The 144,179-nt window shown below is 39.0% G+C and overlaps 4 protein-coding genes across 6 annotated transcripts; all 4 read left to right on the top strand.

The window, feature by feature from the left end:
• The first annotated feature begins 40,637 nt into the window (after positions 1-40,637).
• On the top strand, positions 40,638-46,005 carry nrgna (neurogranin (protein kinase C substrate, RC3) a). Its single transcript, XM_067439951.1, has 3 exons — positions 40,638-40,795; positions 43,660-43,806; positions 45,515-46,005. Exons 1-3 carry the CDS (start codon positions 40,781-40,783, stop codon positions 45,533-45,535), a joined length of 183 nt encoding a protein of 60 aa, XP_067296052.1. The 5' UTR covers positions 40,638-40,780; the 3' UTR covers positions 45,536-46,005.
• Positions 46,006-81,233: 35,228 nt separating this feature from the next.
• hepacamb (hepatic and glial cell adhesion molecule b) lies at positions 81,234-103,607 on the top strand. Of its 2 annotated transcripts, XM_067437819.1 has the most exons (7): positions 81,236-81,508; positions 88,456-88,797; positions 88,902-89,183; positions 92,677-92,770; positions 92,877-92,962; positions 96,746-96,816; positions 97,158-103,607. In XM_067437819.1, exons 1-7 carry the CDS (start codon positions 81,421-81,423, stop codon positions 97,500-97,502), a joined length of 1,308 nt encoding a protein of 435 aa, XP_067293920.1. In that variant the 5' UTR covers positions 81,236-81,420; the 3' UTR covers positions 97,503-103,607. The 2 variants fall into 2 exon arrangements, with proteins under 2 accessions (XP_067293921.1, XP_067293920.1); XM_067437820.1 differs by lacking the exons at positions 92,677-92,770; positions 92,877-92,962 and having other exon boundaries at positions 81,234-81,508.
• Positions 103,608-104,408: 801 nt separating this feature from the next.
• On the top strand, positions 104,409-121,059 carry ccdc15 (coiled-coil domain containing 15). The gene is made up of 10 exons (XM_067439950.1): positions 104,409-104,896; positions 107,892-108,041; positions 109,242-109,421; positions 110,788-110,904; positions 110,993-111,169; positions 111,671-111,775; positions 112,385-112,488; positions 115,835-116,029; positions 118,745-118,893; positions 120,749-121,059. The coding sequence occupies exons 1-10, from the start codon at positions 104,699-104,701 to the stop codon at positions 120,862-120,864; spliced, it is 1,491 nt and encodes a 496-aa protein (XP_067296051.1). The 5' UTR covers positions 104,409-104,698; the 3' UTR covers positions 120,865-121,059.
• A 1,880-nt stretch (positions 121,060-122,939) lies between these two features.
• On the top strand, positions 122,940-143,451 carry slc37a2 (solute carrier family 37 member 2). Of its 2 annotated transcripts, none has more exons than XM_067437821.1 (18): positions 122,940-123,539; positions 124,530-124,611; positions 124,795-124,885; positions 126,466-126,544; positions 126,623-126,758; positions 127,184-127,260; positions 128,670-128,836; positions 128,938-128,975; positions 131,622-131,759; positions 134,532-134,622; positions 134,711-134,773; positions 134,855-134,940; positions 135,411-135,459; positions 135,988-136,061; positions 136,248-136,326; positions 136,553-136,650; positions 136,762-136,826; positions 143,088-143,451. In XM_067437821.1, the coding sequence occupies exons 1-18, from the start codon at positions 123,484-123,486 to the stop codon at positions 143,101-143,103; spliced, it is 1,485 nt and encodes a 494-aa protein (XP_067293922.1). In that variant the 5' UTR covers positions 122,940-123,483; the 3' UTR covers positions 143,104-143,451. The 2 variants fall into 2 exon arrangements, with proteins under 2 accessions (XP_067293922.1, XP_067293923.1); XM_067437822.1 differs by having other exon boundaries at positions 136,762-136,872.
• The last annotated feature ends 728 nt before the right edge of the window (positions 143,452-144,179 follow it).

Raw genomic sequence — 144,179 nt, 5'->3', positions numbered from 1 at the left:
TAGCTTTTCTTGATTTAACAGAGAATAAAAGCCAGAAAGCACAGAAATATAGGAAGCGTGGAAAGAAGAACAGAAGAAGCTATACTTACCTGTGGGAGGGTGAAAGGGAACAGTCGAAGAGGCCGTGGAACTATTGCGAGCAGACGCGGAACTAATGTCTGCGGCCGCGATAGTGCCGGCCGAATTAAGGGGCGGACGTGAAAGCGTAGGCAGCTGCGGCTGCCGGCTGACACTAAAACGGACCGTATAGATCGTGCAGTTGTTTGTGTTGATGTTTGCGTGTTGCTGCGAGAACGCTGAATGCGGCGTGAGAGAGAGTTTTGGTGAAAACACACGAGCAGATCGTGAAGTTGCGCTTTTGAATTCCTCTGGGTGAAATGGAAAACCCGCGCTGGATAACGCCTGAGCGCGTCGACGGACTCCTCAGCAGGAGGTACGAGGCTTAACGTTACTGCTGAAGAGGATGATGTTGATGATGATGAAGGCCTCGATGCATCGCGATGAGGATCGACCGAGCCCCGTTATGATTCTAGATGGAAGAAGAGAGAGGTTTTCTTGAGCGAGGTGTTATGTGGAGCGGAGAGACCGGCGGTCTGGAGATCAACAGGTGAAATGAGCAGCGCAGCCAGTCAAGCAGAGTTGGGCAGGCCAAATGCTTCAGGAACCAAAAAGGGGAAGAGGTAAGCTGCTGGTTTTATACCTTGGTATTAATTGAAAGATTAGATGGGCGTACTCCTCCCGAAATTACGTTTATTAACTTCACTTGAAGTATTCCACGCTGAACCAAAATTGTCCAACATTCTTCAAATACTTTCTTGTGTGTTGCAAAATAAAATACGTTCAATATTGAAAGGTCTTTTTGTGTGATGGAAACGCCTGAAGCCATGCCCTTGCATAAAATTTTATGATTTTATTCAAAAAGATACGACATATAAATACTTAGGATGTATTAATTAGGGATGGGCATTTTCCCAAAATATTGTATTACAATAATTGGGCTCATAAAAATCGAATAGTCGAATATTCGTTTATTTAAATTAGGTATTTTGAGAAAATGAGAGATGTTTCTTTTTTTTTCTCAACATGTCGTCACCATTTCTGAACAAGCTTATGATTAGGCAATGTACACAACACGCTTACGTTATATCTTAAGGTTTTTAAAACATTAAACAGTGTGTAAAAAATGCCTAAAGGACAAAAGCATTATAAGCTCAAGGAGCACGAGTGGAAAGAAACACTTGTAAAGCAGAGCGCGTCAGTTAGCGTGCAGAACGTACACACACACACACACACGTTGGTAGCCTACCGATGTGTGTGTGTGTTTGATATGTCTGACGTGTTTGTATTGTTTCACATTTTCATGTAGAGAGAAACTATAATATTATTGGATTATGATATTCTCGGCCCCAGGTTAGGAAATGCGCCACTGATGCGTTGAGGAGAAGATAACGGTTAAGTGAAGTTTGAGTGAAGCACTTTGTGTTTTCTGTTCATAAACCCTCAATGAACTTTTATGGAAGCATTTGTCTCGAGATCATTTTGCTATCATAAGTTATCGCGCCCTCACTCAGTACAGATGGACTTACCTAAACTCCTGAACGCAGTGATTGCTCATTCCACTAGTGTTTGAATTTCATGTGATTCTCGTTTGTGGTGGTGATATTAACTCAGTTTCAGTAATTGATTTCAACAAAAGTAACTCCATTTTGTAAGATCATTTAAGTAATTCCAAACATCGCGAGGCAGACGACGACATTAGGTGATCAAATGCACTTAACTTATTAACCCGCTCCACAGCGCCACCCAGTGGATTTAGTTATAACTGCGAGATTTAGAGGGATTTTTCATGGATTCACGTGGAAAAATATAGGAAATAGTAAAACTAGTGTTTCCAAGGTGACAAAAAAGGCGATGAATGGCATGGATAGCAGCAGTAAGGAGGCCAAAGATAACCTTCGTAATAAAGTAATACAACCAATAAAACAATTGATTTTCTTTTTTTCATCTAAGTGTAACTTAAAAATAAACAGATTAGAGTGTTTGAGGACAAGAAAACCAACGCAATATGATGAATGTCCAAAAGATGGCATTGACAACATTGTACATTAAATGGGAAGAATGGAAAAATTGTATTGATATAGATTTCATGTTTAATTCGTGCATCTAAACACAATATAGTAGTACCCAGATTTTTCACGTGAATAAAGGCATAGAGTCGCAAACTTTGTTTATCCTAATGGTCCATTGTTTAGCTTGTCAGAAGTTCTCTTTTCTAATCTGCCGTCGTTTTTTTTTTTCCTCATAAAAAATGAATATCATCACGTTGTACATCGAGCAGGGACAATTTTTGTGAATTATGTTTCCTGATTTCACCAGAACAAACAGCGGTAGATTAAAGCACTCGTCTGTGTGAAGGCTGGGTAAGACATACCCATAATTCTTTACGTTCTGATGATGTTGCCGCCCAGTTAGTCACATGTCTTGGCAATCTCTATAGCCGCCCCTCTGTGTTTTCTAATGGACGTGAGGCAAACTAAATAATAAAATTACACTTCAAATATTTCTCCCCAAAGTTAGTTTATGTCACTGAAGGCAGTTATCATCACGATGATTTCATTTCAAGTGTTCGTTTTTAAAATAAGTTTAGTTTTATTTAGTTTAGATGCTTTAAAAACAGGGGGGGGGGGGGGGTGATGTCATGATTGACAGCTGAGATCGACGTCTTCTTTGAGTGAAGTTGTCATTGAGCCACTAACTGACTTTTTTCGGAATTTTTCAGAGCAGATTGGAGCTTTAGCTTTAATTTCTACATTTCCATAACTGCTTGTTTCACACCAACATAATTCATTGTTCTGCATCTGCGAGAGTGTGGGCGGGCTTTTGATATCGCAGCTGTGCTTCCCCTGTTCTACATCCTGCTCTCTACTCCGCAACGCCGATCCCGAAATCGCTACTGTGCAGACTCGGTCCCAAGATGTCAGTGCCGTGCAGGCCGCCTGAAAGCTTCAAATATGGCAAGCGGAAACGGATGATGTCGAGTTGTCCATATTTTTTTATGGTCTATGGATTCACTGCATTTACAGCGAGACACCCCTCGCTGCAGCCTGTAGCCCGGTGACGTAGCTGGATCAGATCCAATACGTACTGGAAGGTGGATCGTTATGGCAACGTCATTCATACCGATCTCTGGGTTAACTTAATGCATGCGCTGGTCTTAAGTTACATATTTGATCAATATGTAGATGATGTTCTAACCTGTGTAGTAGTACTGATAAATAGTAAGCTAACAAGTCATCTTTTCATAAATGTGATTATTTGATGATTAAGTTATCCTAGTTTCTCTCTACATGCATGCAAAATAGTTAAAATATGAATATATTCGGTTCAAATATGCTGTTAAGTGAGTGAAGTAATTGTCTCTGTAATTTTAATACTCAAGGTACAATGCAACACGATCTGTAAACAACTTAAAATACCAGTAGCCTACACATTCAAGGGAAAATGCAAAACGTGTCCTGATGGCATGAGCATGTTATTAATCATTTTTGCGCGAGCGGTTTGAGCATTTATTTATCCAGTTCACCAAAACTCTCAACTGCGCTCATATCCCCAGAACTTTACTGCTCATGCGTATGTGATGTTATCAAATTTTGAATGAAACCACCGCGCATACGCATCCAGTACATGTTGGATCTGATCCAGTACGTCATCGTGATACAGGCTGCAGCGAGGGCTTCTTGTTTACAGCCAGCAAATCAACGCAATAAAATTCGAATGGGCCTAGTATTTTTAGCTTTCGAATGTTAATTACAGATCGAATATTCGAATATTAGTGCACACCCCTAGTATTAACTGTACACTGATTGTTCATGGACAGGTTATGAAGCCAGTCACCGCATATTTCGGCTACAAGTGAGAAATTCCCCCACTGAACATGATAGAAGCTCCAGAATGAGATGCTGCACCGTTACGGTGGAAACGGGACAACAACTTCTATAATTTTTTAATCAAGCTTAAATGAAGGTAGGCAATATATATTAAAAACTATATAAAATATGCTATGTTGTAAAATATGGTTGAAAATAAAGGAATTATCATGCAATCCAGTGGTTGTGTGGAGTATTTAAAACAAGTTAATCCGTAATCATGAATTAATTATTGAAGTAAAAAAATAAGCTAATATTATTGTAAAAACGAATCAACACATTATGATGGGTTAAATAAACAACATAAGATTTTGGGTAAAATTTACCCAACATTTGTTTGTCCTATATTTACCAACCCCCAGTTTCTGTTGAAGCCAATACGGAAGTGTAACGGCGTTTGTAGATGGGAAGGAAGGAGGCAGGAACCGGCGAACATTCAACAACTTTAATGAAATAAAACAAACAAAACGTAAGTAAACCGCGGGCAGCCCCTCGCGGAAGACTGCCCGCACACACACACACACAACAAAACGCAAACAAAACATACCATAAATAAAGGCCTGGTCTTCTCTCGTCTTCCACTGTCTTTGCTCCTCCTTTTATATTCCCGTCACTCCGCCGTGGTGAGACGAGACCGGTGTGTCGCGCAGTTGGCGCTCATTATCATTTGCCACCGGCCCGCTCTAACGGGCCGTTTCTCAATACCAAGTACGTGAACTTGTGACTTGCGTCCTTGGTAGTTCAAACTTGCCAAGTTCGACTCGGGAGAACGAACTCAAGAGGGCGGAAGGAATCGTCATCAATCTCAATTGTGAATCGTCATCAGTCGCTGGTCAAGAACTGTTCCAATTCAAAGTTCACATCTAGCCAAGTACAGTTATAATCCCCGGATGCGTCCTTGATCCTCCCCTTTTATCGAGGATGCATCGAGAGGTGACTTGTGGACTTCAGACAGACCGGTATCCCAGAATGCATCTCGCATCAAACAGCAAGCGCAACGGCGGACGAGAATCCCACACAATTAAAAGATACTACAGTTAATGTGTCACAAAATGTAGTTTTAAGACTTTTTCAGGCGAGAATGTCGTTGTTTACAGCTCAAATCTGTGGTTTATTTATAAAGAGAGTGCCTATCTGGCAATTTAATCTGCCGTTTTCAGAGTTGTGAGATCCAGTTGATCCAGTGGATGCTCATCGCTCGTTAACCCGCCGAGAGTAGCCATTTCTCGGCTAGACCTTCTGACGTTTGCCGCTGGCTCTGATGTCTCTGGTGGTTAAACATGAAATATATATTTGGTCTCATTAATCTATAATTTGTTCCCTGACAGATTGTTTTGGCTGATGGCAGAGTGGAGTTTTTATTATAATTTGTTCCCTGACAGATCGTTTTCGCTGATGGCAGAGTGAAGTTTTTTTTATTTTAAGCTATTAACTTAATCCGTTGTAGATAGCACTAACTTTGTTTGACTGGATTGTTTGCTTTATTTCTTGGATAGCTTCGATAAAAGGACACATCCAGGGATTTTAACTGTAGCCTGCTTGGCTAGATCTGAACTTTCAATTGGAACAGTACTTAGGCAGCGACTGATACTTACAGCCTGGTACAAATTGTGGTTTTGGTCTTTATGGCTAATTCACGAGTTTGTGTGCCCATATAATCTTAGTGAAAGTGGTAAACAGATTTGGCTTGCTGTCTGCTATAGAGGGGCTCGGAGAGGATGTTCTACCCGAGCTCCGATTGCCCCCCTATAACAGGCAAATTGAATGGATAAAATAATGAAAGACTGAGTCATTTATATAGCGCTTTCATATGTACTACTGTACACCCCAAGCGCTTTACACTTGTATCAGGGATCTCTCCTCAACCACCACCAGTGTGGTGTACGCAGTTATAAAAAGAGGAGCAGGGGAGGAGGAGGGATGCTGCAGGAACTAGAAAGGGGAAGAGGTAAGCTGCTGGTTTTATACCTTGGTATTAATTGAAAGATTAGATGGGCGTACTTCCTCCCGAAATTACGTTTATTAACTTCACTTTGTTACCTTTCATGACAACTGTGAGAGGGGTGATTTTTAAAAAATAATTGTATATACTTTCAATTTTATACTTTTGATTAACAGGTAGATTGTCGTTTGTCTACTGTCTGTTAGTCATCACGTCACCTCACCTCCACCCACAGGCCGTCTCTTTGCCTATTGTCAGATACATGAGAGTGAAGCACCGTGACACTTCAGAATCCTATGGGTAACAACACAGAGACTACGTCCATATTTGTTTTACAGTCTACCCTTACAGAACAAAAATATATTGCAGTATATTGGAAAATATAATGTATTACATTAGTCAATATATTCACATATATGGGATTTAATATTTATATATTGCAATATATTATATTTCCTTTCGTAAGGGTATGTTATGTCCCCAGCCCTTGGGTTAAAAACAATCCAAATTGTGCTGTTTTTACCCATTGTTTTTTAGACCAACAAAAATATCCATGCTAGTCCAAGCTGGCATATATGGGGGTATTCCAGCATCTAGACTGTTCGTAACTGTTTTTCAGGCACTGGCCAAAACGTGATTGGTTGGAGTGAGAACATGCTACGATTGGCCAGCACGATATGGTCGTTATCTGATTGGCTTAAGTAGACGGTGGGTGAAGTCTACCTGAGATGCTAGATGTTAGCATCAGGATGCTAGAAATGTTTCAAAATCCACACAATTTACAAATGTGCAAGAAAGAGATCTACAAATGCAGAGGAAGGCATCAACAAATGCACAGGAAGCGATTCACAAATGAATGCAACTTACGCAAGGCAGAGTTTTGTGTTTGTGACATAAAAATATATGTGTGGATTTTTTTGTTATTCACAAATGCCATTGTATTTATTTGTGAATCTAATTTATTTTTGTGAAACACCTGCATATATTTGTGGATCTCATTCTATTGATTTGTGAATTTTGTGATTTTTGTGAATCGCTTTGCGTTTATTTGTGGATAACAATATATTTGTTTGGAATAAAATAACAATAATATCCCCATAGGCATATGCTAGTTTGATGTTGGTCTTGCTGGTAAGCACATCAGTATTCAAAACACAAAAAACAAAAAAAGTTATGTTATTACATTTAAAATAATAATAGAATTGTGTTGTGTTTTGGATACTAATGTGCTTACCCACAAGACCAGCATCAAGCTAGCATAAGCCAGCCTGGGCTAGCATGTATATTTGTTTTGGTAGATGGTGGTCTTTTCACCAATGTTAGGAGACACATTGATTTTCCCAGAAATCAGTTTAAAAAGCCAAACCTTGGCACTAAGAGAAATTCTTTGTTCAGCCAGATTGAAGCAATTTCTTGTTAAATGGCTTCAAGACAAGATTAACTGAAGGTCAGTGACACTGCACGCTTACACTTCACTGTTTTTACTCCGTTTTTAATGCTCTCTTAACTATAGCGAGAGCTATAACTAAGACATAAAGAATAGCTGATTGAGCAACATTCACTGATTTCTTTATAAAGATATGTGACTGTCTGATGAAAAGAGTGCATCGATGGTCACAAAGCAAAATACTTTTTGTTCTAAATAACTTTTATGGTCTAACATTGAACCATGAAATGATTTAGAAAGCAGAGAGAGAGAGAGAGAGAGAGAGAGAGAGAGAGAGAGAGAGAGAGAGAGAGAGAGAGAGAGAGAGAGAGAGAGAGAGAGAGAGAGAGAGAACATAGCGTAGCACAGTAACTGAGCTCAGTGAGTGATGTAAGTAGTGAGTGTGAGCCATAGAGACGGGCCGGCACAGACAAACCTGGCTCTCCCGTGAAGGCCAAGGGGGTAATCTAGCACCCGGAAAGCGTACCTCCCATAGGGGCGGCCATTGCTAACCAAGCCATCACCTGCTGTTAACATGCCATTGACTCCCATTCATTGTGACGTCACTTTGACAGCGAATAACTTTACATCCGAGGTGTTTAAAGACTCCATTTGTCTTGGACTCCCGGGCTGAATATGGGTCCCACTCCGCCCTTGCATACATTCCACGAGATTGCACACTCGTACTATTTATACGCATTTTCCTGAGTTCGGGCTCGTATAGACAGGAGGAGACCCGTTGTGTTGTGGCGATTCCGTTGTGTTGTGGCGATTCCGTTGTGTTGTGGCCCATAAACACACACTCTCTCACAGCCAATACACACACACACATTAGACCTGCACCCATGTATATTGTGTATATATGTTCAGCCTTTACATGTTTTCTATATTAAGAAAACATGTAAAATATACAATAGCGTAGCACATTTCTTAATATACATGTTTTCTATATTAAGAAAAAAGATTTATGATAAGAATATACTTGATTTTCTTATCATAAATCTTTATTTATTGTATATATTTAGTTCTTTTTATTATTAATTCATTTTACTATTCATATTTTGTTATTTTTATTATTAATTTATTTTATTATTAATATTTTGTTTAGTTTTTTTTTTTTTTTATGATCCGTTGTTACAAAAGCACTTTATGTTGTCTTAATGCTTTGGCAATGCAAAATGTATGTTTTTGTCATGCCAATAAAGCTTCTTGAATTGAATTGAATTAGAGAGAGAGAGAGAGAGAGAGAGAGAGAGAGAGAGAGAGAGAGAGAGAGAGAGAGAGAGAGAGAGAGAGAGAGAGAGAGAGAGAGAGAGAGAGAGAGAGATGCATTATTGCAGTTTTTATTGCACTTTTATCACTTTATACATTAAGAAAAAAATATTTTGCATTTCTTTTAAAAGAATGTTAGATTATCATTACTGAAGTATGTTATTTTTTTTACAGCAATACAGCAGTAAATACTGCAATACAGCAATTTGTAAATCAATCTAGGTAGAGTTACCACCCCAGTATAACACATTCATATGCTTTACAATTTAAATAATATATATTACAGTAATGAAAGTTAGATTTTTGGATTTTATTTTTAGATTAGGACAATGAGAATGTCATAAAAAAGGGCCTGCTAAAATTGTCCAGAAAAAGGCTTAGATCGTCTTTAATAAATATAACTTCTTATTTCTTTCTTTTTATTTTGAGGTCAAATATGACCTGGGTGTGTTCTTGACATGTTCCGTGAGATCCACTCTGTTATCTTATACAGTATCCATCTGTTCACTCATACAGTAAAAAGCATGTCAAGCATAAGCTGATCCATGATGGTAGAAGTAGGTGGTTTTGCTACACTAAAAGGGAGCTACCATACAGGAACATGACCATTGTTCTACTGACACATCACCATGGTTACTCTTGGGTAGTGTCCTACTCACTCGCCTGAAGGAAAAGCCCACCTCTCTTCCTGACTGTATCAGGGTCAACCAAAAATAGGCACAACTTATGGAAATGGCTTTCAGGATAAAAGTCATATTTTAGCTAGTGGAAATTAGGTCTGTAGCTGGTTCTTTAAAACTGCAGGTGTATTTAAACTATGCTTACCTGAAAACTCAAAATGTGGCCTCACAAAAAAAATGCTGTTATAAAAAGAAATAGAGCTACAGATTGGGGTATTTCAGTGGTGATAGGAAAAAAATAACTGTTCAGACATTGTATTCAGTGTGCATTTAGAGTCGCCTTCTAAAGTAGTTTTTAGTCTGTGTAAAAAGCTGGTGAAATGGGCAACAGCCACTTTGGAATACATGAATTGGTCATGGCTTCTGTGCTTACTAATTGACTGTGAACGATGCATTCACTTGTACTGGACAGGAAATGTCCTCCTTAAAGGAAAGTATGTGGGCAGTGTGTAGGATTAGCATTGAGCTCATCATTACAGACTGAAATTCTGAATACAGGCTCAAACCGAGGGAGTAGCGCTTTTCTACAGCTCCAGACATTTGTCCTTATGCAAATTCTGTCTGATTCATCTTTTGCTCCTTTAAAAAAATAAAAAATATACATATCAAAGGGTATCCTAGACCTTTTAGTTTTTATATATTTTGTTGATGGTTTAGAGTAGACAAAAGCTTCAGACTATGCATCCTGTAATGCATGTTACAAATTGCACTGTTTGGGTTGTCGCAGACGAAAGGATGACAATCTTGGTGATTTATGAGGTCCTAAACGTTGTACAGTGAGAGAGGCTCAAAGGCGGCGATAATTTTCTGACAGTGTCACAAGTTTAGCATGATCATCTCAACAGTGTGTTTGCTTCTCTGACCAACGTTTGATTACCCAATAAACATGCAGTATGAAATAGTGAATAGATCAATGTAACATGGCGCTAAAAATACTTGCCTCAAGCTCCATTTGCACAATTATGGAAATGTTTCCTCCGTCGTTTCCTCCTCTTTTTTTCAGCGCACTTTAAAAAACTACAATGGCCAAAGTGCGATTCATCTTGCTCTATTTGTTTTACCGCTAGAGCATGCTGATGAAGTTTTATTCTTCTAGACTAACTTGCATCTTAGCCTATGATTAAATAGTTGTCATAATTGTACAGTCTACATAAATGCCGTACCCAAGTTTATTACATCCATGTCGTACAGTGTGATTTGTAATGATCTTATAGGATCACAGTCTGTAGCAGACATAAGAAAATTAAACATTAAAGGGGGGTGAGTTTCAGTCAATCTCATGTCAATCTTGAGTACCTATAGAGTAGTATTGCATCCTTCATATCTCCAAAAAGTCTTTAGTTTTATTATATTTATAAAAGAAATATAGGCTGTACCGAGTCTTTCCGGAAAAAACAGAGCGCCTGGAGGTGTATCGTGTGGGTGGAGCTAAAGAATGACAAGCGCGCAAAGCGGTGACGTCCTCAAGCGTGGAGAAACCCTTGGCTATCGATTCTCAGCTAATACAGATAATGATCCAGAATCAAATCTGAGGCAGAAATAAATTGAACAGGAGAAACGGCAACATCAGGACGTCCGTCTCTGTGGTATGTACTGTATTTAGTGGCCTCTCCACATTTCTGTCTTTACTCGCAGTGTATGAGGACATGATTCGGTTTATGGACTATTGTATGCGACTAGACCTTAGAAGTAGCAAGCAAAACGGTTTTGCACGTCAGACTAGTGTAACGTTATACAGAGAACAACAATGGAGTCCGTTAGCGCATTTGAATGACGAAGCACGCGATCGTGTCGATTACTGATGTTTACTCATGCGACGGTAGCCAAAAGCATAGACATTTGAAGCAGTTTTACTCACCGGCTGCTTCCAAAGCAGGACCGAACCTTTATCGCTGGGACCGCTCCGTCAAAAACACACTTTTTTGGTATGATGTGGTGAAGTCCTGTGACAGCAGTGGCGTGGAAATCCACTTTGAGACGCGACTGAAACGATGTTGTGAAGCTTCCCGTCATTTCTGCGTTCAAATCGGTTCAAATGCAGCGCTGCCTTCCCGGAATGCTGTGCTGAAGCGTTGAAGTCGCTCGACGTCACCCATAGGATAAAGTGGAACGCGGCGCGCGACATAAGTGTTCACGGACGACTGGATCTGCACCTGAGAGACTGTTTACGGCGTGCATTTCCTCTCTCGCTCCAGTCAGGCGCGCGCACCCTACCGGGAGAAGAGCCCGTATGGCCCATACACGGACCTTCCGATCTATTAACGTCAAGTCGAGCCATACTCGAAAAAAACTCGCCGAAACTTGTGAGAAACCGGAAGGAGTACTTTTAACACAGAAATACTCCCTCAAACGTCCAACATTAGTTTTTGAAACTTTGTCTATGTTTAGGATGGAATCCAAGTCTTTAACAGTGTAAAAAGCTCAGTATGCATGAAACAGCATTTCACCCCCCCACCCCCCCCCTTTAACCACTTGTGAAAAAGAAGTCTACTTAACTGAATATGTTGGGTAACACTTTAGCTAAAGCCTTTACGTATAATGCATTATAAAGGTATTTATAATAAACACTGATCAGGCATAACAATATGACTAGTTATTCACAGGTGAAGTGAATAACACTGATTATCTCTTCATCATGGCACCTGTTAGAGGGTGGGATTTATTAGGTAGCAAGTACGCATTTTATCTTCACAGTTGATGTGTAAGAAGCAGGAAAAATGAGCAAGCGTAAGGATTTGAGCGAGTTTAATAAGGGCCAAATTGTGATGGCTAGACAATTGGGTCAGAGCATCTCCGAAACTGCAGCTCTTGTGGGGTGTTCCTGTTCTGCAGTGGTCAGTATCTATCAAAAGTGGTCCAAGGAAGGAGAAGTGGTGAACCGACGACAAGTCCATGGGTGGCCAAGGCTCATTGATGCACGTGGGGAGCAAAGGCTGGCCCGTGTGGTTCGATCAAACAGACGTGCAACTGTAACTTAAATTTTTAAAGAATGTAATGCTGGTGCTGATAGAAAGTGTGCATCGCAGTTTGTTGTGAATGGAGCTGCATAGCCCCAGACCAATTGGGGTGCCCATGCTGACCCCTGTCCACCACCGAAAGTGCATGTGAGTATCAGAACTGGACAACAGAGGAATGGAAAAAGGTGGCCTGGTCTGATGAATCATGTTTTATTTTACATCACGTGGCTGGCCAGATGAATGTTCGCCACTTACCTGGGGAACACATGGCACCAGGATGCACTATGGGAAGAAGGCAAGCCGGTAGAGACAGTGTGATGCTTTGGACAATGTTCTGCTGGGAAACCTCAGGTCCTGCCATCCATGTGGATGTTACTTTGACACATACCACCTACATAAGCATTGTTGCAGACCATGTACACCCTTTCATGGAAACAGTACACCCTGGTGGCTGTGGCCTCTTTCAGCATGATAATGTGCCCTGACACAAAGCAAAAGTTGTTTAGGAATGGTTTAAGGAGCACAACAAAGAGTTGACTTGGCCTCCAAATTCAAGCATCTGTGGAATGTGCTGAACATACAAGTCTGATCTATGGAGGCCCCACTTCGCAGCTTACAGGACCTTAATGATCTGCTTCTAACATCTTGGTGCCAGATACCGCAGCACACCTTCACGGGTCTAGTGGAGTTCTGCCTCTATGGGTCAGGACTGTTTTGGTAACAAAGGGTGGACCAACACAATATTAGGAAGCTGAAATTGATTGTTTGTCATGTTTTTTAATTCATGTGCATTACACTTCATAAAGGCGTTCTCAATGAATAAGTATTCTATTACAGTTCAGTTTAATGTATTGCTGTGGTTACAACTATTCATGAGACCATACAGTGCCTTATAATTAAGGCTTAAAAAATATTTTATAATGCCTAGTAGAGTATAAATATTATATAATTTATAATTATAATTTTTACATAGAATTTCTAACCATGCCACAGGACTGAAAATAAATGATTCCTTTCTGTGATTGTTTTTGAAAGGATTTGGGAAAGTGAAGGTTACAGAATGTAATATAAACATGGGAAAAGAATAGGTGGTTGTATGATTTTCATGTCTAAAAAAAACAACGCAACAGAAATGTTACCAAGAGCTTGTCTAAATATGGTGAAAGCATTTTTTTATTTTTTTTAATGAAGCCCGCAAGGAGCTGATTTTCCCAAGAGAATGAGTCCATACTGAAAAGGAACACTTCCATAACGTGTCTCAAGAATTTTTTTACCCACATTTTATCACAGTCACTTGGCAACAGTGTGTGCTACAATACATTATTGATCTATTGTTGCTGCATTGTATGTAGTACTTAGGCTGCATCCCAGAGTTCTTCTGAAACACATCTTATCCAGCTTGTATGTTGTATTGTGTTCATTTTAACTTTCATGTAACCAAATGAGAGCAAGAATAACCATTTGTCATGTCTGTTGAATTTATTTGACAAGTAGAAAATGGATTTTGTGAATGGTTCTGCATTATACCTCATACTACTATTGAACTAGGCATTCACATACTTATCAAATGATTTTAACTCGTTATGTTAATAATCCAATTGACATATGGTCAAGAAGACTGGAATACTGTGGGGAAATGTTTGATGCCACTTTGACAGTCATGATGGCAGAAAAATAATTGGTGGGAAGAAAATCCATTACAAACTTTACTTATCTAACATAAACTGCAGACTGAATAAATCGTGCACTGTTTCCCAATTATACACTACTTAAAATGCAATGGATTTTACAGTAATTGAGAGCACTCTAAGACTCATAAATGATCGTTCATCATACCTCCCTTAACTATGGTCTACTGGGAACATCAGAACTGTTTACATGGTTGTAAAGAGTCCCTTGTGAAAAAGAAGTACATTTTAGCATATACTTCAAGCTGCTGTCTGTAACTTTTTTTGTGTTGAAAATTTACAAAAATTATATAATGAGAATGTACAACATGAATCCACTTTCCAAACCGTGTTTTTGTCTTACCCTGAATCATTATGGTATGTAGTGATTTTTACTTTTGTCCACCCAAGGACACTAAGTAAGAGAGTGATTGGTACTCACGTCACCACTGACGTTGTGAATTTGGATCACACGTCACTTAAGGTGTGGTTATACATCAGATGACCACCTTCCCCCCTGTTAGTTTGGGACACTAGTCGAGGCCTTTTACCTTGGCTGTATGAGAACACTCCGCACAGGAGGCTGCCCAGTCATTTATAATGAATGTAAAGGGGGTAGAGTTGGTCAGCTGATTTATCTGGAAGATTGGTGAGATTTCTAACTTGTAGAGCCTTTTCTGCCTTATCAGCACAAGGAAGACACAATTGTAATAAAATAGATTTTATTAACAAAAGATAAACAGAACAATTAACACAACTACTAAATGAATACAATGAATGATAAAGGAATAAAGTGCGTAAAATGCATAAAATACATGTGAGTAAGTTAAGTGTGGCTATAGAAGAGTTACGTTATCTTATGGAAAGATAAACTGTTGTTTCTCTGAAATTAAGGTGAATAACCTTATTATGTATCAAACAAATAAACGAAAGATTATTTGTTATTAACTAGCATCAGTTATATTACCTCTAATGTAAATTAGAAAATCATATACTGATAATATTCAACAATGCCAAGGTCTCTAGAAAGAGGTTTGGTTAAGTGATATTTACGTTCCACGTGGTTGAGTAAGCAGTCCGATGATGATGACTTCTTCCAATGGTTTTGCTGGGAGACAGTGCAGTGAAGGAAGGAGCTGGAATCTGTTTCAACAGCCTTGAACACGAAGATCTGTGGGATGCTGATCTCCTGTGGCACCAAAGGGTCCTAAAATCTGGAACACGCAGATGAGGCCCTGAAGTAGGTGCAGAAGGTCCTTAATCTGGAACACGCAGATGAAGGAACCTTGAAGTGAAGGTTTGCTCTCCTGAGCTTAACCTTGTTGCAAATGTCTCTGTGTCTTTTGCCTCTTTGGACCAGACACTCGGAAGTTGGTCAATCTGCTCTGATCTCTTTAGCATGGAGACTCTGGACGTGCTGTAGTCGTCTCGCTGGACTAAAACTTTGAACGTAGTGTTGGTTAATGTCTCTTTCCTCACAGGCTGGAGGCTCAGAACGTTGTCGTATCTGTTGCTGCCTCACAAGCTGTAGATTCAGATCCTCGGATCTTGTGTTGTCTCTCTGGTTAAACCAGAGGCTCAGAACTTGGTTGCTCTGTCACAGTCTAATCCTCGGCGGACAGACTCAGAACTTGGTGAACTGTTTGTCTCTCGGATGTGGAGACTCAGAACCTGATTGCTCTGTCACAGTCTAATCCTCAACGGACAGACTCAGAACTTGGTGAACTGTTTGTCTCTCACATGGAGAAGACTCAGAACCTGGTTGCTCTGTCACAGTCTAATCCTCAAGGGACAGACTCAGAACTTGGTGAACTGTTTGTCTCTCGCGTGGAGGAGACTCAGAACAAGGAGTGTCTATTGAAAGGGTACCTTTATCCTTTTCCGAATAGGAGGAGATTGCAATTTGGCGCTTCTCCATTCCAGTGTTGCTATTGGCTGCTGGCATCAGAGGGGGCACACAGTGTGGCCCACCCTTCTTTCCCCTGTGGAACTTATTTGCATACTGTACACAGTTAGAAGTCTTTAAAGGGTCTTTAAAGTTCATCAATGCATTTCTCACTTTCCAAACCACCATCAGAATACCCTTGGCAATATACTAAACAAATAGACACCAAACATGATGGAAAAAGATTGAACTGTCATGTGTTCATTCATTTGTTCATTAACAGCTGCATTTGTGGAAAATGTTGCATTACAAATAGCTGTCCCGAGAATACTTATTTCTCTGAATAAGTATGAGATGGATATGTGTAGTTTACATCAGTCTTAAGGTTTCCAAACATAGTTGTGAATGGATTTGGATGGATCAGTTTTGGTCTTTCTTTGTTTCACCCACTACTGCTGAAGTCCCGAGGAATGTTTATGGCCGTCACAAATCAGGTCATTAGGGATCCATCTCTAGATGGGTGAAGGGCAGAAACTGCATGTGGACCAATGAGAAGTCCAGTCCTTCCTGGGCTTGGTACTAGAGGTCTTCTTCTTGCCCTCAAAGAGGTGTCTGGATGTTGTCCAAGCATCTTTATCTGATAGGTTGGACATCTTGTTTGTGCTAGTCCAACAATATCCAATCAAAATGGAGCAAACCTTTGTCCACTGTTATGGGCAAAGAGGGGCCCGGCCATAAACTGGGCCCTGGAATTCTGCTGTCCACTACAGGTACACTTATAATAAGTATAAGTATATTGGGACTATTTCAGGCCAGACTGGTAGGTACCGCTGTGGAGGAGCACAGTCCCTGCGTGATCCGCTATAGACATAACCAGAGAGAAGTGGCTCCGGCTGCAATGTTCTTCCGCAAGACGCATGCCGTTCTGTTTATTAACCACTAGAGTGCAAAAAGTTACGGACTGCAGCTTAAAAAAAAAAAAAAAAAAAAAAGGTGCAAACTGAATGTTTCGGACACTTATTTTGATATTAATTATAATTAAATAGCTTTTTTTTTTTTTAAATAGGACTTAAATGTAGGGTAGGTAAGATCTGGTTAAAAAGCTGTTTTTCAAATTTGTTTAAACTTTTCTTACATAATTAAAAAGTACTCTGAAAAAGAAAGTATAAAAATGCTATCAACATTTCTATTTTGAATTTCTATAAAAACTTAAATGTAAATGTAATTGTTATTAAAAATGTGTATGATGATATTGCAATTTAGTGCATTTAAAATATATTAACTTTGTGTAATGTCGAATAGCACACTGCAGTTATCATGCTTATTTAGCCACAGCTTAGATCTGTTCATATCCCAGCTTGTGATGCTAATAGACTATGCTTTTCTTGTCATGAAATCAAACCCTTGTTCAAACTACATCTGATCTGTTGTGAAGCTCCAATATTGCTTTTGACACAGGTCACCTCCTATCGCTTCTAAACTGAGTGTGCTTTGTTGTAAATTCATCTAATAAGCCCAGCTAAACACCTCATGAAAGCATTTGTAGTCATTATAATGCATTGTGTGTATGCATATGAAGGCTTACATAAGCAATGATTGAATAGTGTCTATACACTTGAGGATGTATTCATGTCTAAGACAACTTTATGCATGTTAAGTGTGAATAAAGCAAAATGCTGTTATACACTAAGGAGCGTCCATCGACTACCTGACATTCCTAAAAAACGCTGCGATATTGACAGCTCTAGTATGAGTTTACTTTGCCCTCCAGTGGAGAAAATGATGTACGACACCGGTGTGCATCTAGTTATCTGGGCTGCTGGCTACATTTTCTAATTTTAGGGCTTTCTTGCTGTGTGGTGCACTCTGCACGCCTCAGTCACACTTCGGCAGACAGTGATTAGGCTTGAGTTACGAAATGGTAGAAAGGTTTGCTAATGTTGCTGAAATGACTGATATCACAATCGGTTCCTAAGCCGAGCACAGCTAGGTGTATGACTGTGAGTGTATGTACGTATTTGTGGATGCGTAGAAGCTCTTGGCCCCTCTCTCTCTCTCTCTCTCTCTCTCTCTCTCTCTCTCTCTCTCTCTCTCTCTCTCTCTCTCTCTCTCTCTCTCTCTCTAGGGGTTTTAGAGTAATGGCGCACAGCAGTGGAATCTAATAGCAGCTGTGAAGAAATTAGCTGGGGTATATTGCCCCACATGCTGCCATAGTGATTTAATCTTACTTCAAAATCCACAGCTTTAAAGATTAAACAGGCATGGCGGATAAAGATAGGGTATAGGAAGTGCTAATTAGAGTCTGGGCTGATCTTAAAACAACATTGTCATAACAATCACAGATTTGATAGGATATGATTCTGCTTACATCTGCAGAATCATTTATAGAATGTAATATAGCATTACTGCGTACCCTATTGCAAAGTATCTGCTAGCAATTTATGTAGTATAGTATAGAATGAGAAATAGTATGAAATAAACATTCCAAACTGCAATATTAATGTCACAGGTTGTAACATTGGTAAACTGAATTGACTTTGTTGCTTTTTGCTGTTAATCTAGTAAAATAATGAGTCAAGAAAAAATGAACGTGATTTCTTTCTGAACATATTCCCAATTTTACTATCTCCAATATCCCAAAAGTTTGCAGATCTTACCAAATAAACCACAAGTGAATCCTTGTCAGTTGGTAAATGACATATAGACCAACAATAGGTTATTATATCATCTTGGATGACTGGAAAATTGTTTTCATTTGTAGGCAAGCATTGCAGTTTGACCATTACCAATTTTTGTGTGTAAATTGAGAACTGTCCAATCTTACACAAGGGAATGTGGTGCCACTTGTTCTCTTTGAGCATGTTTACCTTATGAAATATATTATGAGAAAACATGGAATTAACTTTCATTATGTTGGCACTCAGATAACTTTCCAAGCCAGTGGGGTGTATTAATGAAATTGGAAGGACTGGAAGACCAGTATTACTACATTCTGACTGTGTAGCCCACAGTATGCTCATCATATAGCTGGTTCTCGGAATATTAATAGACAGTTCCCTTTTCAGGATATACTGCTGACTCGAGAACGTCTGCTATCTGATCCCATTTATAAACTGGAGTGGTTTATTGCAAACAAAAGCAGACATCGCTAGGTTTTGGTTTAATATTACTCCATCTCGAGTCAGAGCGTCGGACACATTTTGAGAGACTATAATTCATTGATTGAGTGGTTTGTGGCTCAGTGCTGACTTGGGACGCAAACTGTTTCAGACTGTTCATTTCGATTAGGTATACCTATTCAACCAGTTCACAAATAAGAACCTGAATTCTTATTATTTTTTATTTTATTTATTTTTATTTTACAAACAGGTTTACAGGTTTATACCCTGAGATTAACTCAGAACAGCATAGCATCCTTCTCTCAAAAAAATGAACTTGCACTGATGTTAGTTGCACTCAAATCATACTTGTTCACATTACTTAAAAAAATCATGTAACTAAATAAACTTAAGTGTACAGAGTTGTTTCTACAAAAAATATATATTGTCAGCTTAACTTAATAAGTGTTTGTTCGGTCAACTTAACATTGCTGAGTGAAACAAACAAACTGGCAGGTGTCATGTAACAAACAAGGGAAAATGGTATGAGGACTCAAGTGCAGAGAAATTATATTTATTATCAAAATATAAAACACACAAAACAAAAACCCACAATGGGGGAAAAAAAAAAACTCAAAACATACCAAAGCGGGGAATCAAGGGGAAACTGAGAGACGTAGACATAATGATCTGACAAAGACTGACAAACACAAAATGGAGCTTATTAGGGGAAGAAATCAAGAGCTAACAGGTGGGAGAAATCAAACACTAATCAGATAACAAGGGGGGAGGGATCAGACAATGACAGGAGCACATGCTCAACAACACAAAACCACATGTGCACACAAGACAGGACAGGCATGTTACATTACCCCATCCTTAAGGAGCGGCTTCCAGACGCTCTACTAGGGACGGGAAGGACCGACCAGGGCGAGGCGGGAGGCACAGACAATGGAGGAAGCGGGGAAACAAAGTTCAAGAGGCCATGATGGCCTGCAGAGTTTAGGCACCTAGGGCGCGGAGCGGTCAGAGCAGGGCGCCTGGGCAGCGTGATCATAGCAGGGCGCCAGAGTGGTACATCCAGCACAGCAGAGTCTAGCAGAACACGATCCACCGGCACAGGATCTACCGGAACTGGGACCACCGGAACACGATCCACCGGCACAGGATCTACCGGAACTGGGACCACCGGAACACGATCCACCGGCACAGGATCTACCGGAACTGGGACCACCAGAACACAATCCACCGGCACAAGGACCACCGATACATGATCCACTGGAACAAGATCCCCCGGAACTGATGCTGCATCCCAGTTCCCCTACTTATACTACGTCCTAAAAGTATGCAAGCTTCGGGACATACTACTTCACCATCTTTAACGGACTCTGTCGCTTAGTTACGTGCATCCCGTCACCGTTTATCTGCCCTGTCAATCATCATCAGATTCATCACAGTTCAAATCCTCCACATTCAGTTGAATCTCCTACCGTATCGGAGAGAAATGTAGCCGCTCGTTGATCTGCCATGTGTGGGTCTTTGTGGGTCAGAGACTCTCCTCATGTGTTTGCAGTTTAAATATAATGATGCATTTAAAAGTTAATGGCCAAACGTGTCATTAAAAAGTTCACAATGCTGCTGCAGGTGAAATATAATGTGGACAACACTGAATAAATATATTTTTGTCAGGTTAAATATTGATAGTTGGTCACTCAAACCCCTTTATCTAAACTTCTCTACTTAACCGTCGAACTCGCACATCCGTCATATTTGTAGTTTTTTAACGCTTTTTATCTAAGTTTGTAGTTCTAATCGAATCCTCGTCCAACTCGCAATGGGTTGTGGGCAATATCAGCCGTTAGAGTGCCCATCGATCCATACTTCGAATTCGGACCGGAAATAGTAAACCATCCGGGAATCTTTGGAATACTCTTTTCAACATACTACGATTTGGGACATACTAATTCTATTTTCGAATACTATTTGGGATGGATAGTGTGCGAATTGGGACACAGGGTCAGTCCACCGGAACATGGACCACCGGCACTAGATCCACTGGAACTGGGACCACCGGAACAGGCACGGAGGGAGCCTTCCTTCTCCTCCTCCATTTCAAGACCACCGGAACAGGGTCCACCGGAACATGGACCACAGGAACTGAAGGACTGCGGTCCACCGATACATGATCCACTGGAACAAGATCCCCCGGAACTGATGCTGCATCCCAGTTCCCCTACTTATACTACGTCCTAAAAGTATGCAAGCTTCGGGACATACTACTTCACCATCTTTAACGGACTCTGTCGCTTAGTTACGTGCATCCCGTCACCGTTTATCTGCCCTGTCAATCATCATCAGATTCATCACAGTTCAAATCCTCCACATTCAGTTGAATCTCCTACCGTATCGGAGAGAAATGTAGCCGCTCGTTGATCTGCCATGTGTGGGTCTTTGTGGGTCAGAGACTCTCCTCATGTGTTTGCAGTTTAAATATAATGATGCATTTAAAAGTTAATGGCCAAACGTGTCATTAAAAAGTTCACAATGCTGCTGCAGGTGAAATATAATGTGGACAACACTGAATAAATATATTTTTGTCAGGTTAAATATTGATAGTTGGTCACTCAAACCCCTTTATCTAAACTTCTCTACTTAACCGTCGAACTCGCACATCCGTCATATTTGTAGTTTTTTAACGCTTTTTATCTAAGTTTGTAGTTCTAATCGAATCCTCGTCCAACTCGCAATGGGTTGTGGGCAATATCAGCCGTTAGAGTGCCCATCGATCCATACTTCGAATTCGGACCGGAAATAGTAAACCATCCGGGAATCTTTGGAATACTCTTTTCAACATACTACGATTTGGGACATACTAATTCTATTTTCGAATACTATTTGGGATGGATAGTGTGCGAATTGGGACACAGGGTCAGTCCACCGGAACATGGACCACCGGCACTAGATCCACTGGAACTGGGACCACCGGAACAGGCACGGAGGGAGCCTTCCTTCTCCTCCTCCATTTCAAGACCACCGGAACAGGGTCCACCGGAACATGGACCACAGGAACTGAAGGACTGGGGTCCAGGCGGACAATGAATTCCCAGAACCCCAGATCAAACAAAAAACAAACAAAAATCCTGCAGATTCCTCAAGTGGACGGATCGTTCTGTCATGTAACACACAAGGGAAAATGGTAGGACTCAAGTGCAGAGAAATTACATTTATTATCAAAAAAAATAAAAAATACACACAAAACAAAAACCCACAATGGGGCAAAACACATAATCAAAAGACACAAAAAAACCCTCAAAACTTACCAAAGCGGGGAATCACAGGGAAACTGAGAGATGTAGACATAACGATTGGACAAAGACTGACAAACACAGGGAGCAATCAAGAGGATCAAGATGGAACAGGTGGGAAAAATCAAACACTAATCAGATAACAAGGGGGGCGGATCAGACAATGACAGGAGCACATGCTCAACATCACAAAACCCACAAGACAGGACAGGCATGTGACAGCGGGTGGATCTGTAGTTCCCAGCATGCTTTGCAAGGGACTGCATTAGAAGAGTACATTTAGAGATTAAAGTGTTATTTTATGTTTTTTTAGTAAAAGGAAAGATGTTGTTAGTGTATGTTAGTGTTTAATGTTCAGTTTTGTTGGACATTTAGAGGAGTTTCTGTAATTATGGTTACTATTATGCAGAAGAGTGGTGCCTGTGTTTAGGCTGTGGGCACTCATATAAACACATTTATTGGATGGACGTCCTGCCCTCAATTAAGTTATTTTTGAATTTAGTTTTTAAGTATTCACTTGTAGAAGAAGTACTTAATTTAATAAGGTAAATTAAAGCGATAAATGTGTTCACCTAACATAATAAACTTTTATAAATGTAACACAACATTATTAAGTAAACTACACATATAAATATTATGTAACAGTGACAAATTCAAATGTTTTGCATTACTTATAGAAATTTTTGTCAGCTTTACTTGACATTCTTTTGTTCATGTAACTAAATTGTTATTTGTTGAACTTAGTATAGTTGTGTGGAACCACTTGACCATGCTTTTTAAAGTAAATTCAACAAATTAATTTTTTGAGTGTCGGTTAGGCCACAACCTGCACCTCAGCATGATGAATGTTTGGGCAGATGTTTGCCCATCTGTGTATCGATGCATTTTTCTATGCATCATTTTTTCTATGCATAATCGATGCATTAATTGCCTTATCATTGGTGTTTGATAAATACAGTCTGATTTTCCCTGCTCTAGTGTGTTGTGCAAAGTGAAATTATAGTCTCCAGAAGAGAACATGTTGGAACACAATCTGAAAATAAAGAGAGTCAGCAATACAGTCGATGCACATTAATGTCTGTGTTTTGAAAATGTGTACAAAAGGGAAAAGGGTCTGTGTGTGCACGCATCAAATTGAGAAGAATATGATGTTCATGTCATGTGTTTTCACACAATAGAATACATTTACTTCATCTGATAGGATTTTTTTAAATGATAAAAACCCCTAAAATGAACTAGGTAATTTAATATCCTGTATCATATGGGGCACCACAGACACATTGTTATCCATTTGGAAGAACCCTGGATCAAATTATACAACATAGAAACGTCCATGTAAGGGCAGGCTTTAGAAAACAAAAGTGACTCCAATATTAAGAGAGTTTAGAGCTGGAGAGTAAATAAACTGAAAGAAATTTGAACTCATAAAGATTTATTTTTTTAAATATTTTTTAAAAGATGACATGAGTCTTTGAAGAAGCTAGTGAAAATGGCTTCCCATTCATTGAGATTGTTGTTTCTCTACTTCATTCTAAAAGGTAGGTCTATTAGACATCTTTGTATTATACACATACAGTATAATTGCTCTGTTTTTAAAGAAAATGTTTCTTTCTATGCACGCTTTTTTGCTGTTTCATCTTTTTAAGCCATTTATTGTTTGACTGAATTATAAATCTCACTGAATATGTGGGCTTATCTGTTCAAAAATAACCCACAGTCACCGCCATAAAGCTCTGGTCTCCTCCCGGACGGATGATTAAAATGCCGTGTCAGTATGAATATGAGACTCAAGGAAGTATCCAGCAGCTGTCCCTGCAGTGGAGAAGCCCCATGAACCAGCTCCTCTGCCACCTGATCAAACACAAAACGTACAGCAACTGCACAGCTGGATACTCCGTGCACTACAAACCAGGGAATATCACTCTCATCATCGCTGAGGTGAAGCAGGAGGATTTTGGGAGGCACGTGTGTTCTGTGAGCAAGCTTCACGAGTTCTCAGACTTCAGCATTGAATTAAACCAGAAGCAAGGTGAGGATGGTACATTAAATAAGGAGAGTCACACTAATATATTTTAATTGAAAAGTGATGTAATTACTAGTAATGGATTGAATGCATGTGCCGTATCAAGTTCTGTACTTTCTCACAACTTGAAATCAACTTGTAATATGTTTAGATCTCTCTGGTGAATTACCAAAAGGGAAGGTAGATCAGTCAGGTACTGTATGCAATTGTACCGAGTTCATTGATCATAGAGCTCATCGAATATTATGGATACAGTTTTTATGATGATTTTAGATGAATTCCTAACTACCGTATGTCCCCCACAGGTTCTGCAAAGGATCATTTCTTCCTTCTTGGCTGCAGTCTTTTTGTATCCATTTTTGGGTGATAAGAGAAGAATAATGATCATTAGTGGTCTATGACTAATGTTTCACACAAGCAGATGCCATATGATCTAGATATGGGATACCTTGTACTGTATATCCCAAAAATATTTTTTTATTTGTATTTTTTCATAACAGCACCACTGGGTGGCAGTATACTCATGAATATGACTAAACACAATTTTGAAACTATGAGGCATGAAGTACTTTATTATTGATGTTTAAATTACATTAATTAACTTTTTGTTATTGTTAAAGATACAGTAAAAGTGCAAAATTAAGAATGATATGATACTGATATGATATATATACTGAAATGATATATATACTGATATATATATATATATATATATATATATATATATATATATATATATATATATATATATATATATATATATATATATATATATAATATCAGTGTTATTCAGTATTATCTTTTAGTCATAATATTATGCCCTGATATGTGAATATTACGTTCCATAAGCACTCCACTTACCTTTGAAAGAGTCTCTGAATGTTTGGTGTGGTGTCTGGCACCAAGATGTTAGCAGCAGATTCTTGAAGTCCTGTAAGTTGTGAGGTGGGGCCTCAATGGATCAGACTTTGTTCAACACATCCCACAGATGCTAGTTTGGATTGAGATCTGGGGAATTTGGAGGCCAAGTCAACACATCAAACTTGTTGTTGTGCTCCTTAAACCCTTCCTGAACCATTTTTGCTTTGTGTCAGGGCACATTATCTTGCTGAAAGAGGCCACAGCCTCCAGGGAGTACTGTTTTCATGAAAGGGTGTACATGGTCTGGAACAATGCTTAGGTCAGTGGTCTGGTATGTGTAAAGTAACGTCAGTGGATGGAAGGCAGGACCCGAGGTTTCCCAGCAGAACATTGACCAAAGCATCACACTGCCTCCACTGGCTTGGCTTCTTTCCATAGTGCATTCTGGTGCCATGTGCTCCTCAGGTAAGTAAGGCACAAGCACCCGACCATCGACGTTATGTAAAAGAAAGCGTGATTCATCAGACCAGGCCACCTTCTTCCATTTCTCCATTGTCCAGTTCTGATGCTCATGTGCCCACTGTAGGAACTTGTTGATGGACAGGGGTCAGCATAGGCTCCCTGACTGGTCTGCGGCTATGCAGCTCCATACAAAACAAACTGTGATGCACTGTGTATTCTGACACCTTTCAATCAGAATCAGCATTAACTTTTTGAGCTACAGTAGCATGCCTGTTTGATCGGAACTACAGGGGGGTTAGCCTTCGCTCCCAACGTGTGCATCAGTGAGCCTTGGCCACCCATGACCCTGTCGTCGGTTCACCACTTCTCCTTCCTCAGAGCACTTTTGATAGATACTGACCACTGCAGAGGAACACCTCACAGGAGCTGCATTTGGAGATGCTCTGACCCAGTCGTTTAACCATCACAATTGGGCAAACTCAAATCCTTACGGCATTTTTCCTGGTTCTAACACATCAGTTTTGAAGACAAAATTTTCACATGATGCCTAATATATGCCATGCAGTAAAAGGTGCCATGATGAAGAGATAATCAGTGTTATTCACTTCACCTCATAATGTTATCCCTGATCAGTGTATATGATCAGTATCGTTTATTTTGGCATGCTGTTCAGGAAAGTATAGTATTTATAATACGATTGGTTGTATGGTATGAAACTGGAATATATAGAAAAAATGTCTGAATATATGAAAATCTGAATATATGGATACAAATCTCAATATATGGAATTAAACCTGAATATAGGGAATGAAACTTATGTTTATTGAATGAGATTCGGAATATATGGAATGAAACATGCATTGTTCGGCCAAAAAAAGTTTTGATTTAAAAAAGCAAATGTGTAAGAGTCTATGATTGGATCATTATTGCAGTGATTATAATGCTTCTAGCATGTGTAGGAAAGACACATCATGGCCATATTCCAGGATGACAATGTCAAGATTCATCAGGCTCAAATTGTGAAATTATGGTTGGGAGGGAGCATGAAGAATCATTTGCACACATGAATTGGCACCTCTGAGTCCAGACCTTAAATTCATTGAAAGTCTTTGGGATGTGCAGGAGGAGACTTTACAGAGTGCTGGACACTTTTATTGTTAATACCTCTTGATAGAAATAAATGTTGTGATGTTTTTACAACATCAAGAGGTGCATCCATTTTTGGTCCAGATCTTGTGGTTGTTTAAAGGGATAGTTCACTTTGAAATTAAATTTTGATATGTTTTAGCTTACCTCATGGGCATCCGAGATGTAGGAGTATTTGTTTCCCCAGTAGTTTCAACTTTGATCATTTTAGGTCAAACCGTTTTTGTCTGTGCCTCACATAATGCAGGACTATGGTCACCACCTCAAAGAGCATACACAGAGAAGTCCAAATTAAACAATCCCCATCGTAAGTACACACTGATGGCCTAAGACACGAAACGAGCAGTTTGTGTGAGAAAACGAACAGTATTTATATCGTTTTTACCTCTTGTACACCTTTTTCTCACACAAACCGCTCGTTTCGTGTCTTAGGACATCAGTGTGTGCTTACGATGGGGGATTGTTTAATTTGGACTTTGAGGTGGTGACCATAGACCTGCATTATGCAGGGTATTCTCACAAAAATGCGTATAAATAGTACGAGTGTGCAATGTCGTGGAATGTATACGCCAAAACTCATTTTGGCGTGTCTATGGCACGCTGTTTTTCGCGTGCATATGATACGCATTTTATGGCGTATTATACATACAAACCCTCCACCCCACCACCCTAAACCTACCCAAGCGCGTGTCATATATACGCTGTCATATATACGCTGTTTTTCGCGTGCATATGATACGCACTTTATGGCGTATATATGACACGCGAAAAACAGCGTATCATATGCACGCCAAAATGAGTTTTGGCATATACATTCCACAACATTGCACACTCATACTATTTATACGCATTTATGTGTGATCGGGTTGGCATTATGTGAGGCACAGACTAAGAACTGATGTTAAATATATAACATGCCAGAAACATAATAATTACTGCAATTATGATCCAATCATAGACTCTTATAGGATTAGTTCGGTTAAGGGGGGGGTTAGGAAAACATTTCTGGATTTTTCTCCCCATCACAGACTTCCATGGCAACCAAAATGTAGAAGGTCTAAATCAATGGAGTTTCAAAGCATTTCAAAGGGCTTCAGATGCCCTGCGTGATCCCAGATGAACAATAGGGTCTTATCAATTGAAACGATCAGTCATTTTTGTATACATTTTTTTATTGAAATGAATATACATTTTAAACTAAATTGTTCATCTTGCTCATCGTTCATCGCATTCATCGTTGGGACGTGCCAATGAATGCGCAATCACATCGTAAAGGTCACGCAAGACGTAGGCAGAAGTACCGCCCCCATGTTTACAGATCGCACATACAATGACTAATACAAACGACCTTTAGCAAAACAAAAAAAAAAGGTAAAACAACAATGTCAGATGATTTTGATGTTGAATATGGAGTGTTTTTTAGTAAAGGGAATTTGTATTAGTATGCGTATATTGTATTACAGTACAATAGTAATTTTTATTGTATGCGTAATTTAGGTTAAAAAGTATATTCTTTTTTTTCATTATTAAATGACAGATCATTTCACTAGATAAGACCCTATTCCTGGGAGTGCGCTTTCTTCAGAGAACTTAATTTTCGACTGAACAAAGAAAGACTTGAACATCTTGGATGAGATGGGAGTGAGTAAAAGTGAACATATATTCAACTGATCCTTTAAATAATTGCCTATTTAAATGTAACCCCTACTGTTCAGACCGGGACTGCCGGCATGAGAGTCAGACGCTCTAACAAGGAGACTAAAGGCTGCAACCCCTAGCATCAGTCGCTAGAGCGTCTCTTGAGGTCAGAGGAGTGAGGTTTACTCACACAGCAACTACTACTAGCTGGCCTCTGTTACACTCACCCCCCTAAACCTCACTCCCATCCGGGTCACAGCACCAATGTAACCCCTTCTGTTCGGACCGGGACTCAAACCCAGGTCCATCGGAACGCTCTAACAAGGAGACTAAAGGCTGCAACCTCTAGTGTCAGTCGCTAGAGCGCCTCTTGAGGTCAGAGGAGTGAGGTTTTATTTGCACAGCGACTATTAGTAGCTGGCCTCCGTTACATAAAACCAAACAATGACTTTTTTTGGCCAGGCAATGACTTTTTCATCGCAGTAGACTTAAAGGGTTAGTTTACCCAAAAATGAAAATTCTGTCATTGATTGCTCAGCCTCGTGTTGTTCCAAACTCATTAGACCTTCATTCATCTTCATAACACAAATTAAGATATTTTTAATTAAATCGGAGAGCTCTGACCCCTCCATAGACAGCAATATAATTAACATTTACAAGGCCCAGAAAGGTAGTAAAGACTTTGTTAAATTAGTCCATGTAACTACAGCGGTTTAACCTTTTTATGAAGCGACAAGAATACTTTTGTGGGCAAAAACAACCAAAAATAATGACTTTATTCAACAATTTCTTCTAGCCTGTGTCAGACTCTTACGCTGTTGACGTAGTGTAAACAGTGCAGTACTTCCAGAAGCTTATGGAAGCTTATGGATTAAGTCATACTGTCAAGATCTCCTGATGGCAAAGGCAAAAAGGCTTTCTCTCTTTGAACGTGGCTGGATTGTTGAGCTGCACAAGCAAGGCCTTTCGCAATGCGCCATCGCTGCTGAGGTTGGATGCAGTAAGACAGTCATTTTACATTTCTTAAAAAATCCTGAGAGTTATGGGACAAAAAAGTCAAGTGGTAGACCCAAAAAGATTTCATCTGCACTGAGCCGCGGGATCTGACGGGTTGTCCGTGAAGACACAGGTCGATCCTCAACCCAAATTAAGGCCCTTACTGATGCTGACTGCAGCCCAATAACCATAAGACGTCATCTGCTAGAGAAGGGCTTCAAGAACAAAAAACGTCTTCAAAGGCCACATCTCCTCCCACGACACAAACTTGCCCGTTTAGAATTTGCAAGGGAGCACCAAACATGGGACATTGAAAAGTGGAAGAAAGTTGTATTCTCTGACGAGTAAAAATTTAACCTGGACGGTCCTGATGGCTACCAATGTTACTGGCATGACAAGGAGATCCCACCTGAGATGTTTTCTACGTGGCACAGTGGAGGAGGTTCCATCATGATCTGGGGTGCTTTTTCCTTCAATGGGAAAATGGACCTTCAGGTTGTGCAGGGGCGTCAAACGGCGACTGGCTATGTGGATCTGTTGCAGCGGGCATCCCTCTTGACCGAAGGCCCCCGTCTGTGCATTAATGACTGGGTCTTTCAACAGGACAACGCTGCAATTCACAAAGCCCGCCTGAAGAAGGACTTCTTGCAGGAAAATAACATAACAAGCCTCCTGGAAACAGTCGCATCAAGCATGCCGAAACGTGCTTTTGAAGTGATCAACAAGAACGGTGGGGCTACTCACTAATGAGTCCTTTTCTGACACTTTTAGGACTGTTGTGCGTTTATTTTTGGGCTATGGTCTTAAACTTTTGATCAGCTGATGAACCCCTGTTTCAACTTTAAATGCAGTTTTCAATAAATTGCCTACTCTCTATTTTTTGTCTCTTGCTCCTGTTTCTTCTTTTGGCGTTTTGAAGCAGCACTTACAACCCGGTTATGATCCACAAGGTCTTAAGATTTTGTACAGGAGTGTGTATATATATATATATATATATATATATATATATATATATATATATATATATATATATATAATATTATAAATACACTGGAAATTTACGGGCATTTACTGTAGCTATAACTTTGGGAAAAACACCTGAACACTGAAAATGTACTTCATATTAACAGTACATCGGGCCCTATTTTTATGGACAAGAGTGTAATTAATTTATTTTGAGATTGCGTAGGTGTAAGATTTAAGTTCTTTCAGACCTAACCAAGCTAGAAAAAATCAGTGTGCTTTGCACATCATTTCTGTCACTATTTCCAAATTCGCATATGCATGTTATGCATGTGCATGTTAATAGAGGAGGTGCGCAATGCCAAATCAGTATGTCAAATAATTGACAAAATAAATGCAACACAATGGTTTTAAAACACAATGACATGTTGTTTACCAAGTTTTTTGCCTTTTTAATGTTTGACTGATGCTTATTTAATCAAAAATATGAAATGAGGATTCTAGAATGAGCAACTGAACATTCAGCATTCATCTTTACAGACACATTGTCTTCTGTCCATTATAGGGGCCAGTGACATGAGCTCGCATGAAACAGTGTCAGCATAGAAACATGGCTGTATGTGTGCCTGAAGGATTCTGGCCTGACATGCCTGCCACCTTCTCAATGACAATTCAGCCTTAGAGTGTTTAATGCTCAACTTGCTATTTTAGTCATACAACATATTGTAAGGACACAAATAGCTGGAAACAATGACAGTTATGTAGAAAAGATGCTGTGGTAACAACTTATTATATGTTTTCGCAGTTATACATTTATTTTGGTAAAATATATTAAGTTGGGTATTATATTTTTTAAATGTATAAAAGAGGTACTTGTAATCAAAGTGCACCAGTGGTTGTACGAGTGTAACTGGAATCAAGCATGTCATATGAGAGTGCATGCATAAGACATTAACTTTATTCATTTTAACTGCCAGCATAGAATAACACATAAGGCTGTGGCCTATTAAGGGTGGTATAAATGTTTTAACTGTAGTGGTGGTGCCATGGCACACTTATTATTCTGTTTTTAACTTTGTATTCATCAAAGAATACCCCCAAAACATTTGAGGTAAAAAAAAAGTATCATTTCACATCAGATTTATAATATAATTTGCACTTAGAGTGGATGTTAAATGACAGAACTGGTTACATCTGAATCATAAGGTTATCTCGTTCAATTTGTTATATAACACATACACAAGCTGTTCATTTACATCAAAACCCAACTAGAAATATCTTATTTGACCAGACAGGAAGGGCTTTAACACTTTCCACTTTAACTGCTGAATCCACAAAGGGTGCACAGAACAGGACAGTGTATACAGCCGGATTTCACACAACTGTGAGAGTGACTAACACACACCCACACTGTCTGTAGTGTTTTTGAGTTGTTGGCTTACGTTTTATATGTTTGTTTCCAAATTTAATTGGCTCTTTTTAATTAAAATGTTTCATATTTGTTTCCCTTTTAAAAATAAAATGTTTAAAATGAATGAGGGTGGTGATAGGATTGCATAATAATGATTTTTAAGTAAATGTTATTACCACATTAAATATACAGTATGCACATCTTTTAAAATATTTTAAATTGGGTTTCGAACCCATCTGTTAGTGAAGGTTGTAACAACAGCACTGTTGTACATTTATTTGCAAAGTTTAGGCATAATCTATCGATTCCCTTGTAAAAAAAAAAAAAAGAAGAAGACCAAGAAGATGTTGTAGTAATATTATAGGCTATACACTTTCGCATACTTTTAAAAAGAGTGTTTATTACAGAAACAATACTGACACTGAACTTTATGCATTGTTTTCAGACACACAACTGCATGTTATTCACAATACAATTAAAATGTATTATAGTTTACATATTATATGTTATATTAAATGCAATTATTTGAATTTAAGGGGGCTTTTTTGACCCAATTAAGTAGAACTTATGTCATATATGTATTCAAGTAGTATATAGGTCCTTCTCAAAAAATTACCATATTGTGATAAAGTTCATTATTTTCCATAATGTAATGATAAAAATTAAACTTTCATATATTTTAGATTCATTGCAAACCAACTGAAATATTTCAGGTCTTTTATTGTTTTAATACTGATGATTTTGGCATACAAAAATCTTCCTCCAGACACTGGCAGCTTGATTTCCGAATGACATGCAAAATTTGCTTTCATCCGAAAAAAGTACTTTGGACCACTGAGCAACAGTCCAGTGCTGCTTCTCTGTAGCCTAAAGTGGCTTGACCTGGGGAATGCGGCACCTGTAGCCCATTTCCTGCACACACCTGTGCACGGTGGCTCTGGTTGTTTCTACTCCAGACTCAGTCCACTGCTTCCGCAGGTCCCCCAAGTTCTGGAATCGGTCCTTCTCCACAATCTTCCTCAGGGTCCGGTCACCTCTTCTCGTTGTGCAGCGTTTTTTGCCATACTTTTTCCTTCCCACAGACTTCCCACTGAGGTGCCTTGATACAGCACTCTGGGAACAGCCTATTCGTTCAGAAATTTCTTTCTGTGTCTATTTCTTTCTGTGTCTCCCAGTAATGAACCAGGCTGGGAGTTTTTAAAAGCCTCAGGAATCTTTTGCAGGTGTTAAGAGTTTATAGTTGATTCAGATGATTAGGTTAATAGCTCGTTTAGAGAACCTTTTCATGATATGCTAATTTTTTGAGACAGGAATTTTGGGTTTTCATGAGCTGTATGCCAAAATCATCAGGATTAAAACAATAAAAGACTTGAAAGTTTAATTTTTATCATTACATTATGGAAAGTAATTAACTTTATCACAATATGCTCATTTTTTAGAAGGACCTGTATAACATATCTGCCAGGTTCCTGCACAAGCCACTCACAATGCACTCCCTCTCCTGAATATTAATCACACACACCTGCACCTCGTCTGCAGGGCAAGGCAAGGCAAGTTTATTTGTATAGCATATTTCACACCCAATGGCAATTCAAAGTGCTTTACAGAGAAATGAATTAAAATAGTGATAACGTATGCATGAAATAAGAATACCATGTGTAAGAAATAAAAATAAAAACAAGGATAATTTAAACAGTTGTAAAGAGAATTTTAAAAAAAGCACAATAGTGGTCTGAAATAAAAATAAACAACAACAAAATAAATAAATAGACAGAATGATTCATCTAATTACATTCAGTCTCTACATAAAACCCAGTTTTTACTCATCATATTTAACTCAAATGAACATATAAAATTGCACCCTCATCAGCACAACTATTTAAGCACACACCTCATCCCAGTCATTTGTCTGGTCCTGTTGTGTATGAAGTGGACATTTTGTTTTGCCCTGCGATCTCCAACGATTACCTACAGTTTGCAACCTGAGTTTCCTTCCAGCATCTTCTCTTTCTCCACATCTCCTGTGAGTTCCCCTGTGAGAAGATCATCAAGATGTGTGCATGACTGCTTCCTGACTCATCCACGCTCTTCCAAGTCTGTAAGTGCAGTATATTGGATTACCAATCACTTCCTCACCATCGAAGATTATATGCTCTGCCAACTTTCCTGACTGAAACCTCTCAGCATGATTGTTGTCAATAAATCACCTTTACACTACATTTCTCTGTCTCTGAGTGTGCTTCGGTAACAAAAGACCCAACCCAACTGATTGGCAACATGATGATCTTGTCAGATCCGTTTCAGGAGAGGGTAGATATTCTTTGTCAGAATATCACTGCCACAACAGAACTCATGCAGTTAGACTCAACCAGATTCACCCTCGCTGAGCGGCAGAGCCGGCTGACTCAGATACTCTGTCTCTACTGTGGTACTGGTAGACTTTATCTCTATGTGTCTAATTCAACCTCCACGTCATATGGTGAGCAGTGGCGGCTCCAGACAATTTTGATTGGGGGGGGGCAATGGGGGGTCCTGGTCATTTCAATGGAGGGTCTTATGAAAACCAACAAAAAATAGAGTGGACACAGCTAAAAACTGCATATTACGGCTACTAAACAACAAAAACAACACAACATATCAACTACTTTGTTTTAAATTTGCAGTTTGCAAACAATATGCTCAAACATTAATTGCCATAGCCAAACACATGTCAGAGAAAACAAAATGTTTAGCTCCAAGCTATAGCTTTAGCGTATCAGTTCTTGCGGGTTTGTTGCAGCGCCTTGAACGCAACGAAGCAATGCGCAGCATCGTTCATAGTGTGGCGCAGTAATTTGTATTTTATATTTTTTTTAGGGCTGTCAATCGATTAAATATTTAATCGCAATTTAATTGCACATTCTTATCAGTTCTAAATGTACCTTACATGAACATGTTTCAAGTTTTTAATACTCTAATCAGCATGGGTATGGAGAAAAATGCATGCTTTATGCAAATGTATGTTTATTATAAACCATACTCAGAGCATGAAGACTAGACATGTACCAAAGGTCAAAGATGATTTTCAAAGAACTTGTTCATGTCTCTTAAGCCAACAATTCAGAATAAGCAGTGATTTCTCTCATTTTAAGAATATAAATAAAGGTTTTTACACTGGCAGTTTAATTCAGAACAAGGCACAGTTCAAAAGCTGTAATGCGGACCTGTGAGCACACCATATTCCACAAGTATATAGTGTGGCCCCTTTAAGAGATGTGCGTTCCTGCCCATATGTCGCGTTCCTGCATCTAATGTAAAAACCTTTATTTATATTCTTAAAATGAGAGAAATCACTGCTTATTCTGAATTGTTGGCTTAAGAGACATGAACAAGTTCTTTGAAAATCATCTTTGACCTTTGGTACATGTCTAGTCTTCATGCTCTGAGTATGGTTTATAATAAACATACATTTGCATAAAGCATGCAGCTGCCTCCGCATCGGCCATGGGACTGTGCCATTGATTCCGGGTGAGCCAGTGCCTTGGAAAGATTTATCCCCATTAACTGCTGGAATAGAACGCCATGGAGAAGTATATTGAAGAAGCATTACAACAAGGCTATATACGCCCTTCTACATCCCCTGCTGCTTCAAGTTTCTTCTTTGTGGCAAAGAAGGATGGAGGATTGCGCCCTTGTATTGATTATTAAGCTTTAAATAAACAAACAGTTAAGTTGATATCCAATTCCCCTTGTTCCAGCTGCTCTTGACACATCTCTGCAGTGCAAAGTCTGTATACTTTCACCAAGTTGGACCTCCATAGTGCATATAACCCACATGTCCTCCAACCAATACACATATATAGGTCGTTTGTCACTTTCTTGAAATACGACCCATAGAAGTGTATACTAAAGTTGCGCCCCTATCGACAATATTTTAATTAATTAAATATGACGCACAGGGGCAAGTTGTGCTCCTATTGACAGCAGGACACTTTCATTTTAAAGAATTTTTCCTTTTTATCTGCTTAATATTTCAGGTTTTGCATAGCTCCATTGGTAAAGCATTGCACTACACAACAACAACATGTGATCATGCGATCGTGAGTTCAATCCCAGGGAACACGTGCTCATAAAGTGTGTATGCACTATAAATAACTGGGTAGGTTTAGGGATGGGGTGGGTGTAGTTGTAAATTTAAAAGAATATTTTTGCTAAATGGAAATATGACAAATGGTGGTAAAAAGTCCACACATTGCATTAAAATGAACATGCATTTTGATTGGTAACAACGTCAGACGTAACACGACACTGGCATTATTTTCATGCCAGCTAGAGGGCGCATGCCTTTAAAACGTAAATATAGGTTGTAATAAGGTGCTTAAAAAAACCACTAGAGTCATATTTTTTGGAGGACAAGTTGCGTATAACTAGCCTGACAAGCCAGACCCACATCAAGATGTTTGGTCTGGAAACTCACCATAGACAGGGCTCAATCCGAGGGGCGGGATAAACGGTTGTCTTTCAAACTCCCTCTGCACGCGATAGGATAGCGCTACAACAACCAGAGCAACGAAGGTGAAACAGAGCTTGTTGATAGATTAAACATTCGCCGTATCCGGTCAGCAAAACCCCTGTTTTGTTCTTTTCTCAGAGAAAAGCTTAACTCCAAGTCTTCCAGAATCGCAGTCAAAGCTGATTCGAAAGACCGCCACCGTTTGTTTCTAGTATGTTTACTAGAAGCACGCAAACGCAACTCGGCCGTCGCCATTATGGCCCCGCCCACCGACTCTATACACGATGTGATTGATCCGGCAAGAGTTAGGGGAATACAGCTCAGAAGGGTATTGAGAGTTTCTAGATGACACTTGCGGGCAGATTAAATTTGCTGCAGCTAGGGTGCGTCTAGGCTAGCGTATAACCTCATCGGGATATGTGAGGGGGACGAGTGGAAGACAGCTTTTGTGCCTCCTACAGGCAATACGGGTATCGCGTCATGCTCTATGGACTAGTCAACTTGACCTCTCTGTATTCCTGGACTTCATGTATAAAATTCTCCGGGAGTATTTTCACATTCATTCGTACTCGTCTATAATAATAATATCCTAGTCTATAGTCCCGGAGCCTAACCGAACATCACCACGTTGCAGAGGTCCTGAAATGTTTGAGTGAGTTCTACCTTTTCCTACAGGCATAGAAGTGTGCATTTCATCAATCCTTAGTGCAGTTCCTGGGTTACAACATCAGTAACAAAGGTATCCAGATGGACGAGTGGAAGGTGGACGCAGTCAGAAACTGGCCTATTCCAGTCACAAATGAGTCCAGCGCTTCCTAGGTTTCGCTAACCTTTACAGACGGTTCATTCATAATTACAGCACCATCACCTGTCCACTCACCAGTCTATTAAAAAAACAAACCCAGGTCTCTGTGCTGGTCACCATCTGCCAACTAAGCTTTCGAGAAACTTAAGAGGGATGACTCCTCATCCACCCTTACCTGAGTAAAACATCCATTGTGGAGGTAGACACTTGGCATTGGTTGGAGAAGCTAAGATAAACTCTCTCAGGCACATGGGCTTTATTATTTACTAGGTTTGATTTCTCCATTTCCTATCGTCCCAGTAAAAGGAATGTCAAAGCCGAGGCACTCATGCCTTCTTGCTCCTAAGGAAGTTAACAAAGAACCAGAGCCCATCCTCTCAAAGGGATTAATCGTAAGCACCATCCAGTGGTCAACAGATTTGGTGACCTCCTCCAACATATCTGCCGCTACTCCGCTGGGCTGCTCACCAGACCACTAGTTTGTCATCCAAATACATCCTACACTTCTCATCCTATCTGCACATTCATCTCTGGGCACTGGCCACCCAATAGCACATTCTAGCTACTAAAAGATCGCTTCTGGTGGTCCAACATGGCCCAGGATGTGACATGGTTCGTTCGAGGATATGCAGACTTTTGGCAACCCTGTCTACACTGGAATAAACGGTCTTTGCCAGTGTTGTAAAAAAAAAGAATTTAAGGATAAACAGTTACTTATCAATATGATCATCATTTCAGAGAGAAATAGCAAAGGTGAATGCATATACAAACAAGCTCTCCTTTTAGGATTTGAATAAATTCAATCACGCCTTTGATGACGTGCATGATTATGTTACTGTTTATCATCTCTCCGTCATCGTCTAAATCCCGCCCTGATGATTTCATTGGTCCGAACAGTTTCTGTTCGGGCATAATTACTCCTCTATGGATCTAGTCCAGACCGAACTGCCCGAGCTCAAATGTTGTGGGCGGGGCTGAGTTGGGCTGGCATCCAGGCTAGGTAATACTTCCATTTTGGTAGTCAATGGGTGCATTTGCATGCACACCAGTAAGCTGATAGCTCAAAAAAATCAGCTTATTAAAATAATCAGTTTTCCCCGTTTACATGCAAACCAGGAAACTGACAATCCAAGTAAATACATGACTTTATTAATAAACCGGGTTATTTCCTTGTATCTTGTATTTCCTTGTATTTCCTTCTATTTAAGCACACACCTCACCCCAGCCATTTGTCTGGTCTTATTTGTATGAAGTGGACATTTACCTTGTTTCTCCTGACGATCCCCAATGATTACTTCCAGTTTGCAACCTGAGTTTCCGTCCAGCACCTTCCCTTTCTCCACATCTCCTGTGAGTTCCCCTGTGCATCTTAGCTCAGTGTGTGCATCTGACTGCTTCCCAACTCATCCACGCTCTTCTAAGACTGATAGATCCAGTATATTTTGGATTACCAATCACTTCCTCACCATCAAAGATTAAAACCTGATTAAAACCTCTCAGCTTGATTGTTGTCAATAAATCTTTAAAGCAACAAATTTTAGCAACAGTCCAGTTCTGCTTCTCTGTAGCCCAGGTCAGGCGCTTCTGCCACTGTTTCTGGTTCAAAAGTGGCTTGACCTGGGGAATGCGGCAGCTGTAGCCCATTTCCTGCACACGACTGTGCGCGGTGGCTCTGGATGTTTCTACTCCAGACTCAGTCCACTGCTTCCGCAGGTCCCCCAAGGTCTGGAATCGGTCCTTCTCCACAATCTTTCTCAGGGTCCGGTCACCTCTTCTCGTTGTGCAGCGTTGTTTGCCACACTTTTTCCTTCCCACAGACTTCCCACTGAGGTGCCTTGATACAGCACTCTGGGAACAGCCTATTCGTTCAGAAATTTCTTTCTGTGTCTTACCCTCTCGCTTGAGGGTTTCAATGATGGCCTTCTGGACAGCAGTCAGGTCGGCAGTCTTACCCATGATTGCGGTTTTGAGAAATGAACCAGGCTGGGAGTTTTTAAAAGCCTCAGGAATCTTTTGCAGGTGTTTAGAGTTAATTAGTTGATTCAGATGATTAGGTTAATAGTTTAGAACCTTTTCATGATATGCACATTTTTTGAGAAGGACCTGTACATCTTTATGTAACTTTAATAATTACATCAATTGTATTTGACTGTATGTCATGTATTTTTAAAATAATTTGTAATTAGTTGCAATTTAGTAATATTTAAAATATATTAACTTAAAATCTAATATTACAAAGACACAAAACAGTGAAAATTAACGTGTGTGCTTTAGTATGTCAGCCAACACAAAAATAAGTGTAGGCTTACTTTAAAGGACTAGAGATTATTAAACAATGCTGATTTAAAATGTCAAATGCATAATATATTTTGTAATTTTTATTTGACTATTACAAAGTGCACTTTGTTTTGGTGTTTTACAAATCATGAAAGTGTACTCTCTTTAATTAGGCCTAAGTGGACTTTTATGTCATTTATCAAAATAAAAATAAATTAATGAATTAGGTTTCATTTTATTTTGACAATAAGTAACTGCACCTACGTGTTTACTAACTCTCATTAGAGAGTATTAGTAGACTGGTAGGGTTAGAATAAGTTGACATGCAAAGTTACAGTTAGTAGAATGTATGTTGGGTGACCATCACAATAAGTAGACAGTCTAATACCCTAATGAAAGATAGTTGACATGTTGCAAAGTTACTTATAGTCAACAGAAAGTTTAAAAGGGATCATCAAAATAAAGTTAGGCTACTGTCACATGTCAGTCTGTTTCTGTTGTGTTTTTTGCATTAATCACATGTTCCTTTGTCAGTTTCCCGCCACTTGTCTAGACGGACAGCTGTTTCCTTGGTTATCTTCATTAATTCTGTTCCAGCTGTGTCCATCTAACGCCATTATGTAGCTGGTTTGTACTTTTTCACAAAGCTTTCTACACTGTCAGAAAAAATGGTGCATTGCTGTCACTGGGGACTATCACCGAAATATGTACCTTTAAGGTTCTACTATGGACCTTTAAGGTACTAATTTGCACTCTTAAAGAACTGATATGTACATTTTAAGGTACTAATTTGTACCATTTAGGGGTGAGTAAGGTACAAAGGTTTACCTTTTCAGTTTTGTACCTTAGGGTACCGCCCCAGTGACAGCACTGTACCTTTTTTTCTAAAAGTGTTAGTTAGGCTATATCATAAGACAATAGGCTATGTGAACATTTGAGACACTGAAAAAAAAATATGTTATAAAGCAAAATGTGTTCATTATAATGTTTGCCACACCTTGCAAGTTACACAAAATAAGTTACACAAAATGACAAATTGTGCCAAAGTTTCTCAAACTTGTTGCTTATTGGTTTAGGCAGAACCGGTATTTTGTTGGGGGGGGAAACATTGAAATAAAGTTTATAGAATATATATATATATATATATATATATATATATATATATATATATATATATATATATATATATATATATATATATATATATATATATATATATATATATATATATATATATATATATATATATATATTCTGTAAACTTTCTATATATATAATCAGATGAAGAAAGGCGTGCGATAAATGGTTACACGTGATGGGGAATATATCACGCGCTCTGATTGGTCAATTCAGCTGAAGCGCTCATCGGCTACAGACAGCCAGAGTACACACAGAGAGAGAGAGAAATAGAGAGAGAGCTGAAAGAGAGAGAGAGAGAGAGAGAGAGAGCTGAAAGAGAGAGACAGCATCTTTACCGATATATTCTTCAACCATAGTTTAACTGGACAACAAATCTCAAACTACTCAAACCTGTCATCTCAGATCGCTATGGACTGTCGAAACGTAAGTGGAGTCCGTGTTTATGTTTGTACAGATTCAAAAGAACAAGCAAAAAAAAAAAAAAAAAAAACTTATGAATTATCCTACGCATTTGAAAGAATTTGGATATTTTGGTTATTTATTAACAGACTGAACGGAAGTGTTATACTACAAATGTTGCTATATTCGATACATTTTCAAAAGGTCTGTTGTTTAAAAATATAAACATTTATGATTTCTCCGCGGTAGGCAAAAAGTAAAATTGAACTTTAAATGACGTGCGTTGTGTACATAATCCAGCTAGAAGTATTCCAATTTAGGTGCTTATTTTTATTTATTTTTAGGATTTACTGTATATTTTAGGATTTGCTGGACTACAATTACATTAAAATATTAAATTTGAAAATGAATTAAAAAATCTGCATTATGATTACAGAGTGAGGTCAATCAGCTAAAACCAACCATTATCTAAGTGACTATAGACAACAGCAGGATTTAACAGAGAACATGCTGTAGGTGGGTTGGGGTTTTTTGATCATGTTTAAATAGTATCAATATCCTGGCAGAGGAATCACCTCTGTCATAGCTGACAAATATTTGATAAATAGTAAAACATTTTTAAAGCTTAATGATTGATGACTGGTCATGTTTTTGTTTTAAATCTGTTTATATCGCCAGTACAGAGAATGATACTTCTCAGGCTGTTCACTGTATGAAAAGATTGTAATGTGCTGTTGTGTAGTTGTGTGTGGTGAGAAGGGTCAGTGGTTTGACGTCTGGTCTTGTGCTGATTTTTAGCAGTGACATGTCTGTGTCTAAAGATAGAGCACTTGAATAGCTACTTAATCAATTGATTTTTTACAAGCTCAAACACAAGGACGGTTCTACTAGTTTCACATTACATATTGATTAAAATGGTTAAATAAGCTAGAGACTGACTGTGTTCCATCCTATTTGTTTTATCTCCATGTACAGCAGGGGTACAAGCAGTCTTTGTTACACAAGTCATCTATTGCGTGGGCTTGGAGTTGTGTGTTTGTGGGAGGGTCTAGAACTTTCTAGAAACAGCAATTATCTGTGTATAATTTGGAAGATGTTGCTGTGACTGATGAGACAGATGGTCGTTAGCATGTTCCAAAGTGATGGCACTCACAAGTAAAGTTCACACAAGATGTTTCTTTATTGATGATTGGTCTCAGGATCAGCGCCCATCATGCTTGAGGAAGCTCTGTTGCTAGGAATGTTCTCAGAAGTCCGATAAAGGTAGTAATTGCTTATCTTTGGTGTTGCTCATTTAAGAGTGTGTAGATATTAAGACAACTTCTTTTTTAGGACACAAAGGACTTTGTGAGGAATGATCATGTTGAGCCCTCGAGTCCTTGTTTGTTGTGTAATAGATTATTGTTTATCCCTGCATAATAGTGCCGAAACCTCAGAGGAGCGTCAGGCTTCCACCCCACTCAGCTGGATCTTCACACTGTTAGGCTGTGAAGCTCTGAATGCTTTCAGCTTCAGTCCCTTGACTGTGATGCACCCCCGGCAGGCAGGGAAAATTAGTCGAGCTGTCGGAAACTTGAGGCTCGCTAGGGACCGCTGACAGCTAGTATCCCACTGGAGGAGGAAAATAAAAGAATCAAAGAAATCAAACAAAAAGAATGTGCATTCCCCTAAACGTGATGATTTACCTTTTAGATGTGTATTTTAATTTGTATTTTAAAGTGTATTTTAATTATTTTGATTCTGATGGAAAGAGAACAGATTTTAGAGAGAGAAACATAGTATAAGGGATATTTCGACCAAAAATGAAAATATTGTCATCATATAAGAAAATATAGGGATACTGTGAATATTTTAACCGTTTTGTTTAACAGTGGCTACCATTATAGGGTAAAAAATATAAAATTATTTTATGTTCCACAAAATAAAAAAAGGTTTGTAATGACATGAGGATATTATTTGTTGAATGTTGCAGCTGCTGATTCTGATTTAATTAATATGTAGCTGTCATATCAAAAGATTATTTCTATATAAGGCATAATCTTAATCCTACTATAAATCACTGTGCTGAAGAGCACACTCATCCAAAAATAACTTATACAGGTGCATGAAAACACATTTACCAATATCAAAACCTACAGCTGGTGCACTGTTGCTCCCAAAGGATTTTTTAAATGGGATTTTTACCAAAAACTGGGTTGGTGAGAGTGCCATTAAACAATTCCTTTGGGAGCAACAGAGTGCTGACTTTAGGTTTTGGCATGATTGTAACAATACTTTTTACCATTAGTCGCCCAAGCAAAAAACACAGCAAAAGTAGAAAAAAAACAGAAAAAAAAACATCCCACCACATTCTTCAGAAGAATCAACACAATTCCTATAATTGCAATTCATAACAATTTAATGTTTTGGCAAATTAGTGGTGAATTCATTCATTACGTTAGGTTTAGGGGTGAACCGCCATGAATACTTTTTTTTATAAAAATCATGACGTTTCTGTTCAAATCACATTGTGACATATTCATACAATTAGTACCACCTCATAAAATATATGTTTTCTCATTAGATTGGGTTGGATGAATTGCTTACCTTCTGAATATCCGTTTGAATATCCTATTGTGTACTTAATATGTGTGTGTGTATGTAGACAAATGTTAAGGTTTTTTGCAGGGTCTTATTGGGTTGCTTTTGTAAATTCCTTATATAACTGATTTGCAGTCTGCAGTCATTTTACACTTGGTACAGATACAGATTGGTCTTGTGGGGTTTTACAAAGTGTGATAGTTCGTTGACACTTTAGTGTAAATCTTGACAAGGATCTGCAACTGTTCTTCTGCCATGTAGTCATAGCTAAAATGGCTGACTGTGTTTTTATTTGATCTGAAAAACAGGAAGGATGCACTCAGCCGCAAGATGAGGACATCATGGACATTCCCCTTGATGACCCGGCCGCAAACAAGGCTGCTGCTAAGATTCAAGCTGGTTTTCGAGGTCACATGACTAGGAAGAAAATGAAGGATGACAAGCCTAGAGAAGAGGTTAGCAGCATGGGCAGTACATCAAAATATATTTGCCATGGATGATTTACTAATACCACAAAAAAAGACTACACAAAAAGTACCACAAACTACACTTTTTTAAAATTAAATTAAATATTTTTATACAGATTAGACTGCCTGGTTACATCTTTATATTACACATAATAAAATATTCTTAAATCAGTACTAAAAGTTTCTTGGCGTTATAGACACATTACTATACGTGTAACACGTGTACGTGTTACTTTTCAAACATTACATTTTTCAATGGTTACCATGAATATGTTTATCTTAGGACATTTTTTGTTTAGTCCCTAAACATTGTTAAATGTGAAACTGCTTCTTTGCACCACTGATTAAAGGGATAGTGAAAATGAAAAAAATGTAAATGATCCCATAATTTACTCACCCTCAAGCAATCCTAGATGTATAACATTCTTCTTTCAGATGAATACAATCAGAGTTATATTAAAAAATGTCATGGCTCTTCTAAACTTTATAATGGCAGTGATTGGCTGCCCAAAATTTGATTCCCAAAAAAGTGCATCCTTTCATTATAAAAGTAATCTACACAGCTCCAGGGGGTTAATAAATGCCTTCTGAACCGAAGTGATGCGTCTGTGTAAGAAAAATATCTATTTTTTAAACTTAATCTTAATAAAGTGCAATATTACGCTTACCAACATCACGTGGCGCCAGTTACACATTTTCCATAAGTTTAATATGGAAGGTGGTCTGCCAGAAGCTAGATATTTTACTTTATAACATGTTAAATATGGATATTTTACTTAATAAATACCTATTATTAACCCCCCATAGCTGTGTGGATTACTTTTATAATGGATGGATGGACTTTTTTAATGTTTCCCATTTTTTTATGCTGCAATTCACTGCCATTATAAAGCTTGGAAGAGCTAGGACAGTTTTTACTATAACTCCAATTGTCTTCGTCTGAAAGAAGAATGCCACACCTTGATGGCTTGAGGTTGAGTAAATTATGGGGTAATTACAATTTTTGGGTTAACTATCCCTTTAAGTATCCTGCAGAAACAGCACAAGCCATACAACTAGTTTTAAAGTGTCCAGAAAGAACATGGCAGACAGAATAAACTTTATTTCAACTCATTAGTGTAATTTCTAAATCCATCAGTCGGTCCTCTAAGCCATTATCTCATTAAAGGTTGAATGTATATGTGATTTTGTCACTCTTGGGAAATTAAGGCAGATCGAAACCCAAATCAGTCTTAAATTATCTTAATCCATCATGTATTGAAACAACAATAACCATTAAAGATTCTTTGGAACTACTGTTATCACAAACTCTACACAATCTTTTCTGTCTGGAATCAGTATTTCCCCAGCACACTTCAGTATGGTTAAAATGGTATCCTAGCAATAACGCCTTAATTGCTTGTTGCTAAGCAATAATACAGATGGTACCCAGTTAATGTCATGTGAGAACCCTTCTCAGTTGTATTGCCTACGTATGGTAATGCTCCCAATGTTTTAAATAAAAAAGAAAGCTATAACTACAGAATTTTGTGGTTAGACTTAGATTATAACGAAAAGATTTTGTAATTTCTTAGTTTGAATATAGCATGTCTGTTTTATGCACAGGAACACAATACAGTCATTTGCATATGCCAGCCTTGCATAACCATCTTTCAGGAGTTTTGTGCAAAACAAAAACATTTGTCATCTATTTCAGAAACAACGAGAGCAGAAGTAGCTAAGAGGAGCACCATCATCACCACCCGATAGCACATCACTGCAATAACCAGAGCTCTTTTGTTTCAAAAGAACCCTTCGGTGTACGACATGAAAGCATCAACATCCAAACTACATGTAGAGTTTGCCACCTGACTAGCAGACTCTTTCACACATTCCTCTTCTTCCTTTAGCATTTGAGCGGCTGTTTCTGACTTGAAACAGTTTCACAGCATGACATTATAAATTCAGTTCATTTTAAGAAAGAAATTTGTTTGTGATCTGTCAGCTTTCAGAGTTTTCTTGTTGCTTCAAGCAAGGCAAGCCAAATACTCTGTCTGGAGATTTGTTGATTTGTTTTGAAGTTGTGCTTTACTTCTTTGGCTGTAATGAATCTTACAATATACAAGTATATGCAGTTACTAAATGTTGATGTTTTTTCTAGCATAAATTTTGTTTATGCCTGTTTAATAAAGCAAATTAAGTTCCACATATTGGCTTTCTGTATTCACTGGATGCATAATTATTGGCATTTTTGTGTTGGGGGTAATAAAAATGTGGTCCCACTTTATTTTAGGTGTCTTTAACTATGTACTTACAAAACATTTTTTAGGTGTATATATATATATATATATATATATATATATATATATATATATATATATATATATATATATATATATATATATATATATATATATAGCTTAAACTGTTTATATAAATTTTAATGGATCAATGGAAGGGACAATTTCAGTTTTTATGATTCATATTCAGATTGAGATCTGCTGACTGTGGTGGCCATTTTAGTACAGTGAACTCATTGTCATGTTCTAGAAACCAATTTGAAATGATTTGAGCTTTGTGACATGGTGCATTATCCTGCTGGAAGTAGCCATCAGAGGATGGGTGCATAGTGGTCATAAAGGGATGGACATGGTCAGAAACAATGCTCAGGTAGGCCGTGGCATTTAAACAATGCCCAATTGGCACTAAGGGGCCTAAGGTGTGCCAAGAAAACATCCCCCACACCATTACACCACCACCAGCAGCCTGCACAGTGGTAACAAGCCATGATGGATCCATGTTCTCATTCTATTTATGGCAAATTCTGATTCTCATCAGAAATCGAGACTCATCAGACCAGGCAACATTTTTCCAGTCTTCAACTGTCCAATTTTGGTGAGCTTGTGCAAATTGTAGCCTTTTTTTCCTATTTGTAGTGTAGATGAGTGGTACCCAGTGGGGTCTTCTGCTGTTGTAACCCATCCGCCTCAATGTTGTGCGTGTTGTGGCTTCACAAATGCTTTGCTGCATACACCAGTTGTAACGCTCTTCTATCAGCTTTGAACAGGTTGAAATTGAACAGGTTTTCCTAATAATAGTTATTACCTAATAATAGGTGAGTGTAAGTATTTGAACACCTGAGAAAATCAATGTTAATATTTGGTACAGTTGCCTTTGTTTGCAATTACAGAGGTCAAACGTTTCCTGTATTTTTTCACCAGGTTTGCACACACTGCAGGAGGGATTTTGGCCCACTCCTCTACACAGATCTTCTCTAGATCAGTGAGGTTTCTGGCCTGTCGCTGAGAAACACAGAGTTTGAGCTCCCTCCAAAGATTCTCTTTTGGGTTTAGGTCTGGAGACTGGCTAGGCCATGCCAGAACCTTGATATGCTTCTTACAGAGCCACTCCTTGGTTATCCTGGCTGTGTGCTTCGGGTCATCCCTCCATGCCATGCATGATTTTAAACCACGACGTCTTAGTGTATTACCAACAGCCTTGTGGAGGTGTACAATTTTGTCTCTAGTGCCTTGGACAGCTCTTTGGTCTTGGCCTTGTTAGTAGTTGGATTCTTACTGATTGTTATGGGGTGGACAGGTGTCTTTTTGCAGCTAACAACCTCAAATGTGCATCTAATTTAGGATAATAAATGGAGTGGAGGTGGACATTTTAAAGGCAGACTAACAGGTCTTTGAGGGTCAAAAATTCTAGCTGATAGACAGGTGTTCAAATACTTATTTGGAGCTGTATCATACAATTAAGTATTTTTTTAAAAATCATATATTGGGATTTTTTTTTCAGATTATGTCTCACAGTGGACATGCACCTACGATGACAATTTCAGACCCCTCCATGATTTCCAAGTAGGAGAACTTGCAAAATTGCAGGGTGTTCAAATACTTATTTTCCTCTCTGTATGTCACTAGACATTAAGAAATGTTAATTTGAAATACTTATATCACTGACAACAGCAGACCGGCCAGGATATTGCCATTTAAAATTGGTTGTTGTTGCAGCCCTCAACTGATGTTGATGTTGACATGTTGAGTTTTGGCCTGAAGCTCCACCCTCCACCTATTGACCAATCACAAAGTCAGTGCTGTTTCGGCATCCAGGTTGCCAGCTCTGCTCTAGTTACCACAGCTGCAGCTACTAACGTTCCTGCTGCATCCTGGAGCCTATCTGGCAACCTCAAGTCAGGGGGGAGGGGGAGAGGGGATACACCGCTCTACAGTCATTTGAAAGTGATTGCAGTACCAGTTTTGGCCACAATCTTACATACACTTCCTTTAAGATTTATACAAAATGTTTATTAGGCTCAATGTTTTTACTCATTTAAATAAAATGAATATGAATAATATGTAAGGATTACTCAATTTGATGGAATTTCACTATACAATTGAAATGTATTGAAAATAAAATTTAAATTGTAAATCAAAAGTGTTGATGTGTGATTCGGGTAAGGTTGGGTTAAAGGTGCAGTGGGATGGGAAGCGTCAACAGTGTAATTATAGATGTAATTATATAAATTAATTAGAGCTGTAATTACATGCAGGTATCTTTAAAATAATATGCACAATTGTGGTGTATCTTGTTGAAATAATACACGTGAGACCGCATGGCTGTTTTCTCTGGTCACTTTTTTACTGACTGAAACTCAGTAAACACCAGCGCGAAGGGCCTTCCAAAAAGACCCCGCCCAAAGCTACTACAGTAGCTCTACTGTGTCAAATCCAAAACTTGTAACCATTCAAGCATTCAATACATCACATTTAACCCCCCCCCCCCCTTAAACAAAGGTACATTCAGCTTCACAGAACCTGCAAAAAGCAAACCACCACAAAAATGAATTTTGTGTCTATTAACAACATAATTACAACTCCTTTTTTTAAATAACAGTAACTTGCAAGGACTACATTTACGACAATAAAAGTCCTCTCTGTAGCTATTGCAAAAGCGTCTGCTTTATGTATTACAAGTCCAAAGTTTAGGTAGTTTTCTAATTCTGGAAGAGCGACGTAGGCTCTGAGTAACCCCTGTAATCCCTCCACAGTCCTTTTGAGAAAACTCAGGACCTGCTTGTTTCTCCTCTTCTGGTTCACATGGTTGCAAAGTAGTGTCCACCTCTGAGCAATCAGTCTCTTTAACAAGTTCATCCCCTAAAAACCTGGATCTCAACTGATCACCATGTCTCCTGAAAGTGACATCAGCGTCTCGTCCCTGAACTTTGTAAGACACTGGCCCAGTTTGCTTTACCATCACACCTGGGACCAATTTGTTCCCTCCTCCTGTGGTGTTACGAAGGTAAACCGCATCTTTTTCAGAAAAAGACCTCTCCACTGTTTGTTGGTCATTATGGAACTTTTGCAGATACTGTTTCCTGTGAACATTGACAGCGACATCTGGATGAACAAAATCCAGACAAGTGCGCACATGGCGGTTAAGGAAAAGATCTGCCGGTGATTGACCTGTAGTACAGTTTGGAGTAGTGCGATACTGCATCAGGTAAAGCGAGATCTTATCTTCCAATTCCATTGTCAAATGAGCATGTTTCTTTATCCCGCTTTTAAATGTCTGCACATACCTTTCTGCCAGACTGTTGGTAGCAGGATGACCGGGAGCATTCGTTGAATGGAGAATACCATTTTGCTGCATGAAGTTTTTGAACTCCTTAGTCTTGTGATGGTCGCTTGTGAGGTGAAGATAGGCATTTTGAACACCTCCAACCACTTTGAATACGCATCCACCAGTATCATAAATATGTGTTCCGGAAAAGGACCGGCAAAGTCTATGTGCAGTCTTTTCCAGCTTTGACCAGGAAACTCCCAAGGGTGTAATGGAACTTGACGTGGTGCTTTTTGTTCCATCTGGCACGACTCACAGGCTCTGCTAACCTGTTCCAGATCTGCATCTACTTTAGGCCACCACACATACTTGCGAGTGAGAACTTTCATCTTAACTATCCCTGGATGACCCATGTGCACTTCTTTCAGCACAATTTCCCTCAGTCTATCCGGAATTATCACTCTGGTGCCCAGGAGCACACATCCTCTCTCTGTAGACAGTTCATTTCTGCGTGAGTGATAAGCTTTCATACTTTCATCCACATCCATTGGCCAACCCTTTATTACATACTTCAGGACTTTGGATAACACCTTGTCTCTGCATGTCACACGTGCCACCTGATATGCATTCAAAGGAGCTTGTTCAAAATGTTCGGCGATTAAAGCATGGACGTTCTCTGACACAGCCGCTGTGCCTACATCCATCGTGTCAGGTAAGGGCACTCGTGAAAGACCATCCGCATTACTGTGTTTCTCTGAAGGATGGTACTCAATATGGTAATCATAAGCTGAAAGAATGATCGCCCACCTCTGAATTCTGGCCGCTGCCATGGTGGTTAGACTTTTATGTTCTCCGAACAAAGTCAACAGAGGTTTATGGTCAGTTACCATCTTGAACTTCCTTCCCCACAGATATTGAAGAAACTTTTTAACTCCAAAAATGAGTGCCAGTCCCTCTTTCTAGATTTGAGAGTACTTTTTTTCAGCAGGTGCAAGAGTCCATGAGGACGTTCCTCTCCAGTGGGCATGGTGTGCTGCAGAACCGCTCCAATTCCATATGCCGATGAATCACAGGCTAAGGTAAGTGGAAGACTTGGATCCTAATGTACCAAAACGCTTCTGTCCGTCAGCAACTCTTTGCATTTTTCAAACGCTCTCTGCTCTGACTGTTTCCATTCCCAGGTTACATTATCTCTCAACAGCCTGTAGAGAGGAGCTGCCATAGTACTTTGGTTGGGCAAAAAACGTCCATAGTAATTGACTAAACCCAGAAATGCTCTCAGCTCCTTCACACAGGTTGGTGCCGGTGCATCCTTGATTGCAGCAACTTTGTCTGGAGATGGATGAAGGTCCTTGCTGTCTAACACAAATCCTAGATATTCAATCTGCGTTTTGCCAAACTCACATTTAGATTTCTTCACTCTCAAGCCATTCTCCTTGAGTCTTTGCAGCACTGCCTGTAGCCGCAGCAGATGTTCCCGTTCTGTTCTTCCAGTGACCAGGAGGTCATCAAGGTAAACAACAACATCAAGATCTTTCATTATGTTCTCCATAATTCTTTGAAAAATCGAGGGTGCTGAGCTGACACCAAATGGTAGTCTTTTGTAGACAAATAATCCTCTGTGTTTGTTGATGGTCAACAGCTGTTTGGACTCATCATCTAAAAGAACCTGCTGGTACGCTGAAGCTAGGTCTATTTTGGAAGTTCCTCCACTCAGTGTAGCCATCAACTCCTCAATCCAGTGTAATGGGTTCGTTTCTGTAGTAGCCGCTTGAATCACAGTTAATTTATAGTCTCCACACAGTCTTATGGTTTTGTCTTTTTTTATCACCGGTACAATGGGTGCTGCCCATTCACTGTGTGTTACTGGTGTGATTATTCCAGCCTTCTCCAGTCTGTCCAATTCTGCGTCAACTTGAGCCTTCATGGAAAAAGGCTGTGGGCGAGCTTTACAAAAACATGGGGAAATTTCAGGATTCACCAGTATCTTTGCCTTAATTCCACTGAGTGTGCCTAATTCCTCTTTGAACACCTCTGAACACGAATCTAGCACCTCTTGAAGGTTATTTATATTGAAATTTATTAATAGGATTAACCCCTTGAGATGTACCATCTCGTTTTCGAGGGGGTCCTAATGTACAATCAAAACATAGTTACAAAACAATTACAAATACAATTAACTGGTTGTTGCGCTTGACTGACATGTTTAATTTTTTTCCAATTCAAGGTGAGCTTTTGTATCCAATTTCTGCCACACAGAGATGACCCCTCTCATTTTACTACATTGGCTCAGTTGGGAACGCAGCTTGGAACAGTTTCTCAGATATGATGCTCACGGCTGCTCCAGTGTCAATTTCCATCGTTATTTCTTTGCCATTCACCTTAAATGTCTCTGTGAAGGACTTTTTGTCCTTCTCCTCACTTAACAGTGAAAACATGGGTAACTCAGCTTCCTCTGCCTTCACATACTTAGTGTTCTTGACAGCAACACGGTTACTTTTTCACGTTTTTCCACTGCATGCTCTTTTAATGTGACCAATTTTTCCACAATTATGGCACTTTGCCTCCTTGAAATGACATACCTGAGGGCTGTGATCTTTGCCCTGACATCTGTAACACACCTTCCCTCTCTGATCGGAATTGCGTTCTGCTCCCGCATCCACTTTATGCACTTCTCCCGGGGCGTGAGTCATACCCTCTCAGCTGCTGCGTGTCTTTTTCCGCCGTCTCCATACTCAATGCTATTTCAAACGCACGTGCAAACGTCAGATTGGATTCTGACAACAGTCGTCGTTGGCAGGATTCATTGTGGATTCCATTTACAAAACAGTCACGAAATGCCTCGTCCAACGTTGCACCGAACTCACAGCTCACAGCACATTGTTTCAGCTCCGCTGCATATTCTGTCACATATTCATCGGCTCTTTGGTTGCAATGATTGAAATGAAACCTTTCAGCAATCAACAAAGGCTTGGGCTCGAAATGGCTCTTTAAAATGTTCACAATGTCTTTGTACGACTTATCTTTTGACTTTTCTGGTTGTACCAAGTTCCTCAGTAAACCGTAGGTTGTTGCACCCATCATACTCAACAGGGTCGCAACCTGTTTCTCCTGGTTTATGTCATTCACCACGAAGAGCTGCTCCAGCTGTTCAATATAAGCCGACCAAGACTCCGCTTTCGGAACAATCTCGCCTATGCTTCCAACAACCGCCATTTTTAGACTTTATCCTCGTCGCCAATTTTTCTCCAAAAATTTGCATATTTCATCCGACCAATAAAAGAAAAGTGTTTTTAATACAAAAAAAGTGAACCTTCAAATAATTATTTTCAGTTATGCACTCAATACTTGGTCGGGAATCCTTTTGCAGAAATGACTGCTTCAATGCGGCGTGGCATGGAGGCGATCAGCCTGTGGCACTGCTGAGGTGTTATGGAGGCCCAGGATGCTTCGATAGCGACCTTAAGCTCATCCAGAGTGTTAGGTCTTGCGTCTCTCAACTTTCTCTTCACAATATCCCACAGATTCTCTATGGGGTTCAGGTCAGGAGAGTTGGCAGGCCAATTGAGCACAGTAATACCATGGTCCGTAAACCATTTACCAGTGGTTTTGGTACTGTGAGCAGGTGCCAGGTGGTGCTGAAAAACAAAATCTTCATCTCCATAAAGCTTTTCATCAGATGGAAGCATGAAGTGCTCCAAAATCTCCTGATAGCTAGCTGCATTGACCCTGCCCTTGATAAAACACAGTGGACCAACACCAGCAGCTGACATGGCACCCCAGAGCATCACTGACTGTGGGTACTTGACACTGGACTTCAGGCATTTTGGCATTTCCTCCAGACTCTGGCACCTTGATTTCCGAATGACATGCAAAATTTGCTTTCATCCGAAAAAAGTACTTTGGACCACTGAGCAAACAGACCACTGCTGCTTCTCTGTAGCCCAAAAGTGTCTTGACCTGGGGAATGCGGCACCTGTAGCCCATTTCCTGCACACGCCTGTGCACAGGTGGCTCTTGATGTTTCTACTCCAGACTCCACTGCTTCTGCAGGTCCCCCAAGGTCTGGAATCGGTCCTTCTCCACAATCTTCCTCAGGGTCCGGTCACCTCTTCTCATTGTGCAGCATTTTTTGCCACACTTTTTCGTTCCCATAGACTTCCCACTGAGGTGCCTTGATACAGCACTCTGGGAACAGCCTATTCGTTCAGAAATTTCTTTCTGTGTCTTACCCTCTCGCTTGAGGGTGTCAATGATGGACAGGGTCAGGTCGGCAGTCTTACCCATGATTGTGGTTTTGAGTAATGAACCAGGCTGGGGGTTTTTAAAAGCCTCAGGAATCTTTTGCAGGTGTTTAGAGTTAATTAGTTGATTCAGATGATTAGGTTAATAGCTTGTTTAGAGATCCTTTTCATGATATGCTAATATTTTGAGATAGGAATTTTGGGTTTTCATGAGCTGTATGGCAAAATCATCAGTATTAAAACAATAAAAGACCTGAAATATTTCAGTTGGTGTGCAATGCATCTAAAATATATGAAAGTTTAATTTGTATCATTACATTATGGAAAATAATGAACTTTTATCACATATGCTAATTTTTTGAGAAGGACCTGTATGTACACAATAAGTGCATTGGATCAAATGATTCATTTTAAATGTTAGTATATTAATTATTAAAGACTCTTAAAGAGTCCAAAAATGCTAATGGAAAATAGCTGCTTAAATATGTTTTTAGTTAATCGAGAGATGTGGTTTACATCACAAATATGCAAGCTGTGAAATAGATAGAGAATATTGTTTGTATTTCCAGACAGCTTGATTCAGAGCCATATAATTCAGTGAAGTATTCCCACAGCATAATCAATCTTTCAAACAGTGAGATTGTAGCCTTCAAATAGCACAGATGCTCATGAAAAATGGATTTCCTCAAATGCACTCCTTGTGTGCCATCCTGCCTGTGCCAATCTTTTTGGTGCATTTGTGTGTCTATTTGTATCAGATTATGGTGGCAGCATTTTTACATTGTGTTTTTGTAGCTCAACTAGTAGAGGCATTAGTGGGGCCGAGGTCACATACAGATGAAATGTCACTTTGAATAAAAGCATCTGCCAAATGCATACAGATAAATGTAATGTAAATGCCACTGGAGAGCTGTCATTGCTGAATGTTTTAAACAAGGAGGTCTGTAATACCCGCACTGTAAAAAAAGAAAAAAGAAATCAGGTCTCCAAATGAAAATTTTCCAGTGATCTCATCTAAATTTTTCAATTGGCCAAATTGAATTTCTGTGAATCGATGCAATTTAATTAACAGAAATTCATTTTGGCCAAATAAAAAATGTAGATGTGATCAGTCACTAGAAAATTTTCATTTTCATTCATTTCATTTTTTTAAGAGTGTGTAGAAAGCTCTGATAGCATTCCTATTCATGTCAATAGCAGTTGTTTGGAAACCACAGAAGTACACAATTAGAAATGTGCCATCTTTAAAAGAATATAAGTGATTTTGTCAATTAAAGGGGTGGTTCCATGGTTTTTTTCTAGGCTTGGTTGTTTATGGGGCGCAGCATAACAGGTCTTAATACTTCTTCTTTTTTTTACGCGGTATTTTTCTTATATTTGACCTTTATTCCACACTGCTGTCTCCACTGTTCTTTGAACGGCTCGTTTGCTTCCTGCTTCTATGAAGCCCATCCCTCCGAAAAACGCAATGGTCTTAGATTGGTTAGATGGCCAAATGTAGTTTCATGTATTTTTATTGGCTGAAGTGCCAAGCACAGGTTGTCTGGAAACACAACGCCCCTTACCATTACGGGCAGAAGTCATATCTGGGGCAAGGGTTTATTATGTCACCAACCCAGGAAGAAGCTCTTTGTAGTCCAAACCGGCCGGTTTTAAAAAATATATATATAAGCAATAAACTAGATATGTTTCTGGATCAACATATTTTGTTAATCTTGAAACAACATTCCTGTCTGAAATGTAGACTTTCCCCCTAAACCTACCCAGAAGTTATCCTGAAAATTAGAGCGAAATGATAGGTGAATAACAATCATCTAACCCTGTTGTAAGTTTAAACTTGACATAAACTATAAACTCGTCTCTCAAATATTATTGGTTAATTGGAATGTTATTCCAGAATCAACAAAGATGTTGATCCAGAAACATGCTGTACGTGGTGAAATCATTGTAATCCTGGGTTTTGTCTGGGTTTTTTTTTTTTTTTTTGTTTGTTTTTTGTGGGAGCACACAACTCGCACTACTCACACTACAAAATATTAAACAATGGGGTGCCGCAGGAAATTGGCATCACGCTGGTTTCCTCGATAAAAACCCAATAGGATTTTACATTGGCTTCTGAATTGTTTCAGAAAATAAGCTCTATGTCCAACAAAAGTTTATGATTTGTACAACTTTTGTTCATCATGATAACCTTCACAAATGAACACAACGAAGCTGAGATACATCGTCAGATGTATTAAGCTAAACATAGGCTGCTCCATGGTCCCACTTCAGCATTTCCAACCGTAAGTTCCCAATAGGGCTTTCAGTCTTCATGAAAACAAATTAAAAATAAAAAAAAGTTTCCCTGAAAGAATTCCCTGAAAAGCATGATACAAATGATGAGGCTGTGAATGTAGACCAGTGAGTAGATGAGTTCTGGTCATTGCAGGGGAGAAAAAGGGCCTGTGCAAACACTTGGATGGGATTTATTCCAGAGCCAGTTCACTGGCTCACAAAAGTTTTGCACAATGGATTTTTCAGTCTTGACAGCTAAGAGCTTTATATTTGGCATCTGGGAAGTCGTTTGTTTTTAAGGTCCCCCTGGATCTGTTTGGCCCAGGTTTTCTTGGGTGCCATTTGTTGAACCTTCCAGGTCACTGCCACCAAAGTATTCAATATGTTATTCCCACACGTCAGTCTGATGGTGTTATTTCAAAGCCTGTCACATAAAGTGACACCTAGTATTCTTCACATACTGCGTATTTGGAACACTTCTAGTTTATTAAAATCTGCTTTTAGCAGTGTCCCGTTCTTAGATCCATATATTAATACTGGTAAGATAAGCATCTGAAAAATGTAGTTTTGACCATAACATTGCACTTCTTCCATATGCAACATTAGTGACCCGAAGGCGGCGGAAGCTAGACCAATTCCACTGCAGACTTCTGACAATGATGCCATTGTCTTTTCCTGTACTAGCAAGTAGGGCAGAGTGGGGTAAAGTGAGACAGTTTTTACATTTACTCCCCTCTAAGCGAGCTAAAAAAAAAAGTCATCTTGTGTCATACTTTACCCCAGCTTAGGGGTAAACTGAGACAGACCAGAGAAATCAAAGGGGTAAATTGAACCACTTACTTTTTCTACGTTGAAACTACCCATAACAACATATGGTGTAACAGTTAGAATACTGACAGCTAGCTTGACAAACTAACCGTTTTAGGTTATAAGATTGTTTCCCTAACGTTCCCATTAATTTATAAAAACGTTTTCTGAATGTTCTAGGAACGTTAAATTGTCCAGTTTGTGGAACGTTGTATTAACATTCTCATTAGGTTATAATAATGTTAAATAACGTTCTTATAAGGGTGTGGAGTATGATCAAATAAAATATTCCTGTTTTCTCCTTTAAAGTACTTGCTTTTGTTTATTGACATCTTATTCTTTCTTAAAAAAAGGTAAAACCACTTTTATAATTGACTTTTATATTTATATTCCATTTATATTTAATACATAATTAGTTTACTAGATTTTTCTTCTGATTGTAATATATATATATATATATATATATATATATATATATATATATTAGCGAAAATAGCATTTAAGTGTCATTAAGTCACTGGATATACAAATTATGTATCTGAAGTTTAAGAAAAAAGCTGTATGACTAATTTGTAATGACTAATACTTTTTAATGTAGTAATATTTTTAAAACGTTCTACAATAATTTTATGAAACAATGAGAATAGTTTTTGTGCGCAAAAAAAAAAACCTAAATAACGACTTATATAGTTATGGGACGATTTCAAGACAAAGTTTCGAAAAGTGAACCACATGACTTTAGTACTTTAGGCTTTAGGATGTACTGGCAGTATCATAAAGAATATCAGTGGCATAATTTGCGACTGCAGCATTAGATCGGTAGATCGGTTATAAAGTCAACATCTCCAAACTGGAAACCTGGCCTGCCCTGGAAGACTTTCCTCATGATCGAGTCAATGACGCATAAAACAGTAAGGGTAAAACCACACAAACTTGCCGAAATCCAGATGAAGAAACAGAAAGCAAACTCATCCGTGAGCTCACTGTGGATGAGGACGTAGCTGCTCGATTTGCTGTACATTCCTTGGAATATGCATATTATTTTCGCTGGCGCATTTTCACCTTTAAACACTTTACATTGTGCTCATATGCATTCTTCCATCGGTTTTCTAATGATAAAGATTTAATCACTGTACCTTCTTTGTATGTGAAAACCAGCCTGCTCCTCTCTTTTGATTTGTTCATGATGGTTCTGTAATCACAGTTTAACAAAGTCCATGAAGATCTTTCCAACAATTAAAAGTAGGCTGATGCCATGGTAATTCTTACACTCATGACTGTTGCCTTTTTTCCTGATTGGGCCAGCTTTTTTCCTGGTTGTATGCTTCCACACAGTGGGAATTTCCACAGATTTTGCCAGACTAGCTATAATAGTGTGTGCAGGCTTTGGATCACAGTATTGCCACAATATTCCTTCACCATCACCCCATCGATACCAGCTGATTTACCATTTTTCATCAGCTTTTTTCTACCAGAGTGGGCACAGTATCCAACTCAGTATTGGTACATCATCAAGTGGGGGATCAGCTTGTGGTCTGTTTGGACCATCAAATGATTGAACAATTGCTAAAAGTGCTCGCACTAGCATTCCAGTTTCTCATTTAACGATTGTGCAGATTTACATATGCTATCACTAATCTGCTTAGTTTTTTTCCACTTAGGCGCCAAAATATCACATAGAGCTTACTGAATTCATGTCTTTATGTGGACTCTTCTACTTCCGCAGCGACCTTGTCCCAGTGCACATTTCGTTCATGTTTAAGTTGGTGGCAAACTTCATGGTTTTGTTGCCTATACAATTCATGATCAACAAGTTTTGCCTTTTTACGTTGATCAATAAGGTAATTCTTATCCATGTTCCAGGTTTGTGTTCGGTGGAGCATAACTGGACAGCCACTCTTTGTGCTTTCACAGATGATCTGATTTGCTTCAACAGGGGACCTGGAGGCATTGAAGGGCCCAAAATGATCTCCCCTGCAGGCCTCTGCAATTTCTAGGGAGGGAGCACAATGCAAAAAACTAGGGGGCCAGATTAACCTATAGCGACACCACTGGTCTACCTCTTCAGCGTAACCATTGAATGTCCCATAGCCCTACTTATGGTGCTTTTAAAAATCACTAAATATTACTGATGTATTTTGTCATTGAATAACATGTGAAAACATCTTGAGCTTGTATTAATCACAGCATTTCAAGCATTTAAACAAAAACCCATTTAAAAAAACAAAACAAAAAAAAACATTGACTCGGCATACTAATATTAAAATGCTAATTTTGTGGGTTTTGGTCTACAAAAAATGTGTCATCCCTCCAGCACTCTTCAGTGCAGAAGTCTGCAAAATGGCACACGCCCATAAAGTACAGCCTTTCTCGGATCCTTATGGGTGGCTTTTTGTAATGCCTGATCAAAAAATGAAACTTTAAAATAAAAATTACCCCATGATTTAATCATCTTCAAGACATTCTTGGTGACTCTCTACTTTCTGATGAACACAATCAGAGTTACATCGATAAATATCCAGATTAGGGCTGTGCGATATTGGGGGGAAAAAACGCAATATGCAATACCTTGTTAAATAATGCGATATTCAATATGCAATATGATATTGCTATTAGTGTGTAAAATCTATTTAAATTATTATTTTTTTTAAACTGAGAAATGATACCATTTGTGTTTCACATTCTTTCTGGGAAAAGAAAGCATTTCTACAACTTCTGAAAGTGACCAGTAAGTTTTAGCAAAAAATGATGTAAAAAAAAAAAAACATGTGTGTGTGTATTTGGTAGTTTGAGTGTGTAACAAGACAGAATAGAACTGAAGGGATCACATGCTTTCAGAGAGGTGTCTTATGCGCACATTTCTGTGTCAGATTACAAGAGGTTATTTTTCATAAATTATTACGTATAACTCTTTTTAACATTAAGCAAGTCACATAAGTAACGATTGACAGCTGAGTGATGATGTCATGATTGACAGCTGAGATTGACTTCGTTTTGAACTGCGAGGGGCGTTACATTTTCTGCGAAAGTTGAATATGAAAGGCGGTCTGGCGGAAGCTACTTTATAATGTGTTAATATGGATTTTTTTTTTTTTAAACCCATCGATTTGCTTCAAATGGCCTTTATTAAACCCCGGAGCCATGCAGTACGTATATGAAGGATACGTACTCTGCACATTTTTAAAGGAACTGTATGTAAGAAATGTATATCAAATAATCATAAAATGGCCCTGATATGTCACTAGACATTGAGAAATCATGTAAATTTAAAATACTTATATCACAGACAACAGTAGTCCGGCCAGGATATTGTCATTTAAACCGATGTTGATGATAGGCTTGTTTGAGATGAGCAAAATCTGCACAGAACCGATCACCGGTGATCAGCGCAAGATGCATGCCGGTTAGAAATGTGTCCGAGGGCGGTCCGCCTTGCTCTGATGTCATGCCGACGTATGTCAAAAATATCTCGCAATGGCGAGGCGGATGTGTCGGATTCTGCAGTCGAGCGCAGTTGCTCTCCATCGACTGCGTGGAGCAAAAGCACGATGGGAAACGACTTGCTGACGACACAGCTTAATGCATATTGGTTTAAACAACCGTGATGTAAGGTTGCTTTTTAAAATATTTGATTTTAAAACTCTGATATCATGTTTTAATGTGTATAAATTATGTGTGAAAATTCCCAAACTCTTGGACAGTGCAATCTCTCTGTGGGTTATGTGATTGTTGTCATATTAATGAAAATATATTAAAACGTGTGTAATTAAAATAAAAATGCTTGATAAACAGGCCTTTCGAAAGGAAATAAATAACAAAAACTTTGGGTGTCTTGTTCATAATATTTATTTTCATATAAAAGCAACAGAACTTAAATTTCATCCAGTTTATCAGCAACAAAGTGCACGAGTGTGAATCCCGCGATATCCGCAACTGATCTCGCAGGTGTCTGATCCACTACGAGAAGAGAGAACTGTCCGGCTTGCCTGCACTTTTTTCACTCCTCCCCTCACTGCAGCCGCCTAGTCTCGCCTCTATTTCAGGCGAGGCAAGGCGCATCTCAAACAAGCCTGATGACATGTTGAGTTTTGGCCTGAAGCTCCACCCTCCACCTATTAACCAATTACAAAGTCAGTAGTGTTTCGGCATCCAGGTTGCCAGCTCTGCTCTAGTTACCACAGCTGCAGCTACAAATGTTTCCGCTGGATCCTTGATCTGGCAACCTCGAGTCAGTGGGGAGGGGGAGAGGGGATACACCGCTCTACAGTCATTTGAACGTGATTGCAGTACCAGTTTTGGCCACAATCTTACATACACTTCCTTTAAACTTTAAACTCAATGAACCCCTCACTGCCATCATGAAACTTGGAAGTTATTTATATGACTCTGAATGCGTTCATCAGAAAGATGTACACATTTACACCTTGGATGGTTTGAGGGTGAGTAAATCATGGAGCAATTTTCTTTTGAATTGTGTAGGCTGGTGGGACGTGTTGTCTTGTTCTAGACAATCGAATAAGCTTTTCCAAATGTGGTTATAGCATTTTTTTATTTGCAGTGCTCTGTTATCCCTGTTTTCAGTTTTTTTTTCTGCACTATACCATAACCTATACTACTATCTAAAACTATGGTTACATGTAGTAAGTTCTTGCAAAAAAAAAAAAAGAAAACATAAATATTTTGTTCTCACAATTATTCTAATTCCAACATGTTCCAGCAGGGGCTAACTAGACCATGCTAATCAGTCAAACCCTTTTTGGTTTAAACATGCCTTGGTCAAACACTTTACCAGTGGGCTATTTAGCTGACATCCCATTCTTCCCACAGAGTGCATTTTGTTGGCAGTGAAAGAGTTCCTCTAGAACTCATGTTTTAATTACAGTACACAATTCACAATGGACAGGGGGAAAGTAGAGCGTGCTGTAATTATCTCTTCTTGCCCTGTCCCCTGACAGAGTTTTTATTTCATCTTGGCCTCCTCAGTGATATCAAGCAGTTAAAATAGAGCAGTGGAACAAGACTGCTTCAAGCTACAGTGTGCAGTCTGTAAAAGACACATTATGTGTGGTTAAAAATTAGGGAGCAAAAGTGGGTGGAAGTGCACTGTAGACATGCGCTGACAAAGATTTTAAAGTCAGTATGAAATGGAATTTAAGATAGTGTTTTCTTCCTTATTGTGACAGATGTCCGAGTGAAACAGCTTCTTAGAAAAAGACAAAACGTAGTGCAGGATTTGATTTTGTCCTTGGGGAATTGATTGGATCGTTGGGTCATTTTTATTTGCTATTGCTGTGATGACATTAGAGACAGCGTGTCACACGGATAAACACATCATCAAAGAAGAGAAGAGATGAATGAAAGAGGGGAAGATAAAGATTATATGAATTTTAAAAAATAGAAATTGTCCATTTTGATGCCATTAACAAGGAATCTGTAATGCCCAGGACACACCAAGCCGATGTCAAAGAACTAGCGACGGCGAAAGCTGATTGTGTTGTCGCCTCTCATCGGCTCTGTTTCGACCAAATGGCTACACTTGAACACAACAAAAAGACTAAAGGTGACTGTCAACAAGCACATGCATTCTGCGTCTTGCCTTCTAAGTAAATATCAGCAGGTATCAATAGTCTATTTTCCTCATTCAAAAGGGAAAGCGAGTCAGCGTCGATAGCCTTGTGGAAAATGTGCTGATATATTGCACTTAGCATATTGTGCTTCGGCTAACCTGACCTTTCCCGATCCTGTGCCTCTTCACTTCCAGTCTCACTGTTCTACCACAATAAAGGCAAAAACAGCTAAATTAAATAATTAAAACATATTTATCAATCATGCTGATCACTTTCTTTATTATTTCTAGTCGGCTCATGTTATTATAGAAATATTTGTGTATTCGAATGCTCAAGATGACAATTATAACAGCCTTCTGTCTTTACTCTGTACTTCTTTGCCTGCTTTCATCACTTTTGCTTTTATTCTCATGCACTGATTCGTTCGCTAAGCTAAACAGCCAATCAAAGTCTACCTTTTTATTCTGAGAGTCCCTAGAGTCTGGCTGGGAATGTGTCTGGATCTGTAAAGGTTTAAAGGGGTGCTTGCATGTGATTTCACTTTTTTAACTTTAGTTAGTGTGTAATGTTGCTGCTTGAGCATAAACAGTATCTGCAAAGTTACAGCGCTCAAAGTTCAATGCAAACGGAGATAGTGTCTTTTAAAGTTATGGTAGTTTATTGCCTACAAAACAGCCGGTTTGGACTACAGCAAGCTTCTTCCCGGGTTGGTGACATCATAAACCCTTGGTATTAACATAAACACTGCCCCAGATGCGACGTGAAGGGGAATGGTAAGGGCCGTGGCATTTCCAGCAACCTGTGCTTGGCACTTCAGCAAATAAAAATACATGAAACTACATTTGGCCATCTAACCAATCTAAGACCATTGTGTTTTTTGAGGGATGGGCTTCATAGAAGCAGGAAGCAAACGAGCCGTTCAAAGGACAGTGGAGACAGCGGTGTGGAATATAGGTAAAATATAAGAAAAATACAGTGTTAAAAAAAAAAGAAGTAGGCCAGTGTTATATATTTTGTTCAGTTGAGTTCTTACAATATCCCAAATGTTTCCAACTATTTGTAAATTGTGTGAAAATTGCTATTTTAACTAAGTTTCAGCATAGCGTTTGAGCGAATCGCCTGTCAATCTCGTCATATCTGCGCTACCCTCGGTTTTAGTCTGCAGAAGCGCTTTACTCTTAGCAGTGTGAACATGTCAAAGCAGCGCTGAGCGAACGCAGAGTAACGTCATGGCATCATTTTAAACACACTTAAATTTATGTATTATGTAATATGATAAAAAGAGCTGGTTTACCTTATAATCATGACCAGAAAAAGCGGAAGTGCAGGCGCCCGGTGACTGTATCCCGTCCCGTCATAATAAAAGTCCCGGTACTCGCGAGCTGTGTGTTTGTATAACAATCGCTCCAGCAGCTGTGCTCAGCTCCACAACACTCGGTCCTGCTCTGCTTTACACTACAGTGTGGCAAGCAGCGGGGCGAGGGACCGCAAGAGCAGGCCGGTGGTGAGTGATAATGAGTGCAAGCTCAAATTACGTCAATAACAGGACAAATGAATACAAAGAGACATAACTACTTGTATAGTTTGTCTATTTAAGTTTATACATATTTGACAACATATTACTTAAAGGGGGGGTGAAACACTCAGTTTCAGTCAGTGTCATGTCAATCTTGAGTACCTACAGAGTAGCATTGCATCCTGCATATCTCCGAAAAGTCTTTATTTTTTTTATAATTATATAAGAAAGATGCGCTGTTCCGAGTCTTTCCGAAAAAAGCCGAGCGGGTGGGGGCGTGTCGTGTGAGTGGAGCTAAATAATGACGTGTGCAGCAGCGCGCTGTGTGTTGAGTCGAGTGCGTCGTAAAGCTGTCTCATCCCTAACAGCGGGAAAAAAACTTTATTCAAAATAAAAATATGGCTTTTAATCAGATACAGCCATACATCTATGATCCGGAATCAGACCCAGAGGCTGCAGTTGAACAGGAGCAGCAGCAAAAACGACTAGAGCAGGACGTCTCTATGTGGTACAAGTTATACACTAACTATATAATATGCTTAGCGGCTTGTGTTATTTACATATTTATACTTGAATTATATCGTCGTATTTTTGTCTTTGAAGGTGTACATGTGGGAAGTGCAGTTGTGCACGTGTGTTTGTGTGTTTACGCGTGGTTTGTGTAGACAGTAAGCGGACTGGTTTTGCACAGCAGGCTAGTTAGTGTTTACATAGAAAGACACGGAATAGTAGCGCATTTGAATGAAGAAGCGCGCTTATTTAGTTCAACATATTTCCCCCCTCTTTGTGTATTGTTGTTTGGAGTGCTTTTACAATACACAAACATAAAGTTACACATATAGTGGCCAGCTAAACAAATGTACACGCACTACACATCGCATGCTCCATTGATCAATTAGCTATACGTGATCATGTTTGGGCTACTTGATGAGCATAGGCAAAGACACAGACATTTGAAGCAGTCTCACTCACCGCCTGCGGTACTAACGTTGGGACTGCTCCATCATTCAGCATTAGGCGATTGGAAACGCCGGCGTCAAGCTGGGCCTTGTTTATGAAACAGTCGGCACCGAAATGCAGCGAACAGATATAAACATTTGCGCAACTCAGTTGCTGATCCGGAAAAGCAAATTACATCCACTGTTGCCTTAACGCGGGGGTTTTGGGGATTCTGTGCAGGACTGTCTTGGTCTGGTAACCAAAAACGCACTTTTTTTGGTGACATTGTTATGTGCACATCACCTGTTTAGCATCCTACAAGCCAGCGCTTTGATGGGCGTAGCCTGTTGCTTTCGCTCTCTCCCTCGCTCTCTCTCTCTCTCTCACGCTCTTCCGGTAGAATTGTCCGTAAGGCCCATACAAGGAAATTCCGCCCCCGTTAACGTCAAAGGGGACGCATGATCTCAAAAAACTTGCCGAAACTTATGACTAACCGGAAGTAGTATTTTTGACAAAGAAATACTCCCATCAAACGTCCACCTTAACTTTTGAAACTTTGTCCATGTTTAGTATGGGATTCCAAGTCTTTAAAGGGGGGGTGAAATGCTGTTTCATGCATACTGATCTTTTTACACTGTTAAAGACTTGGAATCCCATTGAAGAAAAAAAGAAGAAAAAAAACACGGAACCCCCCCTTTTAAAGAACATGTTCCTTAGTTTTGTGTTTCTTGTTTTTACTATTTAGACTTTAATTTTGAAGAGTCTGTTCCTTTCATTCCCAGTTTTAATGTCCTGTGTTTAGTTCCTGTTTGGCTGCAGCAGAAAACTTGAAAATGCTGCCTTCGGAGGACACATTTCAAGGTAGGAAGGCATCAACGCACCTCTAAATCCAATGTTAGCTTCATTTCCTGCCTCCTGAGAGACCTTCATATGATCAATTTTTGAAGGCAGCATAAATGTATCCTTCCCTGCCTTTGATATCCCACATTTCCATGTGTTTCATTTGGTGACAGTTGAGCTATAAAAAGAAAGACGCCATCTGAAAGTTGTGGTTGCTGGTCAGTTTGTGTGTAACTATATGTTTTTGACCAACGCTTTAAGTTTTTGATGTAAATTCTAGCAAGAAATTACTACACTGTAAAAAAAAAATTAAAAAAATAAGTTACCTGGTTGCCTTAAAATTTCATTGAAATTAAACATTTGAGTTAATAAAATTAATATTTTTGAGAATCGACAACCTTTATTCAAATATTATTTAAAGATTTTGTAAGCATATTGCGTAAATGTGTGTTTTATTTGTGATGACGCAGTGAAACTTGAAAATTTTTGCTATTTTTATGATTTATCACATTTGTATGTGGTTCAGATATAATTCAGATAGTTCAGATTTTCTATTTATTAAACCAATTTCCTTCATTGCATCGTCCACATGAGATCACCGAAAATGACTCGAAACGTAGTATACATGCCAGGCCAGTGTGTGGTGCTGTAATTCTGCCACAGAAATACACTAAAAACGGAGAAGAAGAGTTGTGGCTAGAAGGGGTAAAGCAGTGGTAGGAGGTGAGGCAAAATCTCACGATAAAATAACAATAAATTAATTTGCTATACCTACCCCAACCCAAAACCTTCCCTTACAATAAATGCAAATACGGTAATTAAATGACGCAGTATTGGTGTGCGCATGCCCAGTGCCCGTAGTTGTATCCCTTAACTCTTTCACCATGCACAACGTTTCGTCGTTTTCAGATTTATCCACTCTGGGACCCAGTTTCAGAAAATATCGGATTTATGCTTCCAAAACGCCGGATCCATGTGGACGAAAAGTTGATACGGTACAAAATTTAAACATATACAGCTAAACGCGTCTCCGTGTGGACAAGGGCCTAAGTCTAAAAGTGGAGCTTTTATTTCAATAGTTAGGCCTAGCTTGTTGCCATAGTGATTAGTGATGGGGAGTTCAGTACTTTTCCGCGAACCGGTTCTTTCGGACAGTTTGTTTCAATGAACTGGTTAAATAAATGGATCATCGGTTCTTTTACGTCCTTACGTAATGACGTAATTTCTATCATACTGGCAGATGAAAATACATTCAATCACATTCATATAAAGTATTTGTAATCAAAACTTAGTATAGTAATAATTATTATTGTCATCATCATCATCATCATCATCATCATCTTGGATACGTTTTTCATTCATGTTTTGCAAAAGCATTCAATACAGCCACTGTCGTGCAAACACTGATGTTTTACACAGATTAAATAAACTTACATTGACATAAACTTACACAAATCCTCGTTTCATGCATGCTCATATTATCAGCATCAGTTGTCCGAGAGAAACAGGATCAGCTGTTTCAAGACGACGCCATCACGCATGCTCAGTATCTCAGCTCATCGGTTCTCAGAATCGAACATGTCCGAAAGATCGAACGTAGCCGATAGAAACGGTTCTCAATTCTGTACTGGTGATCCGAGAACCGCTGCAACCTGTTCCTGACTCGAGTCGAGAACCGCTGTAGCAGTGTGTGTGTGTGTGTGTGTGTGTGTGTGTGCTGAGCTGCGAACTGCTGGCAAGCTGAATATGTCTGATATCGAACCTACTGTTTTGATTACATTTTAAAATGTGTATCAACTTAGAAATTAAATAAGAAAAAAACTTACTGAAAATATTGTGAATTATTGATAAAACAAATAAATGTTTAGTTTGACCGTTTTACAATCCATTGTGTTTCCAAACTTTAAAATAATACAGTGATAAGACAGCTTTATGTGATAATGTTTCCAAACGTGATTCATTTTATACACTTGAAACCTGCATTTCGTTCAGCTGAACAAATAACAGGCATGCTCAGATCATCAGCTCATTTGATCTCAGTATCGAACGTGTCCGAAAGAAACGGTTTTCGATTCTGTACTGCTGAATCGAGAACCGCTGCTCGTTCAGTTGCACGCGCATGCTCAGTATCAGCTGCTCGTGAGTTCATCAGTTCCCTTTCGGGGAACTCGAGCTGCGTCGAAACGCTGTGAGAACGCCTCTGCGTTAATGCGTCGTGAAGCGCCTGTAGAACCATTCCATCGGAAAAAAGATCGATCGTCGGCGTGATGACGTCATCGACCGGAAGCTATAAAACGTCCGTGAAAACAAACAGGAACTAGCTTCTGTGCCTTCAGTAAGCGATCTGTGTGAACCTGTCTGTCTATTTGGTGTTTTTGTCTGTCTATTGAAAGAGTTTTTCCACCCTTTGTTAAATATTCCATATATTTTACAAAAAAGAGAAAATAAAATAGATAGAGAAATGGCGAGCGAAAGCAGTAACTTTAAGAGGTGTGTTCATCCCTGCCCACGCTACATCACGAGTGGGGATACACACTCTCTTTGTGTTGCCTGCTTGGGAGCGCAGCATGCCCAGGCAGCCCTCGAGGGGGCTGCTTGCGAGCACTGTGAGCGTATGCCACTGAGAACGCTGCGCTCCCGCCGGGCACTCTTCGAGGAGGGTGCCTCGGCTCGTGTTCCCCGCGGCTCTGGTCCCGCTGCTGCCGAGGCAGAGCGGAGGCTGCAGTCGTGGGGTTCACAATTGGATGTTGCGGAGGGGTTTGAGACGGGCGCTGCCTTATCTCTGCCCTCACCCGCTCCATCCAGCGGTTCTTCTCGGGGCTTGGAAGCACGCATTGCGGTTTCTTCCCCCCCGAGAGAGCCGCCGGGGCTCCAACTATCCAGCTCCGAGGAGGTGGACGTTGAGAGCATCGCGACTGAAGATTCGCCACTTCAGTCTCCTGCGAGTGATGAGCTCGTTGAGGTTCTAACGCGAGCCGTGGCCAGATTAAACATTGACTGGCCCGTAGAAAGATCTGAGGCAGGAAAGAGACGTTCTAGTAAATTAGACGAAAGATTCCTGCCCGCTCGCGCTTCAGAACCTCAGCGGCGGGGCCTGCCATTCTTCCATGATTTGCACACCGAGGTGGCAACATCATGGAGGAGACCGGCATCATACCGTGTGTTCAGCCCTCAGACTACGGTCTATAGTAACATCATGGGGCTGAAGCACTACGGCTATGGGGCGATGCCAAAGGTAGAAGAGACGCTTGCGAGCCATCTCTCGCCTTCCTCGGCATCGTCCCTAAAGGCCCCGACTTTGCCCACCAGACCATTGAAAACAACGTCGGCACTGGTGGGCAAAGCGTACTCGGCGGCAGGTCAGGCTGCTGCATGCCTTCACACCATGGCAATTATGCAGGCTTATCAGGCTGACCTGCTCAGGGATCTAGATGGACGCGATGAAGTGGGGGGTGACGTCATAAATGAGCTTAGAACAGCAGCTGATATAACTCTCCGGGCCACCAAAGAGACGGCCAGATGTGTTGGCCGCTCGATGGCAGCATTGGTGGCTACGGAGAGACATTTATGGCTCAACCCCACCGAAATCAAAGAGAGGGAGAAGAGCTTTCTGCTCGACGCGCCGCTGTCTCCTGGTGGCCTCTTCGGTGACGCAGTACACACTGTCACCGAGAGGTTCCAGGAGTCAAAGAAACAAGCTGCGGCGCTGAAGCAGTTTCTCCCTCTCCGAGTCCAGGTCCCTGGGGCTGCCGCTGACATCAGGCAGCCCAAGCCGAGTACGAGCTCAGCTCACAGGGCACAACAAAAGCAGAGCGTCGCCGCTCGGGCTCCCCCTCAGCGCGGGGACCAGGGGCGGCGCTCTCAGACGAAGCCTTCGAGGGGCAGGGCTGATCTGCGGACAGTCCTGATCGCCAAGAAGGCTTCGTCGAAGCGTTCCTGACGCCAGAAGCGTCAGGACGCTGAGGGTGGTTCCCCCCGTAGGGAAACGGTGCTTACCCCTGCCTACGGTACCCGTTTCCCTACGGCACCCTCGGGGGGGCCGCGCTGCCAACCCTGCCGCAATGCCGGGGCGCAGTCGGTCTCCGCGGGCCACCCGAGGGTGGTCCGCACCCCCTTCGGGGGGTCCCCGAGCAGTCAAGTCAGTTGTTCCCTGCCGGTCCGCCGCTTCAGGGCACTGTGCTTGTTGCTCAAAATACACCAGAGGCCAGCCTCGAGAGGCTGGTTCCCTTAGTAGATTTTCTAGACGAATGGAAACGTCTATCAAATATATCTCAGTGGGTCCTGCAGATAGTAGAAAAGGGGTATGCCATTCAATTCAGAAGTCGGCCACCTCCTTTCTGCGGTGTCCTACCTACAGTGGTGGGCCCGGAGCAGGCTCTGGTAATGGCACAGGAAGTAGAGACACTCCTGCAAAAAGGGGCTATAGAGAGGGTTTCCCCTCCCAGCAGGGAGTCTGGCTTTTACAGCCGTTACTTCATCGTGCCGAAGAAGGATGGGGGCTTACGCCCGATATTAGATCTGCGGCTATTGAATCGCTCGGTGGCCAAGCTCAAATTCAAGATGCTTACACTCAGACAGATTGTAGCGCAGGTCAGATCGGAGGATTGGTTTGTCACCATAGACCTCAAAGATGCGTATTTTCATGTCTCCATCCGTCCACATCACAGGAAGTTCCTGAGGTTTGCCTTCGGGGGAGAGGCATACCAATATCGTGTACTTCCCTTCGGTCTAGCACTGTCACCCCGCACGTTCACCAAGTGTGTGGATGCAGCTCTGGCGCCGCTGCGTCTTCAGGGCATCCGCATACTGAACTACATCGACGACTGGCTGATTCTAGCGAATACAGAGCAGATGGCGGTTCAGCATCGAGATGCTGTTCTCGCCCATATGTCGAAGCTGGGGTTGAGGCTGAACGCCAAGAAGAGTGTGCTTTCTCCGGCTCAGAGAACCACTTTTCTAGGTGTGAACTGGGACTCGATAATTATGCGGGCGCAATTATCGCCAACACGCATAGCGTCGATCCTGACAGCCGCCAAAGAACAGAAGCTAGGCCGAGCCGTCACTGTGAAACAGTTCCAGAAACTGTTAGGTCTCATGGCAGCAGCGTCCAACGTGATACCTCTTGGCCTACTGTACATGAGGCCACTGCAGTGGTGGCTCAAAACACAAGGGTTCTCCCCGAGGGGAAATCCGCTCCGCACGATCAAAGTCACGCGGCGATGCCTACGTGCTCTGGTCATGTGGAAAAACCCGGGGTTTTTATCTCAGGGTCCCGTGTTGGGGGCTCATGTTCGTCGCGTAACGCTAACGACAGACGCCTCCCTCACGGGCTGGGGGGCGACCATGAGTGGTCGCTCATCCCAGGGTCTATGGCAGGAACATCAGCGGCACTGGCACATAAATCGGCTGGAGATGCTCGCAGTGTTTCTTGCATTGAAACAGTTCCTGCCCGACCTCAGGGGCCACCACGTACTAGTCAGAACAGACAACACGTCCGTGGTGGCCTATATAAATCACCAGGGGGGTCTGAGGTCTCGTCCGTTGGACAAATTGGCACATCGGATCCTCCTGTGGGCCCAAGGGAAATTGCTGTCAATCAAGGCAGTATATATCCCGGGGGCCCTAAACCAGGAAGCAGACAACCTGTCGAGACAGGGGCCGAGGCCCGGGGAATGGAGACTCCACCCAGAGGTGGTGGAGCTCCTATGGAAGGTTTATGGGAAAGCAGAGATAGACCTGTTCGCTTCGGCAGAGAACTCTCACTGCCCGCGGTGGTTTTCTCTGACCCATCCGGCTCCGCTGGGGCTGGATGCCATGGTACAGGAGTGGCCGAGGCTGCCTCTGTACGCCTTCCCCCCGATTGTTCTGCTTCCAGGAGTTCTGGAGAGGGCACGCCGGGACGGGGCCCAGGTACTCCTAGTGGCCCCGAACTGGCCGACCCGAGTATGGTTTTCGGACCTGATATCTCTCCTGGAAGGCTCTCCGATGGAGATTCCGACCAGGAGGGATCTACTCTCTCAGGCGGGCGGGAGATTCCTGCACCCACGCCCGGAGATGTGGAAACTGTGGGCCTGGCCTCTGAGGGGGCTAGGCTCATAGAGGAGGGTCTCTCGGCCGAGGTCGTAGAGACCATCCTACACTCCAGAGCTCCGTCCACGAGGAAGCTGTACGCTTTGAAATGGAGACTTTTCTCAGCTTGGTGCAGAGAACGCCAGTGGGATCCAGTTAACTGCCCGGTTGGTACAGTGCTGGAGTTCCTGCAGGAAAGGTTCTCTGCAGGGTTGACCCCCTCCACACTTAAGGTGTACGTGGCGGCCTTGGGCGCTGTCCACGTCCCTTGCAGTGGAGTGTCTTTGGGAAGACACCCTCTAATTACACGCTTCCTTCGTGGCACATTAAGGTTGAGGCCAGTTATGCACTCGAGGGTCCCGGCATGGGACTTGGCCATTGTTTTGAGGGGCTTGTCCGGACCTCCGTTCGAACCTTTGGAGGAGGTTTCGGATAAGTTCCTCACCCTGAAAACTATCTTCCTTTTGGCCATTTCATCTCTTAAAAGGATAGGAGATATTCAGTCCCTGTCAGTAGGGCCCTCATGTCTAGAGTTCGCGCCTGGGATGGTGAAAGCATTTCTGCATCCCAGGCCGGGTTATGTCCCCAAGGTTCCTACGAGCCCACGGGGCCCCATCACTCTACAAGCCTTCTGTCCTCCTCCATTCTTGACGTCAGACCAGGAAAGATTAAATCTGCTGTGTCCGGTGAGGGCACTGGATACTTATGTCCACAGAGCTGCCCTGTGGAGAAAAACTGAACAATTGTTTGTTTGCTTCGGACCCCCTAAGAAGGGGGCTCCTGTATCCAAGCAGAGGATGAGCAAGTGGGTGGCCGAGGCCATTTCACTTGCTTATGAAGCTGCCGGGCAGCCATCTCCTTTGGCTGTCCGGGCACATTCTACCAGGGGTATGGCTGCTTCTAAAGCACTTTTGTCGGGGGCTTCCCTCCATGATATATGTAACGCGGCCGGATGGTCGTCTCCTTCTACCTTCGTCAGGTTCTACGAGCTAGACCTGGCATCTACAGTAGGGGCACAGGTTCTCTCGTAACCGTGTGCGCTTCGGTTTCACACATACGAGACACTTGGTCCTATGGCGATGTGGGTATAAGCGTTCTCACAGCGTTTCGACGCAGCTCGAGTTCCCCGAAAGGGAACGTCTCAGGTTACGTATGTAACCCTAGTTCCCTGAGGGAACGAGACGCTGCGTCGCTCTGCCATACTCCCGGCGTGTCCGTGATCACTTACTTCAGGCTTTATCAGAAGTTAGTTCCTGTTTGTTTTCACGGACGTTTTATAGCTTCCGGTCGATGACGTCATCACGCCGACGATCGATCTTTTTTCCGATGGAATGGTTCTACAGGCGCTTCACGACGCATTAACGCAGAGGCGTTCTCACAGCGTTTCGACGCAGCGTCTCGTTCCCTCAGGGAACTAGGGTTACATACGTAACCTGAGACGTTCTCTCAGCAAACGTCTCAGTTCAGTGAACGGTTGGAGTTACATAGCCTACTGTATTGTTCAATTTTCGCCTGCCTTTCCCTTGGCTTTATTTTGTTTTTGTCTTCATCTCTCTGCGCATGGATTTTTCGGTTGTATAGCTTAAATAAATGTTTATGTTGCAATTGGATCCAGCTTCCAGTATCGCTGAAACACCCCATGTTACAGAAATAATGTAGTCTGGTTGATTCAGTCACATTAAATAGTATTAAATAAAGCAAATAAAGAATGCCTGGTATGAGAGGCTTGCTGCACGTTGCAGTAATCCTGATCAATATTAAACATATTAATAACAACAGGTTGACTAAATTACTGTTGCTAAATAACATGCGATTCATTTTAGAATAAATAATGTTTGATGGAGAAAGCTCTCTCTGATTATGCAATGTTAGCCACTTGACAAATTACTGTTGTCTCTGAGGCTTGTTATAACCTTATCTGGGATGAATCGAGAATTTTGGGATAAGTAAACAGGTCAAACTAAATATTGTGCCTTTAAAAAAATATTTTGTTGATATTAACCATATAGTCAGGGTGATTTAGTATGTATTTGTTTCTTTATTTGTCTAACAAAAAACTTCATTTGTACATTACCACATTCGGCACATTTAAGATGTATGCATTTTTTTACAGTATTGAACAGAAAGAGTTTGTCTTTGCATGCTGTGGTATTTCATCTCCAAATGAAATTTAAAAAAGTTCCTTGTGCATATCAGAGAAGTGTTTTTTTTTTCATCAGGAAACATTGTTGTATCCTTTTCTTTCACATAATGACACACCTAAAAAATACTATTTTCCAAAAATATCTCTTCAAGGGCCATTCTCAAAATAGGCGCTTAAGGGCAAATAGTTCATATCAAAGCAAATCATAACTCAAGGAATTCAGCATAGCAACAACCCCAGCATGTCTGTATCCACGAGTAGTAACTGAATATCCTGCTCTGTGTTGCGCTGTGGGATGAGAGCCTTAAGTTGCTTTGGAGCCTCTGAGCCCACTTTACGCCCACGTTGGCTCCCACTCGCTCTGACACGTCCAGGGACTCAGCCGGGGGTGGGAGAGTTATGAAATATGAATTTCACTCAGGTTTCCAATGGCAACACAGACAAAATCTGCCACAGTGTTGCCTCCTGCTTTAGGCTCATATGTTTGCCTTTAATCTCTCCTTTTGTTGGTAAATATGCCTTTTGTTTAATACAGAAACCATGTGCATGCTAACAAGTATAAGCCTGTTAATGACGAGAGGTCATTACACCTACACTGACTTATATGATGGAAAATGAATTAGTCAACGGGCTTAATTACTCCCAATATTGTATAGTTATTCATTAAAGTAAAATGTGAACATAAATGCCATTTTTGATAAGGCTCACTTTTAGGTTGTTAGGCTTTAGTGTCTTTCGTGCCCAGTTTAATGAATGTCTTTTATCAGAGATACAGTAAAAGGCAATCTAGAGACCCTAAAGAGACACTCACTATCCATTCTGTAGTGGGATAGAGAAGGAGGGGTCAATTTGGTGCTTTCAAACCAGTGGAGGGCAGCATTGTATAAACATGCCCTGCCCCAGCTGTCTACACAGGGGCTACTGTAAAGTGCTTAAAAGTTTGTTATTGTAAAGCATCTGTTAATTTCCTGGGATTTCTGCCAATCAAAATCTTTATTGCAGTTTGAGCATATTTTGACTGATAAAAAACAGAGACAACTAAACAAAGAGAAAAAAGGTTGTAAAGAGACAAATGGATGTATCAACAATCATCATACAAAGGTTTTAAAAGAATGACTAATAATCAATTGTGTCTTTGTCTGATCGTCAAGTATTTAGGTAAATCCTTAATTATATCAGCTCATTAAATCAATTCAATGAAATAAAACATGGGAAATAAATGAAAAATCACTGACATTGAAGACGGACTTGAGGAGATTTTAATTAAACTTTAGCAAAGGAATATATCTCTCCTATTGTTTTGAGATTTATTGTAAAATGTACACTGTAAAAAAAAAGTCGCAATTCTCATATTTGCTATATAAATATGAAGAAAACGTCTGTATTGTTTTGTTTTGTTTTTTTTACGGGTGCTTTACTTGTATTTTGAATGGCAGTGCATGTCATAGGAGTTACATTGTTTTAAAAAAACTTTACTTTTATATTAATTAAATGTTTGCATATATATATATATATATATATATATATATATATAGAGAGAGAGAGAGAGAGAGAGAGAGAGAGAGAGAGAGAGAGAGAGAGAGAGAGAGAAAACAGTCATTTTCAGATCTCTCCAGAGGTGTTCAATCGTATTCAAGTCTTGGCTCTGGCTGGGCCACTCAAGGACATTCACAGAGTTGTCCCATACTCCTTTGTTGGCTGTGTGCTCAAGGATGTCTCTGTACATTGCTGCATTCAACTTTCCCTCGACCCTGACTAGTCTCCCAGAGAATTTTGTTTTTCATGGTCTGAGAGTCCTTTAGGTGCCTTTTGACAAACTCCAGGAGGGATGTCATGTTCCTTTTACTAAGGAGTGGCTTCCATCTGGCCACTCTACCATACAGTCCTGATTGGTGGAGTGCTGCAGATATGATTGTTCTTCTGGAAGTTTCTCCTCTCTCTACTGACAAACGCTGGAGCTCTATCAGAATGACCATCGGTATTCTTGGTCACCTTCCTGACTAAGGCCCTTCTCCCTGGATCGTTCAATTTCGCTGGCAGTCAGCTCTGGGTGGTTCCAAACATCTTCCATTTATGGATTATAGAGGCCACTGTGTTCACTGGGACCTTCAATGCTGCAGAAATGTTTATGTACCCTTTCCCAGATATGTGCTTCGATAAAATCCTGCCACTGAGGTCTACAGACAATTCCTTGGACTTCATGGCTTGGTTTTTTTATTTGACATGCACTATTAACTGTAAGACCTTATATAGACAGGTGTGTGCCTTTCCAAATCATGGAATTGACTATCAACCGAACCATGGGTTCTACAATTAAGTTGTAGAAACATCTCAAGGATGATCAGTGGAAACAGGATGCACCTGTACTCAATTTTGAGTGTCATGGCACAACCCGATCACACATAAATGCGTATAAATAGTACGAGTGTGCAATGTCGTGGAATGTATACGCCAAAACTCATTTTGGCGTGCATATGATACGCTGTTTTTCGCGTGCATATGATACGCACTTTATGGCGTATATATGACACGCGCTTGGGTAGGTTTAGGGTAGTGGGGTGTATATATGACACACGCTTGGGTAGGTTTAGGGTGGTGGGGTGGGGGGTTCGTATGTATAATACGCCATAAAATGCGTATCATATGCACGCGAAAAACAGCGTGCCATGGACACGCCAAAATGAGTTTTGGCGTATACATTCCACAACATTGCACACTCGTACTATTTATACGCATTTTTGTGAGAATACCCTGCATGGCAATATATATTGGCCCCAGCTGCAGTCCCAAGAAATGGCTACATAAGCCACATGGATGTGGCCAGAGGGTGAGACACCTCTCTATGAGATAAAACTCTAACACCTGTTTTCTATCTCTCTCCAGACAGCAGTGGGTGACTGATCAGCCTCCTAGGAGCAGAGCCCAGACTCGCTGCACCACAAAGGAATGGAGCACACACTTCACTGGAGCACTCACCCTTATCCCTCACTGGTTTTGTTTCACCTTGTAAATAAATCCACCCTCCGGGCACCTTGTTTGAGCTATCCTTGTTGTGTGATTCTTCACCCTGTGATATATATACAAGCTGTGTCTCATTTCGTTAAATTTCGAAGGCTGCGTCCTCAGGAGGACATGTCCTGTGTAGGATGCAGTATACAGAGTGTCCTCAATCAGAATTAAAACGAGACGTCCTTTGTAGGACACACAGGCAGGAAGTATCACGTTGCTATGCCAACACTTTCAGCCTCTGCGCTCTCACGCCAGTTTATATGAATGAGAATGATTTATAACTTGAAAATTACTATGAAATGTTTCTTGTCTTGACAGCAATGTACTGTTCTAAATGTTTAATATGCACTAAAGCATTGTAATCCTGTTAAACACAACTATCTGTTTGAGGTAATAGAGCTTAAAAATAAAAACAAGCTTGAACTTACATTTTAAACACCACACCTACGCTCTCATGTATCTGGCAGTGGTGCAGTTTTTTCGTATAATATAAAAAAATATATATGACGGTTTTTAACGGCGGCGCAAAGAATTATGGGTTATCTCCAGCCGCGAAGGCTACGCCTCATGCATACTCCGAATTCCTGTGAAAGAAGGACGCATTCGAAGGTCGAATTTGAAGTGTGTGGGAGACAGCATTGTCTAGATAACGCAAGATGCTAGTACAGTAACAATAGGAAACACCAAGTACCATACAAAACTAAATAGTGTGTCTAATGACAAAGGGTAATATTATTTTGTATTACAAAATACAACTGTAGATACTTTGCTTACAGATCGTTTTAGCAAACGTCACCTTTTCCACCATATAAGTTAAAACGTTATTTAACAAGTCTATTTATTTTGTAAAAATATAAGTTATATATTTATATTATTGAGAACTGAATTATGGGGTTTAGATGTTTTTGCCTATTTGTATTTCAGATTTGGCTACATCACAGTCACTGCGTAACGTTAGCCTACATTGTGACTAATGTTATATAAACATGCAATATCGTTGACGAAAAAAGGCAAGTCTAAAATATAGGCTGAATGACACCTTAAGCAGAACATCTCAAATGGAGATTGATAAAATGCAGCTTACTTGTTTATTGGTGTTTTCAGATTGTCCGTGCGCGAGAGAGAGCTTGTGTGCAAATGGTTGCCAGATTGTACATGTTTAGGTATAAACTGGAGCGTATACGGGTTTCTTTTCACAGAAAAAAGCTCTGTTTAGGGGATTTAATTACTGAAATCTGGCAACCACACGAACGCGAGCTGTATCTCGCGCGCGAATGATCTGAAAACACCCAATAAACAAGTAAGCTGCATTTTTTATCAATCTCCATTTGAGATGTTTTGCATAAAAGCGTCATTTAGTCGGTCAGAGCGGTCAGGACTCACGAGCCGCTTCACTGAACTGCTGTGAGTTGCTGAAATAAGCCAATCAGAGCAGAGCTCAACATTAATTTTCATGACTTCCAAATAAGGCAAAAACAGAGCATTACATCCTAGGGACAATTTATAGGGTTGTAAATGGACCTGTAAAATTGTATCTGGACAATTTTTGCCCTTAAATAAGCCACATACCCTCTATGTAGATATCAGAGAACAATTTAGCATATTGTTTCAAATCATTCTAGGGCACCTTTAAGCAATTTTAAGCTTGACATGGTCGTTGGTGCCAGACGGGCCGGTCTGAGTATTTAAACAGTTACTGGGATTTTCACACACAACCATTTCTAGGGTTTACAAAGAATAGTGTGAAAAGGGAAAATCATCCAGTATGCAGCAGTCCTGTGGGCGAAAATGCCTTATTGATGCTAGAGGTCAGAGGCGAATTGGCCGACTGATTCAAGCTAATTGAAGAAGAGCAACTTAGCTACTGAAATAACCACTTGATACAACCAGAGTATGCAGCAAAGGTTAAACAACCTTGAGGCGGATGGGATTCAACAGCAGAAGACCCCACCGGGTTCCACTCATCTCTACTACAAATAGGAAAAAGAGGCTACCAAAATTGGACAGTTGAAGACTGGAAAAATGTTGCCTGGTCTGATAAGTCTCGATTTCTGTTGAGACATTCAGATGGTAGAGCCAGAATTTGGTGTAAACAGAATGAGAACATGGATCCATCATGCCTTGTTACTACTGTGCAGGCTGGTGGCGGTAGTGTAATGGTGTGGGGGATGTTTTCTTGGCACCCTTAGTGCCAATTGGGCATCGTATAAATGCCACAGCCTACCTGAGCATTGTTTCTGACCATGTCCATGTTACGTCCACTGGTGGAAAAGACACAGAGAATCCAAGTGCGAGAAATAACAGTTTATTATACTCAAGTTCAGGAAGAACAACAACAGTTCGCTGTAAGACGCGAGATGAATACTCAGGAACACAAAGGGAATAGGCAGGCTGAAGATCAGGCGTCAGCAGAGCGGGCAGGTGGAAGAGCACGCTGGGGTGTGACGCAGGGCTGAATGGGCTATCCGAATCGGCGGGAGACGGGACTCCGGAGCGACGAGAAGAACATCCAAGACACGACACGGGAAACAGGAACACCACGCAGACAGGACCCAGACGAACTGCAATAATCTGACAGCAAGGGAGAGTGAGAACCTCATATAAATAGCCCCGGTGATGAGTGCAGCAGGTGTCCGTGATGAGAGTGAGAGAAATCAGAAACCACGCCTCCAACAAACCCACACACACAGAAAAGGTGAGACGATGCATTCACCCAACGTGACAGTCCAGCCCTTTATGACCACTATGTACCCATCCTCTGATGGCTACTTCCAGCAGGATAATGCACCATGTCACGAAGCTTGAATCATTTTAAATTGGTGTCTTGAACATGATAATGAGTTCACTGTACTAAAATGGCAACCACAGTCACCAGATGTGGAATGATGGTGGAACGGGAGCTTCGTGCCCTGGATGTGCATCCCACAAATCTCAAGCTTGTTTTTGAAAAACACCATGGAAAAACAGGTGATTCTTATCATAATGGCAACTGTGATGCAATCGCTGGGATCATTAATATGTACGTCCCCAACATTTGCATGTCAGCCCATGTGCAATGTCAGGTGGAACTGCGCAGCCGAATCATCTGCGTTCTGCAGGTAAACAAGCAGCACGTGAAGAAAAGTAAAAACGGCAGATCATGAAAATAAATGTTATGATCCAGGCTGTGCAGGGGATGTGAGGACTTTTCACACCCTTCCCACAGATAAAAATGTCAACAGATGGTGGATGTATATTTACAATCGGATACCGCAACAATTTAGAGTTGTTCGTTTGCTCGGCCCATTTCACCAAGGAGAGTTTTTCTAACCTGGGGCAATATAGCAGGATTCACTCAGCTTCTAAAACTGAAGAAAGGGTGGATTCCAACCGTATTCCTGCAAGCAGTAAGTAGTGATTTTATCCACTTATTGACTGTCAAACCCATTTCTGATTAAATTGGAAGTTTCTTAGTAAGACAACATTAACGATAATATCCCCTGTGTTGTGTAGATCCAATGCAAGATGCTAAAGTAACAATTTGAAACTCCAAGTAGCACACATAACAGTTTGTCAAATGACAAAGGTTAATATTATTTCCTGCCAGTGTTGTCATAAAATACAATAGTAGATACGTATGTCGTTCCCTTTTGACGGATTGAAATCTAAATTAGCCTATATTTCATCATTAACATGCACATAACTCAGATACTACGATTAAATATGACTGTTTAGTTGCTTACAGATCGCTCACTCGAGCCTTGTAGCTAACGTCACCTTCTTCACCATCTAAGTTAAAACGATTCTAGTCAATTTGTTAAATAAATATACTTTTTTAAGAACTGAAGTATGATTATTTTGCAGCGGGTGAGTAGTAAACATGACACATAGAACTGTAAAACCGTATCTGGACAATTTTTGCCGTAAAATAAGCCACATATTCTCTATTTAGATATCAGAGGACAAACGTGATTTGTTTGTGCTATAGGGCAACTTTAATTGATGTTATGAACAATGAGACGGAGGGAGATCATGACGCAGCAAGTGTATTTGTTATCTGCCAGGACTCAAAACATTTTATTTTTAATAAAATAGGGTTGTATGATCCTGAACAAAAAATATAAATAAAATCCATTAATATTTTGTATATATTTTCTTTTGTAAGTGTCTCAGGAGAGGCATATACTCATGCTAGTCTTTTAGTATTGTCAGTGCTCCTTTTGTTATTGTTATTTTTCCATTACTATTACATTTTAGGAATCTAATACTAGCTGTTTTGTTGCATAATTATCTTTTTTTAAGAATCCAGTGCTTTTTTATATTATTTACTCAAGGAAATTTCATTTGTGAAATACAATAAACAGTCAGGCCATGAAGCAACAACAACGTACCCACACATATATCACCACCCCCTTCTCCCCCTTACACAAACAGACCTATTCAATGACTCACAAACATGCTATCATGGTGCACTGGTGGTGTGAAAGCATGTACACACACATGTGTGTGTCTGAGTGCACGTCTGTGTGCATTTTTGCGTGTGCGTTTGTCAGCAGCATGGCATAGCCCAGCCTCGGAAGGAATGGCAGGACTCTGAGTTGGGGGACAGGCTCGGAGTGAACAAATCATGCTAATTGTTTTGGGAAGGCTGTGAAAGTTAGACCCAAGATGAAGGCAGAGAAGGAGGCTTTCTCTTGGGCATCAGCCGCTTTTGCAGCACCTCTCCTCTTGATTCTTGCGGTTCTGATTCACTCAGGTAAGAGGGACAAATGTCAATTTATATTCAATGACAACGCCACACTGTTGGCCTTGATCGCGAGCTTATGGCGTTGTACTGGCTGCAGGTCAAATAAATGATTTCAAGTTTTATATTGTCTGTATTGTATAAGATATTTTGAGAACTTTAATGTTATAGCACTTTTGGGCACTTCTGACTTACTAATAATGTATGAATCCCATACAAGGTAACAAAATATGAAATCAAGCAGCAAGCAAATTATTTTAAAGCTTTCTTTTAAGCTAATGTCACCTTTTTGAGCTTTTCAATTTGACTCATTTCTCATTTTGGATGGTTTAGACACTTTTGACATTTTACTAACTATTTGTAACTTTGTAACTAGATGACAACTAATTATCATTAGATTATTAGTAGACCAGTAGAATGTTAGACTGTTTGTTTGAAGTTGACATGTAGTTGCTTATAAAGTTACTTATAGCCTGTTGGTGGATCATCAAAATAAAGAGTTAGCAGATATTAATCAGACAGTATACTAATATTCCAAAGAGAGTTATCTGATGTGTAGTTGCAAAGTTATAGTTAGTAGAAGGTCTAAAGTGGACAATCAAAATAAACGGTAAACCACAAAATGTGAAAATGTAACTTTTTTTGTATGAAATGTTTTGCTTGAATTTAGTATTTTTTCATGTAATTACATTAGAGCATAAGAAACAATTGGGAAAACATTTTTGAAAAATCTTACACTTTTATTTATGTTATGCTATATCCACTGTAGTGGACACCAGTTGTTAAAAAAAAACAAAAAAAAAAAACTTTTTTTCATTTACCAATCAATTTTTAGGTTTCAGAATTTGTTTAATAACCAAACTTTGTATAAAGATGATTCTCAACTGTTATGATAACAGAAGGAATTGGTGTACCATTTTACTTTATGCAAAATGTGGTTCACATGGGCATAAATGGGTAGTCCCATTCATTACAATGTATCTATGCACTGTTTCTAATTTGCATAATGTAATCTTGGTGCACAGGTGTCCTCTACATTTTGAAATCAATACCCTGTGTTGTGACAGAAAGTCATATTTTGATTAGACAACCCATAACATTTTCCTGAGATATTGATTTATGACAAAATTTTGAAAATTATCATATTTCATTAGTGTCAAATATATATATATATATATATATATATATATATATATATATATATATATATATATATATATATATATATATATATATATATATATATATATATATATATATATATATATATATAAATGATATATAAATGAGAAGTTTTTGTCCTGGTGAAAGTATCTCTGGTGTCCTTTTATCTTGGAAAAGCCCTGAATGTGCTATTTACAGGACATCCAGACTGTGACATGTATGGTGTCAGAGAAAATATAATGTCCCCAATAGTGGACAAAGTGTTTTGCTTCATTAATAAATGGTTTAAAATTTAGCTAAATAATGTCATTCATACCAATTCAATGTTACAAAATGTATAAAAAAATAAAAATAATAAAAAAAAACAAATATTTCTAACACACACTCAAGTGAAAATGAAAAATAACATAAAAAGACCCACGTGATGCTGTGTTTCTGTGATCTTTAAGTGTTTATCCAGATCTGCCCAACAGCATCAGGGCAGATTGAGACAATATAGTAGAAGGACAAAGTTAGTTGGATACTTCATATTCCTATTTACAACATGAAAACCCTTTCCTGTTCTCACATCATGGCTAGTTTAGAAGCTGTTTGTGTTGTACAATTGGCCAATGTTACCATCAACAGAGCCACAGGAGCCCGGTGTGTCACTTTTCATCTCATCACACTGATTGTTTGTTGCTCTGTGGGCCCTTTTCATTCCAGGAAATTGGGCCAAACAATTCAAGCTTTTGTGTTCTCGTCTCTGGCAGGCCTTTCGCACTGTAAGCAGTTACCAAGGAGATGGGCTGTTTCCACACAGGCTTTATTCTGCTGCTTATCAGAGAAAGACAATACTTTACATTAAGTTACTTAAGGCTTTAAAATGCGATCCACTACAAATATTTATTGTACAGTACAGAAAAAAAAAATTTTAAACATTGATTTTTATTATTACCACGAATGGCATAAATAACAGACTGATAAGAAAAACAGACAGTGTGAAAATGTAGCACAATAATTTTTCAACATTATTGTGTTTGGTTGGACTGTTTTTGACATCAATAACAAAAGCTCCTTCAAAGAAATGAATGTATATACAGTATAACATAGCCTGACAAGCCAGACCCACATCAAGATGTTTGGTCTGGAAACTCACCATAGACAGGGCTCAATCTGAGGGGCGGGATAAACGGTTGTCTTTCAAACTCCCTTTGCACGCGATAGGATAGCGCTACAACTAACCAGAGCAACGAAGGTGAAACAGAGCTTGTTGATAGATTAAACATTCGCCGTATCCGGTCGGCAAAACTCCGAACACATCTTCCCTTCTTAAGAATGACTTCAGTGCCGTTCTTTGTTCTTTTCTCAGAGAAAAGCTCAACTCCAAGTCTTCCAGAGTTGCGGTCAAAGCTGATTCGAATGACCGTCGTTCGCCAGTTTCTGTGTTTACTAGAAGCACGCAAGCGCAACTCTGATGTCATTATGTTAAGCCCCGCCCACCGACTCTATACACTATGTGATTGGCCCTTCAAGAGCTTGGCGTTTACAGCTCAGAAGGGTATTGAGAGTAGCTAGACAACACTTGCGGGAAGATTAGATTTTCCGCCGCTAGGGTGCGTCTAGATTTCTAGGCTAAGTATAACATATCATGTTACAAAAGATTTCTATTTTAAAGGGGGGGGTGAAACAATCAGTTTCAGTCAATCTCATGTCAATCTTTAGTACCTATAGAGTAGTATTGCATCCTTCATATCTCCGAAAAGTCTTTAGTTTTTTTTATATTTATAAAAGAAAGATAGGCTGTACCGAGTCTTTCCGGAAAAAAACGAGCGCCTGGAGGCGTATCGTGTGGGCGGAGCTAAAGTATGACGAGTGCGGAGCTACTGCACGAGAGCTTCTGAAAGCTGACATCGTCATTTGTGGAAAAGAAAACGTTACCCTAATAAACCATGGCTATCAATCAGATTCAACTAATACATATATGATCCAGAATCAGATCCGGAGGATTAAATCAATTAAACAGGAGAAACAGCAACAGCAGGACGTCCGTCTCTGGTATGTACTGTATTTAGTGGCCTGTCAACATTTGTGTGCGTTTACTGGTTTATGATGACATGATTTGGTTTATGGACTATTGTATGCGACTAAACCTGAGCAGTAGCAAGCAAAACAGTTTTGCACGTCAGATGTATAAAAAAACAATGGAGTAACGTTAGCGCATTTGAATGAAGAAGCACGCTTTGTGAGAACGTCCCCTAGCCTAGCTTTATGTTTGGGTGGTTTTACAATAAACACACTGACATATTAGTCAGCTAAACAAATGTATTTAAACACACCATACATCGCATGCTCCATTGATAAATTAACTAACATTATACACAATCGTGTTGTTTACTGATGTTTACTTACGCGACGATAGCCAACATAGACATTTGAAGCCAGTTTTACTCACTGCTAGTCCTGTGACAGCAGTGACCGTCGATATCCACTATTGCGACACGACTGAAGCGTGATGTTGTGACGCTTCTTGTAATTTCTGCGTTTAAATCGGTTCAAATGCAGCACTGCCTTCCTGGAATGCTGTGCGGGCGTGTTAAAGTTGTTTAATAAAGTCAGGAATAAAGTGGAGCGCAGCGCGACAGAAGTATTGCGCGGACGAGTGGATCTGCACCTTGAGAGCAGTGTTTATGGGGCGTGCATTTGCTCTTTCAACGTCAAGCAGACCCATACTAGAAAAAACTCTCTGAAACTTGTGAGAAACCAGAAGGAGTATTTTTGACACAGAAATACTCCATCAAACGTCCAACTTAGTCCATGTTTAGGATAGGAATCCAAGTCTTTAACAGTGTAAAAAGCTCAGTGGTATGCATGAAACAGCATTCCCCCCCCCCCCCCCCCCAAAAAAAAATGCTAATCTTTTGAACTTCTATTCATTAAAAACATATGTAAAAAATAAAAAAAAATCAGTTTCCACAAAAAAATTTAAAAAGCTGTTTCAACACTCATAATAATGAGAAACTGAAGACTGAAGTAATGATGATGAAAACTCAACTCTGCCACCACAGGAATAAGTTACATTTTAAAATGTATTAAAATAGAAAACTTTTTATTTTGTGATAATATTTCACAATATTAAAATGTTTTACTATTTTTGATCAAATGAATGCTGACGTTCAGCAAAGAAGACATTAAGAATTTGCCACCCCCAAACTTTAAAGCAGTTGTGTATATTGCTAAAATAACTAGTTCCTTTATTATTATTATTATTATTATTATTATTATTATTATTATTATTATTATTATTATTATTATTATTGTTGTTGTTGTTGTTGTTGTTGTTGTTATCTGAGCCTATCGGAACAGACCTGTGATTCATTTTTGGACTGTTACCTAGCCATTTGCTATGTGATTTGATGAGTCAAAATCTGAAAAGGCTCAGTTGTAAAGGGTGTTTTAGGCTGTGCAAGTATCCTGTATGAAGGTTATGGTGTTTTTTTCTGTCTGTCAATGGGATCTGATGAGTATTATTATGGCTTCATTTGCACAAGATTGCAGTGAAGTAAGACAGAAGGCAGGGAGAGTCTTAACAAACTGACACATTAAGTGTAATCTTCCCTGTGTGTGTAGAAACAATAATAAGGGGACCGCTAAATCTACGCACTACTGAACAATCATCTAAAGTGAACACATATGGAACTTAAAGTCTAAATAATATGGAAACTAATCACATTTTTAACCCTCGAATGCTCCTCAGTCATTTTTGACAAACCTTACTGGAATGGTACAAAACTTGATAAAAGGTAGGTTAAATGGTTCTGGGGGAAAAAATAGGCACACTTGCACTCCTCACATTAAAAAATGACCACATTGAACGAATTTCATCTAGTGGAAACCTTTGCTTTACGGTGGCCCAGTAGTGCAGCCGTACTAAATTAAACCACAACACAACGGAAACGCCCCTTTCTTGCAATCGACCTAAAGCTTTCATTCCGTCTCTAACCAATCAACACTCAATGCATAGAACCCGTCCTCAGATGTACGTCACAATAAAGAAGTCGCCACTTCCATTACATAGCGACTTTAAAGACTTTAAAGATTGAAATGCCTAATTTACTTAATGTCTTGATCTTTAAAGATCTGGGCCTGTATTTGTCAAACATCTTAGAATTACTCACAAGAACACTGCTAAGAATTGACTTAAAGGGTTACTTCAGCGATTAGCATATGGCTTTGTATCAGTAGAAACCCTGGAGTATATTCAAATTATTGTGCTTTCCCCCCTCATATCTCCCTGAGACAAGAGATTTATGCATTTTATTTCTAGAAAAATTCCTCCTATGATGCAAATTGACGATTTTTGCATCATAGGAGGAATGTTTGGCCAAAGGCTAAAGACTACAGCCAGCAGAGGGAGCCATTTCCGCATGTTTTGAATTCGCGCATGGGGGATGGGAGATTACACTCAGCTTGCAGGGAGAGCTCAGCTCAGCTACAGGATTATTTAAACGGAGCTATGGTGAGCAATGTAAGTCTTTTAACTTCTCAAATTAATTTCTATGAAAGTTAAGCTTGTAAAGGCATGAACTGAAAAGCGCCAAACTGAACTCGCGTTGTGAATGTATGCCGCGAGTGTAGTCGCGATTACCTCAGCTCTCATCACTCGTGCAGTTAGTGCTCAGTGCTGTGATACTCGCGCGGTGACTCACTCATTATATTGAACAGACAAGTTCAGTTTTTAATTGTAGTGTCTTCTCTAACTCAGTCACTGTAATCAAGTTGGTGGCGTTGGGGAATGGCACAGGGCAGCGAAGCATTCTGGGAATTGTAGTCTTTCATCCCCATGGGACAAAAATAGATTTTCTGTCTTTTCTCAGTCTAGAAAGCACCAAATTCAAAAATAATTTCACATTTCTACTGCATTGATGACCCAGTTCAAATACAGATTCATCTTCCCAGCACTGAAGTACCCCTTTAAAAGTAAAAAAAATCTTGGCTCAAAGCTGCGCTTAAAGTGTAGGACTAAATCTTAAGTGCTAGTCTTAGAGTGGATTTACGACAATTTGCTGTGCCACAAATGGAATTTTGGATGATGTCATAGGCATGAACCAATCACTGAATAGATGTCCTTATTTAAGAATATCCTCAGATAAATTCACATTGAATGGTGAAATTCCTAAGAGTTAAAAAAGCCGGTTCATGACACCTTTAAAACTGTGTGATCCAAATTAATGGACGTTTTATAAGCATTTCATACACAAATCTTTTTGGTAACACTTTATTTTACACTATCCTTTTTACATTACTGTGGTAATAACAGTACACTATTTGTAATTACATGCATCTAACCCAACCCTAACGCTAGTAAGTATACTGTTAATTAAAATTACAAAGCACTTAAACACTCTCAGAAAAAAAGGTACAGTGCTGTCACTGGGGCGGTACCCTGAGGCAGAAAATAAAAAGGTACATCTTTGTACCTTACTCACCCCTAAATGGTGCAAATTAGTACCTTAAAGGTACATAGTGGAACCTTAAAGGTACATATAGTACCTTTTTGGTTTTGTACCTTAGGGTACCACCCCAGTGACAGAAATGTACCTTTTTTCTGACAGTGAAGGTATGTAACAAGAACACCTTAAAACATAATAAGGCATACATTTAGGCATATATATTTATTTTGATTTGCAGCAAGATCAGGTAATGACTGTATGAACTTGATAATGATGTCACAATGACTGACTTGATCTCTTCACATTTTGACAAACTAACATTAATCGTATAAAGCAGATATTTAATAGATGTTCATGTCACAGCATGTGTTCAGGGGGTGAACATAACCAGTTCTGAGACACTGATCAGAGGGACAGTAGGTGGAGAAGCTCTGCTGTCTGTTCGATACTCAAGCACCAGTCTGGATCCTCCTGTAATCAAATGGCAGCTGAAGAGAGACAAACCAGTTACAGTGGTCCAGTCTATTGGCACAGAGATCATTGGTAACCTGCGGCCGGAATACAGAGACCGTATCATTGTGTTTGAGAATGGTACACTGCTCCTGCATAACCTCAGGCTGTCTGATGAGGGCACTTATGAAGTAGAGATCTCCATAACCGACGACACCTTCACTGGAGAGGGCAGCATCGACCTGACGGTGGACGGTAAGACTCTAGTTTAAGAAATTTTTAAAGACATTGTAAACACTTGGGAATCATTATGATACCATTAAATCACACTAATAAAATCATGGCGGATGTTTTACCAGAGCCAATCTCTAAGCCACACGTCCTCATGGTCACTTCCACTGTTCTGGAACTGACAGAGAATTTCACACTAAACTGCACCCATGACACGGGCACAAAGACCACCTATGGCTGGGCAAAAGGTGGCCATCCTTTACTAAATGAGACCCGTTTGCTGCTGTCATCAGACCAGAAGATTCTGACCATCACACGCGTTCAGATGGTCGATGATGACGTCTACAGTTGTATGGTGGAGAACCCTATTAGTAGCATGAGAAGTTTGCCAGTCAAGCTCACAGTTTACAGTAAGAATGGGAACATTTAAACATCACTTTTAAATACACTGATACTGTATTATACACCCATCAGGCAAAACATTATGACCAGTGAACGGTGAAGTGATTAACATTGATTGTCTCTTCATCACGGCACCTGTTAGTGGGTGGGATATATTAAACAACAGGTAAACATGTTGTCCTCAAAGCTGATGTTGTGGGGTGTTCTCTATCAAAAGTGGTCTAAGGAAGGAACAATGGTGAACCGGCGGCAGGGTCATTGATGCACTAGGGGAGCAAAGGCTGGCCTGTGTGGTTTGATCAAACAGACGAGCTACTGTAGCTCAAACTGACCATGAAGTTAAAGGAGCTGTATGTAAGAAATGTATTTCAATTAATCTTAAAATGGCCCTGATATGTCACTAGACATTAAGAAATCATGTTAAAGGGTTAGTTCACCCAAAAATGAATTTTTTTAGGGTCATTAATGACCCTAATATCATTCCACACCCATAAGACCATGGAGGTCATCTTCGGAACACATAAGATATTTTATATATTTAGTCAGAGAGTGTATCCAAGTGTATGCACACTATACTGTCAATGTCCAGAAAGGGAATAAAAGCATCATCAAAGTAGTCCATATATGAGATCTTTTAGTTAATTAGAATCTCTTGAAGCTTAGAAAATATATTTTGGTTCATTAATGACATCAGTTTCGTTTTTGGGTGAACTAACCATTTAATTTCAAATACTTATATCACAGAAAACAGTAGTCCGGCCAGGAGATTGTCATTTAAAAGTTGTTGTTGCAGCCCTCAAATGATGTTGATGTTAACATGTTTTGTTTTGGCCTGAAGCTCCACCCTCCAACTATCTACCAATCAGGAAGTCAGTAGTGTTTCGGCATCCAGGTTGCCAGCTCTGCTCTAGTTACCACAGCTGCAGCTACAAACGTTCCTGCTGGATCCTGGAGCCTATCTGGCAACCTCGAGCCAAGGGGTGAGGGGGAGAGGGGATACAGCGCTCTACAGTCGTCTGAAAGTGATTTCAGTACCAGTTTTGGCCACAATCTTACATACACTTCCTTTAAAGGGATAGTTCACTTTGAAATAAAAATTGTATATGTTTTAGCTTACCTCATGGGCATCCGAGATGTAGGAGTATTTGTTTCCCCAGTAGTTTCAATTTTTATCATTTTAGGTCAAACCGTTCTTGTCTGTACCTCACATAATGCAGGTCTATGGTCACCACCTCAAAGAGCATACACAGAGAAGTCCAAATTAAACAATCCCCCATCGTAAGTACACACTGATGGCCTAAGACACGAAACGAGCGGTTTGTGTGAGAAAACGAACAGTATTTATATCGTTTTTACCTCTTGTACACCACTGCGTCCGACTGATCCGAGGGCACGCGTGCGTGTTTCCTGTTGTGACATTCGCGCGTTCTGGCTTTAGTCTGCGCAAGCGCAGAAAGCGCCGGAAGTGGATCTCTTGCGCATGTACGTCTCGACGTAAAAGAAAACAATTACGTATGCTTGCGCAAACTCATCCGGGAGTGGTGAGTTTTCACAAATTCCCAATTTATGAGCGTGCTCTCTTGGAGTTATGGTTGATTGCTCTTCGGCTGGATATCAACACACCCATAAAAGTACTAAAGTTGTGGAGGGTCTGCAGCGATCATTTTTCCCCTGATGATTTTACAAAGCAAGGAGTGGATCGCATAGTACTGACTTACCTACCTATAATCGTTGCAATAATAATAAAAAATACAACACATTACTCATTCTATTGACAGCGTGCCATTGGGTCCCTCTGGCCTTGGACGTTGCCTCCAGTTTATATGTGGAAATCTAAACACAACGTGCAAAACGCTGCGACTCAACAGCGGAGAAAACTCAGGATCTTTAGTTAGGCAGGTGTGTGATGCGATACTGTCAATGTCCTCGTCGTCGTCTTGTAGTTGTGGCATTGCTATGTTCCATTTGTGACAACATATGCTCTCCACTTCTGTTGGCATCTCACAACTCTTGCTACAAGAACACCACCAATTTTATAGAGATCTCTGTCTCTCTGAGGCATGAAGACGTGCTGATGCAGTGGAGGCTTCCTCCATCGCTCTGAGTTCTTGATCAGTGTATTCTGGTTCAAATAAATATGATTGTGAAAAGAAATTCAACGTTGTCTGTTAATATATCGAAATCTTCTTCCATTGCGATGTCCTGTACGTCTAATTATGTTTAGATCTTCTCAGTGAAAGGTAACACTTCCCAAATTTCTGTGCATTGTGCAAACAATGAGAGACGTACACGCGCGAGAGATCCACTTCCGGCATTTTTCGCGCTTGCACAGACTAAAGCCAGAACGCGCGAATGTCACAACAGGAAACACGCACGCGTGCCCTCGGATCAGTCGGACGTAGTGGTGTATAAGAGGTAAAAACGATATAAATACTTTTCGTTTTTTCACACTCTTTCACACAACTGCTCGTTTCGTGCCTTAGGCCATCAGTGTGTACTTACGATGGGGGATTGTTTAATTTGGACTTCTCTGTGTATGCTCTTTGAGGTGGTGACCATAGACCTGCATTATGTGAGGCATAGACAAGAACGGTTTGACTTAAAATTATCAAAATTTAAACTACTGGGGAAACAAATACTCCTACATCTCGGAAGCCCATGAGGTAAGCTAAAACATATCAAAATGTAATTTCAAAGTGAACTATCCCTTTAATGCAGATTCTGATAGAAATGTGTCAGTTTGTTGCATATGGGCCTGCATAGCCACAGACCAGTCAGGGTTCCCATGCTGACACCTGTCCACCAACAGTGCACAAGCTCCAACAATCAACAAGTGAGCATCAGAACTGGACCATGGAGCAATGGAAGAAAGTGGCCTGGTCTGATGAATCCCATTTTCTTTCATATCATGTGTATGGCTAGGTGCATATGCGTCACTTTCCTGGGGAACACATGGCACCAGGATGCACTATGGGAACAGTGGAGGCATTGTGATGCTTTGGGCAATGTTCTGCTGGAAAACCTTGGGTCCTGCAATTCATGTGGATGTTACTTTGACACATACCACCTACCTAACCATTGTTGCAGACCATGTAAACATCTGTTAGAAACAACACTCACTGGAGGCTGTGGCCTCTTTCAGAAGGATAATGTGCCCTGCTGCAAAGCTAAAATGGTTTAGTAATGGTTTGAGGAGCACAACAAAAAGTTTCCTATATCTCAAACCAATATGTGGGATGTGATGAACAAACAAGTCCGATCCATGGATCTCGCAGCTTACACGATTTAAAGGATCTGCTGCTAACATCTTGGTGCCAGATACCACAGTACACCTTAAAGGTCCATGCTTTGATGGGTCAGGGCTGTTTTAATTGCAAAAGAGGGACCAACACAATAATAGTCATAATGTTATGCCTGATTGGTGTATATTCTACAAATATGTTCATGTAATATTAGCAGTTCTTTAGGAAACAAAATGGTTGAAAATGTTCTTGTTTTCAGAAAGGAGCTCCCTTTATATCATATTGTCTACAGTTGGCATCTTCCTTCTCGTCACCCTTGTAACCATGTGTGCTTGCTGGAGGCCATCAAAAAAGTATGAATTTATTTTTCTTTTAGATTTCTTTTAGATCTATTTCCACTCAGCCATCAAGTTAACACTATTAGTGTAAATTAACATGTCGCCATACTTTCATCGACAGGTCAAAAAAACAGAAGTCTAAAACTATTATACCAAGAACCATTCCACAAAACCATCACATCAGGTATCATGATGTCATGCCTGAGGGTATGTATATATTCAATGAAATCATGTTGTTATTTAATATTTATTGAATGATCATCAAAATAAATACACCCTGGCTAATAAGGTTACTTTACTGATACTACTTGATTGATTATATATATATATATATATATATATATATATATATATATATATATATATATATATATATATATGTATATATTGTTGCATAGTTTTCTCTATTTTTATATATTATATTTTATTATATTATATTATATTATATTATATTATATTATATTATATTATATTATATTATATTATATTATATTATATTATATTATATATATTTGGAGTGGTTAAAGATGATTGCATGTAATCTGGATTACGTAATCAGATTCCAAACACTTACACTACACTTACTTTTTTATTGATCACGATTAGATGTTATTCTGACCATGGCATTCAAATATTCATTGATTCTCACTACTGTTTTATTTTTATATTGCAAATGTTCCTTTCTAAAAATGCTACTGCTTGTATGTTCAGAAGGTCTTCCACACTGAAATCGGAGACTCAGCATTTTATTTGATTGGATTAACAGAAATCAAACACTTTAAGTGTTTTCTAAACATTGCAACATTGCATATCTAATTACCTACTGATTAACACATTCATTATTATTTGAATTATCACTCAGCTTCAGTGAGTTATCTAACCAAATGTCTTCAGAAGTCTCATATTTAAATCCAATGCAGGGATTCCCATATACTTTTTTGTCAGCTGAAATTTATTTGACCTAATATATTTGCTTCAAGTGCCCACTGAGATTTTAATTTGTAAATTAGGTTAAAAAAATAAATAAATAATATATATATATATATATATATATATATATATATATATATATATATATATATATATATATATATATATATATATATATATATATATTGTATATATACATACATTTATACATACAATATATATATTGTATATATACATTTAATATATTAAACTTTCATATATTTCAGATTCATTGCACACCAACTGAAATATTTCAGGTCTTATATTGTTTTAATACTGATGATTTTGGCATACAGCTCATGAAAACCCCAAATTCCTATCTCAAAAAATTAGCATATTTCATCCGACCAATAAAAGAAAAGTGTTTTTAATACAAAAAAAGTCAACCTTCAAATAATTATGTTCAGTTATGCACTCAATACTTGGTCGGGAATACTTTTGCAGAAATGACTGCTTCAATGCGGCGTGGCATGGAGGCGATCAGCCTGTGGCACTGCTGAGGTGTTATGGAGGCCCAGGATGCTTCGATAGCGGCCTTAAGCTCATCCAGAGTGTTGGGTCTTGCGTCTCTCAACTTTCTCTTCACAATATCCCACAGATTCTCTTTGGGGTTCAGGTCAGGAGAGTTGGCAGACCAATTGAGCACAGTAATACCATGGTCAGTAAACCATTTACCAGTGGTTTTGGCACTGTGAGCAGGTGCCAGGTCGTGCTGAAAAACAAAATCTTCATCTCCATAAAGCTTTTCAGCAGATGGAAGCATGAAGGGCTCCAAAATCTCCTGATAGCTGGCTGCATTGACCCTGCCCTTGATAAAACACAGTGGACCAACACCAGCAGCTGACATGGCACCCCAGACCATCACTGACTGTGGGTACTTGACACTGGACTTCAGGCATTTTGGCATTTCCTTCTCCCCAGTCTTCCTCCAGACTCTGGCACCTTGATTTCCGAATGACATGCAAAATTTGCTTTCATCCGAAAAAAGTACTTTGGACCACTGAGCAACAGTCCAGTGCTGCTTCTCTGTAGCCTAAAGTGGCTTGACCTGGGGAATGCGGCACCTGTAGCCCATTTCCTGCACACGTCTGTGCACGGTGGCTCTGGATGTTTCTACTCCAGACTCAGTCCACTGCTTCCGCAGGTCCCCCAAGGTCTGGAATCGGTCCTTCTCCACAATCTTCCTCAGGGTCCGGTCACCTCTTCTTGTTGTGCAGCGTTTTTTGCCACACTTTTTCCTTCCCACAGACTTCCCACTGAGGTGCCTTGATACAGCACTCTGGGAACAGCCTATTCGTTCAGAAATTTCTTTCTGTGTCTTACCCTCTCGCTTGAGGGTGTCAATGATGGCCTTCTGGACAGCAGTCAGGTCGGCAGTCTTACCCATGATTGTGGTTTTGAGAAATGAACCAGGCTGGGAGTTTTTAAAAGCCTCAGGAATCTTTTGCAGGTGTTTAGAGTTAATTAGTTGATTCAGATGATTAAGTTAATAGCTCATTTAGAGAACCTTTTCATGATATGCTAATTTTTTGAGAAATTTTGGAATTTGGGGTTTTCATGAGCTGTATGCCAAAATCATCAGTATTAAAACAATAAAAGACCTGAAATATTTCAGTTGGTGTGCAATGAATCTAAAATATATGAAAGTTTATTTTTTATCATTACATTATGGAAAATAATGAACTTCATCACAATATGCTATTTTTTTAGAAGGACTTGTATTATACACAGATCAGGCATAACATTATGACCACCTTCCAAATATTGTTAGTCCCCCTTTTGCTGCCAAAACAGCCTGGCTCGTCTGTCGTCGAGGCAGGACTCCACTAGACCCCCTGAAGTTGTGCTGTGGTATGTGGCACCAAGATGTTAGCAGCAGATCCTTTAAGTCCTATAGGTTGCAAAATGGGGCCTCCATGGACCGGACTTGTTTTTTCAGCACATTCCACAGATGCCCAATTGGATTGAGATTTGGGGATTTTGGAGGCCAAGTCAACAACACCTCAAACTTGTTGTGCTTCTTAAACCATTCCTGGACCATTTTTGCTTTGTGCCAGGGTGCATTATCCTGCTGAAAGAGGCCACAGCCACCAGGTAAAACCGTTTTATTTAAAGGGTGTACATGGTCTGCAATAATGCTTATGTAGGTGGTATGTGTCAAAGTAACATCCACATTAATGGCAGGACCCAAGGTTTTCCAGCAAAACATTGCCCAAAGCATCACACTGCTTCCGTCGGCTTGCCTTCTTCCCATAGTGCATCCTGGTGCCATGTGTTCCCCAAGTTAGTGACACACTCGGCCATTCATGTGATTCATCTGACCAGGCCACCTTCTTCCATTGCTCCGTGGTCCAGTTCTGATGCTCACATGCCCACTGTTGGCCCTTTTGGACAGGTGTCAGCATGGGAACCCAGACTGGTCTGCAGCTATGCAGTCCCATATGCAACAAACTGTGATGTACTGTGTATTATAACACGTTTCTATCAGTACCAGCATTAACTTCTTGAGTAATTTGAGCTACAGTAGCTTGTCAGTTTGATCGGTCCACACGGGCCAGCCTTCGCACCTCACGTGCATCAATGAGCCTTGGCCGCCCATTACCCAGCCGCCAGTTTACCACTGTTCCTTCCCTGGACCATTTTTGATAGATTGCGACCACTGCAGACCTGGAACACCCCACAAGAGCTGTATTTTTGGAGATGCTCTAACCCAGTCATCTAGCCATCACAAATTTAGCCCTTATTAAACTCGCTCAAATCCTTATGCTTGCCCAATTTTTCTGCTTCTAACAAATCAACTTTGAGGACAAAATGTTAACTTGCTGCCTAAAATATCCCACCCACTAACTGGTGCCGTGATGAAAAGATAATCAGTGTGATTCACTTCTTCTGTCAGTGGTCAAAATGTTGTGCCTGATGGTGTATTTATTATTATATTATATTATATTATATTATATTATATTATATTATATTATATTATATTATATTATATTATTTCTAATTGTTCATTTATATATCTAGATGATGTCATCCCAATAATGACTGATCATGAGCGAAGGAATCCTGTATCACTCTACATCTTAAAAGAGAAGGTATTATGACATCATGGTTTAATTTCCCTCTCCCAGCGCACCCACTTTATGGTTAAAAATAGCCTTTCAAGTGGATGAGTGGTCCATTACCTCAGTAGAGCTGTCTGTGAGTCATAGAGCAAAGGTTGAACCTAGAAACATCTGACTGCTTTAGAAACATTTCTTTGTATTTCACATTAAAATTCATGTTTTCACATATTCTAATATACAGAAGAATATGTTATGATGTTATTATATCTGTGTTACAAGAATAGCCTAGAAGTTTTCCATGTCTTGATAATACGAAAGTGCAATGATGTAGGCGTGTGGAGACTGTAAATGCCTGCACTTGACCTCCTCAGGATTCTCCTCCTGGTGAACCAGCATCAACATGTGAAACATGCAGCTCCATTAGCGGCAGCCCTCCAAGCTACAGCAGCTCACTACCTCCTCCATCTGACTTGCTTGAGCCTCCAGCACGGTCCTCTCGCAGATACCCTCGCACCTCTACCAAATCCCCACCACACCATCGCCGGAGGAAGGGACACAGTCAGAGCCCACCCGCCCCTTCCTCGCCCCACAACCGAGAGTCCGGTCGAGTCTCACAGTCCCCTGCGTCCTCGTCTCCAGCCAGGAAGCCTGAGGAGCCCTCCGCCTCCCCACAAGAACCCAAAGGCTCCCCAAAAACAAAGATGTCGATGCACTGAAAATGTCTGCCTAGTCCACATGCTGCAAAAAGTCAGATAATGAACTGCACAAATACTTTTGCATTAATGTATGTAAATATGTAAATACACATATATGTGTCTATACTCCATAATTATGCATTTCAAAATATTGTTTAGCTTCATCATGTTAAGAAGTTATATTTGAAAGCATATTGTGAATGTCGAGATGATCTAGCATGCAAGAGGCCAGATTTACTAACAGCTTGCACCAGTGCAAACTATCATCAGGATTTAATAATAATAATATAATAATTCATTTCATTTATATAGTGCTTTTCTAGGCACTCAAAGCACTTTACATAGAAGGGGGGAATCTCCTCAACCACCACCAATGTGCAGCATCCACCTGGATGATGCGACGGCAGCCATATTGCGCCAGAACGCTCACCACACACCAGATGATTGGTGGAGAGGAGACCATTAAGATTAAGAGGAGAGGCGTGATTAAGCCAATCAGGATAGGGGGAAGATTAAGAGGCCATGATGGACAGAGGCCAGTGGGCAAATTTGGCCAGGATGCCGGGGTTCACCCCTGCTCTTTATCGAAGGACATCCTGGGATTTTTAACGACCACAGTGAGTCGGGACCTCGGTTTAATGTCTCATCGAAGGACGGTGCTCTTTGACAGTACAGTGTCCCCATCACTATACTGGGGCGTTAGGACCCACACAGACCACAGCGTGATCGCCCCCTGCTGGCCTCACTAAAACCTCTACCAGCAGCTACCTGGTTTTCCCATTTGGTCTCCCATCCAGGTACTGACCAGACTCAGCCCTGCTTAGCTTCAGTGGGAAACCAGTCTTGGGCTACAGGGTGACATGGCTGCTGGTAAAATTTACTAAAGACAGTGAAAAATTTGTGCTGGAAAGGCATGAACAGATTTTATTATTTTGGCTGCCATTTGTAGGAGTTTCTAGCCTGACAAGCCAGACCCACATCAAGATGTTTGGTCTGGAATCTCACCATTGACAGGGCTCAATCCGAGGGGCGGGATAAACGGTTTTCTTTTAAACTCCCTCTGCACGCGATAGGATAGCGCTACAACCAACCAGAGCAATGTGAAGCGGAGCTAGCTAACAGATTAAACATTCGCTGTATCCGGTCGGCAAAACTCTGAACACATCTTCCCTTTTTAAGAATGACTTCAGTGCCGTTCTTTGTTCTTTTCTCAGAGAAAAGCTTCACTCCAAGTCTTCCAGAGTCGCAGTCAAAGCTGATTTGAAAGACCACCGTTCGTCAGGTTCTGTGTTTACTAGTAGCACGCAAACGCAACTCGGCCATCACTTTGTTAAGCCTCGCCCACCGACTCTATACACAATGTGATTGGCCTGACCAGAGTTTGGTTTTTACAGTTTAGAACTGTATTGAGAGTTGCTAGACGACACTCATGGCAGATTAGATTTTCCGACGCTAGGGTGCGTCTAGATTTCTAGGCTAAGGAGTTTCCCTTTCAGACTTGCAATGTATGGGAGGAGAGTATTTAAATGAATCATACAAGGTGATTTGCTAAGGTTTGCACTCATCAATTTACTGGTGTTTGTGCCATTATTTGACAGCCAAAAAAGCATATCCTAAACCAGACGCCTACTGGATGGTCATTTTGAAAATGATCCGGCTGTGTTTGTGTTCTTTAATTTGCAAGTCATCAGTAGATTGGTGCTTTTATTGAATTGCGCTTTCCTGCTAATTTGCTGTTTAGTAAATCTGGCCCTAGGTCACTTCACTCTCAGAGATGAGTCCTGCAATGTGATTGTTGGCTTGGCAAAGCTTTCAACATCCTTCAGTGTTTTGTGACATAGTGTTCTCAAACTGATTCAGTGGTTCCCAACCTGGTGTACGCTTCCCTCTTTGGAGGATATCAGAGTTTGAAAGGGGGTGTGGGAATTATATAGCCTGACAAGCCAGACCCACATCAAGATGTTTGGTCTGGAAACTCACCATAGACAGGGCTCAATCAGAGGGGCGGGATAAACGGTTGTCTTTTAAACTCCCTCTGCACGCGATAGGATAGCGCTACACCAACCAGAGCAACATCAAGGTGAAGCAGAGCTCGCTGACTGATTAAACATTCGCCGTATCCGGTCGGCAAAACTTCCCTTTTTAAGAATGACTTCAGTGCCGCTCTTTGTTCTTTTCTCAGAGAAAAGCTTAACTCCAAGTCTTCCAGAGTCGCGGTCAGAGCTGATTCGAAAGACCGCCGCCGTTTGCCAGTTTCTGTGTGGACTAGAAGCACGCAAGCGCAACTCGGCCGTCGTCATTATGGCCCCGCCCGCCGACTCTATATACGATGTGATTGGGCCTTCCAGATTCTGAGGAATACAGCTCAGATGGGTATTGAGAGTGCCTAGACGACACTTGCGGGCAAATTAAATTTGCTGCCGCTAGGGTGCGTCTAGATTTCTAGGCTAGGAATTATATGCTTTGAGGTCAAATAGGTATGCAAAATAACTACAACAGAACTTGACGATACTTTGGCATTTTGTTCTACAACGTAAATCATACACACATACCGAAAATGAGAATTTTGAAGCAGTTATGGTTATTTTTGACAAAGTATGTTAGCTAAGAAAGTTTGGGGTGTGAGTGTACAGTGTACATTGTAGAACAAAACATCAGAGTGTCTTCAAGTTACATATGTTTACCACAGGCTTTATTTTACTCCCATAGGACCCCATAGGAAAAATTGTGCATCAAGGGAGCATATCGACCGCAAAGGTCGCACTCCCGAGCACCCTTCTGAAATCTAAAATGACAATGACAAATGGGACATCCTACAAGCTTGTGGACTTAATGGACATGCGCATGTGGCAGTCATTGTAAGTCCACATGACCGGAAGTGCATATGAAGTATGTCATTTGGGACAGGGCCAATTCAGAGGCTGCATCCTTCAAAGGTCGATTGTGTCATCGTTGCAAGGCCAAGGCTGTCCCAATTTGAAGACTCCTTCAACTGTGGAATGAGTCTTATGGAATGAGTCTCCTTCAACAGTGTACAAGTGTAATTATTTATTTTATAGATTTAATATGATAAAAAAGAGGGGAATTGAATTCTGAATAAACCTACTGAATTTATATTTATTATAGTCGCTGCGTATTCGGTTAGGTCCAAAGACTGTAAAAAAAAATTATAATAATAATAGGTTACGTCTGGGGGAAAAATAGTATATTCTTGCAACTAAAACGAGTCTTTTTCCCACCAAACGTACATTTAGGAGCACATCGTTACTTCTCTGAAGCTACTCCTCTACTTTCTTTTTCGCTTTCTCTCTTAGGAAGTCTCTACCCACATCTTAACTCCACTCTCTTAGGATGTGAGGAAAGGAGACACCTGTGTATCCTCGCTCATGCCTCCTTAGAGAGTTGAGATGTCCTTCACGATGGACTCTACATCCTGAGCTGGAGAACATCAGATCGAGGAATCAATTGATCATCAATTTGAGTACTGAGAAGCCCCCATGGATCCTTTGCCTAGAACAGAAACACAATTGTTTTGAGAGAAATTGCAGAATTACACCTTTAAACTTAAAGGGGGGGTGAAACACTCAGTTTCAGTCAATCTCATGTCAATCTTGAGCACCTATAGAGTAGTATTGCATCCTTCATATCTCCGAAAAGTCTTTAGTTTTATCATATTTATAAAAGAAATATAGGCTGTACCGAGTCTTTCCGGAAAAAAACGAGCGCCTGGAGGCGTATCGTGTGGGCGGAGCTAAAGAATGACAAGCGCGCAAAGCGGTGACGTCCTCAAGCGTGGAGAAACCGGAGAAACCCATCGCTATCTCAGCTAATACAGATAATGATCCACAATCAAATCTGAGGGAGAAATAAATTGAACAGGAGAAACGGCAACATCAGGACGTCCGTCTCTGTGGTATGTAAGTTACTGTATTTAATGGCCTCTCCACATTTCTGTGTGTTTACTCGCAGTGTATGAGGACATGATTCGGTTTATGGACTATTGTATGCGACTAGACCTTAGAAGTAGCAAGCAAAACGGTTTTGCACGTCAGAATACTGTAACGTTATACAGAGAACAACAATGGAGTAACCGTTAACAGTTAGCGCATTTGAATGACGAAGCACGCGATCGTGTCGTTTACTGATGTTTACTCATGCGTCCGTAGCCAAAAGCACAGACATTTGAGGCAGTTTAAGTTAACTCACCGGCTGCTTCCAAAGCAGGACCGAAGCTTTAGCGCTGGGACTGCTCCGTCAAAAACACACTTCTTTGGTAGGATTTGGTAAAGTCCTGACAGCAGTGGTGTGGTGAAGCTTCCCGTCATTTCTGCGTTCAAATCGGTTCAAATGCAGCGCTGCCTTCCCGGAATGCTGTGCTGAAGCGTTGAAGTCGCTCGACGTCACCCATAGGAATAAAGTGGAGCGCGGCGCCACATAAGTGTTCACGGACGACTGGATCTGCACCTGAGAGACTGTTTACAGCGTGCTCTAGTCACGCGCGCGCGCACCCTACCGGGAGAAGAGCCCGTACAGCCCATACAAGGACCTTCCGCTCTTATTAACGTCAAGTAGACCCATACTCGAAAAAAACTCGCCGAAACTTGTGAGAAACCGGAAGGAGTATTTTTGACACAGAAATACTCCATCAAACATCCAAAATTAGTTTTTGAAACTTTGTCTATGTTTAGGATGGGAATCCAAGTCTTTAACAGTGTAAAAAGCTCAGTATGCATGAAACAGCATTTCACCCCCCCTTTAAGTATTGGGTTTAACTTACTCAAAAATCGAATTATACAAATGTCCAAAAAAAACAACAACACAAAACAGAAAAAAAATACAATAACTTTAAAGCAGTTCAAATGTTGACCTGTATCTTACTAGGATGTGATTATGTACCGTTTGTACTCTTTGTTATATACAGAAATGGTCCATTGTGAACATAGTCAATTTGTGAATAAAGCGTTGTTGTCAGACTATTTAATATAATGCTGCGTTCCAAGCAATCCGTAACCCATGTTTTTCCGACCTTCTACCCGTGAAAGTGCACTGGAACGGCTGTTAAACCCATGACTTCCCACCCGTGAACTCGTAGTAGATCGATGTACTCCCATTTACGAGTTTTGATGTCACATAGCACGCAAAACAACATATATAGCAGCCGCTACTGATGTGGTGTTTATGGAAGTCAAACATTAAAAACCAAATCGTTTATTAAAATAAGGTATTGCTCTAAAGTTATGTATCCGCAAATGTTATCAGCAGCTTTTCTAGTGTTATCTAGTTTACAGTCCATGGAATGCAAGAATAAATTAATACCAAGTAAATTTTCAAATATACAAATAACATAAAATAACAGCTTCTCTTGCCTTATGTGCCGTTATTCTCTCAACCGTTTCCCTCAAGTAAGCAAAGTAAGCATCTTTGACGATAGAAATGATTGTAAATTAGCATTAAGCCCTATATACGGTCCACCTTTGTTTACATAGCTACTGCAATTCCTTGCGCTCGGGCAATTTGCCGTGACTTTGCCTGGAACACTACAAAGTTGTGGATCATGTTTTGAAGTCAGAACTTACAGGCTCAAAAACCTGCCTGGAACGCAGCATAACTTTTTAAAAAAAAGTCCAGTACAAATGTTACTGTCACTCATCAGCAGCAGCTATCACAGACGCTAGGTGACAAGAATAATCATCCGTAGGTTAAACCCATCCCATTTGACAACGCTCGTTCCGACCTTTCGTGGACTTCGAAGGTGTGTCTTTTGAAGTTTGCATCCTTCAAAGGATGTAGCCTCTGAATTGGACGCAGCTAATACCGTATCACTTTAGCAACCAACCAGAATTCCCAACCAATACCTACGCACAACCCACAACACCCTGGCAACCACCTAGTAAGATCTGCATTTAAACAGCCCAAGGATTTAATTTTTTACAATTATTGCAAGGCTTTGTCAAACCAACAGTGAATGTTTGTCTTTCCTTTATTTAGTTTTTATTTTTTCTTTCTCTTAAAGAACATGAAGGCCTGTTTTAATTTGGTGAATGTAAATGACAAGTAGAGTTGATCTGTAAAGAAGATGTTAAATAAAATCTTGAGAAAGATCTAAATGCAATCTTTCACACATTTGATGAGATTTTGCAGTGTTTCACCGGCTAATAATCTGAGCATTATGTAATCGTGTCTCTCTCATTAAAGGTCATACTGTTCCTGAAAAGGGAGAGACAATGTGCCTGCTGATTCACACAAAAGACACAGTAGGCTCCTTGTTATGCATAGGCACGGCCGTTGAGAACAGGCATTGTAAAGGGAGCAGGCTTATCTTGTGTTGATTCATACCATGCATAAATGTATAAATTGGAGACAGAAACCCAAGAATGCTAATAACTTACCCTGTGGAAAAACAATGCCTCTAAAATAGTTTTTTCAGGCATGCACAAAAGATTTTAAAAAACTACAAAGAAAAACATATGTAGGACATTACATAACAACAATGGCTATTTAAAATGCCAATTTCCCTTCTTCTTGCGCATCTTTGTAGTGAGGTTTTTAATAAAAATATTATCTAACTAACTTACTCACTCGAATTTAAATTGATACACAATATATTTTTATATTAAGATTTTAGATTTTATTTATTTTATAGATTTAATATAATAAAAAGAGGGGAATTGAATTCTGAGTAAACCTACCAAATGTATATTTATTTTTGTCGCTGCGGATTTGGTTAGTTTCAAAGGGGGAAAGGGGAAAAGTTAAGTAGTATATACTTGGAACTAAAACGAGAAGATTCTTTTCCCCATCGAACGTACATTTAGGAGCACATCGGGCTTGACCAATCGCTACTCCTCTGAATGGCGTAACTTTCGACGAATAAAATCTTACCTTTTTAAAGCTGTGGCCAATAGAATCATAGATGGGCGGGCCTTAAAGCGGTTGTGATTATGTTAGCGTCATTGACAACGGAGTTTTAATTCTGTCAGTTAACTTACAGAAATAAGTTAGACATATTAACGCTGTTTGCATGAGGACAGTTAACATCATTATGCATCGCTTTCTTTTAAAACGACTCCTGTAATTACCGTAAGCTTTGTTTTCGCTCAAAGGTTCAATGCTGTGCTTGCTAAAAAGGTCTGAACATCAGTGACTCCGGAAAAGTCACACATGCTAACGTTAGTCCATAAACATTCATATCTAACGTTACCAGCATTTATACTGAAATGAATCAAGCAAGAACAGCTAAAGCAAGGGGTTGCTCTTCGATAACGCGAAAGAGTTTATTAAAAGAAAATAAAAGAATAATCTCTGGAAACAGAAGAAAACCCAAGGATGTGAGAGTGTTGGCAGAGAGGAACCCTGCTGTGGCCCCTGTGGGTGTTTGGGTGGAGAGCGGAGAGGAGGTTCAGGAGCATCCCGCGGTAAGAACTTAAGTTAATCTGATATAAATGAGAGATGTGGTTAAAACGAGCTTCATTGACTGCTACTACGGTATACGTTACACGTTGGTGTCGCGCATATTAATGTCTATCCAACATTTCTGACTCTACTGACCTGGGAAAAAAACCAAACACTCCCACATAAAAAATGTTCCAGTTAGGCCCAAACTAGCTGCCACTAAGTAACAACTAAATTCTGGTTACAAAAACCCTATTACTTGTCATGTTACCAGTGTTATTATCATTTATAATAGTAGTAATACGGGGGTTTTCAAATAATTCCTTGAGCCTCCCCAGCACTGCACATTTTGGATGTCTCCCTTATTAGTGTCTTATTTAACACAGCTGTATTAACTCATCAGCTGATTAGTTTAGTACTCCATGAGCTGAGCTGGGTGTGTCCAATAAGGGAGATATCCAAAATGTGCAGTGCTGGGGAGGCTCCAGGAATGGTTTTGAAAACCCCTGTAGTAATATATTATATGTACCTAAAATAGAAATTAAAAAAGAAAATGAATCCAGCTAGTTGCCAAGGCAGCATTTCGAATTTTTGTTTAGTTTAAGTTGAAGTACTAACTAAAACTGAAGAAAAAAATCTAAACAGACATATTTTAAAATTGGTAAAAACAGCAAAATTACTAAAAAGTAAAAAATGACAAATACACAACAAAATTAATAAAACTAAAATGAAAATTTTAAACTATATATATTAGTTTATATTATTATATTTTCATTTTAAAGTATATACTCACCTTAAGGATTATTAGGACCACCATACAAATATTGTGTTTGACCCCTTTTTGCCTTCAGAACTGCCTTAATTCTACGTGGCATTGATTCAACAAGGTGCTGAAAGCATTCTTTAGAAATGTTGGCCCATATTGATAGGATAGCATCTTGCAGTTGATGGAGATTTGTGGGATGCACATCCAGGGCACGAAGCACCTGTTCCACCACATCCCAAAGATGCTCTATTGGGTTGAGATCTGGTGACTGTGGGGGCCATTTTAGCACAGTGAACTCATTGTCATTTTCAAGACACCAATTTGAAATGCTTCAAGCTTTGTGACAAGGTGCATTATCCTGCTGGAAGAAGCCATCAGAGGATGGGTACATGGTGGTCATGAAGGGATGGACATGGTCAGAAACAATGCTCAGGTAGGCTGTGGCATTTAAACAATGCCCAATTGGCACTAAGGGGCCTATAGTGTGCCAAGAAAACATCCCCCACACCATTACACCACCACCACCAGCCTGCACAGTGGTAACAAGGCATGATGGATCCATGTTCTCATTCTGTTTATGGCAAATTCTGACTCTACCATCTGAATGTCTCAACAGAAATCGAGACTCATCAGACCAGGCAAAAAATGTCCAGTCTTTAACTGTCCAATTTTGATGAGCTTGTGCTAATTGTAGTCTCTTTTTCCTATTTGTTGTGGAGATGAGTGGTACCCGGTGGGGTCTTCTGCTGTTGTAGCCCATCCACCTCAATGTTGTGCGTTTTGTGGCTTCACAAATGCTTTGTTGCATACCTCGGTTGTAGGGCTGTCAAAATTGCTCAAAAATGACGTTAAAATATCTAACGTGAATATGACATGAATATTCGAACATCTGGGTGCGCATTTTGTCAGTGACGCGCATTGTCAATAACAGGACAAATTAATACAAAGAGACATAACTACTTGTATAGGTTGTCTATTTAAGTTTATACATATTTGACAATGTATTAATTAAACAAAAACAAGTAAATTAACTAATGGCCAAGAGCGCAGACCTCTCTCTCTCTCTCTCTCTCTCTCTCTCTCTCTCTCTCTCTCTCTCTCTCTCTCTCTCTCTCTCTCTCTCTCTCTCTCTCTCTCTCTCTCTCTCTTGACCTCACGCTCTCTGTGGATAACAGTTTAAATGAACAAACTTTGAGTGCTGATCTAGAGTTGTGTGCAAGCAATTTAAGTTCGCGAGACTCGCGGCTCTTGTCCCAAATATAGCAGGCTTCATTCAGTGATTGAAACATATTATTAATATTAATGTAAGGTTTTACAGCACATTGAACGCTCCAAGTGAGCTCTGCTGTGCTAACATGGAACTTTCCCTTGACACAAAACAGTAAATAATCACACCAGTGAAAGCAGTGCATTCACAACACGGGAAGCACTGGCCCAATCAGAACTCGTTACGTGTTTCTGAAGGAGGGACTTCATAGAACAAGGAAATCATCAGGCCGTTTTTAGGACAGAGGAAACAGCGCTGTACAGATAAGTAAATTGTGTGAAAAATACTGTGTTCTTTTACACGTGGAACATGAACTCATGTTATATTGCACACTGTAAACATAATCAAAGCTTTGAAAACGCGCCAAGAACGGAAAATTGAACAGGTGTTCCTAATAATCTTTTAGGTGAATGTGTATATATATACTATAATATTATATAAATTATACTAAAATAACATTGGCTGATATTTACTGTTATTTATTTTATCATTCATACATTGTGTTCATTTTATTTTTTTATGTGAATGTATTTGTTTATTTTATTTATAATGTTATTTTTAATGCATTACATTTTTATACATTTAAAAAAACTGATAAAATGGCAAAAACATAACAAAATTACTAAAACTAACTCCAATGAAAATGTAAAATGTACAAATATAAACGCAAGTTGTAACACTCAAAATAACACTGATTTTTATTTTTTTTATTTAAATATTGTGCTTTTTATAGTTTAATGTGAATTTATTTGTAATTAATTTGTTTACTTATAATGTGATTTTAATTAATAATATATTATTTATTTATATATTTTTAAGCAGATTTTAGTCATAACAGGGGTGTAAAACTTTATTTAAAATAAATAAAAAACACTAAATAAATTGATACAGGAGAATAATCCTGGTCTTATTTCGTACCCTATCTGTGGAAAGTATCTACTAGCCAGGCACGTAATGCAATTCTAACTCTGTGTGGGGGGGGCAGGTCCAGGCTTTGCTTACGGAAGAGCTTTTGGAGGAGACCCGACGAGAGAAAGAGGAGAGTCTGCGGCGATTTCAAGATGCAGTTCGTAAACGTGTGTTGCAACAGGCCCTTCTGCGCAAACAACAGCAGCTACTGAAATCATATGAGATGGTAAGAAATGTCTGTTAATGAGCAACAGAGGATGGAACTTTTTAGTAGGGCACAGTTTGTCCATTGACAATTTTTTTGGAAAGAGAACTATTAATGGTGTTAAACTGTAGCATAAACTTTACACTTTTGTTCAAGAGTTTGGGGCAATTTTTAAATGTTTGTTTCAGAAGTCTCTTATGCTCACTTAGGCTGAATTTATTTGATTAAACACACATTACAAACATTAATATTGTGAAATAGTATTGCTATTCTTTGAAATAACTTTTTTTTTAGAGAAAAAAAAATAGATTTCTATTTTAAAATGTAATTTATTCCTGTGATGCAAAGCTGGATTTCCAGCATAATTATTTAAGTCTTCAGTGTCCCATGATCCTGCAGAAGTCATTATAATCTGCTGATTTGATGCTTGCTGATTATTTGATGATAATTATCAATGTTGAAAATGTTAATTTAAATATTCATATTTTTGTGTAAAACAAGATACCTTTGTTTAAAAAACTTTGAAATAAAAAGCTTTACTGTCATTTTTGTACAATTTAATGCATCTTTACTGGATAAAAGTATTAATGTAGTATTTGCTGTTATATTATTTATTAATGTTTACATTTTCAGTATTTATTTTTTATTTGAAAGTGAATTTTGCATAATAGTTGCCCTATAGAGGAGTACCGATTGATCAGCCGGTTATCGTTATTATCGGCCAATAAATGTTTTATATCGTATATAGTTTTATAACTGGATGTTTTGTTGTGCTTTTGTAGTTTCTTTTAACATATTTGTATTTAGCTTTCATTTATACTTATTTCAGTTTTAGTTTGACTAACTTTTTGTGCAGTTATTTCTTCTAATAACTAAGTTTTGCTTCTAATATTAATATTTTATTTCAGCTTTACTTTTCTTTATCATTTTTAATAATTTTAGTTTAGTTAACTATCAGCACTGATAAAAGTATTATTTTAAAAAATGTTACTGGCAACAGACTTTTGGACAGTAGTGTACATGGTATAAAAAGCAGCTAGTTTTAAACACATTAAATACTTTAAATACATTTAAAAAAGTGTCTTTAGCATTTTATTGTTACCAACAACCATAAGCTTGTCTGACTAGCTGTGTTGAAACTCATGACACCTTATTCTAACAAATGTTTAAATACTCAAAAAGGCAATTTTTGTAAACACTGTATTATTCTTTTTTTTTCAGGTTGAATGTGAGGGCAAAGTATTGCAACAAACCAGCAAAGCAGACCATCGCCTTACACCTCAAACCAATTTATTCCCTTCCTGGACGCATGGGGAGCGTGTTATTTGTAGTCCCAGATCTCGCTTTGTCAGTGCTCAGGGGACGGAGGCCATTTCTCCCAATCAGCAGCACACGCATCATGTATGAGTATTTACAGGCTGGACGTGATTTCACCAAGTGCGACATGTTCCTTGATCAACATCTTTGTTGATCCTGGAGCAATATTCCAATTAACCAGTCAGATTTGAGGGACACATTTACCGTTTACGTCCAAATTTATGCTTACAAACAGGGGTAAAGGGTTAGTTCACCCAAAAATGAAAATTACGCCACGATTACTCGCCCTCAAGTCATCCTAGTTGTATGTGACATTTTTCTTTCAGACGAATAAAATCAGTTATATTAAAAAAGTCCTGGCTAATCCCAGCTTTATAATGGCAGTGACTGGCTCTGTTTTTGAAGACCATAAAAGTGCATCTATCCGTCATGTAACTGCTCCACACGGCTCCGGGGGGGTTAATAAAGGCCTTCTGAAGCGAATCGATGCATTTGTGTAAGAAAATAGCCATATTTGCCATATTTGTAATAGCCATATTTGTATTGTGTAAGAAAATAGCCATATTTGAAACGTTATGAAGTAAATTCGGTCGTAAATTCGATCGGCCGGAAGTTAGATAATTTACTTTATTATTTTTTTAATATGGATATTTTTCTTACACAAATGCATCGATTCGCTTCAGAAGGCCTTTATTAACCCCCAGAGCTGCGTGGAGCAGTTATATATGCTCAGTTGGGGACACTAAAATTATGATTAAAGTTATTCAACTAATTATACAAAAAATTTATGAATTAGGTTTTATTTAATTCTATAAACTAATACTGATATGCCAACATTGTCGCTATATGATAAATTAAAATAAGCTGATAACATCACTGTTTTCTCCAGTACGACTGTACAGCCAAATCTAATTTTGTTGCAATATTATCCTGTTTGACACTGAAGCTGCTTTGACACAATCGTGATTGTAAAAGCACTATATAAATAAAGTTGATTGATTGATTGATTGATATGATGGATGAACAATTACTGCCATTATAAAGTTTGAAAGAGCCAGGACTCTATTAATATAACTACTTCTGAAAGAAGGATGTCATATACACCTAGAATGACTTGAGGGTAAGTAAATCATGGGCTAATTTTCATTTTTGGGTGAACTAACCCTTTAAGTGCTTCAACATCAGTGTTATTCACCTATCATTTCCCTCTGATTTTAGGGATAACTTATGGGTAGGGTTATGTTTAGCAACAGGGAAAGGGTCAGGACTACATTTTGGACTGGAATGTTGTTCCACGATCAACAAAATATGTTGCCCCAGGAACGCGTCTAACTGAGCAAAATCAGGATGAGCATGATTCTTTTGCATCTACGTATGTGGATAATTTTGCTTGCTTGTTTTTGTCAGAATCTAGATGTAAGGGAGTGTTTCGTCTTGGCACTTTTTCCAGGTCAGTAAAGTCAGGAAGCAGGTGAGACACAGACTAGCTGCTCGTCAAACAGTTCAAGAGGGAGATGAACTATCTCAACTACCTGGTGGGAGATGGAAAATATCTCCAGCTAGAAATGTGAGTCATGCATGATGCATTTAGGTCATTTCTGAGACCTGAATGTTCAGTGTTGTAGTATTAATATCTTCACATTTGTTATATACAGAAACCTGAATCGCATTCTTCGAAAGATCAGAAGGATTATACTGAAGGTTCAGATGATGGAGGAGAGGAAAACGAGCGGGATGTTGAAGCGGAAGATGAGATGCTGTTGGTGCAACATGATCAGCCTCTTCATTTGCATCGCCATAGAATTAAGACTGTAACTTTTCAGAACGATATGGTGAGAAGAACTTGTGTGGCCTTAAATGAAGTTTTAGATGGCAAACGTGTTAATACAGTTTAAAAAAGGCAAAGGTTTTTATCACGGGAAAGCAAGGCTTTGCTTCTGAGGAATAACCAGTGTTTTCTAAAGTTTATGGCATAGGATCTTTGGAAGACATGACAAGTAAACAAGGTATCCATGAGAACATTATATTGTGTTTTGTTTGCACTTTGTCCAATATATGTTTAATGGATAAAAAAATGAGTTTTTTTTATTATTTTTTATTATTACATTTTGTTTTTTGTTTAGTATACACACGTCTTCAGTGTTATCTACATCAAGGGTTTTAAATGCCACAGACCCCTAAATATGATCACCCTTGGGCTCCATGCTAAATTAAGTGGACACTTTAGAATAAATATATACTTTCTCAATCAGTGCTGTTCAAGCAGTTTTACACCAAATGGCCTTTATGACATTTTTAATACAATATGTAATTACATTTTGGTGTCTCTGTAGGTCTATGAGCCAGATCCCACTGCTTCCTGTACAGACTTCACAACTGATTACAGAGCTTCCCAAGTGCTTTGGCCTCATGAAAATCAAAATGAGCTGAAGAGACAGGTGAGGAATCACGCTTTATTTTGAATAAAGTCTCCTCTTAAAGCTATTTTTTTAGGGAAATCACATAACTCATATGTACACTATTTTTCAAAGGTTTGTGGTCAATACATTTTTTTGGAAAAAGTATGCAGACCATTTGCTGCAAAAGTACAGTAAATTACTGTTACTTATAAAATATTATTACAATTTAAAATAACAGTTTTTTTTGTTGTTTTTCCATATTTTAAAATGTAATCTTTTTCATTGATGTCAAACCAAAATTGTTCAGCCATTAGTCCAATCAGTGTTGTGATCCTTCAGAAATCATTCTAATATGCTGATTTGCTGCTTATGCTGCACAAACACTTGTGCTGCTTAATATTTGTGTGATTTCTTTTTTTTCAGGATGGATTATCTAATGAATAAAATGTTTAAATATATTATATTAAATATATTGAATAATTGTCTTTAATGACACTTTTGATCAATTTAATGCATATTTTATGAATAAAGGTAAAATGTCTTACCTCTATACCTTATTTATTACCTCTAACTTTTGTCTAACTTCAGTTTTTTTTTTTGTCTCTAAAAAAAAATGTTTTCTTGAAAGTGCTTACTGTATTGTTTCAGAGGCAGTCTCAGTTCCTCATGTATCGACGTCATTTCATGGACATCGAGCGAGAGAAAGTAAAGGAGCACCAAAGACACAGGAAACATCTAAAGAGAACTGAAAGGTCGAACCTCACCACATGTTCAGGAGTGTCTTTTCTACAACAGCGTTACATGTTCATGATTTTACTGCTTCTGAAAAGAATGTCCATTTTTATTTATTTCTGCATGATTTTTGCGCACTTCTCTTTTGGTTTATCTTCTGTAGTCAGGCTACAATAAATAGTTTACAGTACTGAAGAGCTAACTGTACAATAACAATAATACTGAACAAAAAATAAGACCCTGAGCAGACTTGCCAGTTCTTTGTGACAAGATTTTAAAATTCTTAAACTTTATACAGTTTCCTTTTTATTTTTTAGAAAAACACAGATGCAGTGCATCCAGAAAGTATTCACACCACTTTAATTTTTCCACATTTTGTTATGTTACAGCCATACTCCGAAATGGAATAAATTAATTATTTCCTCAATTCTACAAACAAAAGAAATCGCATGTAAGTATTCACAGCCTTTGCTCAATACTTTGATAAATGACCTTTGGCACCAATTACAGCCTCACGTATTTTTGAGTATGAGGCTACAAGCTTGGCACACCTATTTTTGGGCAATTTCTCGCATTCTTCTTTGCAGGACCTCTCAAACTCCATCAGGTTGGATGGGGAGCGTTGGTGCACAGCCACTTTCTGATCTTTCCAGAGGTTTTCAATCAGATTCAAGTCTTGGCTCTGGCTGGGCCACTCAAGGACATTCACAGAGTTGTCCCATAGCCACTCCTTTGTTATCTTGGCTGTGTGCTTGGGGTCATTGTCCTGTTGGAAGATGAACCTTCGCCCCAGTCTGAGGTCCAGACGGGCTGTCATGTGCCTTTTACTGAGGAGTGGCTTCCGTCTGGCCACTCTACCATACAGTCCTGATTGGTGGAGTGCTGCAGAGATGATTGTTCTTCTGGAAGGTTCTCCTCTCTACAGAGAAAAGCTGGAGCTCTGTCAGAGTGACCATTGTGTTCTTGGTCACCTCCCTGACTAAGGCCCTTATAACCTGTTTGCTAAGTTTTGCTGGGCGGCCAGCTCTAGGACGAGTCCTGGTGGTTCCAAACATCTTTCATTTACAGACGATGGAGGCCACTGTGCTCATTGTACCCTTCCCTAGATCTGTGCCTCGATACAATCCTGTCTCGGAGGTCTACAGAAAACACCTTTGACTTCATGGCTTGGTTTGTGCTCTGACATGCTTCGTTATCTGTGGGACCTTACAGTATATAGTAGGGATGCAACAATACTATTAGTCCATGGTTCAATACAAAACTCGGTTTTTAAACATGGTTTTTCGGTTCGTTTTTGTTTTGTTTGTTTTTTTGCTATTCTAATCTGAGACGACAGGAACAGAAAAAGTTTAAGGAGAAAATGTTTTTTATTGCAATAATCTTTCTTTATTTTACTTAAAAGACTTGAAAACCCTTATTTAACTTAAAACTTTACTTAAAAAACCCTTGTACACATTACTAGTGTAATGTATAATATAAAATAAATGTATATAAAGATTTACAGTGGTAGCTCAGAGATGTACAGTAGCATTTAAGTATGAAATTGAATGAATAAATGTAGGCTTAAATTAAAACTACTTAGTCTTCAATATACAACATTTATTAAAAGCTACTGTATTAAAGGTCTTTATTTTATTTATTTTTTATTAACATAATTTTAGAGGTGAACTGTCCCTTTAAGGACAGCGTGTTCACTAGGCCACGCTGCTGTCAATTGAGACCTGGTCACATCTCATATAAAGACGCACACAATTTTACTTTCATAACCGACTGTGTTTATATGTTAACCTTGTGTGTATTTGACTGTATTAGCGCAGTAAGACTGCCCAGTAATCACGTGTTTGAGACAGACGTTTAGTGCGTGCGCTCAATGCAAAACGGTGCAGAAGCACGTGAATGAAATGTTTAACCAGCAAGGCTTTAAAACACGGCTAAACACCCCCTAACTTTAGTGCATATGATTGCATATTTGCTCATATCAGCGCGTAGACTCACAGGCACACTCAAACAGAGCCGAAATAAACTGAGAGGAATATTTCAAACGGAGAGAAATGGAAATAATTATTAAATGCAAAAATGGAAACAACGCAATTCACCAACGCGTATTGAACCGCGAATGCCGTACCGAACGGTTCAATATTATATTGAGTATTGTGACATCCCTAGTATATAGACAGGTGTGTGCCTTTCCAAAACTTGTCAGATCAACTGAATCTATCACAGGTGGACTCTAATCAAGTTGTAGAAACATCTCAAGGATGATCAATGGAAACAGAATGCACCTAAACTCAATTTTGAGTGTCATGGCAAAGGATGGTATTTAAAAAAAAAATGGATACATTTGCAAAGACTAACTTCTTTCATGTTTTCATTATGGGGTATTGTTTGTAGAATTTTGAGGGAACGTTTTGGAATCAGTCTGTTACATGACAAAATGTGGAAAAATGTGAATACTTTCCGGATGCACAGGATTGTGAAATATAGGTCTTCTATTGATGCTATTGCAGCAGGCACGACACAAACGTTTTTTTGCTAGTTTCATCCAGCGCAGTTATCATTTTCATGTCTAGTGCCACATTATTTAAATAACAAATGCACTCGCGCCCATCTGTTCACCCATGGCCGTGCTGGTCTGAAAACGAGGCGTGTTCAGGCGTATTGTTGGCGCATTGCTATTTTGAGGAACTGAAACCGACTGCACCATTGACCAACAAAAACCTAGTCTAAAGTCAATAGGATAGTATTTTTTGTGTTATTTAAAGGGCACGTTAATAATATGCGCCTGTAGTCAGGTGCACAACACATGTACACTGCTTATTACACACACAGAGACACGCAGCAGCACACAAACAATTTTAAATATTAGAAATAAAAGGATTAATCTCTGGAGAAGCATTCAATCTTTCGGCTCACACGTTCCCCCATGTAAATAGCGAATTAAGAGACTAGGTACAACCCTTTTGGACCATGCGCCTGGTGTGCCGGCCTTTTTTTTTTTTGGTCGTTAAACTAGCAAAAGTGGACCTAAGACATGGGCTTCAGACCATGTGCTCAGACTATTAAAAAATGGTAAATAATCAAGTAAATAGATGAAAAAAATATATATGTATGTGCACATATGAAAATAGTGTACAATTAATTACAAAAATTTGCTTACATTTTTATTACAATGAATTAAAAAAAGTTCTGTTTTGAGTTCATTTTAGTTAGTAGTCCCTATGATTAATTGCACTTGTTTGCACTTTTGAAGCAAGTAAACACGCATCATTTTCCTTTCATTAAGTTGTCCAAGAACACAAAAGACTTCATGTTGTGCTTTTATATAATACTTTCTTTTATAAACCCAGAGAACTCTGCTTTGTGTAGGATTAAGAATGCCAAAGAACAACTCAGGAAAGCTGAAGAGAAGAAGCTGGAAAGGCAGCGACAGCTGGAGGAAGAAAGAAAAGACATGGCTGAGAGGGAGTATTTGATTTTGGAGCGATTGAGGCTTGATGAGGAGGAGGCAGCAGAGAAAGTAGAGAGACGAGAAAAAACAAAAAGGATCAAAGAAAGCAAACGGTACATACTGCCAATACATTGTATGCATGATTATGTTCATTATAACCATGAATACACAACTGTTCAAAAGTTTGGGGTCAGTAAGTTTTTTTTATGTTTAAAAAAAAAAAAAAGGAATGTTGCGGGAAACATCATTTGCAGAAATCGATGCAAAATATCTGTAATAAAAATGGAAGTTACTGCAATTAGGGAAGCTAATGTGTCATTCTGATGATCAAACCGACATTTGAGATTCTGTGCAATGAAATTGTTCCACTGGTAAGTCCAGTTATCCAATAACATCCACTGTTGAGGCAGTCACAAGGTTTTTTTTTTTTTTTTTTTTGTGCATTGAGGGATTTATTCTGTATTTCCATCATAGTTAATGCACATGTCTTCGTATCGGATAAAAAAAAAAGAAAAAAAAACATTTTTAGAATTTATGACCTCTATGTGCAACATAGGAGGATAGAATCAATTTAAAGGGTGGGGGGAGAGGTTAATAAAGGCCTTCTAAAGCGAACTGGTGCGTTTTTGTAAAAAAAAAAAAAAAAAAAAAAAGAAAAGAAACAAAGATCCATATTTAAACTTTATGAAGTTAACTTACAGAAAAAGTGAAACGTCTCTTGCAGCTCAAAATGCTTAGATTACGTCTGAAATCATATGCGACGTATGTTGTGCTTTTTTTTGTAAATTAAATATGGAAGGCGGTCTGGGGGAAGCTAGATATTTTATTTTATAAAGTTTTAAATACGGATATTTTTCTTCACAAACCCATTGATTCGCTTCGCTTGGATTACTTTTATAATAGATAATATAACTTTCTTGGGCTTCAGATTTTGGGCTGCAGTTCACTGCCATCATAAAGCTTGGAAGAGCCAGGTTATTTTTTAATGTAACTCCAATTGTATTTGCCTGATCTGAAAGAAGCTGCCATGTCACCTAGGATGGCTTTAGGGTGAGTAAATCATAGGGGAATTTTCATTTTTGGGTGAGCCATCCCACGATAGTTCACCCAAAATTAAAAATTTGACATTTATCTGCGTACCCCCAGGGCATCCAAGATGTAGGTGTGTTTGTTTCTTTAGTAGAACACAAATTAATATTTTTAACTCCAACCGTTGCTCGTATAATGCATGTCAATGGGGTGTATTTCTATGAGAGCCACTATGAGAGTAAAAAAGACATATGAATCCATATTAAACGCTGTGGCGACACATTGATATCTTAAGACATGAAACGCCAGCCCACAAAATGCGTGTAGATTTCAAGCCCTGTGTGTGTGTGTGTGTGTGTGTGTGTGTGTGTGTGTGTGTGTGTGTGTGTGTATATATATATATATATATATATATATATATATATAGATATATATATATATATATATATATATATATATTCCTCATTAGTCAATCAATCAACTTTATTTATATAGTGCTTTTACAGTGACGATTGTTTCAAAGCAGCTTCACATTGTTAAACAGGACAATATTGCAACAAATTAGATTTGGCTGTACAGTCTTTCTGGAGAAAACAGTGATGTTATCAGCTTATTTTAATTTATCATATAGCGACAATGTTGGCAGATCAGTATTATAGTTTATAGAATTAAATAAGACCTAATTTATTAATTTTATTTGTATATTTAGTTGAATAACTTAGATCATAATTTTAGTGTCCCCAACTGAGCAAGCCAAGCCAAAGGTGACAGTGGCGAGGAACCAAAACTCCATCAGGGCATGATGGAGAAAAATAAACCTTGGGAGAAACCAGACTCAGTCGGAGTGCCAGTTCTCCTCTGGCCTATTAACAAACAGTGTATGATTATTATTCTGGCAACCTTACAGGTCAGAAATCATATTCGATCGGAATATACAACATTTCTGGGTATCACGCAAGAGACAGGTTCATTTAGGATGGCGCATCGATTACACAAGAATATGAATATTTGAAGAAAGATAGGAGTCGTCGAGCCAGAGACGGGTTTATTGAGGATGACGTGTCGATGAGGCAAATTCAGAGGAGACACCAATTGACACAGCTCAGCAGACACTCCAGGATACACTAGTCATGTCCAGGCGCAGGTCCTCCATCCGATCCGGACACAGCCTGGATCCGGCCGACTGCAGTAAACCTCGGGATAAAAGGCGAGATTAGTGCCTGCGTGGATCGATCGAATTAGGCATCTATGTAAATATTTCTGTAATATGATCGTGCCGGGACTTTGAACTTACTCAACGGAAGTAATGGCATTGGGAATACTAGATGAGATTTGTCTGATATGAGGTTAAAAAAAAAACACATACTGTTCGGTTACTCACAGAAACCGATCGTTTCGTGTCTTGAGACATAGATGTCGTGAGCCTCTGAGTTTACAATGGATTCGTATATGTGTTTTTTACTCTAGTGACTCATAGAAAACCCCCCGTTGACATGCATTATACGAGCAACAGTTGGAGTTAAAAATCTTAATTTGTGTTCTACTGAAGAAACAAACACACATACATCTTGGATCCCCTGGGGGTACGCAGATAAACATCAAATTTTCATTTTTGGGTGAACTAACCCTTTAATTTAACTAACTCTTGATGAAAACTGAATGACCCAAAACATCATGAAGGCTATTCTACACCATAACCCAACTGTAAACCCACCATAATATTTATTGTTTTACATTCAATAGATCAGAATTAGAATTATAATAACTAGCGGTCATGGTATGTGATTATTCTATGACAGGTACGTTGAAGCGATGCAGGCTCTTCTGAAAGAGAAACTGGAAAAGGACAAAGTAGAGTTGCCTCCTCTTTGTTCCTGTGGAGAAACTTTCTGGGACAGCCATCCTGATACCTGTGCCAACAACTGTATCTTCTACAACAATCCAAAAGGTAAACTGCTCAGTCTTTATTCATTTCATTTTATTTTTTAGAATAATTATAGAATATCATAAGGCTCCTTAAATCACGGAATACTGTGTATTGAGTTTTTTCTCTAACAAGCAACAAGTGACAACATTTTGCTAGTTACTTGATTCCTACTTCTGTGGTGTTATGTGGGATAGCCCCACCCATAGTGAAACATCATTGGGCCAAAAATCTGCTCCTCATAACTGTAAAATGAACTTCAGAAATGTTAAAATGGGTTGTGATTGTGTTGCTGGAAAGGAATCTATGTTGCATCTTGCTGGTTAGGAAAGGATTTTACTCACAGTACCGTGACTTGATGATTGATGCATGTGGCCCATCTGTCACAACTGGCATCATTTGTTTTTCCACTTTTTCCATGACATGTCATAACTGTACATATTTTTACCAGACAGGGTGAAGTTTAATCATGGATTTAGTTTATCATAAGAACATCCTTATTTTATAACAAGATGAAAACCAGTTTTAAATACCCGGTTGAAAAAGAAGTACACTTTGGCATACTTTTTATTTATTTTTATATATAGTTTTTTTGAGAACTTGTGGTTATATAACTAAATGGAATGTATTCAGACACTTAACTAAATGCTGTGCAATTATATGAATTATAGTTTAAATTTATATTAAAGCTACACTGTGTAACTTTTTTAGTTTATTCTTAGCTAAAAACACTTAGTTCTTTCAAAGATATATGTGCACATATGTATATTTACTTATTTCAAGTAATAAAGTATTCTCGTAAGTTTATAATGTGCCGTTGAAAATACATACGGGTGAAGGTTTCGAATGCAGGTCACCATGTTGCCCCTCCATCTTGAAAGTACATTAGCCAAAAAAGTACATACCTATAAATTCATGCTTCGCCTTTCGCGTTTTAACACTCGATGGCACCGGGTCGAATGTGAAGAGGGGGATTGCCATGTTAATCTTGGACTAAATCGGCCACCGTAGGAGTTGAAACAAAATCAGAATTGAGAGGAACAGAAACTATTATTCACTGGATGGTCATATACCTTTTCACGGCTAGATGGGGGAAAATATCACACAGTGTAGCCTTAAATGCACGTATGAGGGCTTTTTTGACCCACAAGTTACCTTACACTTAATCTCATTACTTTTTCTATTGTCTTTAAAATATAGATAAAGCGTACTGCCAAATATACTGACAAGCATTTATGGTAAATTTAGATACATTTTAATTATATTTCTATTGAAATGTCTATATTATGTATTTACATATATTTGTAATTAAACATTTGCAATGATGGTTGCAGTTTAGTACATATAAACTGTAAATGTAATATCAAAAAACACACTATGGCCCGGTTTCTCAAACAGGGCTTAGACTAAGCCAGCATTAGGCCTTAGTTCAATTAGGACTTTTAAGTAGCTTTTATGAACATGCCTTAGAAAGTAAAACATTACTGATGTGCATCTTGAGCCAAAACAATGGCACTGACTTGCATGTCTGTGCAAGCTGCTTTCAGTTAAAACAGCTCAAATGTGCATTTTAGTCTGGGACTAGTTTAAGCCTTGTCTGTGAAACCAGGGGTACATGTCCCCTACATGTGCTTTAGTAAGTCAGCTCAGCACATCAAAATAAGTGTACTTCTTAAAAAGCATGATCAAAAATCGTTAAAACATAATGATTTAATATACTTTAATTGAATGTACATTCAAATAAAAAGTTTTATTTTACATTATTAAATAAACAATAAACCATTGTATATTAAGAATATTGATGGCTCCTTGACAAATTGCTTTGTTCATTGCTTTGGAGACAAGCGTCTTACTAAATGCATTATTCATTTTTTTTCAGCGTATGCTCAGGCTCTGCAGTCTGTCTTGCTTAGCTGTGATCTGAAGGAAAGAGGCCATGGACAGTATTCGTCCACCTGGAAAGCATCTATGGATGTCCATTCTCAAAGGAAGTGATTGTGTTCCATCTTAAGCCAATATTGAACGTGTTTTAAGATTGGACAGCCTGAAGTGTTCATGTAATTAAATTCACGTTAATGTAATTAATTCATGGTGTGATATTTTTTAATTGTACTCATGAATGGTTTAAAATAAACTGACATACCTCAATGTAACCAACATATTTACTGTTTTAATAATCCTTAATGAACTGAGAAATTCAGTTCTGTGATTGTTTATTGTGCCACAGACAGGTTGGTTTTCTTAGAGCACTTAAATGCAGTGCTTGGGGGGGATCAGGGAAAAATAAAAAACTAGACTTAATATCCCCTAGATATTTTTAGTTTTACTAAAGATAAATAATACAGGATACAGTAAATTCTGTTAATTGATTATTAACAATCATTCATGTGACTGAAGTCTGTTTTTTTTAAAGTTCTTGTCATGTTTTTTAATGTCAACGGCCCAAAATCTAAGACCGATATGTGCACATTAATGCGTGCTTTGCGCAGCTCTTGTAAAGCTAATTTTAGCTAGGGGAAAAATTGAGACAAATAAACCACTTGGAGTCGGGAAGAGAAGGCTGCTTAGGCTACTGAATTTTTTGAGGGGCAATTTTCTCTCTTACTATCTTTCAACTATACAATATTCTATATAGCTATTTGTTTCTAGTGTAGGTTATGTTTAATTTATTTACTTACAATCTTGAGTTTATAACTCATTTGTATTGTCAGTGCAAACTAGGGTTAGTTTACCCAAAAATGAAAACTAGCCCATGATTTACTCACCCTCAAGCCATCCTAGGTGTATATGACATTCTTCTTTCATTTATATAAAAACATGTCCTGGCTAATCCAAGCATTATAATGGCAGTGAAAGAAATTCCGAAAAAGAAGCCAGAAAAAGTGTGTCCATCCATTTTAAAAGTAACCCATATGGCTCATTCAGATCGCCATCCGTATTCAACTTACACAGAAAGTGAAACGCCTCTTGCAGTTCAAAGCAATTACGCTACGTCCGACATCATCGCCGCACCAGTTACACTTTTTCCATAAGTATGGATGGCGGTCGGCTGGAAGCTAGATATTTTACTTTATAACGTGTTAAATATGGATATTTTTCTTACACAAACCCACCGATTTGCTTCAGAAGGCCATTATTAACCCCGCAGAGCCATGTGGATTACTTTTATAATAAATAGCTGCACTTTTTTGGCTTCAAATTTTGGCCTGCCATTCACTGCCATTAAAAAAGTTTGGAAGAGCTAGGACATTTTTAAATAAAACTCTAGTTGTATTAATCTGAAAGAAGAATGTCATATCTAGGATGGTTTGAGGGTGAGTAAATAATGGGCTAATTTTCATTTTTGTGTAACCTATCCCTTTAAGATTTGTGCAGTAAGCACACACAGATTTGGCACACTGTAATATTAAAATTATTTTTTTATATATATATATAAACAGTTATTACTCATACGTCTGAGTAGATGAGCAAAAGAGGAACAAAGGAACTATTTTACTTTATTTTAACTTATTGAGCGTGTCAAATATCACATATCTGTTGCCTACTTAATCAAAAAGGGGGGAAACAAGAAAGAAATAAGGACCAATTATCACAAGGATTTTATCACAAATTAGGTGTATTTTTATTTATTTTTACTCCTGCTTAAATCACTGTAACAGACAGTGATGTATTAGTGATGTATTGCTTTAACACAGGACCAGAGTTTCAAAAAACAGCTGTCTGCAAACCCATGGCGGTCCCTGAGGGAACTGCAGGGGGTTCGTAATGAAACTATAATAATTAAATGATAAAATGTCCAAATTAAAATTAATAAATAATTAGAAAATAATAACAATAAAAATGTAGTTTAAAAAATGATTTACCTGCATGCCATGTGACCATTAACCGACATTAGAGAACCGTGAACATGCGACAGTGTTGTTAAATTATTGAAATATTAACTTAAAATCTGAGCGAGCACATTATGAATAGTCACTAAACATTTCAGGACAAACGTTTGTGAATCCCTGCCATAGACAGAGATAATGAAGGGTTAATTCGGCTCTGGTGACGTCGATCTGTATCACATGTTTACGCCGCCGCCAGATCCACAACCAGTGTGTGCCGAAGAGAATGGAAAACAGGGAAGGCGATAGTAGGCTACAACTACATTTCCCGATCAAAAAATCAATTAATTCCCATGTGATGTTGTAGACCAGACAAACGGGTATTAATAGCAACCGGCTTTAGACGTCAACGGACCACCAGTCAAGGCAACCATGGAAATCTGTGGAAATTTAGAGCGTTTTAAGGTTTTTCCGCCTCTGGAATTAGGAAATGACAGCACGTCTCCGATACTTTAAATGCAACTTTTACATCTGATTTAGGATCGCCGGCTTTCAATGAGAATGTGTCTATGGACTCTTAGGCCGTGAGAAATCAACGCAAGCAGATCTGAGCCACAAAACGCGATTAATCAGCTCGTTGTATTTAACGTTAACGTTAGTTGTTTTGCTTTTTCGCGGACGGTTTTAGTCTTACATTCGCGTTTTTACACATCTTAATAGAAATGGAATTTTATTTATAACGTCAGTTAATCTTTAGTTTTTACAACGAGACAAACAACCTGTAAAAATGAGACATCTAGCACCGGGCATCAAACTCATTACCTCTTTCTCCAGAGACAGCTGGTGAGTAGCCTAACATTACAGGCCCGTGTAAACACAACACACACAGCCTAAGTTACTTCTATAAACAGAAGCTCTGTTATTGATAAATGTTAAATGTATCACGTCGTGTCGGATTCTATTGTAGCAGACGTGATTATTCTTAGTACTATTGATTTTTAACAAGCTCAAAAGTTCCTCAACATCGGTAATGTTTTGAGTCAGTGCTAATATACATGTTGAATTCAAAATTTCATTATAATTTATATTTATTTTATATTTGCTTAATATAAAACTTAATATAATTTATTTATTTACTTGCTTTCTCAGAATATAGTTTATATTATTGTTGTTTTATGGGTAACACTTTACAATAAGGTTTCATTAGTTAAACATTAGTTAATGTATTATAGTAAATGAACTAACCATGAGCAATTGAATAGTTGTATTTTTAAACTTTGTTAACCTTAGTTAATACAAATCCAGCTGTTCTTTATTTCACATTAGTTCACAGTGCATTAACTAATGTTAACAAATACCACTTTTGCTTTTAATAATGTATTAGTATTGAAATTAACATGAACTAAGATTAATAAATGCTGTAGAAGTGCAGTTCATTTTTAGTTCATGCTAACTAATGAAACCTTAATGTAAAAAATAAACTTTTTTATTTATTAGGAATCTTCAATTACAGTTTAAACAATATATATGTGCGTACTTCTGTTACAGAAATGTTACAGGTTTCTCTTTTGCAGTGTGCATACATAGCTCTTAAACTGATGTACAAAAAGCATGCTTCCCCCTCACAGGAAATGTGAAAAAGTCAAATAGGTCATTCAGTGTGTGTATGTGTTTGCCTTAGGTGAAGGGTTTTCCTCTACGTCACGTAATGTGGTTTCATTTCTATCACTGCTTCACTGTATTATGTAATAAAGCAAACACATTCAGCTTTCGCCAGTCTTGTAGATAATTTTACTTAAAAACATTCCTTTTATTTATTCCTCTTTTGATTAGGTACAGATTCTCCATCCTCATCCTCACGTTTGTCTTCTACACCAGCTACCACCTCTCTCGGAAGCCTATCAGTATTGTCAAGGTAATAAAAAATCAGAGAACTGGGAACTAAACATTAACTAGCTGAGTGATAGGCCTGACCTGAAGAGAACACATGCAACAAACATTTTTTTTTTTTTTTATATAGAGAGATAAATCACATGATTGTATTTGCATGTGTAAGGTGTTAATTATGACATTTGTAAAAATATTTCTTTCCTGACAGAGTCAGCTGCACAGAAACTGCTCTAATGTTATTCATCCAGCAGACCTCAACATCACTGACAATGTCACTTGGTGTGATTGGGCGCCTTTTGGTGAGTTTGATTCTTTTTTAGAAAGTAAGATCTCTGCTCTTCATTCCTTCACACAGAGAAAAGGGATGTACAAATTGTACCTTTAGGGGTACATCAGCTTGTCACTAGGGCAATACCCTAAAAATTTGTTTTACTCCTAAAAGTTTCATATTAGTACCTTGGAGTACAAATACGTTCTTTAAAAAAGGTGCAAAGATGTCCTTTTAAGGTTACTGCCCCAGTGATGAGCTGTTTTACCCCTTAAGGTACATTTTTGACACAGTTTTTGACAAAAGGCTCATCAAGTCTGCATTTATTTGCTTAAAGGGTACATAACACACTCAGTTTCTGCCAATCTCATGCTAATCTTGAGGACCTATAGATTAGTATTTCATCAGTAGTATTTCATATCTCCGAAGAGTCTTTAGTTGTACCATATTTGTTAAAGACACACTGTAACGATTCTTTCCTAAACCAGCCGAGGTCATGAAGACATTCAGTGGGCATAGCACACACACACACAATACATCATGGCATTATCCCTGGACAACTTTCAAATCACTATACGTTCGTGTTTTTGCATGCTCGTATCAACAAAACAGACATTTGATGCAGTTTCACTGACCGCCTGCGGTTTTGATTCATGACCGGGATCAAACTAGCACACTTACAGATCTGGTCCGGAAAAACAAACTGCATCCCCTGTTTCCTTAATGCTGGGTTATTTGGGAAGCTGAGCAATCTTTCCCTCACATCCACAAACACACTTCTTTAGTGACATGGTTGATTTCGTGGTCTAAAAACAAAATGACAGTACTGCCAACAGCTTCCATGACCTGAAGAAAGCTTGTTGATGCTCTCGCTCTGGTCGATGTGTGCACGTGCTCACCTGGGAGAAGAACCCACACAAGGAATTCCACCCTTTATGAAGTCATACAGGACCATACTCAAAAAAAAAAAAACCTGTGTATTTGGCACAGAAATACTGTCATACATTCAACATGGCCAAAATCATGTTTAGCATGATAATCCAACTCTTTAACAGTGTTAATCAGTCTGTAGTAAGAGTGCATGAAATAACATTAGACCCTTCCCTTTTAAAATTACAGTTAAAAATATTGTGAAATATTATTACAACACATTATCAGCATAATTGTCACATGATCAGTGTCATATGATCATTCAGAAATAATCCTGCCTTCACGTGCTATCAGAAATTTGATTATTCCCACTTCTGAAGTCGTGATTGAGCCTATCCCATTCAAATTTTGAAATGGGAGGGTGTCAATGTGCAGTTTTTACCCAGGAAACTCGTATTTATAATAATTCTGAGAGCATGTGAATGCAGCATTATTCTAAGATGGTTGTGATTGTGCAAGAAACATGTTGAAAACAGTTGTTTTTTTTAGGATTTCTTCGATGAATTGAAAGTTTAAACAAGCATTTATTTGTGTTTTTGCTGTCACTTTTGACCAAATAATATGTCCTTGCTGATTCAAAGTATTAGTTTCTTTGAAATAATTTTTTTTTTCAGTCTTATTGACCTTAAACTTGTGAATGGTAGTGTATATTAATGCTTCAATCTCTTGTGTTCAATTCAGACCAGAACAATTACCAGAACCTATTTGGAGTGTTGGACAACTGCTTCCTTGTTGCATATGCTGTCGGCATGTTCTTTAGGTATGAAATAGATTTTCTGTGTTAGACTGGCGTGCTTTGCTTGAGGTATAACACCTGCTTTTTTAATATTTTTGACAGTGGGATGTTTGGAGAGCGACTGCCCTTGCGTTACTACCTGAGCACAGGGATGCTCCTCAGTGGCCTTTTCACTGCTCTCTTTGGCCTGGGCTTTTACTGGCAAATCCACTCTTTGTGGTATTACTGCTTAGTTCAGGTAAGCTAGTTCTATTTTATAAACAAAAACCAATGTGAAAAGGTGTGTTGCTCAGTTAAAATTTTAACTAAATCCCAACTTTGCGAGAGAGAGAGTAGAGAATTTCACAATGTGAAACCGAAAAAAAACTAAAACAGAAGTGATTCTTCTCCAGTGGTAATGTTTCTTGTCAGGAGTGAAATTAAAAGCTTTTTGCAGTGTATCAAATAAAACCATAAATGTGTGATTGACAGAAATATAGCATGTTGAACATTTTCTTAGCTCTGTCTTACTGGCCCAGAGTTATTTCACAGTAAGCCTTGAGTCATGTTGGTATGAGTCACACGGCTAGCACATGACCGAACCATGCGGATTATATTGCTTCTTGACCATGTCAAACCCATGTGCTTATCAGGTTTGCTGATTAATACTTTTTTCTTTTACAGGCCTTAAATGGGCTGGTGCAGACTACAGGCTGGCCGGCAGTGGTAGCGTGCGTTGGGAACTGGTTCGGGAAGGGAAAGTAAGCGACTGTCTTATTTTGTGCTGCTTGCTCAGTATTTGTTGACGGTGCAGAAATGTATCTGTATTTTCCACAAACACAACTAAATGCAGATTTCCAGTCCACACCTGCTGCCACAGTCCTGCAACACCCCTAAAAGCATGTTGTCTTATAAATTATACATTCAAATCAACAGTAAACCTCAACTGCAAACCATTTCACTTAAATAATATGACCCATTTCAGGGTGAAACAGGATATTTAAAAAGAAAATGCACGATTTTATAAGGGATTGATTGGATGGTGATTTGTTTTTTATTATAGAAAAGAGCCAGATATGAATTTGAGTTAGCAAAACAATTCCAAATAAGAATTTATCAACTTTATTCAATAAGCTGCATGGCCAATATTTATGCCAAAGGCAGAGCAAATTATTACATTTTGATTAAAGGCTAGAGTTATCTTCATGTAAGACTTTTTTCATGTTTAAAATATTATTCTCATGAAGTGAATATTTATTTATTGTTTTACCTTCTTCATTTAAACAACTTCATAGATCATTTGTGCACACAATAAGATAAGATGCATGTATATTAACATTCATAGTTTTGGGGTAATAAGATTAAAAAAAATATATGTCAATACAGAAATGTATGATGTTACAAAAGATTTCTGTTTCAAATAAATGCTGTCCTTTCGAACTTTTTTTTAATAATAAAAAAAAAAATCCTCAAAGATAATCGTAGTCCTTATCTATAAAAGAAGATAATAGGTAGTACCTTTGTTTAAATATAAAGAAATGTTTATTGAGCAGCAAATCCACATATTAGAATGATTTCTGAAGGATGGTGTGACTGAATAATGAGTAATGATGCTACAAATTTAGCTTTGCCTTCACAGAAATAAATTACATTTTAAAATATATTCAAATAGAAAACAGTTATTTTCAAATCTTGCAATATTTCACAATATTACTGTTTTACTGTGTTTTTGATCACATAAATGCAGCCTTGGTGAGCATAGATACATAGATACATATTTCATATTTAATAAAATATTTCAAATTCAATTTAACTTGAATTTAAATTAACGGGGCGGCAGTGGCTCAGTGGTTCATGTAGGTTGTCTACAAACCAGAAGGTTGGTGGTTCGATCCCCGGTTCCACCTGACCAAGTGTCAAAGTGTCCATGAGCAAGACACCTAACCCCAGCTGCTCCCGACGAGCTGGATGGTGCCTTACAAGGCTGACATCGCCGTCGGTGTATGAATGGGTGAATGTGAGGCAAAAATGTAAAGCGCTTTGGATAAAAGCGCTATATAAATGCAGTCCATTTACCATTTTCCATTTAACTCCAAACATATGTATTGGTAAATAAATCTGTGCCAGGTTGTGCTGTATATTCAGTCCTCCTGATTCTCTGTTCATGTAGGCGTGGATTCATCATGGGGGTCTGGAATTCTCACACCTCAGTAGGAAACATTCTTGGTTCCCTCATTGCTGGTGTCTATGTGTCGTCTGCCTGGGGCATGTCATTCATTGTACCTGGTATCATCATCGCTTGCACTGGAGTCATCTGCTTTTTCTTCCTGGTTGAAAGTAAGTCACACTTTATATCGGAGGGGAATTGGGACGTTTATGCATCCATGTTGTTTACAAAGACAGGAACAGAATCACAAGATGCGGTTTCTCTTTTACAGAACCTGAAGATGTGAACTGTACACCACCACAACACCATGTGAGTTCACTAACCATTTAAAAATGACTTTGCTCCTGCAAAGTATGTTTCTGGGTATCCACTCAATTAAACTTCAAACTTTATGGACCTAGCTTTAATTTAACTTGCGTCTTGTAGTGTGACTCCACTAGCTGCATGTAACTACCATCATTTTGCTTAACTTGAATAACCTGCCAAACAGCAGTTCTCCCCTCCCAGCCATTACATATGTGAGCAGAGTTGCAAACTAATCATGTGAAAAGGCTTACTGACACTTGTTTGACTGCCATTAGATTATAATAAATCAAATATTTTTGACAAATTCAAATATTTGCATTACTTTTTTTTCTCATTCGCAACAGGATAATTCACAACACTCTAGTGAATAGGCTGAGAAATATCCTTAGAATTGAAAGCAAAAGTACATGTGAACAGAGATTTAAAAAAATGTTAAGCTGTTTGTTGAACTCTGTGTTGTTAAGTTGATCTAAGTGGCTGGAATTCACTACATGACTTTTACAATCTAGCAGGCATCATACACTTGCTGGCTTTGTAAAGTTACATAGGGCAAACTGGGCTCTACATTAAGGGCCCTATTTTAGAGATCTGAGCGTATGGTCTGATGCGCATGGCACGGATGCATTTGGGGTGTGTCCAAATCATAGAGTGTAAAAAAATATGGACGTAGTGTCCCTGACATCACTCATAGGGTGCCGAAGAGCCGTTCCGAAGCGTAAAGTAGAGACGAGCTGGGCGTTGCCATCTTGCCAGCACTTCATCGCGTGTCACACCCGGATAACAGCAAATGTGCAAAGAGGCGGGATGTGGGCAGAGCTTAGGTGACGCAATGACTATCAGACAGCGGATAAATGGCTACCCACCTGTTACTCAAAATGGCCATCCCCTTAATTATGGAGAACTTTAATGCTTTATATAATGTAAACAAATGAGTTATAAAAAATTCACCCCTTCACAGTAGGGCTGTAACGATATGCGATATGAAATCGAAATCGCAATACGCAGGTCCACGAACCTGTATCGCGATGTGAGAAGGCAGAATCGCGACACACCCCTTCCAACTGCCAGAATTATCCTTCCTGTCCAGGTCCAACTTTTAAGTCAGCAGTATGGCAACATTTCAGCTACCCGGTGGAGAACAAGGATGGCAATCGTGTAGTTGACAAGACCCACACAATTTGCCGTAAGTGTTTCAAGAAGCTTCCCCAACCGGCTGGCAACGTGGTGTGAGCGTGGCGTTTCTGTTGCGTGCCATCCGCGGGGCGGCTGCGTGGCGTTTTCTCTTTCTTTGCACACCAGAAGCGTGTCTGACGCGGCGTTTCTGTTGGTATTGATGTACAGGAGGCCCTATACTTCATGTTAAATATATATTGCCTATTGGTACCGCATAGAAAACGTCGGCAGTAGCCTACTGACCCTACAGATATATGGTATTGACGGCAAAATAGGCTATAGAATACTGTACAGAATAAAACTGTTTTGTCCCCCCCATATCGAGGTTTGTATCGTAGCGTTGGTCAAAAATCGTGATACGAACCGAATCGTGGGTTTGGTGTATCGTTACAGCCCTACTTCACAGTTGTCATGAAGGGCAAACTTAACAGTATAGACCAAAACCACAATTTGTACCAGGCTGTAAACATGTTTTGTTTTTTTCTGCTGTAAAGTTGGGAATTTTAACATGGGGCTCAATGAGATTCTTCTCCCTTCTGGAGCCTGTCCCTAGTGGCCAGTCGATTAATTGCAGTTTAAATAACTTCTGTATCGGCTTCAACAGAAACTGGGGGAGGTTGCCTGGTCCAAATCTAATTTTGCTAGATTAATGATGGAAAAATGGTTGTCGCACCAGGAGCATGGTCCAAAAGGGTTGTAGCTAGTCTCTTAATGAGTCATGGGTGTGTTTTGGCCGAAACATGCAATAAACCAATCAAAGTATCATCTCCCATTCCCTTTAAAACTAGTTGCGCACACACCCACCATGGCGGATTCGCTATTTACATGGGGAAAATTTGCGAGTTGAAAATCTGAACGCTTCTCCAGAGAGAAAATCCTTTTATTTTAATATTTAAAAATATTTGTGTGCTGCTTCGCGTCGCTGTGTGTGTAATAAGCAGATTACACACACAGCGTGCGTTGTGCACCCACCAATAGGCGCCCTTTAAACAACCAAAAATACTGCCCTGTTGAATTTATTTTTAGACCAGGTTTTTGTTGGTCAATGGTGCAGTACTTTTCAGTTCCTCAAAATAGCAATGTGCCAACAATGCACATGAACACGCCTCGTTTTCAGACCAGCGCGCCCATGGGCGAACAGATGGGCGTGAGTGCATTTGTTATTTAAATAATGCAGCACTAGACATGAACAGCTGAAACTCGCAAAAAACTGTTGTCGCATCTGGCGTCGCATTGAGTCAGGTCTATGATAGGGCCCTAAATGTCTGAGAACACAACAAACTTACACAGAAACGTGCCTCATTGCTAAAAGATGAATCACCAATAAAACCAGTATGTGTTCTAAATTCATCTCAAAATATCAAACATGTTTGAAAAAAGTCTATGCCCAAAAGTACTCTGAACTGTACTGCCTGTATTATATATCTTACAGTTTTACCTCCATTATATAACACTAACCGGCTGTAATGTTTTTAGGAGAGTGTGGAGCAGGAGCCTCTGTTGAGGAACTCATCCAGTAATGAGGAGATCTTCAGCAGTGACACATCTACAGCAGTGGAGCCGGTAGAAGATCACACAGAAGCCATCAGCTTCAGTGGAGCGCTCAAGATTCCTGTGAGTGACCTGTTATTCTCAGTTTTACACCCACAGCTATTAGTCAGTCTACATAAAAAAATGATTTTCAAGCTATGGCGTTGTTGATCTGTTCGTTATTCTGGATGAGCCCATCCTGTGAAGTGTCAAAAAAACAATCATGCTTTTGCTTTCCAAATCTAAATATAATTTTTTGCTAAAGTGTACACTGCAAAAAAAAAAAAAAAAAAAAAAAACTAAAATGAATTCTTGCTTTATATTTTTGTCTTGTTTTCTATAAAAAAAATAATACAAAAATCTTAAATCAATGTACATTTACTTGAGAAGAAAAATGACTTAAATGGTTAGTTCACCCAAAAATGAAATTGATGTCATTAATGACTCACCCTAATGTTGTTCCTCACCCGTAAGACCTCCGTTCATCTTCGGAACACAGTTTAAGATATTTTATATTTAGTCCGAGAGCGTATGTAAGTGTATGCACACTTTTCTTGTCTTCACTTCCGCGGTTGTTTTCAATCCTCAAATAAAGATTCAAACGGTTATGAATCAGCGTATTGATTCATGATTCGGATCGCGTGTCAAACTGCTGAAATCACGTGACACTGGCGATCCAAATCATAAATCAATCCACTGATTCATAACCGTTCAAATCTTTATTTGAAAACAAACCTTGAAGAGAAGACAATGCTGAATAAAGTCGGAGTTTTTATTATTTTTGGACCAAAATGTATTTTCGATGCTTCAAGAGATTCTAATGAACTAACTGATGTCACATATGGACTACTTTGATGATGTTTTTATTCCCTCTGGACATGGACAGTATAGTGTGCATACACTCTCTGACTAAATATAAAATTTCTTAAACTGTGTTCTGAAGATGAATGGAGGTCTTACGGGTGTGGAACGACATTAGGGTGAGTTATTAATGACATCAATTTCATTTTTGGGTGAACGAACCCTTTAAAGGTGCAATGTGTAAATTTTTGCGGTATCTAGTGGTGAGGTTGCAAATTGTCACCGCTCCCTTTTGAAGCACACAGAGAAGATACAATGGCCGACACATGACAAAGATGTTGTCGTCTGAGACAACAGAAAGTAGCAAGCACTCTGTAGAGAAGTTTGTCCACTTAGGGCTACTGTAGAAACATGAAGCGGCAAAATGGTGATTTCACTGTAAGTGGACTCGCGGTGTATGTACATAGAAATGGCTCATTCTAAGGTAATAAAAACATAACTTGACATTATGTAAGGTTTTTATACACAACTGAAAACATGGGACACATGCTGTATATTCATTTCCAAGTGTTCTGTCGGCACGCAATAGCGGTTGATATAAAACAAACCAAAATGTAATGTATTCTTTAGAAAAATTCTGACCGTGGCCGTTGATCTTCTGCTCACGACTACACGACATGTGTTCGTGAGATGCTATTAGTGCTGCAGTTATTAACGCACTCTCCCACCCTGTAAAATCACCAAAGTTGTGAGGAATCAAGATTAATATGCGACATGAAATATAATACCAAGATAAAAAAGTATATGTGTACTTTCTTCACTGAGTCAGATATCACCGAACCGGAATTTTTTTCTGATAAAAGTTGACAGATGTGAACTTGATCAAATCTGGTTACCATGAACATAACAGATATATTCACCTCATAGAAGAAGGTACATGGATTGCATTTCAAGTCACGTTTTTGTTAATCATGATTTCTCACAACTTGTGTGCTTTTTCGGAGCGTATCTGAGCGAACTGCAGCATTATTAGAGTCTCATGAATGTGACCAACGGCCAAGGTCAGGATTTTCGTTACATAATATATTAAATTTGAGTTTGTTTTACACCAAACCCTATTTTTTACTGCCAGACTAATTGGCACGTGTCCCATATAATCATTCTGTGATACTTTTGTCTTTTTTTTTTTCTTCATTCTCCTTTTGTGGTCTATAAAAGAAAGACGGAAATATGGCTTTAGAACGACCCCAACCCCATTTTAGGGTGAATTATCCCTTTAAGATGGTCTTGTTTTCTAAAGAAGAAAAAAATCATCAAAATTAAGTGAGTTTGTTCTTAAAACATGTGAAATCAAGATTATTTTTCTTACCCTCTGACAAATTATTTTAGTTACACTTTATTTTAAGGTGTCTGCGTTACAGTGTAAGTATATATTTAAGTACTAATAATTAGTATTAATAATTAACTACATGTACTTACTATAGTGTAAGGGTTAGGATGAGGGTTTGGTTTAGGCTTAGTTGCATGTAATTATGCATAATGTATAGTTATTACTATAGTATGTACATGTAACATGTAACAAGGACACTGTAAACTAGTGTTACCAAGGTTTTTTTTCTTTTTAATAAAAACTCCCCTTAATTTTCATAAGATATTAAGTCGTTTACTGAAAAAAATAAGTAATTTTGCTTCTCATGTAAGCGTATCTTGATCAATGTTTAGAAATTTGTAGTGGAAAGCAAGACAAAAATACTGAGTAAGAAAATCTTTTTTGCAGTGTAAAAAAAAAATTCTTATTTAATGGTCTTGAAGCATTTTTAGTCTTTTATTTACATTTATTCATTTAGCAGATGCTTATTTATGTGAAGTAAAGTATAATGAGGAATGATACAAAATAAACAATTCATCCTAATCGGTAACATCAGAAATGTGGAAATATGATGTTGCAAATGTGTACAAGTTAGTACAGAGCAGTATCAGCTACATTCATTTGTTGCCAGGACAGAAGTAAAAATCATAATGTCATCATTGGTAAATGTATTGTTCATTCTGCAGGGTGTGGTGGAGTTCTCCTTGTGTCTGCTTTTTGCCAAGTTGGTCAGCTACACCTTCCTCTACTGGCTTCCTTTATACATCGCTAATATTGGTAAGAATCAGATGCTCTCAGATTCATGCAAACAGTCAAAAAATCTCAATAAATTCCAACAAAACACAGAGTCTGCTCTCTTCCTTAGCTCATTTTGATCCTAAAGAAGCTGGGGACCTATCTACTTTGTTTGATGTTGGAGGAATTGTGGGTAAGCGTGTGGATATTATAAATATTAGATTTATTTTAAACATAAGAAATATCTAAATGGTTTTTTCTTCTTCTGTGTTAGGTGGCATTGTGGCTGGATTGATATCTGACTACAGTGGGGGCCGAGCCACTACTTGCTGTGCCATGTTGATTATTGCTGCTCCGATGGTGAGCACAATTGTCTTTGCCTTATTTTTGCCCAGACTTTGGGCAAAATGTCTACAAAATAAACACAAAATGCAAACTGATGTTTTAGATAGTGAAGATTAATTTTAACTATTAATTGAATGTAAAAGCATTGCATGTTAACTTATCCATTAACTAAAGCTTATCCGTTAGCATTATGGACCATATAATTTAGAATTGGGAGTTTTTTTAATATGTAATGTTTACGTCCAGAGACACTGATCCTGCCTGTAAATCTTCGTCATAGCAGACTGTGCTTCCTAGAGAAGTGTAAAACTGGTTAGCTCGCAACAAGTTGTCAAAGTTTGCTCACAGTTTTTACAGACGACTGAAATCTTGTACACACAACGCCGTCAAGTTCGAGTTTACCTGTGAACCTCTGTAAATGGATGGACAGGATTCTCTTTCCTTCGAGAACTGCTGCTTATTCATATTTGCTTTTCTTTCTCAAGCTCTTCCTGTACAATAAGATCGGCCAGAATGGCTTGCCAACCACCATCGGTAAGTATAGACTAGCAAGGTTTTTTTAATTATTTTTTTATTTTTTTGTGGTGTTTTGTTTTTGGTTATGTATGTTTTTTTCTTTTGTTGCTTTCTTTTGTTTGTTTTTTGGTATGTTGAGTATGTTGGTATTTTTGCTTTGTGTTTTTTAATTTTTTCTTGTTTTGTTTTGTTGTGTTTGTTTTAGTTTTTTTTCTTCTTTTTTTTCTTTTTTTGGACACATACAAAAATTTTGCATAGGTTGTTTTTTCGGACATGTGGTTCAGCCTGCATGATCAGAATTCACAAATAATATATTTTTTTAATACTTAAATTGTATTAAACTTAAGTTTGCATTTAAAACCACTCTAACAGTGTATCTGACTACAATATTACATTTATATATTTTAAATTGTTGACTGTAAGGGGATCACATGTTGTTGTTAATTATCAGTTATCACAATTATCTTATGGAATATGGATTCCCACAAATAACATCTTGTGTCTTTTGTGTCTGTACCTCCACCTATGCCCTTTCCTGACCTCCAGGCATGTTGCTGTGGTGTGGTGCCCTCGTGAATGGACCCTACGCCCTCATCACCACTGCTGTATCAGCTGACCTAGTAAGCGTTTTCCTCCATGTGCTCTTCACATGGACATTTTGAAAGTTTCAAAAAGTAAATAAAGTCTCAAAACATGTATCAACACTAGCCTTTTAAGTATTGCTGTCAATAACTGATCAATAAACTGTTTGGTAATTCAATTAGCTTCATGTGTTGTACATTTCATAATGTTTTTTGATCTTTTAGGGAACCCACGAGTGTCTGAGAGGGAACTCGAGGGCACTGTCCACTGTGACCGCCATTATTGACGGCACTGGATCAATAGGTATGCAGGGAATGTGTGTTTAATTGGGGGTGGGGGGGGGGTGTATATCATGTTATAATGTAGCATGTAGCAATGAATTATCACATTTTTGTTCTCGCCATTTAAAAATCGAGCAATGTTTTCAAAAGGTTATTGACAGTAAATTTAAATGTAACATTTAGAAACAAATGTTTGTTTTGAAAACTTCACATGCTTCACCTTGTGTGATATGTTTAATGACCTCTAGGTGCCGCTGTTGGGCCTCTGTTGGCTGGTCTGATCTCTCCCACTGGTTGGAACAATGTTTTCTATATGCTCATTGCTGCAGATGTACTGGCCTGTTTGGTGAGACTTCAGTTGTTTTTTTTTGTCAATATTATCCAATAAGTGATAGTATGACGGATGTGTTTTCTCAAGCCAGTGTCTCACTGTCTCCTCTTGTTCGTATTACTGTAGCTATTATCCAGACTCGTCTATAAGGAGGTCAGAGGATGGTGCGGATACACTACAAGGCAGAGAGGGTGAATATCCCTAATTCACTCCCGTTCTTTTCATTTATGGTGACGTGTAAGGAGTATATAAATATGTTTACTGAATATATTCATGCTAAATGTATGGTAACACTTTACAATTAGGTTCCATTAGTTAACATGAAAAAATAATGAACTGCACTTATTTATCTTTGTTAATGTTAATTTCAACATTTACTAATACATTATTAAAATCTTGTTAACATTAGGTAATACACTGTGAATTAACGTGAACAAACCATGAACATCTGTATTTTTTTTTTTTTTACTAATGTTAACAATGATTAAAGAATACGGTAAGGAATGTACTGCTCAAGGTTATTTCATGGTTAATACATTTACTTATATTAACCAATGAAACCTTGTTGTAAAGTGTTACTACATATACATAGGAACTATATATAGGAACATATATAAATTACTGCTGGGCAATTGATTAATAGCATCCAATCATGTTTATATAAAATGTGTGTGTACTATGTATACTTATGTATATATAAATACACACACATGCATGTGTATATATTTAAGAAAATGTTTTAAATATTTATAATATAAAAATATATCTATATATACAGGTTATATATGCAAATATTTCATTAATGTATATATGGAGTGTGTATTTATACATAATTATACACAGTAAATGCGTATATATTATTATAGAACTTTTATTTTGGATATGATTAATCGTGATTAATCAATTGCCCAGCACTAATACTATATATAATACATTAGGGATGTAACAGGACACGTATTCGTACCGAACCATTTCAGTACTGGGCTTTCGGTGCGGGGTGTGTGTACCAAACGGTTCCGAATGCAGTCTTTAACAGTTAACAGTCTGCTTGTTTTAAGTGCAATCCTCAATCTGTGTTCCCACACAAACATATTAAGTATTCAGTCCATTTTATCACGAAATTCAAACAATAAATGCCGTTTTGACACTGTTTGACACGTTTAATGTGGCATGAGTGATCACTGTATAGGTGCGTCAGTTGTCCGCAAGTGAACGCGATCATCTCTTCCTAAAGAATAAACATGAATTATTATCTCTGGTATGTTGAGAATACATTCCAACTTACTGCAACGTATCATATGTTGTGTCGCCAATTTTACAGCTCAATCATTGTTTCAACGTCAATAAAACAGCTTGTAAACAACGTAGCACTACATTTACCTCAGGCAGTCATTCTGTGTCCACAGCTCACTAGAGAAATGAACTTTTGATAAAAATATAATAGGAAAAATATAATATAATAATAATAATAATCAAAAACGTGCACTATATTAGCCTATATACATTAATTATATTCTACTTAACCTGTTAGTGATGTCTTGATTATTTAATTTATAAATCTGTCATGAAAATGACAGCCACTGTGTATAAATGGTTATAGTTCAACAACATAATTTTATAATTAGATTTAGAAGTTAACGCAAAAAATGCCTTATATGAAGTTTAAATATTTGCTTACAGTGTTAATTGAGTGTTTGATATTTGAGTGTAAAAAAAATATTCTTATTTTTTGGGCTCTGTTGTTAACCTTTAATATTATAGTAATGTGCAAGTAATGTCTCCCTATATAGTTTACAGCATTATATCGCAATATCATTATATCGTCAAAATGGCGCAGTTTAGTCATCAGAGGCTTTTTTGGCCAGAAGCTAGAGAATATGCCCAGTAGTAGGAGCTAGTTCTGCATGTTTTCAGCCCAACCATAGGATTCTCACTTACAGAATGTAAATGCACACGGCCGCTCGGGCATTCATGACGGAACGGTACGGATCAAAGCGAGTGTTTTCAATGAATTCCTATGAAAGTTAAGCTTCCATAGGCATGATCTAAAAACGCGCCAAACTGGACACGCACTATAGCACTATTCACACAGGATTAGTATTATCTAGGGACCTCTGTGATTTAGAAATGACTCCCCCACATCTGAGTTTTGCGTGGCGCATTCGCACAGGATAAGCAAAGCCTGTGATTTTACTCGAATTTACTGACATCTCCCGGATATGATGTCGAGACTTGTAAATGTTTTTTCGTTATAGATATAGCTGTATGAAATCATAAACAGGCATCGATATCGTTTTGATTATTTTATAGTAATAAATAAACAATTTCGTCCAGTTAGAGAACAGACGCCATGAACTGAGCACAGACCAGCGGCAGGAGTCAGATTTCATTTATCACGAGTGAGAAGCTGACACACGGCGGCGAAATGTGGTAGGTAATTTGCAGGGGAATTTTTACTTTACAAATTACAGACATGGCCGATTCGCACGGGATTAAGATCGCAGCCATTCTCTCTGCAATTATTACAAATCACCAGAGGTCCCTAGATAATACTAGTCCTGTGCGAATAGGGCTTTAAGAATGACTCAGTTCTTCTGCTCAGTCAGAGCAGTTCACTCTGCTCAGTTCTTCACTCTTCGTTCACTCTCACTCCTGCTGCTGGTCTGTGCTGAGACTCTCATTCAGCTCACACTGGATTAAGCGCACACATTCAGTTTCTAATTGTAGTGTCTGTTCTCTAAGGCCCATGTTATACTGCAAGGTTCAAGTGACCCAATTCCGATTTTTTTATTTTTTTTCCTCTCATGTGGCACAGATCAGATGTGACGTGACCATGTAAGCAGTAAAAAAACGCATGGATTCTGATATCCTCAGATCGGACTCAGGCCTCACTCATATGTGGTAATAAATCCGATATGATTCGGATGCGTGCATTTGCGTCTGCCATGTAAGCTTCCAAATCTGATATTCCCCAGTAAATGCGAGTCGTACGTAATTGAAAAAAGGAATGACGTCAACTCAGGTGGACACGAACTGCGATCAAAGGAGCTCTCCTCTTTTTCTCCGCGTTACGAGAGAATTCTGTTTTGCTGACCTTTAAAGATGTGTGGAAAATGCAGACAGCAAAATATTGAATAATCATTTCATCTGCGCCCATTGCATATCGTTTTACTTCCTTTTCCGGTTAAGAACTTCTTGGGCTGTTTTGCCAGTGTACAGTGTAAATGCAAATATCGGATACAGGTTGCTTTTAAAAGATGATATAAGCGGGTCGTCAAAAAAAACGGATATAGTCACCAAAACGGAATTGTGCTTCAAGGCCTGCAGTGTAAATGCAACTAAATTATTTTATTACTATACAGGGGCGTTTCTAGGATTTTCATTTTAGGGGGGCTCAGCCCCCAGTGAGGGATAGGCCTGTAGAAAAAATGGTAACACTATCCAAAGGTCCAAAATTGCGCTAATAACTAATAGCTTACAAACATGCATACCCAGAAGATATTGGCTGTTTATCATTACTCATAAAGCAAATATTAACACCTTACTGCATGGCTACTGACTGTACATGCATTAATCCTACCCAATAATGTAAGGCAGGTTAAAAGATCCCAAATTTTAGGGTGGTTCGGGAGCATGCTCCCCTGGGAATATTTTGATTTCTTTGATCTACATATGTGCATTTTAAAGAAGGCCAAAAAAATAGATAACAATATCTTGAAAACCATGTCACTGGGCAGTAGATTATTTGTCTTTCTTATGTCCACATCTCTCTTTTTCTCTGTTTTTATCTTGCCCTGTCTCTTCATAACTCTGAGCTTTGACTGATGTCGTTTTTTTTTTCCGTTTTTGTCAGTGAATAAAGTAAACATATGGTTTACATATTAACATACTGATATTTATTTCATAACTGATATATGTTTCATGAATAATTTTCTTAGACACGTTAATTTACTGTTTATTAAAGTTTTAAGTTTATTAAATTCACAATATGAACACATTCATTACTAATCTTATGCCCAATACAGGCTGAAAAAGGGTTTTTTTATTTACTGAATGTTACAAATAGAATTATTAATTTAAAATATATACACATTCATTATTAATCTTATGCCTAATCTGATGAAAATGGCTTTGTTAATATTTCTTGTTCGTTAAGGCCTATTATGAATCACATAGGCATATTTCCAGTTAAAAATAGCAAATTAGACAAAAGTTTCTTACATTTGCCTAAATATATTTTTCGATTGTTTAACATTTCTGACTTAAAGCAGCAGCTGTCAAACATGAATGTTTAGTTTAGCTGCTTACATTTATCTTGAGTTGCTCTGCTAAAATTTGCGCCCAGCCTCAGCAGTTTCTGTGTGATCAAAAAGCCCGCCTACTCTGATTTGATTGGTTTTATCAAATATTTTGATATTTACGAGCTGTGACAGACCAATGACGCTCAGATTTACACACACACACACACACACATAGGGGAGGCATGACCAGGGATTCCATGGACATCGCTATTCCGAGCTTGAGACGGACTTGATAATAACGTGCAATGTTCTCACTCAAACCACAGGCAACCTGCTGCTGCTTCTGCTTTAAGAGGGAAAAGCTGCCCATAGCTGATTGTCTAGGATATCTGTAAGAATTCATAATAATAGCATATTACCTTATTAACGAAAAGGAGCTAGCAAATGATCCAGTGTGTATCTGTATTTGCACTTGTCAAATTATTAAATTTCCAACGTGTTTTTGCTTCGGTGAGTAATGTAGCCAATCACAGACATGTTTGTAGATTTTTATAACGCAGTTGGCCAATCACAGGTGTTGAACTTGGAATCCACTCAACGCTTAAGTGTTTGTCAAGCAGGCGCTGAGTTCAGTTAACACGCGCGTAAGTGCAGACTTTGGGAAACTAAAAGATTAATTGAATATCAGCTTCACTGATTACTATAGCGGAACTTTGTGAGATTTCGTTTATTGAATAAGTGACAGCTTTTAGTGATTATAAAGGGAGCACTCTTTGCACGCTGTCTAGGCAATATAATAATTATTTATTAATAGGTCTACTTGACAAGTTGCCACATACACGCTTCAATACACTGACCCATCATATACATGCAGGATTCACTCGAAAAATGTGAGGACTGATCAGTTATAAATAATCATGTCGAAATCAGGCTCATAAAAATGTCAGGAAAACACGATTCCTGGCTGCATGTCATTATCCATGGATCACTGAATCTGTGGTAAGTTGTAAGGACCACCATATCGAGCACAACCTGATAATCGTTTGCTCTACTCGCATTTTTCTCTAAGTCATTTAGCGGCTCTTCTGCCACCCAGCCCCGGCTGAGGGGGCGTGTTCCGGCTAGAAAGTGACGTCAATGCATACCCTCTAATTTGATTTAACCAGAATAACAAAATATTGGGTCAGTCTAATCTAAAAGGCCTTAGTGATGTTAAATTGTGAAGATTCTGAGTTTGCGCTGAAGGCGTGTCCGTGGCGACCTGGCAAATTTTGCCATGAAATAGGAAACTGTAGTAAGTCAGGCATACAATGTCCAATCTGCCCCAAAATTCACATCATAATAGCCCTGGCCTGAAGACATCCACGTGGCAATATTCAGTTATAGTCATAACGTCACCTGCTGGCAGCTGGGAGTGTTACTTTGCCATATTTCTCCTATATACTTGTTTAAATGCATGTCGCCCACTTTTCGCTGTTTTCCTGAGTCCACGGTGACGGTGGTCCCGGGTACTAGGGCCCTTTCATCGCTGCTTATAGCTTTAACCTTTAATAGCTTTTTTACAGTGATATTTTTTGCTAAATCATCAATGCTGTGACATCATTGGCTGATGAGGTTATAAAGGTTTATTTTTAACCATCTATATTTAAATCTGCAGAATGGTGCTGATTGCCATGTACTTGATATTAGTGGCTGCCCAAAATATAGACCGGCATGACCAAAGTCACACTGTACTTGAACTAATTAGGCCTTCCTGCTTTCAAATATAATTCAGTGAAGCCTATTTTTAGTGGTTGCAAGGTAATCACAATTACTCTGAGGTTGCAGCCTGTCTTGGGAGTTTGTTAGTTTTCATTGTTTTCCCAAATGACTGGCAGAAATCTGTGTGTTGAGGTGGAAAATGATGTATGCACTTCAACTGCAATATCATTACATCTCTGACACCCTGGTAATTATCACTCCGTTTTTGCCAGGTTATGAATTTTCCATTAACACAAAAAAGGCTAAGCGAAGCCATTTTTGTGCTTTTTACTACATGCGTTCATTCCACTAATGGTCTCCAATACCTCTTTTTGACACTCATCAAATCCACAGGTGGTAATTTATCTGGTTTGCGTTTTTATTACATTTGAGGGAATCTGATGATTAATAGAGAAGCGTTTAATTTCGCACCATGTGTTTGCAGTGGTTTCATCTGCTCTTTTCTTTCAGGTTCAAAGAGATCTGAGGGAGTATCACACCTGCGACGGAAAATTACCTGCAGCATAACGACAAAAAGGGACCAAGGATTGATCCAACACGCCAAGCCTTTTTAAGCCCCAGGGTTATTTTATATGAAAATTGTAACATGAGACTTTCATCCTTTTTATACTGACAATGGAACAAAGCTCAGCTGCTGCCGTGAAGGAGGAGGAGAGTTACACACACCCTCGTCTACACGTCGCCTGAGCGGGACAACACAAGAGAATCACAAAGCTCCTTCATTTTAATACAGGATGTTTTAGTGACTGATGCTTAATCCAAATGTACCTCATTTTCTTCCATTAAAATATGCCATCAGTGCTTTGTCCTTTTATCTGTGAGGTCTCTGTGTGATTATTCATAACCTCATTTCATGTTTGTTATTGGCCTGGCTCACCATGTGATTGAATCGTATGTGCAGTATGTGCATTTGAAAACGACTGAATAAGCATTTCCGTAGATAATGAGGTATAAATGTATGTACACACGTAATCACTCTCAACTTTATTAAAATAGCAGTTAGCTCTGAGCTGAAGAGCTTTATTCTCTGAGGCTTCATATGTACAGCAACACGGGAGCTGGCTTTCTTGCTTTAGGGTGCAGATACTATCAGCTTCTGTCAAAATGACAAAGCGTGAGAAAGGCAAACAGTCATAGCTGCAGAATAACACTAATAAATCAGACTTTAATGATTCTTGACTACACATTAAAAGCAAACTGCCGTTATTATTATTTATTTTTATAAAGTTAATGTTCAGTTCATGTTGGCACTATATGTGATAGGTATAAAAAAAAAAACTGTACAAAAGAATTGACCAAAACAATAAAGCCATTGTTTTTCACAACAGAAACGAATACATTTTGCAATTAATTAATACATTTATAAAAATGTACTCTACCTCACATTTATAAAAATGAACCTTTTTCGTTAAAATTGCACTACCGTACATTTGCAGTCAGTACGTTTTTGGAAAGAAATTAATATTTTATTCAGTTAAAATTCAAAAAGATATATTACAAAAGTTTTCTATGTAAAGGGATGCAGTTTTTTTTCTTGAATTG

The sequence above is a fragment of the Pseudorasbora parva genome, chromosome 3, assembly GCF_024679245.1.
Source record: "Pseudorasbora parva isolate DD20220531a chromosome 3, ASM2467924v1, whole genome shotgun sequence".
Taxonomy (NCBI): domain Eukaryota; kingdom Metazoa; phylum Chordata; class Actinopteri; order Cypriniformes; family Gobionidae; genus Pseudorasbora; species Pseudorasbora parva.
This window is presented reverse-complemented; position numbering and strand designations above follow the sequence as displayed.

Excerpts from the sequence above, each read along its gene's own strand:
- nrgna (XM_067439951.1), top strand. Across the intron at positions 43,807-45,514 it reads ATGACAAGCCTAGAGAAGAG|AAACAACGAGAGCAGAAGTA; the intron begins GTTAGCAGCATG and ends CATCTATTTCAG.
- slc37a2 (XM_067437821.1), top strand. The coding sequence starts at position 123,484 with ATGAGACATCTAGCACCGGGCATCAAACTCATTACCTCTTTCTCCAGA. Across the intron at positions 134,623-134,710 it reads TTTATACATCGCTAATATTG|CTCATTTTGATCCTAAAGAA; the intron begins GTAAGAATCAGA and ends TCTCTTCCTTAG. Across the intron at positions 134,941-135,410 it reads TGATTATTGCTGCTCCGATG|CTCTTCCTGTACAATAAGAT; the intron begins GTGAGCACAATT and ends TTCTTTCTCAAG.
- hepacamb (XM_067437819.1), top strand. The coding sequence starts at position 81,421 with ATGAAGGCAGAGAAGGAGGCTTTCTCTTGGGCATCAGCCGCTTTTGCA. Across the intron at positions 92,771-92,876 it reads TGCTGGAGGCCATCAAAAAA|GTCAAAAAAACAGAAGTCTA; the intron begins GTATGAATTTAT and ends TTTCATCGACAG. Across the intron at positions 96,817-97,157 it reads TCTACATCTTAAAAGAGAAG|GATTCTCCTCCTGGTGAACC; the intron begins GTATTATGACAT and ends TGACCTCCTCAG.
- ccdc15 (XM_067439950.1), top strand. The coding sequence starts at position 104,699 with ATGAATCAAGCAAGAACAGCTAAAGCAAGGGGTTGCTCTTCGATAACG. Across the intron at positions 108,042-109,241 it reads TACTGAAATCATATGAGATG|GTTGAATGTGAGGGCAAAGT; the intron begins GTAAGAAATGTC and ends TTTTTTTTTCAG. Across the intron at positions 116,030-118,744 it reads AGGATCAAAGAAAGCAAACG|GTACGTTGAAGCGATGCAGG; the intron begins GTACATACTGCC and ends ATTCTATGACAG.